Here is a 105,100-nt window from a genome sequence, read left to right on the forward strand (position 1 = left end):
TTGATATTCTGCAAAGAGGCTTTTTCAAAAATGTTTCTAATTGCATGGCCTCAGATCTTCTAGAAATTGTCATCATGTCTCTTCTCTCAGGTGGTCATCAAGCCACTCTTAAAAAAGAACAATCTAGACACATCACTAATGAACAATTATGGGCCTAAATCAAACCTCCCGTTTTTAAGTAAAAGCATTGAAAAAGCTGTTTTTCAACTGCTGAATAACTTCTTGGCTGTTTTGATGTCTTCCAGTCAGGTTTTCAAGCACACCACATTACTTAGACTGCTCTTGTTGAAATCTTTAATAACATCCACTAAAACACAGACACTGGTGGAAATTTTCACTCTTGGTATTATTGGATCTCAGTGCTGCATTCGACATGGTCGACCACAACATATTACTAGACCGACTGTAAAACTGGGTGAGACTTTCTGGCTCAGTATTACACTGGTTTGAATCCTACTTAAAGGGCAGGGACTATTTTGTGTCTATAGGTAATTTCACATCTGAGCAGACAAAAATTACATGTGGAGTTCCCCAAGGCTCCATTCTGGGTCCTCTTCTGTTTAACATCTACATGCTACCACTGGCTCAGATTATGGAAAACAAAACATTTTACCATAATAATGCAGATGACACACACATTTACATAACAATGTCACCAGGGCACAATGGTCCAATACAAGTGCTAAGTGTATTGAACAAATCAATGATTGAATATGCCAGAATTTTCTTCAATTAAACAAAGATAAAACTGAAGTAATTGTTTTACTGGCCAAGGAGGAACGATTAAAAGTCAGCGCTCAGCTTCAATCAGTAATGTTAAAAACCACAAACCAAGCCAGAAATCTTGGTGTAGTCATCGTCTCAGACCTGAATTTCAACAGCCACATTAAGATAAATACAAAGTCAGCCTACTACCACTTTAAGAATACATCCAGGATTAAAGGACTCATGTCTCAGCAGGATTTGGAAAAACTTGTCCATGTATTTATCTTCAGTCGACTCGACTACTGTCACAGTGTCTTTACAGGTCTCTCTAAAAAAATGATCAGAAGCTGCAGCTGATTCAGAACTCTGCTGCATACATACATACATACATACATATTATGTTTAGGGAAGATTTTACATAAAGTGGCTCCCTTCAGACCTCTCCCCTCGTTTTGCAAGTGCACATTCCTGACTTTATCTGACGTTATTGTTGAATGCAGACATTTTGTATATTATGTATTATAATAATATAATTATAATTATAAAATAATGTGTATTTTATTTGATCTCATCTTGTTTGATTTTGTGAATGTGCATTCTACAGGTCGCAGATCATGCTCTCATCCAGGGATCCACTGAGGAGACCACAGTGGGAATACGTTATCAAAGACCAGGATACCTGCGTGTAAACCAGCGGACATCGGGACTGTCCTCAAGGGCAAGATGGTGTTGGTAGATTGCAGAGAAATGTATTTGCGGCTGCCATTTTGTTTGAACTCAAGTCCACCTTTAAAGCACTCCAGGTTGTCATGGAGCTGGAAAGCAACGCACTCTCCAGGATCAGCATCAAAGACTATCAGTGTGCTGTTACCAATGTGCAATGGCAAGACACAGTTTTACATGTTCACCATCTTGGATTGTGGACATTATTGCTCCCTCCGTTGCACTGATCGTGGACTTGTGTTATTCATTCTAAAAGCTTTAAGCATGTACTTTAGTTCATCTCACATGAACTAGGACTGTTTGTTTGTATGATACCTCCCTGCTGCTTTTTAAGTTTTAAGTCTTTGTTTGTTGTTGTTGTAGATATGTAATGTTCCTCTTAGCTTCTACTTTTGATGGATGTTAATTTTATCTCCTGATATTGTCCTGCTTTCCTTTGATTAATTTGCAATATCTTAAAATTATGGCTCTTACAAAGAGAGACATTTAACAGTCCAGTGACATGATTAAATGATGTGAAGTAAGTCAGAACTTGTATTGGCATTACTACAATACTATATATATGCACACTTGTAAAACCCTAAACTTGTTTGAACTGGGCTCTGGGTGGATTTTGAGTCCAATGTCTAAGTTGTACAATATTCTTTGACCAAATACAAGTCATTTTTGTGCAAGAAATGTGTTTGCTTATTGCCATATTTGCACTTAAACATGGAACCGATGTGTACAATACATTTGGATAGAGTTAACTTTAACAAATCAAGTTAGATTTACAGACATAGTTTTTTTTACCAGGGACATAATGAAATTGCTTTAGAGTTACATAATACCTTTGAATAATATCAGTATTAAGAAATCAAGTAGGAGTTACTGATGAAAATCAGGTACCCTGGACATGACGAAATTACTTGTGTTTATTACACATTATTATTGTGTAACATTACACAATAAATTGGTATTACGATAACTGACAAATAATATGTTGAATCAACACGATTCTTGTAAACAGTCTAATGTGAATGAAAAATGTTGGCTTGACAGGCAATAATTCATTGAGAAAAAGAGGAAATTGATGTCAGTTGGCCACATTCTGATCATGTGGGACCGATGCACACATTAAAATCAAGTAAATTCAAAGGGCTTTTTTTCAGTGCACTACTCGCCGCAATGCATAATTAAAGAGGTCCTTTCGCAATGTTTACAACTTAAAATGTTGCTGGCAATTGAAATTGAAGAGAAGATTAGGGGAGTAATGCAAATGAGCTCCCACTATAATCCTATTTTCACATGGATTTTTGTATTATCATTTTTAATCAGCTTTTTACAATTTTTTTAATGATGAAAACAACACTGATAATATAACAACTCTAAACAGAAATCTCATCATCTTCAGTGTTTTGTTGAACCTGTTAAAGTATATTAAGACTGGAGAGAATTTTAGAGGCGGGACGATGAACATTCATAGATTTGCTCAAATTTTGTCACTACTGAGTTTTTATAATGGTTTAACCCTATGTGTCTGGAGGAAAACACGAGAAAGAACTGTACTTTCTTTCAAATCAAGCAAACAAGGTTGGTGCATACATTGCTAGCTAGCTAACACAGCTACAGCTACCATGAATATGGCTCAAACTATTTTTTTTAATTTTTTTTTTTCACATGGTAGTTGAGGTAACTAGATAAGGTTCCCTCATAAGTCCTAACTTCTCTTGGGACAGCTACTTGGATGGCATCATGACCGTTGTCACATTCAGAACCTGTCTACCTCAGTCAACAAACTTGTGTTTTTGTTGAATTTTTTACAGGATTTTGCATAAAGAGTTTCACCTGGAAATTATTCAAAAAATGTAACAGTTGAAAAAGACAACAAAAAATATATCAGGCCAACACAGAACAACTGAATGTACAGCAGCCTCGCGCCGTCTCACCACCACCCGCACCCGTGGAGACATCAAAGGATTTCTCATCACAGCGGGGAAAGTTTCGAAGCTGGTTAAAGTTATACAGCTGAACACAGTTGTTGTATAATCATATCATCATCCTCATGAAACATACACAGAGAAATGCTGGCTGGCAAGCAGGCTTTGCACTGCTTTCATGGATCCTTCTGACAGATAATGTATGAATGGTGCAGCGCTCCAACTCAACATCCTGTAATATTAAACATTCTCATAATGGAGGCTTCATAGCTGTACACTTGCTGTGCATCTGCATGACAAATACAAATACTATTGTTAGATATAGTGAGTTATTCACAATATACAAACAATATATGCACATACATTACATATGTATTTACATATTCACCTTATTAGATACATGTACATTGATATACTGTACACTTATACATAAAACATGCATTTGTATATGCATGTGTGAATGCACGTCATATTTACTATTACTACTACTACTATGAGCACCCACACACAAATACAATGTTTACAATATGCTGTGCAAATTAAGCTATACATGGTTGCACAGATATAAATAGAAATTACTGTTGGTCATTGTCACTGTGGTGCTCAAGCTTGATGATAAACAGCATATATTCAAATTCATTTAACATACCAGCACACTAATATGAACACAAACTTGCTGTAAAATTACACCCACAAAACACACATGCATTAGCCCCATGCATAAGAACATACAGTACATGTACATGAGTGTGACTAGAAATACTCGCCCTTTTCTCTGGCGCGCACACCTGTATATGCAAAAAATCCCTCCTCCCTTGAGACTCTTACACATAAATACTTACACAGGTAGTGGAGTTGCCTGAGGTTTTCTGTGCACCTTTCGTCTTAACCTTGATGTTCTCTCCTATTCCCACACATCTGCTTAACACGTGTAGCCCTGAGCATTCACTTCCGCCTGACAAGAGAAAAAGGAGAGATGAGAAGAGAAGGAGGAAAGAAGAGGGATCAGGTGTCTCCTGAGACTCTGATTGGCATTCAGGAGCACAGCTTCCAGTCCTCGTGCCCGGCATCCCTTAGAGGTCCATGAGGCCTTCACAAGGTGGTGAGAAAGGGACCAGAAGTCCTTAGATGTTCCTGACAGATGTCCTCGGTTTCTCTCTGTAAGGAGTAGAATGGTTTTCAGTGAGTAGCACTATGAAATTCTTTGGTTTTGTGTTACATCAAGTTAAAGGTTAATGGTTAAAGGTAACCATAATATGTAACATTTCCGTATTAAAATGTCTAAAAACGACTAGACTTACGTTATATATTTTGTTGAGTTGTGTACTTACATTATCCCAAACGTTTCCAACAATGTTCAAACCCAGAGAAATCCGTAATTTTATTCAAGGTAATGGTACATTTCATTTGGTCGCCTGTCAATGGCGTCATGTCCCCTTTACCCCCTCTAGTTGCTATAACTTCCAGGGAAACACAGGATACGTCAGAGAGTGAGGAAGGAAGTCTGTTTAACGTAACGTGAATAAAACTTTAAATACATTACCTCGTCCGTGAACATGATGAGTCACGTCAGATAGATTTTCATCGGCAATGGTGGTTGTTTAACAATGAAAACAACAAATCCCATGATGCCACGCTAATTCACGACGTCATCAAACTACGTCTTTTGTTATTTTTTTGATGTAAGCGACCCCTAGCAGCAGAGTTGAGCTACACTACACTTTGTATAACTCTTAATCATCTCAGTTACTTGCACTTATCACCAGCTTATGATCCTCAATGTGTTCTAGGTCTTCAGTATTTGCTTACTTTATTTATTGTTTTGGTGTACACACTCACTCACTCCTTCTCCCTCACTTCCTCAACCTGATTCGACCTTTTGCAACAAAGTACAAAGTAAATACAATGTTTGTTTTTTTTTACTTTCCTATTTTTGCTTTGCTGAAAAGTTAGCAAACTCTAGGTTTCTTGTCTTTTTTCATTTTTACATTATATAGATGATTAGCCCCTGTTAGTGTAATCATTATATTCGAGTCACATAGCTAAGCATCAGATTATCCAAAAAATAAATGTCTGGCGATCTTTTAAAAACTCAGAAGGTCATTTAAGAAACACTTACTGTCGTTCTGAAGAATCCTCAAAGACTCATGCATATTGTGTCTGTTGCATGATAAAGGATTTTTAACTTTTCCAAGTTGCTACTGTCACATCTATGTACATGTGGCCAGAAATGATATATGTCCTTGCTCTTTTTGACAAGCACAATGTTGACATTATTTATAATTAATATAAAATATTGGAAAGAAACATCAATATATACCAATATAACTGATAGTAAAATCTCTAATTTTGGTTCATGTTGTACAAATTGAGCAAGGAGATTTCTGGCCACCATCTTTCTTTGGATTAGAGAAAAGACACAAAATATTTTTTAACCAGAAGGTTAAATGAGTTTTTCAGGATTCTTGAAATACCTTCAGAACAATGGCAGGTGTTGTTAAACGACTTTATAAGTTTTTCAAAAAATGCTGGATATTTATTTTCTGGCAAAGTGGATGCCTAGCTCTGTGATAGATGATTAGCTTTGACTTCAGTGCCCATGTCACATACTAAAACCTTATTCTCTTGAATATTAGCTGTTAAACGGTGCTTAGAGAGATATTTATTTCATCCCTGGAAGACATCACAGACCTTATGAAGCAAACAAGAAGGACAACATTTCTTTTTTTTCTGGTCACAGACAGAGCAGAACCAGAAGGAAATATCTTTGGTTACAGGAAGAACAAACCCTGAGTATTTCTGCCACTGTATATATGTGTGTTAGTGATGCGAATAGAGAACAGCTCTTTGAAGGGAGCCGGATCTTATGGCTCCGTTCCTTTCCGAGAGCCGGCTCATTGTTCTTTTTTCTTTCTTTTTTTTAGGGGGGGTTACTAGGTTTATCTGCGATATAATTACTAGGATAATGATAGGGGCAAGATTTGGATCAGATTCAAATTTAGACATCTCACCTATAAAATTTCATTTTGCATGTGTGGACTAGGTTTAGCAGCACTGACTAGTAAATGACTCATATTGCCAGCCCTAATGTCAATGATCTGCATTGTGAACATTACACAAGGTGACACCATATCCTTCTGCTTTGTCAGTGAATTTACTACTTTGAATTTACCCTCTGAAATAAATGTGTTATGTATATAAAGTTTCCTTGCCTTGAATGTAATTCATGCAACACTAGAACACTTGAAGATTTTCATTGAAATAAATGTCTGTTAAGTCACTATCTAGTCTAGACTTGTCTATGGCCCACTGATGAAATTATATTAAAGTCCTTACATTTGCAGCATTATGAAGTCTGTGGCGACATTCCCAGAGAAAAAAACTGTATTAAGTTACTGCTAATGCAAGCTGAACATTTCCTACTACTGCAGCTTCACATTTAAAGCATTTAACTGACTTTTATTATGAAGTAGTCACAGGAAATGCAATGTGTTTTTTTAGTGAGCTTGACACTGACCGCTATCGTTCTACATCGTCTACAAAACAAGGCAACGGTCATTTTCATCATTTTTTGACAGCGGATCAGTTTGAAATATTGCAGGGAGTAATGGAACATGAAGGAGCAGCCATGGGGAGCTGTTAGATGATGAGAGACAGGCTGCACACCTCCAGCTTCTCAGCGAGGTAACCAACTCCTTTCACTGTGCCCTGCTGTTCGCAGACTCATGCCATGTGCAGCATGAAATAAGTTCACAGGTGCTCACAGAATGATGCTGTTATTAAAACGACAATAGTTTGTTTTGCTGCGCCCAGAATTCTGTGACCTGTAGTATTAAACCGCACTTGCTGTTAGGCCTACCACCAGTAACTAGGTATCGCCAAATCAGCTAGGACTGAAATCTTAAGTATTGCCACTTTAACATTAGAAAACTTTTTAACTCCGCTAAGCTGATGCGACACCAGCGTACGCTGGGGTAATCAAGTGGGCCCACTATCGCAGACAGTTACTGTGGTAACGTTACTGGTACACTGTTCACATAAAGGGGAGTGGATTTCGGGCAGGCAGTGAAATGAATAACGGAAAAAAAGAACGGCTCACACCAAGTACGAGTCGGTTCCCTTTGTTCAGACCAAAGACCCGTTAAAAAGAATCAGATTGTGTGCGAAAATAACAACACTAGTGTGTGTGTGTGTGTGTGTGTGTGTGTGTTTGTGTGTGGAGGGGGTGTTATTGCTGAGGGCAGAAAATCAAAGGGAAGAGAAAACAATACAGGCTGTTCTCTCCCTTCTCTCCCTTGGTGGTTCTCAGAGACCGGCTTCTCTGCAGAGATGCAATGCCTTCTCTTAATATTTTCTCCCTCTTTTGTTTTTTTCCCCGTCTCTCCATATTTTCTTCTGTTTTTCTCTGTGTTGTATGTACCATGTTTCCACAGTTTTCACCTCTCTCACTGTCTCTGTATCCCTCTGGAAAAAAAACGACTGAAGCTGTCTCCTCTTACTCAGGGGTTTGCAGCATGTAAGAGAATGCTGCTTGTGCCTGTAACTTAAAACGATGCCTAAAGTGAAAGAAATTAATAGTGACATGCCCCCAATGCACACACAGACGGGCCTAACACACTTATACACACACACACACACACACACACACACACACACACATCTTTTACAACTTATTTAGAGCATGCACATTCAAGTCATGCCCCCCTTGTAACAACACATCCTGGGATAGATGTTCTTACTCTCAGACCACTTCACCCCAACTCCCAGCTTGGATAAACAGTGCTTGTCATCTTGTAAAATATCCTCAATTCCACTGTTTCCTGTCTGAGTTTGACTGAGTCCTCACTCCATCATTCTTCCACTCCATCAGCGTGATGTGACTTTTAAAAGAAGAAGCAGAAGAGGAGTTGTGGGGAGGGGGTTGGACAGACTGGTTCCTGTCCAACCATCTGTGGCTTCCATTAGCCCGGCCCATGCAGCCTCGCTGGTTTCACACTACATTTCCCTTCATTCACTTTAACACTCCATTGGTCCTCAAAAAGAAAGGGGTTGGGTGTAATTGCATTTTGAGTGATGTTTGTGTCATTACCTTGCTTCAAAGTCAGCGACAACAACAACAATTTAGCAACACACGCTCAGCCTGCCTTAAAAGTCGCAGCTGGCAATTTGGAGCAGAGATGGTCTCAACAAAAAAATAAAGACTGTCGGTTTCAGGAGTCACTTTCAACGCCGCTTAATACATCCTCTCGAGCAAATTAAAGTTGAATAGAAATTTGAATTCTCCTCATTTTTTGTGTAAAGAAATACAAACTATAAATATATTGAGCAGATTTTTCCATTGTTCAAAAGACTATAATACCATTTTTGGACATTTTAATGGAAACAGAATCGAAGATTCAAACCTCTGGGTGGGCATAGCTAGGACGCTGTCAACTTCCATTTTTCGCTAATGACTGGAGCGCGTAGCCTACAACCGTTGATAGATTTCCCCCCCTTTTTCAACAAGCCCACATACTACATATGAATCGTTAGTGATTTAAGTTGTCTGTTCAAACAATATTGAATTTGGGATAACCTATTGTGCTGTTAAGTTTGTATCCCACTCGGAAAGTAGAAGCTAGCAAGCTAGACTAACTAGCTTCCACTTTCCAAGTGTTAGCCTAGCTTGCTAACATTAGCACTGATTCCCACTAGACATTTTGTTCAAGTTATTTCAACACCTGCTAAGTTATCGACAGCTCCTGCACATTCAGTGCTGTGTCCGTCCCACATTAATGAAAGGCGGGGGCGTAGCTAGCATTAACTGTCTCTCATTCATCAATCAATCAATCAATCAATCAAACTTTGTTTGTATGGCACTTTTCATGCAAACAAGTTGTAGCACAAGGTGCTTCACACAATTAAACAATAGAACAATTATAGATAATGCACCAATCAAATTACAGTACAGACATTGTTCACCAAAAATTCAAATTCCGCTTGAGAGCACCAATGTGGGGGCGCTTTTACAGCAAAATGATGATTACAATTTAGATTCAGATTTCTTCTTTTCAGTTATTACAGTTTTGACCAAATAAGTACACAAATTAAAACAAACACCAAGGATACATATACTGATTTCTTTTCAATTTTAGTTTGGACTTTAAAGTGCTGACACGTTTACATGACAATGTTGTGGTGGGTGTTTCACAGCAAATGAGAAAAGATTAAATAATTACTCAGGGCCTAATTGCACAAAACCCACAGACATTTTACTATTTGAAGATGATATGGCAGCTGTCAAGTCAGCAACATTTTAAATGTATTTTTCTCGATTTGTGATCTTCAGAGTGATCTCCTATTGTAGATGTCTCTGATGTTAAAATGTGATTTCCTTTTGGCATGATGTGATGCACAACATTTAAATGGTTATGTCGAAACTAGACTAAAAAGCCAAGCAGACTCCAACACAGCTGTTGTTTGTTTATGTTTACAAAGGCTTGCAAGGGCAAATTGTTCCTCAGTTTCAGATTCAAAATATAATAAAATTATGTGCTCAATTTCTACTCCAAAACTGACCAGAAATAGGCCGCTGTCTGTCAGATTAATGAGGGAGAGAGATGCTCAGCTGCACTGACTCATCAAATAACCATATTTCAACCCAAAACACAGCTGTGGTTCAACCTGTCAAAAAGTCAACAATCATCTTATCCTTTTTATGTCCTCCCTTGCCAAGTTGCAGGGACTGGCATCCCGCAGCGCCATGGCGACCTGGCACTCATCCTCGTTGCAGTCCATGTACGTGTGCTCATACTATGTAGGCGTGCATGTGTGTCGGTCTGCAACATGCATATGCGAGTGTATGTATGCTTTTACTGTTTGAGCATGGTTTTGCAGTGCTGTGCTATACTAATCTGCTCAGACAACAGGACCAGCCGTGACCAGAGGCTACGGGCTAAGGACAGAAGGACCTTGACAGCGCGGAATCTGTGAGAGTGTAAGGATGCCTCCACCCACACTGACTGGTTGGCCTCTCTCACCGCGTGACTGTCAAGACAATTATGATTGCGCCTGTAGCGTAGAATTAAATAAAGAAGGTTTTGGGGGAGACAACTGCCTGAAATGTAGACAACCATCTAATGTGCAGGCTCAGAAACAAACATTTTAGCAGCAACAGGCAGTGAATTTTTTACATCAAAATAAAAAGACTGTGATAAAATGAATGACAGGCAAGCTTAATTGAGTGACAGGACGGAGAACAAGATAGCAACATGACAGTAGCACAGAGATAGTAGAGGGGGAGATAAAAAGGAGAGAGCGAGAGAGAACTAGAGAGATATGGGCAGCCAGCCAGTGGTGGCTCTGGAGGGAGGCTGGGATCGCTGGCAGTTGAACAGCACGTCAAGCAGCTGGTCAGTTCGCGCCATTTGCTATATTGGCCTTAAAGCACTGCTGAGATGAAAGCCTCCCACAACCCCAACCCTTTTACACACACACACACACACACACACACACACACACACACACACACACACACGTCCACATGCCATCCTCTGAGCACATGCACCTGCACTCCCATGGCTAAAAGGCAACTACAATTATCGCTTAATAGATCTTTGCCCTGTTGCTGGAACTGAGCCACCTGGATATCATTTGAACTGAACATCTTCTTCTTCAGGTGTATGTACCACAGAGAAGGAAAAGGGTGAGTGAGGGAGATAAAAACACATGCATTTGTGGGGTCAGTCCAATAAAAGCAGTAGCAGAAATCACATGCATCAAATATAATAGCTCTCATTCATCACAGTGCTCACTGAGGAAGACCAACCTTATGCACACAGCGCTCCCTGCCAAAGACGTATTGCTCGTTGTCAGCGTGAGGGGCACTTCATAGATTAGATTCATCACTGACCTCATCAAGTGCACAAAGAAAACAAATTGGCTGAAAATGTACAATGTTTGTCATTAGTTGACATGTGGCCTATTTTCCACCCCCTCTTGTCACTCCCTAATTTGAAGCATCGACGCCGCAGGCAGCCACACAGTCCATGAAACAGCGCTGCTCTGCCGAGAGCACACGCTGACTTGTATCTAGACAAACAAATCGATAAGCAGTCCACTCTGTTCCATTATCGTGCGGAAAAGTTAACCACCAGCACCAACAGCTGGAGCACAACAGCAGCAGAGAGTCATGAAGGGGAAGAGGAGGAACAAAACAATATGAATTCCAAATTAATTTGAGAGCAAACACTTACACTGGCATCTTATTGATTGAGGACAAGTTGGGTGGAAACTATTAGTGTTTTAATGCTGAATTCAGCAGAGCTTTCTCTGCAGTGCCACCACTACCACTGCCAAAAATATCAGATATGGCATTAAAGTTTGACCTTAGTTCCATCTGAGGTTTGCTCCAAACTTCAGATGAAACTTTGAAAATTGATGTGATATTTCTCTCCTGTGTTCAAAAGCTGTCTCCAAGGTTGTACTGAAAACATCAAGAGGCAAGATTTGTCTTCCAGGCCATCTGTTGTATATTTGATTTCATATAATCACCCATAAAAGCAACAGTTATCCTGGAATGACTCCATAACAACAGATTTTGATAGATCGTTTCCCTACAGAAAGATACAAGAAGTATTTAGTGTTGCATAAAGAAAAAAACGCCTCTAATATTCAAATTAGAAAACTTCACTTCATTTGAATAAAGCTGTGTTCTATGATCCAAGTGAGGTAAAAGCTGCCATTTGTGATGTCGCAGCCTCTGTAGCAGAGGTCATTGCTAATCAGCCAAACCAGCAGGGGCATATAATCTCTCTCACCTACGCAGCTGAAAGTTGGGCCGCTCTGTGGGCTTCTCTAGCTGACACACATATTTCCCAGGCTCTCTCTCCCTCATTACCCTCCTTCTTTCCCCCTCTCTCTCTGCCTTTTTTTTTTATATACACAGCCTCTTACTTCTCTCAAATCATCGCTGGTGTTACTATTTTTATCAATCTAACAAGGTTGCTTGGTCACAGAGGACTGTGGGGAGCGGCAAGGGAAAGAAATGTTCACTGAGATCGAAGATGCAGACATGCTACTTCTGTTACGCCTGCTCCCAGAGTAAAGGGCCCTGGGGTTGAAAGTGGAGCCCCCTGAGATGGAGAGAGATGGGAGAAAAAGAAGACAAGAGTGGGTGCAAGAGCTGCTGCTGCAGTCCAGGCGATGGTTAGACAAACTCTTAGCCTTGAAGACAGATGAAAAGAATCAGCCTGGAGCTGAGTGAATATGAAGAAAATCAGGGTTTAAATCAGGGTTGTGTGGTGTCGTTTGGGGAAGAAAAGTTGAGCCTTTGAAAAGTCAAAAAGGAAGAGAGACTTTGATCTACTGAATAAAGTGGAATTACTGAGTAACTATTTGAACTGGTCCTACCCTCTCACCATGTTAACTTTACCCGGAAGCATCGGTTGATCTAATGATTGTTTTGGATTCGTGTCATCCTTCTATGTATTTGTATTACCTTTTATCTTCGAATGGAGCCAGGCTAACTGTTTCCCTGTTTCCAGTCTTTATGCTAAGCTAACCAGCTCCTGGCATCCCAGTCTTAATGTTTAACAGACAGATATGAGAGCGGTATCGACCTTCTTATCTTACTCTCAGCAAGAAAGTGAATATGTGTATTTCCCAAAATGTCAAACTATTCTGTAATGCAGTATACATATATGTTTTTGTTATTTTGTCATTCAGTACAAAAGGCCTACAATAAAAAATTAAACTGTAAAGCTTGCAGTTTTTTGTTTTTATTTGAGACTGCCTCAGACATGGCCTTTTGGGGGTGGGAGGGAAACGTAGCTTTCGAGCCCCTACTGACCCCCCCATCTGACACCTTTTGTGCAATGTGTATGTGCCCTCTCACCTACAAATTCCCATTATGTCCAGTTCAATCTCTACTCCTATGCTGGAATAATACTTAATTTACATTAGGTTGTGGTAATTTGATTAAACACAACTTTATTTAGGAATATGCACCATGAGAACAGTATGTAAACTGAAGCAATAAAGATGTTAAAACTAGATTTTGACACAAAGGCCCTCTACAAGATACGGCCACAAATTTATGAATAATGCAGCACACACCTTAGTTGAGATTGTACTTTAGTGGTACGAATTCCTTAACAAAGTGGCAATTAATGAAATTACCAAAACCAATTGACATACAGTGAACTTAGGACTGTGGGGGCCCCTCAGGTCCAGGGCCCCAGGGCAATTGCCCCCTTTGTCCAGTTGGTAATCCAGCCTTGGTGTCAGGAAGGTTTAAATTCAGCTTTGAGGCAATATTTGAGGTCATAGTTTGTGTTTTTGTTGTATATTGAATCTCATTATGTTTTGAGGTTTTGCTAGTATTTGTCCACCCTACGCATTATATTATACATCTGCGGTAGCATCTTAAACATAGGAATAGTTTGACCAATTGAATTTTTAGTATGTTTATTTATATGGTACTTTGATGCACTGGCAATATACTGTATGTATATCATTATCATAGCGATATATTATCGGTGACAAGATGACTTTCACTGGCAAGAGACTGAAAAATACCAAAACCTTATTTGAGTTCAAAGTATCCACACCGTATGTGGTGATGATTTCCTTTTTTATAGAAATACTGAAGGAGCCGGGTGATATGAAATACAATAGCTTCCTATTTACATAGAGGTCACACAGTCTATTTGATATAATCCACTGGCTTCCATGTCATTTGGATAACTCATGCTCAGAGAAGAGGAGGAGACGTCAACACACAAAAAGTCATTTTCTGTCCGTCAGACATGGAGACCCATTCAAACCCATTTAACTGTGCTTTACATTATGTCTAGTCAGCAAAAAACAGGAAGGGCTGGATCTGGGAAGGATAAATTATTCAGTGCTTTAATGAAGGTGCACAGGGGTAAATTTGCTCAGTAAAATGGTCCGTCCCTGGGAGAGGTAGTGACTCGGGACAAACAGAATAGCTGTAAGGTCATAGAATATCAATATTAATAGATGTAAAGCTACAGAGAGCTGTACTATTCCCCAAAGGTTAATGCTACTGACAGGTTACATGACACGATATCCATACAGTCTGGCTCGGAGGGAGGAAGGTTGGATTTAAAGGTGCCCTCTTTCTGTGGCGTTATTCCATCATAGTGACAACCAGGGACCAAAGCCAATTACATACCAAATAGACAACATGAGTGCTGACAGAAAGAAGCTGCTAGATGTTCAAATGTGATTTAGATCATATACCATATATCTCAGATTTCCATTAGGTTAGATTAGATTCGCATTGCTTCGGGGATGGCAATGTCGGTCAGTACACCACTTTGGTCCAGACTGAAATATCTCAATAACTATTGAACGGATTACCATGAAATTTTGTACAGACATTCATGGTCCCCAGTGGATGAATCCCACTGACTTTGGTGATCCCCTGACTTTTCCTCTAGCGGCACCATGAGGTTTAAATATTTGTTTTTTAGTGAAATATCTCAACAACTATTGGAGGAATTGTTAGAAATTTGGTAAAGATATCCATGGCACCCAGAGGATATATCCTAATGAATTTGGTGATCCCCTGGCTTTTCCTGTAGTGAAATCAAAGTTTTCACTTATCCTGTGAAATATCTCAACATCTGCTTGATGGATTGGCACAAAATTTTGTACAGACATTCATGGTTCTCAGATGATGAATGACTTTGGTGATCCCCTGAATTTTCCTGTAGCGCCATCATGAGGTCGATATTTGTGGTTTAGAGGGAAATGTCTCAACAACTATTGGATGGATTGGAATTCAATTTTGTACAGATATTCATGTTCGCCACAAGATGAATGGTGATCACTTTCCTCTTGTGGAAAAATCCTCTGACTTTTCATCACCATAAGCATGTCAAAATGTATTATATTTTGTTTTATTATTTTTTTATTTATTTGTCCAGTACTTTGTTTATGACCAAATACCTGCAGAACATTGACATTCTCATCAGTCTCAGCTTTTAGTGCTAATAAGCAAATGTTTGTATGCTAACTTGCTAAACCAAGATGATGAACATGGTAAACATTATACCCAAGTTTCTACTCATTATACCAGTGTGTTAGCATTGTCATTGTGAGTATGTTAGCATGCTGATATGAGCATTTAGCTCAAAGCACCACTGTGCCTAAGTACAGCCTTAGAGAGCCGCAAGCATGACCACAGACTCTAATTTTCTCCCCAACTCTCTCAAACAGACCAGTACGACAGCACTATAATAGAAAATAATGTTTGATGGTTGGCATGTTGGAAGACCACCACTTGATTACAGTGAAACTGTCTAGTCCGAGTTGCTGCTGTCAACAATAAAAAACACTGTGAGCGGCTTTGTTATGTGCTTGCTGTTCCACTAAGGCAGAAAAAAAGTATTTTGCTGCTTTATGGACAAAAAGTGCTCACATCAAGGAGAAAGAACAAATCAATTCAGAACAAAAGACAACTGTGGACTGCTTCAATCATTCTGAAAATCGTAGTCATAATCATCCAGGTCTGTTCAGATCGTTAAGTTTTGATCCACATTTAGATAGAATAAATGACACTCTCTACTGACTGCTAGTATTAAGGACAAACGTAAGCTTTGATTTCACCAGCATTATTTACTAATGGGTACTATAATGGGTACAGATATATTGTTTTTGAACGAAACTGTTTATTTCCTATTGCGTGAGCATTTCCACAGGTTAATACCAGTGTAATTTTACTTGCTTCCTTTCACACTTAACGCACAACAAGACTAAACCCACTGAGGTGTATGTTGTTGAGCCTCATTCAATTTTTTTAAATGAGCACAGATTACATATGATTATGTTCCTCCACCACAAATTTAATTATGTGAGTAGGACACGAACTTGAGACACCCTTTTCTCTTGAAGGCCATGGTGCTAATTCTTCCTTTTTTCCTCTCTCAAAAGCTGCTACTGTATGTTCTGCACTCGAAAGTCAATTCAGTTTTTATTTATATAGCGCCAATTCATAACAGAAGTTATCTCATTGCACTTTTTCTGTAGAGTAGGTCTAGACCGTACTCTTTATAATAGGCTAATGCTGCCTTGAGTAATTTATCATCTTAAATAACACACGTAGTACTGAACTGTTTAATATAGCCATTAGAATTTCAGTGGAAGTCATTTTAAAATTAGCTTCTTTCTGCAGGGGCTGGATTTGGTAAGATTTCTTGTGTACTTGTCTCTCTCTCTCACTCGCTCTGCATGAAGTTTTGTTTTGCCTCTTCACTGCCACTGGAAGCTCCCTAACAGTGTGAAATAAAGTCAAAAGGTGAAACACTGAAAAAGATGAAAATGCACATTCCACAGCCTCACAGATGGACATAAACAAAGGAAAAAGAAATAGAGTCTGCATGCTGTCTATACTGCTCCTAATGTGTATTATTTCGGAACACCACATACAAGAGATACTCTTTAGAAGGCAATTAAAGATGTGTAATTATGCTTTAAAGTCACCTGTGACATCAGTGTGTCCCCACTTTCCAGAAATACCATATCCCTGAAAGGTGAAAAAGCCCTCAAAACAGCAATACACATATGATTTATTATTTTTGCTGGTACATGTTTTAAACACAGAAGTCTATTATTTCAAGGAGGTAAGATGAACCTGCAGTAGAGCTTCTGAATATAGCAAATACACTGTTGGATTGATAGCATCAATAGGAAGATACTCAAATCGGACTGTGCTGTTCTTTAACTATGAATAGCATGCCAAATAGAAATCATGTTATTCAAGAAAGTCAACAAGATATTTCAGTTTTACTTTAAAAAGAAAAAATGTCTGAATGTTAGCTGGCGGACACATAATTTTGTTGTTTAGCAACAAAAACATGTGATGCATCCAGAACAATGATGTGCTGACCTTCTACTAACTTGACAGTGGTCTTTGAAGAGGACATTGGGACCCGGAATGGTTGCTATGGTATTTAGATTAGTTCGGTAAAGGTGCGTAAAACTCCTTAATACTACAAATATGGAAATCAGCCCCATTCCAAACACAAACAACATCAAATCACCACTCTGATGTGCAAATATGTTTCTATATCTTTTGATGGTCTTCCACTCTACAAAACATATGGTGTTAATGCACTGTCTTGTAGAAATTTTCTTTCAGCTGACTTCATTTTTCCTTATCCGTTTGCCCTTTTGAAGCTGTGGCTTCACATTGTACTGGATGGTCTGTTTTCCCTGGTGGTGATTTTAGCTTTGTACCTGATAAAATGGGCTTTGTTCCTCTTGGATAAGCTGTCTGATGTGAGAAAAGCTTAGTATCCTGAAATACATCCATTTCCTCAGGAAACACGCTCACATTCATGCACATGTGCAAAAGGTGCCGGTGAAAATGACATACAGCCTCTTGCCATATGGGATAAGGTAACTGACTTCACATCACCAGGCTCAGCTACCAAATGAGCCAATCACAACAGCAAGCTGTCACCAGTGTGCTAATGGAACTGTCACGTCAAGGACGTGTCACATACTGGGGGAATATTTTGATTCAACACCCTGACCTTTTAACAACGTTGCAGTGACCTTTGTGACCCCTGACTGTGGTGGTAGGCACTCAGGGACACAGAACAGTGATACCTACTAATCAAGTTTTACTTGGTGTGTGCAAGTCCACTAACTGACCATTTGCTAAGCCCCGCCCACCTTAGTTACTGTTACTACGCCTGTCAAGCTTTCCGTTCCAGTATGGCATGAAGTTTACAATAGGTTGGTTTCCCTCCACCTGTTTTTTTGCTTATTTTCGGTTTTACATAAAAAAAAAAGTCAACAAATCTTTCTCCCTTCCTCTGCGTTAGGAGCATCAGCCATGTACGAACCACGTCTGCTGCTTTAGTCTCTTGTCGTATCACAGTGGGAGAAAAAAAGCTCCCTCTGGTTCCCTGGGGACATCGCTGTCAAGGACACCTGTCTGCTGCTGGGTTTCTCTGTGTTCTACAGCACGCTGCCTGATTACATAAAACACTGAATGCATGAGAATGTCCTACAGCAGATCGCCTAAGGCTTCAACAGTCATGTTGTGCAGCACCCACCCGGGTTCCTCTCCCTCCTGTCCCAGGCTCACTCCACCAGCTGCTCATCTGTCTCTCTCTCTACCCCTCGTTTTCTCTGTGTACCTCAGAAGGCTCGGGCAAGGTGTTTGTGAGGACGCGTTGCATGCTTGCTTGAATCTCCCAGCGACTTACTCTGGTCAGTCTATGTGCGTGCGTCTGTCTGTCCGAGTGACAAAGAGGTCAGCTCTAATTAAAATCAGCATTTGTTGCTGCAGGGAATGGTAACCATTGTGGTGGCGACAGTCGGCCCACTCAGTCCCCTAAGCAACAGAGCTATAGCTAATGAGAAGGGAAGACATGGCTCTGCTGCCAGAGGAGCATGAGCGGCTCTCCGTCTCATTTTATTTTCCTTTTCTCTGTCTTTAATGTCTTTACATTGAGCTCATAAATGGTTTTGTTTTTCCTCTCTCTGTCTTCCTCTGACGCCACCCTCATCTATCTCTCTTCGCTCTTTGCTAATTTAGAAGACCTATAGGCGTACTTGCCACGCTTTGATTATGTTTTCTATTCTCTCTCCCGTTTTCTGACTTCACCCCTACTTTCCAATTACGTCTAGTTTTGTCTTTTAACCGTTCTTCATCTCACTCTTCTTTCATTTTGCTCTCATTAATGGCAGTGCATGCATCTCCTCCCTCATTCCTCCCTTCCTCTTCCTCTTTCTCATCTCTGTCGTAATTAACAACTTTACATTTCTTTCCTTTGCAGGCTCTCTCTCCCTCCTCCTGTCCCTCACTCTCCTAGATGAAGTAAGAATTAACATTTATAAGATGCTCAAATATCTTTGGAGTGTCTGTGATTATATAAAGACATTTTTAAATTCAACCCAACATTTATCTGTCTGTGGTCTGCAGCCTTATCTCTGTAGCGTTGGCTCTGTTTGCCTGCAGAAATACCACCAAGTTAATCATTTGTGCTGCAATTCAAATGCTAAAATACTTTAAGAAAGCTATATGATGAGAATACAGATTAACCACTTGCACATGGACGACAAAATACTTCAGCAACTATCTACTCTTCTTTGTGACAAGTGCTTCAATCCAACAGCATTATATTCCTGCCTACCTAGCTGTATGATGGCCTGCAAAACGGGTGATATGAACAAATTGCTCCCCCTGAGTTTGGATAGACATGCTCGATTGCTTCTTGTTCCAACTCTTTGATGGGGCAGAATTGTACAGGGATAAGCTTAACAAACAGTTAAGCTGAAAACGAACAGCTATTGTAAAAAGCCCAGATGTAATTCTAAAAATGTCTGGAATGTCTAATTGCCATGTCGATTGAAGAACCACAAGGTCAGTGGCTCGCAGTCTGAGAGAAATACAGAGCTGTTGTTTTGGGCTTTGCGTTATATGCTTTGTCTCCTTGTCAGTCGAGGCATTCATGAAGATGAAAAACCACACTGTGGTGCTCAAAATGATCATTTCTTTTTCTGTGTTCTGTGTTTCTTTTTCTGTATGTAATTCACTTCCCAATCCAAGGCTTGATATATGCAAAGTCTGATGTTAAAATTCGCATCCAGCAATTTTCTTGTTTTCCTCCCCCAATTATCTTATTTTTGCCCGTCATTCAACATACAGTATAACCAGCTATCAATGTGTCAGAAAGCTATATCTACTGTCTGTGTCAGGTCTACAATCTCATTTATTCACCTCAATGGCTTGTTGCCCAGAAACAAAGAAAAAGAGAGCAAAATGGCTTTGACCATGAAAAGCTTTCATGAGAGTGTGCTTCTTCAGCAATATTAAATTACGTGTTGTTTGTATTCTCTTTCCTTAGTGTTAAATAATACTGTATCTTGTGTCCCAAAGCTTTCTGAGCCTTGGTTTGCAATTAGCAAGGAGCTGAGTTAGCCAAGGTCTACCTTTAAACATTAAATAAACGCAATAGAGAGTACATCAATTCAAAGTTTTTCTTCTGCAGTCAATTCAGACCTCTTAAATGTAGCTTTTTTTGTTGGCTAATAGTCATTTATCTCATCTGCAGATTTTAGCAGCCTAAAGCTCAATCACTTATTCAACACCACAGAGTAAACATGATAAATGCTTAGAGTAGGCAGTCTCTTCTTTCATTTACCAATACACAGAGTCTGATGTAACTATCCCTTGTGTGTCAGATCTTGGTAAAATGAAAAACACTCGGCTTTCATTAAAAGAAAATTTTGGTGGAGCTTTTATACTAGCAGGCTCCAAATCTTTAGATCGATGGGTCTTGTTTATCACAGTGTCACAGTTGTCACTATAGTTTCCTCATGGGGTGAGTCTGGTGTGGTGCCTGTTCCAACTAATTAATGGAGGGAGAATATTACATAGTTATAGTTATCATAACTACATGTTGCAAATGAATAGTCAGACATTTCTTTTAAACTTAAAGCCCCTGAAAACTTGGTTTCAAATCTTAAGTATTTCACTGTTACATAAAAAAATCATGACTAAGTGAGCAACAATTTGGAAAGGTTTGGATAGAAAACCATCAACCAAATGATGGTCTTTGGTGCATTAAAATGACATAATTTTAATCCTATGGAAATTAAGACAAATGCCATGCAAAAAATGTTAAGACTTGGTCTCAGCATATAAATTATTTAAACGAGCACAAAATATTTCATAATCCAGTTAAGAGTCACCCACAGACTTTCTGTCCCACACTTACCCACACTGGTGCATCTTTATGCACCACCAGGTAAGTTGGCAAGCCAACACAAAGTACACTTAGCCCATATTGAATGGACACTTGCTGTATAATAATACATCTTCAAAACTGTATTCAGACTTTTGGGGATTTTGAAAAAGCATTAAAGAAAAAGAAATATTTTATTCATGCACACTGCACTTTTGACAGGACCTCCACAGATGTTTATCATTTACATTTAAAATATATCTTTCTTTAACTGATTTAAGAGTTGTATTTATATGAATAGTAATACCAAGTCTAACATAGTCATTATAATGGGCAATATCTCATCACACAGTATAAACTTTCTTATCCTTCTATATATTGAAGAATGTGTAGCATGGGATATAATGAGTGATGAGTGGGCTTTCAGAGGTGTCCACTAAACCATGATGAATGGTGTGATGCAGGCCTGACACATAACCTTTGGAGGCCTGCGATTGGCTGATTCAGTGCTTGAGGGAAGAGCATTTTTGGTAGACATCACTTTAGTCCTTATTTTACAACACTCAGGAGTCATTGCCATAACTACTCGAGTCAGATTTAGATGTAGCTGTAAGTTTATTTTAGCACATAAACAGAGTGCCTAAGTCCTACTTTTGCGAAGAATTTCTTGACTCATAAGTCAAAGTTTAAGATTATTCTTAGGATTGTTTTTTATTCATTTTATAACTGGCCTAGGTCTTAAGCTTGGCAGCATCAACACCCTCCTGTTACTATACAAACCAAGCAAAACCAAAATTACCTTGTGTGTAGGTGAAGTGTTGTGCTGTGTATCTGCCAGAGACGCTTTCTATCTCTGTTACTCATTGCGTTTGCATGTCAGCAGAGGAAGCGTCTCTTAACAAGCATCTCTGAATCACTCCTAAGAATTGAGCTGAAAGTTTGATTGGACTAAAAATATTCCCACCTCAACGACTTGAGAGTTATTTATGAAGCTTCCTACACAAGCTCTTAGCAAGTGTCAGACAGTCTCATTTCAGTGTGAACGAAATCATCATTTAAAGATGTCTTGTAGTTTTTCTTAGTAATTACCATGTGCAGTCAAGACAAACAGACGGATGCAGAACTTTCACATTTTATGTAGGTATTAAATGTGCTTTGGCTTTTGGTTGGTTGGTCTGGTTTGGTTTTTGGATTCATTTACAGAAAGGCACCACAGAAATGATTTTATGTGAGCTATTTGGTGACAAATCCAAGGAGACCACCAGTTTGAGTAGTATCTTTTTAATCATGTTAAGTGGCAGTGAAATGATTGAACATGTGTTTCGTTGGAGCGCTAAGGTGCAATAAACCACAGTTGTGACAGAGCCAAATCATCGCTGTATTTTCTCGTCGCCAGTTAAACTTAAATTGTAAGACATTTTTGTCTGTGGAGTAGACACAGCATTGTGGGGCCATTACAATATGAATCAAATGTTTTTTAATCCAATCGATATCTTTGAAGAAGCATTTTCCACACCTTCCATGAGTTCAATTACCTCTGCTCTCTGATCATGTCCAAATAAGGTCAGCTCACAGGGCATATTAACTTAAGCTGTACCACATGTTCAAACTAAACTTGAAAAAAATTATCTAAATACAAATGAAATAAGATACGAACAACTTTGAAATTACAATCTCTCATTCCTTTTGGAGATTTCAGACATTATACTCAGGCATTATAAATGTCATTTACAAGTGTTTTCTTTAATGTGGAACTAATGTCTATTGTGTATTTAAATTGTGTGTTTGAATTTCACTTTGTCTGTTCTTTTGTACTGTAAATGTTTTTCCTGTTACACTCATGTCTCAAGTTAGAAACTTGTAATTACAATAACTCTGATATGACATGAACCCAGCATTAGTAACACCTGTGGTTTTCAGTGGGGGGATATTGAAACCAAACGCAAGAATTTCAAAGGGGACCGAAGTGGCAGCTTTTATAGTGGCTGGAAGCATTGGGTTCTGAGTGAACAGCCCAAAGAACAAATGACCAGGCACACCTAACCAGGGAGGGTGTAACTTACATCCTGGGAGGCGGAGAAGAAACCATTTTCCAATTGGATTCAAGCTGGGATCCAGCAAGTGGGGTGTAAAAATGGAGATAATCTTTCCAAAGGTAGAGAGGCCCTGCAAAAATTCCACTGGGACATCTGAATTAGTTAAAAGGTGCCAGAGGCAATATTATATCAGGGGACCCAGAATTCCTGGCTACGCCCCTGTTGGGATCAGTGTGTCTGTCAAAAACCCTTGGAGGCCCAGTAATCTGCCTGTAATAATGATATTGAGCATTGCAAATTTCAACATTTGCAGGTATTTGGTGATTATCAGAAATCAGTCTCTTCTTGGAAAGATGAACATTTAGGGTGTACTAACTCATACAGAGAGAACAGTGAGTCCTGCAGTAGCCTGGAGCATCATGTCTGTCTGTCGCTGAACATCCTTCACCACACGGTGGCCCTCTGCCTCTCCTCCTCGATGCTCCTCCTCGCCTCCGCCGCCGTAAAGCTCAGCCCCCCCTCCTCCTCCTCCTCACTCACCACCTCCTCGTCCTCCCTCTACTTCCACTCCTTCCTCCCGTCGCGCTGCGCAGAGCCACAGACGGTCCTCCAGCTCCGTGCAGCCCGGTGCGAAGATGGTTGGCGGCTTGTGTGCTCGCAGGTTGGCCCGCCGGTCGCGGTCCGCCCTGATAGCTGCCCTCACGGTGCTGCTGGTGCAGACGCTGATTGTGTGGAACTTCAGCAGCCTCGACTCCGGCGAAGACAGGGAGAACGGAGGCTCCAACGTGCGGGAGAAGAGGGACCGGGTCGCGGGCAACAAAGCCGCCGGCAGCGACTATTTCCAGCACGGGGTCCAGCAGCATCATCCTCCGCCCGGGAAGGGGACGTCTCGCCACATACAGCAGCCGGTAAGACAGAGGCGCTACCGATGTAGTCATATTATATCCCCGCTAAAAAGACACCGTCTCGCCGTGAATGAAGCCCGGAGGGGTTGGCAGGCAGGTCAAAACATCTCCAGTTTGCGCTTTTTTGGGAGACAAGCACACGGCCGGGCCTCAAAATGAATTCATGTTTGATTGTTGTCACTTGAACGGAGGCTGCCTCGCAGGGAGACGATAGGATGTCTGAAGCAAGACAGACGCAAGCGAGGCTTTTTTAACTCGAGCATCCTCAGCCGAATGCGTGCTGAGGACAGGAGCCACATTGCGCCGTTTGAATGAACGCATTCCGGTCCAGACTCCAGTTTAAAATGCCAAAGCTGGGTATGAAATCTGAACTCAGCGTGTAGTTCACTCCAGGGCAGAATGATAGCATGGCAGGACAAATCCTTTCAGAAGATAGTAGCTGAGGAGGTGCCTGAACAGCAGAGTCGCTGACTGAGGTCATAGCTGTCACGGTCTATTTGGTGTTTTAAGTCAAATACAGTAGCTGCGTGGCTCAGCAGCCCTGTCTGAGCAAGACCAAATTGAAACTTAACCTCATTTGCAGAGTTGTTTTTGATGAGTGTACAAAGATTAGAGTCATCTGTTGTTTGTGGAAACACAAACAGTTTTATTGGTAGTGGCAACATGAGACTCAAAGGTCAAGACAGATGTGATTGTGGAGTCAAAGCAAACATGCAGACCAATGAACATCGTGCACACAGAAGGAATAAATGATGTTAAAGATAGCCTGTGGAACTGTGTCCATTCAGGAAGTAGAGAAGCCAATGCCCTGCTTTGCTCACTGAGAATGTAAGAATTGGCTCCCAAAAAATCCAAATGTTTATTTGTAGACTCCAGTGACTGCTCCCTGTGCCCCGGAGGCTGCACACAGAGCAGGTTTTGTATTTGTACAGTGCTTCCACACTGCATGTGATTAATTTCTTACAACCTGATGTCTGGAATTAAATTCTCGAGCATCTTGCTCGCATGGTCTCTCAAGCAGTTATGCTGCCCTAAAGAAATTGGACACGGTTGTTCCTGGCAAACGTGCAGCACCTTCCCTTCACAAAGCTGCCAGCCGTTCAAGTACAGCCTTCTCTTCAGCCACCATGCGACCAGTAGATGACCGGCTTTGATGTAGCACGATACACTGTGGCCTCCGCGCTCAGTCAGTCACTCGGAGCTGTGCACTGTATCATCTGTCTCCTCTGCAGATTTTTCAGTGACTCACTCACTTCATCTGGTAGGACTGTTTGTCCCACCTGCCGGCATCTCCACAGTACAAAGTCATGCTAAGGACGGGTTCTATTTGAGTCTATTTTTGGGCAGTTGGAGAATCTGCTAATGAAATATCACTGTACTATCTCTGTAATAGTGCTGCAGGGACTCAGAGTGTGTCTGTAGTGCTCATGAGTGAGTTTACATTATACCACTTTAGGGTATTGTTGTTATTTGTTGTATGGCATTACTGCAATGTTCCTATAAGAATTGTACATAAATTTGTAATGGTGACATAACAGGAAGTGTGGCTCACTTGTGTCAGAACCTATTCACGCTGCGTCAACACCGATTTGTCCAAATGTGTTTCACTATTAAAACACACAGTGGATCTGCACCCATGACCTTTTAAAGAAGGGGTTTCATCCCTCATCGCCTCGAGGCACTTCACACAGCCTGTATGCCAGTCAGTCCACCAGCCAGGCAGCTCGCCTGCTGCCTGCCTGTCAGTTTGTCGACTCGATCGCAGTTCTGTGGCCCCCAGACTTTTAACATTAAACTGTTTTCCCTCGGCCACATGCATCCCCCCTCAATTGGTTAATCACTGCATTTTCATTCTTTCTCCCTTTATGGGTGGCGTTTGTGTGTGTGTGGCTTGAGTTGTCCAGCCTAAGGGTGACGCATAAGCGTCAACTGATGCTATATGAGGCACCACGCCTGAGAGAGGGGAGAGCAGCACTTTGATCCAGAATAGAATGAGCCAGAAGCTACAGCATGACAATAGCAGAATTTCTATGTGATAACTTGTGTTGGATGGAAGCATTATGCGGAGCTTTGGGTGTGTCATCCCAGCAGGCAGGAGCTACAGCTGTCATTAGTGGTTGTCTCCTGTTGTGTCTCTTGAGGGATATGCTGCTAGAGAGCGTAGATGTTTCTTCTTTAGTCCAACAGACACCACAGTTTGTTGTTCACATCTCCACTGCCTTATATATCTGGATATAATCGCACAATTGACATTATGTTAGCTGTGAGTGTTAAGTCTTTTCACACAGACAGTGGCTACCTGTTGCAGATTCCCCATCAAAAATGTCCACACTTATTAATTGGTCTGTCTTGTTTTGCCTGACATCAGTTTATTACAGGAGATAGCATCACAATTATTATTAATAGGTGCTTATTAAGGCGGTCTTGGTGATGGATGTGAAAAACAGTTAATGTGCCAGAATTAAACTAATCTACCTCTAGCAGGAGACTGAGTAAAGCTTTTAAAAGCTTCACATCTGGTCGTCAGAGTTTTCTTTCCATCTGCCGCGGTAGTCATATACCGTCATGATCCCCATGTGCCCAGCGGGTGTCCAACTCACACATGTTGTAAAGAGTTTCCCTATTAGTCATGGTATTACAAGTAACATTACCTCTGATGTAAACTTTTTCCATTGACACTGAGATTTCCTAATGGTTTCTAATGGCAAAGATGGCATTACAAACCATCTGAAAAAGCACATACACCTAATTTTTTTTCTACATGGTTCCACATTATGGTGATAATACACACGTGACAAGCTTACCCACAAAATATTATAGATTATATTTTATTATAACGATGTTCACCATAATTATTTTCCCACAATGGCTCACTTGGCTTTGCTGCAGACCAAATTCATACAAAGAAATGAGTGCAAGCAGATGTTTTTCTTGAATAGTTTGTGACTGACAGAAGCTGTTGTACACTCTGAGAATTTAGAGAAGCAAAAAGTGGAAGAAAGTCTCCAACTCCTGTCTCATCAGCTCTGTGCGGGTTCAAATATGTGACCGTAAATAGTAATGTTTTTATGTAACTTTAAATAACACTTCTTATTCTCATATAATGGTGGCTACTCAACTGCAATCAAAGTTTTTGAAGTTGTTTTTCAGGATTTAATGAGAATAAATGAACCCTTAGATGTTTGGCAAAGACAGAATTAACATTAAAGGGATTGAAAATGAAATAACTTACTAAACACCCCAATCATGCTGGATTATCGTTTAAATTGTAATCATGTGCATTACAAGAAACAATGCACTGTACATGTGTTTTGCATTTAGGAGCTTTGCTGAAATCTATTGTTGCTACCAGTCTATTCTCCAACCGCCACCACAACCACAATGTGATTCATCCCACTGTGTCCATGATCACAATGCTGACTCACACAGACACACACACGCATACTGTACACACCAGCACTCGCACAAACACCCAAAATTATGTATGTACGTACGCAGATGAAGCGGAAGCAGCTCCACACAAACACACCCACATACACATACATATTTATAGTTCCACACACACACACTCACACACACACACTCACATACCGTATACACACCGTATAAGAGCCCTTTTTTTCCAATTTCCTTTTTTTGAATTGGCACATAGTGTTAACGACATAGGTTGTGACGAGAACGTTGTACAGTCATAGCTAATGCAGTCCTATTAGCTTGAAATCAAAATTCGAACTACAGTTTGAACGCGGGAACAAATCAAGTATCAATTCCAAATTCACAGAATGTGTGAGAAAATGTACTAGTTTTTCGGAAATGCATCCACATTCACAGTCAAAAATGAGCTTCCATGTGCATGATTTACAGTATATAAGCACAACAGGCTGTGTCTTGTACTCCAGCGAGGGGATTTCCAGAAAATGCACATTCACTCTTATCTATTGTATCATGTACCCTGCTGCCCACAGAAAAATTAGCCTGTTGTTTTTCTCTTTGCTAATGTCAAATGGAGTAAACTAGCAAACTGCGCTGAACGGATAATAGCCAGTAATGTGAGGAAGCGTTTTGGATTTGATACCACTGATAAAAGAAATAAAAAATAAAATTGTGGAAAAGGGCAAAGGCTGTTAATTGACTGTAAAATGCAACTTCCTTACAGTAACGTTAGCTTAACGTCACTTAAGTGAAGCAACAGCAGAGGACCAATGTCAATCCTACAACATTAGTTTTAGGATTTAGGATTTAGTTTGCGTTCAAATTACAGTTTATGTGTTAGTTCTCATTCATTCAGACTTGATGTTTTGGACAGTGACCGAATACATACTGTATATTGCAGAGGACTATTACTAAAGTATGCTATTGTGTGGTGTTACATTTTCAATGGTGTTAAAGTTTTTTAGGGCCAGCCTTCTCGTTTTTCATTCCCTGAAAGTCTTTTCATTCACTTTGTGACAAAGCCGCCTTTCTCACCTTTCCCACGTGTTTCAGATTCAGTTCTTTCTCACATTGCGTTTCTGGCAGTGTAGTTTGTTCCAGTGCCATTTCATGTGCCAGTCACTGTCAGTGTTGGTTTTTGTATCATAGCAAAGCCATTTTAGCAGCGGTAATTGGCAGTTAAATTGGCACTCCCCGAAAGTAAATCATCTTGGAGTGTGAGCTATTCTGCTTTAAACAGACCTTTGAACATACATAATTACAGTCCAGAGACACTCAGAAGATGCACTGTGTGATTTAAAATTTCAAACGTCCCAATCATTACATCAACAAAGTGTTACTTTGTAAAACCTGTAATGAGGGAAAAGTAAAGTACAGCCTGCCCATCAGTCCATCCATCTGTCGTTGTGATTTCGCACACAGAGAGCTTCTTTATAAAGTGCCGTTAGTCTCAGAGAGAGGTGGAGACATATTGAGATCTGAGGGTAGAAGTATGCACCTCAGACTTGAAAGAGACACATCGAAAACTCAAGACACTTTGATGTTGAAGAGTAATTTGTATACATGACACTTTCCTTCTTCAAAACCTGCAATGGAAAAACATTTTATTATTATCATAATGCAGTATATCGTTAAAACCCTGTCATGTTATCTCACTAGGATGATCCTACTCATATGCAAAATACCAGTGTCAATATGGAATCCTAAAACTTTAGACTATGTATAGTTTGTAGACTGAACATTTGGGTATCCATAGCAGCTGAACCATCACAACACGGACACTTACCTGCGAAACACTCCTTCTAACACAGGTGCTGAATGTACTGCAGGCCTCTTCAGTGTGGTATCCATGTAATCTGTTTACAGATTTCATGGATACCACAGCAGCAGCCTTTCTCTCTCTGTCCCCCTCTGTCTCTTTGCTGACTCTTGTGTAAAGGAGGAATAGACATTTAGCTATTCAGCAAGTGTCAGGATGTTAGAAATACTATGCATGCACTCGGGAGCAGAAAACTCACTGGCATGACTCACACAGTCCTGCCAATTATGTTGTCTCTTGCTTAGGAGATGAGAGTAGAGCAAGTTCCATTATCGTATTGTAATTAATAGGGTAAATGGATAACTGCATCACCAAGTTAATAGCAAACAGTGTGTTGAGGGTTTAACATCAGCACCGTATGTAAAGTATTCTACTTAAAAATAGTAATGCAGTCATGAAGGATAGGGCTGGTGTTTTTAACATTTCAGTACGGGAACTTTTTCTGTCGAATTAAAGAATAAGAAGACTCTGACCAAGCATCAACAGTTTTTGATACTCATTGCTACAGACGCAATTTAAGAAGGATGGTTCAATATACAGGGCTGCAATGGGACGGGAATCATTCGAAAGCCAACATTTGTATATTTTATCACAAAGTTAAAATGTCTGAACGCTTCTTTTTTAGGGTTGGGAACCGAAAACCGGTTCCAAATTAATACCAAATCCAAAATGCAAAAAAACTGGGTACCAGTGAAAAAAATTTCAGTTCTGCTTATCAGTTCATGATATCTCTTTATTATTGCAAACAAAGGCTACATATCTGCCAGGACCTGTCTGCATCATGCATCAACGCAGCAGCATGTCGATTTGGCCAACGTCATGCATGGGTTTTACGCTGTTGGTTGGACAAAACAAGCAATTTGAAGATAGCATTTTTCCCAATTTTGTGATGTCTTATTGACTAAAAGATTAACCAATAATTGCACGAGCGTTGTAGCTCCATACGTAATCTTTGAAGAGAGTCAACATGGCTTTTCTGTCATGGAGACCTACAGATGGGTGACATGTGAAACGGAAAATCAGCATAAAGGGTTGTAATAAGGTGTCGGGCCACCACAAGTCTCCTGAACAGCTTCAGGGCCCCTTAAGATAGATTCTGGTACTCTACTGATTTTTAAACATACCAACAAAAACATTTGGTACCAACATTTGGTGTTTTGGTGGTGGTGGTGGTGGTGGTGGAGAGTGTCGTCTGACATGTTTGTCCAAAATCTCCAATAGGTGTTCAGTTGGGTTGAGATCTAGTGACTGCGAAGGGCCATAGCATATGTGACCCCTCGTGTCCTGTGTGGAAGCAGTGACATCTGCTTCTCCACAAATTTATTCAGGTTTTTCCTTTAATTTGTCACCTGTCTGTATTTTCTTGTATGTAAGCCCAGTACCCATTACTTTATCACAGACACATAACTTACTATCCCTTCTCCTCTCTTAGACTGTGTATATGCCTGCATGTCTGTGTGTGCTTTGTGCGCAGCTTGATGCCTTTGTATGCCTCATCTGTAAAACTGCAAAATCAAAGATCATAACTACTGTTCATCTCTCTCCTGTCAAGTCTATTCAAACAAACCTCACCATTACCACCAATTAGAGTTGCATCGCTCTGTGTCAACCCACCCTCCACACACACACACACACACATCACCACAACTCCAGCTTGGCCGTCTCTCCTGCCTTTGTGAGACAGCCTGCCCCCCACTTCCCCTCATCCTCCCATCATCCTCTGCTGCCGTTACAGATGGTTTCATTCCCCAACACATTAATAACGCATCATCCAGATGAATGAAGCTATATAATACCTAGCGTTGCCAATAATCCCATAGGTAAGAGGCTTAGCAGACATCCCTGAGAGAGAGACAGAGAGAGAGAGAGATAGGAAGACTAGGCTGGGGGGGGTATCCATGTTGATATATAGTGCAGAGCTAAAATGCTGCACGCACACAGGTTTGGACTAGATCATCACCATATGGAGGGGTTATTAGGCCAATCGCTCAACTCCCTTGCTGTTTAGTAGTTGCAGGGTTATCCCTTTAAATAGATCTGCTGTAATTTATAAAAAGAGATCAGTGCCAACTGTTTTAAGACACTATACTTGAATTACATCCTTTTGAATTTATCATCATCACATTGAACTGCTCAATGAAAAGAAATGTTTTGAAGAAATGTAACTCAAAGGACACTATTGTAAATTCATTGCAGTGTTTTGAATTTTAATTGGATTATTGTAGACTTAAACTTTGATGTCTCTCTGACTGTCTCTTGTTCTTCCTTAATACAGATTAAAAGATTCAGTGTCTGAACGTGGGAGAACATGCTGGTTCTAGTTTTCATAAGCTACTGGGGCCAGTTGCAGAAAGGATGTGATATTGGGTCCTTAGGTACAGTTTTTAATACAAAAATAACAAAAAAAATGAAATAGCTTGTGAAAACTAAGACTCCGCATGATTGGCCTTTTATTTTTAAGCCCATGCACAGCATATGTCTCAGAGCTTAATCTGAACTGAAAAGAACTGCATTGAACGAAAAAAACTGAATTTAAGCCCATGAAAACTTAATTTCTCAATCAGCTTCTTATTATGAGCAACAGTCCTACATAAACACAAAATAATCTGACAAAGTGAGAAGAGATTTCTGTGTCATTGCTTTTGTCTGTGCTCTTTTCACTGGTTTGAAGTGGGTGGCTCAGTTGGAAAAAGGTGATGTCATCTGCACCAATCAGAGTTGATCAACTTTTTTTTTTACAAGCATTATAAGTCAAACCCCATCCACACCGTCCTGATGAAGCAGATATTAGCTGAGTATTTGAGTCTTAAACTTTTAATTAAGTTAAATTTTTTTCCAAACTTAAACTTTGGCGCTCACGAATATTTAATGTTATCGAGAAATACTCAAAGGAGAACACAGATTTTCCATGGATTGGCTATAGTTACTCCCACTGTGAAAACATTTGTATAATGTCTCCTGTAGCGCTGGAGCAGCTTTGCCAAGTCTGAGAAAATAACCCTGATGATGTCATAGTGGTGTCATTAGGGTTATGCCAGTGTGGAGTTAGAAAGACGTGACTGCTTACCAACCAGGGAGGGTCTAACGTAAGACTCCAGTTGCATTATGGGAAATGTAGCAACCAGCCTTTTTGGGTCTTGACCTATACTAGGCACTAAAAATCAGTATATCCCGACCTCTGCTGCACAGAGTTGGACCATTCTGTCTCTGACGTCCTCCTACTTTAAGGAACTGCAATAATAAAATGCTGTAGTATATCTTTAAGATTTGAAACACAGTTTTCAGGGGTTTTAATGTCATGAGTAAAAGGTAAAGTTAAATTTGTAATTATGCCTCACAAACTCAAATTTTGAACTAATGTATTCAATGAATGCATTTTTTTTTAATTCACTGATTCCTTATGAGCACGAAACATGGAAATTACTGGAGCTAAAATACAACCTCTGCTGACACTAACCTTTATTTATAGCCAGTAGAGGGGCAATAAGTTGTAAAAAGTGTTGTGTTTTATTGATTGTGTTTCGATACACAAATTCTGTGGAGACATGTATTTTAGGGAGGATGATATTTTTTTCTATAATGGAACATAAGTTAATTTTCTCTTTATGGTGTAAGCTGCCAAGCTGGGAGGTATGACATGATGAGAAGCTGCACTAGCCTTTTCCCATCGGGTCAGATTGCCTGTAGTGGCAGTCATATATCCTCTTTGTTGCTGATTTTTCAGCCTTGATCACATTGAGTACTGTATCTATAGCATCTATATTGTAGCCCCTGCAGCACTCACCATGAATAGACTTCTGTAGGGGATCATTAGACAGCGAGTGTGTGTGTGTGTGTGTTTGTCTCTCAACCATAATGGTCACATCACACTGAAAAGCACTTGACAGCCTTGTCGTTGGGGAAGCATACGACAGATTGCCCACTTCTCTGAAATCGCTGCAGTGCCGCGACACATACATGCTGATCCACATGTAACACCCAAAGGCACATGAACATGTATTCACACCCACACAGAGTATGAGCCACTGCCTTGCTATCTCCTCCTCAACACACCATACACTAATCCCCATGAATTGTGTTATTCTAATAAGACGGGGGGGTTTGTGACAGAAAGAGAAAGGAGTACGTGGCAGTGGTGAGGACACGGGGTAATGACACGTCGGCTGGGTAGAGATAGGGGCGATTCGGCCTGTCAGGGAAAGCTTTTGTCCTTCCAGTCCCGTGGAGCAAGAGGAGAGGAACTGACAGCGGCGCTTTTCTTCTTCTTCCTCCTCCTCCTTTTTTCTTCTTCTCACTACTGGAGCTGAATGCCAGCAGCCCAGAAGACTTGTCTCTATCTGTGATTAAGAGAGAAAGTGAGGGGATAAAGAATGAAAGAGAGATAGAGACAGGCATAGAAAGAGAGACAGATATGAAAGACAGAAGAGAGCTGGAGGAAGAAATGTTGGGGGGGGGCGAGAAAAGATAAATGTCTCATCCCTTCTACAAATCTGACGTCGATGCAAATCCCGGCGTAATCCTCAGGGGAACCCGGTTTGGTTAGAAGGCTTGTTAGTGTAGTTTGGGCCAAAGACTGTGTGGTTGGAGACTGTTTCTGGAAACTAACCTGAGTCCAAATGGCCTCCATGCATGCAGGGATCAGATCTGTAATTTTCCCCTTTGTTGATGAAGTTTAGGATTTAGAGGTAAGCTGATGCCAAGACACTGATCAATCTGGTTTTATCAAGCATCTCTAAATAGGAGCTCTGATTTAGGATTACACTGAAGAGGATGGTTGAGGGAATCTGCCCAATAATCCCAGTTCACCACTGCCACTTCAATTCATTATTCACCCTGATGGATACTGGCTTCTGTTAGATATGTCTTTGTTTTATCCACATCTGAATAACATTACAGTGTGGCTCATGCTTTGAAATGAGGAGAACTTTTGTTACGCTTCATAATGCTATTCAACCCTACACACTCTTGAGGCCAGTTATATAATCGTCATCATAAACGCAGAGAAATTTGTAGAAAATTATGCAAAAGGTATTTACAATTTTCATTTCACCTCAATGATTTTTTTGGTAACAACCAAAATGTGTCAGTAGCCAGTAGTATTTAAAACTGTCATGTACCGTAACTTGGCATCAAATGTCTGGTCGGATTTTTAATCAACTTATTATTTGATCAGATAGTTCCTATTCCTGTATGTCTACTTGTGTTTGAACAACATTTAACATTTGAGAACTTTGGCTTCTTTTGTTTAATGAAAAAACAATTGTAGAAAAACATATTGATATTTCTCCAAGTAAAATATAAAACCATTATGGTATTGGTACCAACACTGGAACCGAAAAAAAAAGTTGCAGCCATAAAATATGTATTTTTGGATTGAAATGTTTCCCGCACAATGTGGAGTAAACAGATAAGGAATATATTTGTTTTATCTCCTTGGGGGCAGTGCAACACATTGTAAAGACAACACTGACCTATTATGACCATATAAAGTTGAAATAGCGAACAAGTTGTTAACACATTCAGCAGACACGCAGAAATGTTAACATTAATTTCGAGTTGTGTTTCTAGCCACCTGATGAATGTCCAGTATTCATTTTCTTCTTAGCTCTGTTTTTGGTCTCCACCAACTCCAGAGAATAATATCTGGCTCTTTAGCTGCTAAATGCTCTACTATGTTCACCAGCTAGTGGCTAATGTTATCTGTCTGCTATTTGGTGCTGGGCAGGTAGTGTTATCAAAGCATTTTTACTGAAAACATCTGCCGGCTGTAGAAGCAAGGTTGATGAGAGCAGTGAGAGTGAACCAAAGCAGTAAAGTTGCGGGGCATAAAATCAAAACAATAAGCTGAAAGACACTAAAATGATCCATAGAGCTGAGGGGACCTGCGAGCTGAGTAATAATAATCTGTGGCTTCACCACTACAAGCGATACCTTTCACATTACGCAGTCATTTGATCCATTGTTTATATAAAAATATTGATTAGTGCAGCTTTAAAGCTACATAAAAGCATGGTTAAAGGAACAATTGGTAACATTAGGATTCAAGTGGTAAATATCTCCTGTAAGAATACCTGTAATGTGGTAATATGGTGGTGTTTGACCTAGAAGGTCATACCTACAGAATTACCTCACCCGTTACATACTCATGACACAGTTACCGGTACATTGTATATGAGAGAATCAAGGTTTGTTGAATAATCCCATCGCTGGAAGGACAGTGAAGCAGTTCAGCTGAGGTTGCCTTTGCCTCAGGGCAGCCACTGTACGGGATGTTGGAAGGTACGCTGGAGACAGCTAGGACGTACTAGTTAGATATACACACCTGCAGACATCCACACAAATGCATACACACTCCCACGCACTCTTCAGCGTCCCCTCTGTGCTAAAGGCGCACACCAATAGAATGCATAAAATCACAAAATATTCTTCCTTCCTGCATTGCAAAAAACACTCACCCACAAAAGCTCTCTCACAAACACACACACATGCTTGCATGTACAGAAAGGCCTCTATCTCTCTGCTCCTTGGCTCATGCACAACACACACACACTTTGAGAGTAAATAAAATTATAAAACACTCTGTGCGCCACATGAATATCTAGCTAGCTCTTCAGTATTCATGTTAAACCACCATGACCAGCCGGAGAGCTCGTACTCATTACTGAACAGGTGTTTTCTCCATCAGCAGTGCATTTAGATCCTGTCTGTCCTTCCTGCCTGTCTCCACTCCGCCGAACGCCTCAAGTGCGGAGCTCGTGAGGTCTTAATGCAGACGCATCCTTGACTACTTCCTCACCCTCTTCATCCCTGGATGCTCCCACTCCTCTCCCCGGTCGTCCTCTCTTGCCTTCACTTCTTCTCCCGTCTCGAGTGGGGATGTCTTACCGCACTGCTGAGTCGCTCAGTGGTCCTCCAGACGCCGCAGGCCTCCCAAATCACCTTCAATGAGGAGCCCTGCAGAGGCTGTCGCTGCTGGGGAGAAATTGCGCTGTAATTGAGCTGCTTGATAATAATACGTTCTTCTCTCTGATTTCCTACCAGCGGTGAATCATCAACACCATCATCATCGTGCCATCACATCAGCAACGCTCCGCAGACGCTTCCACGCTGCCGCCGCCGGAGTTGACCTGCTCTTTCACTCGACTCTCACTCTCTCTCTCTCTCGTCAATTGCTCTCGTTCCACTTATTTTATTCCCATTTCCTCTCTCTTTCTCGCTTCATCCTCGTCACTACTCGGTCCTCTCATCTGTCTCCAACCATCCTTCCCATTTCTGTTCCATTTCATTGGACGACATGCCTCAGAGGTATACAGAAATTACAATGTACAAAAAAAAAATGTGTGTGTGTGTGCGGGAGGGGGGGACAGAGGAAGAGAAGATAATTAGGATGGGTGATTGTATGAGCACAATGTCAAATGCCTTTTTGCTAGGTACTTAAGGCAGTCATGCTTCTATGGCAGGAAACGGGGAGGCTTGATCATTTTGGTGAGTTTCCTTTTTCGAAAATGATCTGAATTTCGAACACTTTGAACATTTAACCCATGAGTGCTCTCTTTTTCTTTCCATCCCCATTCAGTTGTAAAATATTCTGATGTTCTTGCATAAACATAAAACTTTCATAGGGCATAAAGGTCTCTGTGTTTTCCTCCATGGCATTTGCAGTTTGTTAAAGGTGAGGGAATGTGTGTGTGTGTGTGTGTGTTCGCATGTAAATGTGAGAAAGGATGAGAAAGAGTGAAATTGTAGCTGAGCAATATTGGAAAGTTGGTTAAATTATGAGGAAAGTAAAAAAGAAGTCTTTGTGGTGTAAAAGGGAAAAAACTGAGACAGAGGGTTAATCGACTCCCAGACAAACGGACTCAGATGTAAAGAGAAAAAGAGGTTAAAGGAAAGCGAGCGCTTGCCAAGATGGGTTTTAGACTTGTGTGTGTTTTTTGTGTATCCGCTGTGTGTGTGTGTGTGTGTGCGTGCGCGTATGTGAGAGCTACTAGTAGGGGTGGAGTTTACACATGGCTTTCAGAGCTTTAACCATCCTCATGAGAGTTGCCTTTCCATAGGAGAGAACCATTAGGAAAATCATTGACTGCTTATTGGTGTCAGCACTCTGTTTGTGTTTGTGTGTGTATGTGTGTGTGTGTGTGTGTGTGTGTGCGAGCTCAAACTAAGAACAATACTGCTCTTTTTTTCTCACTCTCTCTCTCCTCCGAATGACCAGTCTAGCTTTTGAAGGGGGGAGGTTGGGGCTTTTTTTGGACTTCTTTCTTTGTCCTCAAGTTTCCCTCTTAACTGCTGTGAGTGAAATCCGTTTTACTCCGGGAAATAGGCCTACAACAATCTTTTTATGTAACTCACTTTATCCACAGGATAGATGAATACGTCTTTTTTCACGGAGGGCCGAGCAGGTCTCACAGCATTCAGTAACTGTCATACATGCTTCTTTATTTTATTTTTTTTGTTATCTTTGTTGTTATCTTTGGACAAGGCTTGGCTGCTTCTATGGAGCTGAATTATGAGTACACCAACCACATACCATACTACATGCAAAATAGTCGCAAGTAGCTGGTGTATAGTATATACTGTATGGATGTACTTCAGTGTGTGACTAGAGTTTGTGTGTTTATTAATATTAGCCTCCTGCACATATGCATGTGTTCCAGAGGTATATGGAGTATGTGGACATAATTGTCTTAACTGCTGAGAAAGAGATTTGGTCAAGGCAATTATAATGCAGCCAGGGCACATCTGCTTGCTTAGCACTCAGTCTATTTGCCTAAAAGACACAAATGACTGCAATTTAACAGCAATAGAGGGGGACTGTAATGAGTTGGTAACTATTTGCCTGATGTGAGTGTGTTGCTCTAAGGTGAGAAGAATAATCAAAGGAATAAGACTGCATTTTTGCTGGCATTATGTCCAATGGCAGCAATGGAGATTAATGAGCATGAGGTTTATTAGCTTCTCAAAACTATTCTGCTACCTTTTTCTTACCTAATTCTTATTTTTCTTTTATCCTTAATAGACTCAGAATATAGCTTATATATTACTTCTGCTGAAGTTATTCTATTTAAGACCTGATGGGGATTTTGTTGGTTATAATGATGCCTGGTAGAAGAAGCTCCACATATAGATACAGTTAGCCACAGTTACATGTTCACATGCACACTAGTGTCCCCGTTAAAGGAATAGTTCAACATTAGTTCATTAGTGACCTTTAGAAGAGCTGGTTGGCAGATTTTAGTAACATTTGGACAGAACCAGGCTAGCTATTTCTCCCTGTCTCCAGTCTTTATGCTAAGCTAAGCTAACCGACTGCTGGCTCCAGCAAGCATGAGTCATTTGTGCACCATTTGAATGACCTCAGTTGTTGAGGACACTGCAACTTTTACCACTCTACTGGATTTAGCCTCTTTCTTTGTTCAGGAGCAACAAGTGATCAATTTTCAATCAATTTATTATCATAGTTTTTGTTGTTCCAACTAACTACTATGTGTTTTGTCAATTTAATGTCAATGATTTACAGTCAATGATCAGAAACATGTAAAAGGTGTTGGCATCCCTCAGTGTCTCAGTTTCAATCCGAGCCACTTATTGGGGGTCCAGATTTCTAAAACCAGTATATGATGTAGATTTGAGGTTTGAAATGATCTCAGCTCAAGGTCCACTTACTTCTTATTCTGCTTATTCTCGAGCTTACAACAACCGTATCACATGGTCTTCATCAGCAGATGGAGTTCGCACCATCTGCTAATGAGGATCGTGTGTTACGGCCGAGAGCTCCATAATAAGCGAGTAAGTGGACCTTGAGCTGAGGAAAGACTCAAATCCCGATAATAACTTAGACTGTCTGCAGGTAAACATACTTGGTGAGTATTACACCTGGTATGCTTTTGAAGCCACAAATCACAACCTGAGGAGGACCACAGCCATCACCATGGAGTCACAGAGTTAAGTTGCCATAACCCTTGTTTTTGCCACCCCAACGCATATTTATATTATTTAAGTGAAGCCAAAGAGTGAAGCTTTCTAGTGGTTTCATATTATAACAACTTATTTGATTAAATAAAATGCTTTTTTCATTTTCCTCCTATATAGTAAAGCTAGTGTAGGTACAGTGTGTAGCTCCACTGCTCCTCACAGTCACATGTCTGGAACTCTTATTGCATGTCGTGCTCTCTGTGCGCACACTGTCACATCGATCCTGTTTTTTCTGTGCTATGTGTGTTAGCATCCACCACTGACACCAAGGCAAATTCCTTTACATTTATTTGACTTGAAAAATTAAGTAAGAACATAATCCCTGTGAGAACCACAGTACTATACAGTGTTTGCTGAATTATAAATGCAGTGTGTGTGTGTGTTGAGTGTCAGATGCCTGAGATCAAACTGTTTGTTTCAAGCCAGGCTCGTGCTGTCAGACATGTGCACTGCATACTGTATATATCATGTACAGGGATCCAGTACAGAGTTATGTTACTTATGTTTAATGGATGAAGGGTTGTGAGTTTATGATGGCACTTGGCTGTACACACTCTGTATGTGTGTGTGTGTGTGTTTGTGTGTTTGTGTGTGTGTGTGTGTGTGTGTGTATAGAAGTGGGGTGGGGGTGAGGAGATATGTGCATGCTGCATTGAACATCAAAGGTCAGGGAAGGTGATAGTTCTCTCTCATTGTGTGTGTGTGTGTGTGTGTGTGTGTGTGTGTGTGTTGTGCTCCACATGGCGCCCCAGCCTGCAGGGGGCCCGATGATTCAGAGGACACAGGCTGCATGGCGTGCACTGTCTTTGACCCTTCTCTACAGCAGCTGTTAATATAACGCTGCAGCTGTGTGTTTGTTAATGTTGTTGTGCTGGGGTGATACGGGTTACGTTTGTCATACACTTGTCACTATTAGTATGCATTCATTGTGAATGATATGTACATCTTTGTGTGTTTTTCATATCAGTGTACAGCTGTTTGTATTTAGCTCCCGCTGGGTCACCCCAGGCCCTTTGTGCTCTTGCCAGTGTCCTGCTTTGGCTCCCAGGGGCCCCGGAGACTTTTTGCTCAGATATGCTGACAAATTGATGGTGCTGGACTGGCTAACTGCTCCTTCTGTGGCTGGCACCGGCCGCAACGTACTCTGAATACCAAACGACGGCCGTGAGCACTTTTCTCTCTCTTTGTTTCCCACAATCACACACACACAAAAACAATATGACATCATCGCGCAAACCCAGAATTTCATATGGGCCCAACTTGAGGAAAAAGCACAAAATCCAGCCTAAAAGCTGGATCAAAAATCTAATCCTCAACTCTGGGGGATCCGATCTGAGTTGCTGCGGGGTCTGGCTATTGGCCATTGCTTCATTTCTCATTGCCCTCTCTCTCTCTCTAGCTCGCTCTCTCAAATTTTGGACAGCTGTTTCACACTGTGAAAAGGGGGGAAAGTAGCTTTAATTTTGCCAATAATGCCTCAGTCTGTGCATCTGCTGTGTCGGAGTGATTAGTGCAGCAGAAGCTGTCTTTACTATGGTGACAAGCCCATATGCTTTCCGTATGTACTAGTAAGCGTTAGGCTTGATCTGTCACTTTGTATTAGAAGGTGTTTTACATGGAAATATAAACATTAAATCTTTCCCACAATACAGTGGGAACAGGGGGAGTTAGTGTGTTTGATTGAAATACATGTACTTGTACAGTCCGTGTGGTTTTGGACATCAAAAATGGTTTAGAAAATACAACAGACATCAATATAGAGGGCTTTGAGTTAATCCAAATGTCCAAATGAGTGTATGTGTGTGTTTGGGGGGACATTGGCTAGTGATTTGATAAATGTGTGATAGATTCTTGAGTCTACTCTCACACACTCCCCCACACGTGTACACAAAATTGTCTTTACATTCACAGTGTGAGTGAACCCAGTGAACCTGAGCTATCCCTACACTCCTCAGTAAAGATACTCCTTCTCGCTGCATCACACACTCACACTCACACACACACACACACACACACAGAGGGGGCTCTGTATGGCTCTTTAACAGTTTCCTCTCAGACAGAGGGCGTTTAGCTCCAGTCCGGTTTCGGTTTGCCACACAGTGCACCACTGTAGCCGGCTAGCCATGCCTTCAGTTTCCGGGCCTTTAGCTGCACCAATCAGCTAACCTCCACCACTTGCCAAGGCTAACCACATAATTACTGCACTCATCTGGCCGAGTGCAGTGCAGAAGCATGATCCTGCAGTTGCAGAGAGCCGCTTTAGCCAAACCCTCGAGCACATGAGACTACAAGGCTAGAGCTCAGCCCTCATAACCCTCACTGCAGTGTGGTGAAGATAGAGCCGACTTTCTCAGTTTATCTTTCTCAGAAGGTCATGGATTAGCAATCCTTGGGCCTTGTAGCTCTGACTCATTCTTATGGATCAGCATCGAGCACAGTCAACAAACCAGTATCGCAGTACAGTATGAACTGCTCTGAGTCGTGGTAGGAAAGTCTGATTGGTGGTGGTCGGACTGTGTTGGAAGAGGATCGTACTGGCATTCCTCTGGAGGGCTGGAGAGTCACTCTGCTACACCAGCGCTTGAGAGGGGGCCAGACAGACTGAAGAAGCTGATGAATGAGTTTTTAGGGTGCGTGGGAATGGCAGGTATATATGCATTTGCCCTAGTTCCTTTTCATACCTAATTTGTGTATAGCATACATATGAGTGAGTGGACATGAATGCCATGATTTTCCCCTAGCTACATCCTGTCCCCATAACAGGAAAAGAGTAGACAAGTAGTAGACAAAACCCAGCCAGGAAATACTTTAATTGAACGTCTCTCGTTGCAGTCATTCATGAATCATGGGGACTTTCTCAGCCTTATGTTTTTTCCTGTATTGTACGTCAGAGAGTAACAGCGGAACTGTCAAGATTGTAAGATCTAAAAGAACTGGATTAGTGTGTCAACTAAATAAATAATTTGATGTTCCTGTACAATCGCCTTTTTTCATCTCCATCTCTCTGCTTCTCTCAGTGTCTCACAGAAAGACAAACCCCACACATCTCACAATGTTAAACAATGCTGTAGGGAAATCTTTTTCAAATCAATGTAGTGGAAATTGCATTTGCCATCAGTCTGAAAGGTTCTATAGAATTACTATATGGTTATAGAATTATTATAGGATTATTATAACCCTATAGTTGATGCTGCCTGTGACATTTAGTCCTTACAACAATACGTTTGGTTGCTCTCTATTTAATTTTTTTCATTTAAATTAATTTTTTCTGCATCATTAACTTTTCATAGATAGGGAAAATTAGGATAAGAAATCCTGAAAAGCTACACCACTCATCAAGGGCTGCAACTAACTTTTAATTTCATCATGGTTTGGTCTATAAAATGTCAGACATTTTTAAATAGCTTGTTATGTCCAGCAGTCCAAAACCCAAAGATTTCAGTTTACTGTCATAGAAAATTAAGAAAACAAGCAAATATTCACACTTGCGAAGCTAAAACCAGCACATTTTTGGCATTTTTGCTTAAGAGATGACTTAAACAGTTAATTGATTATCAAATTTGTTATATATGTTTTTGATTGATTGACTAATCGATTAATTGACTAAATGTTTTAGCTCTACGCCCATCCCCTAACATCATATTGTACGCCAATGTGAACATTGTAGCAATTATTTTTAATGAAATGGACAGCTCTGGTCTGGCGTAATTCTGCGTTTAAACAAAGCAAACAAGCTGAACAAGCTGACCTTAAAGAACTGGCACTTTCAAAGTGATCAAATGCTCTCGCTTATGTTAAAGTTGCACTTGAACACAAAACGAAGACCACAACTAATACGTAAGTAACAGCAGACTGTCTTCTAAATCCAGAATAACATCATCATCGTGGATATTAAGGTCCGACTAGAGCCACACCACCAAAACTACAGGCGATGGTCGACCAAAGATTTTTAACCACGACCCAACAGCGCCCGAGAGCCGACAGTCAGCTTGGTGTGTCGGGGAGCTTACGCCTACTAGCTGATCGTAAAAGAGAATTGCAACCAGAAAGATAGTACCACAGTTGTGTGTTGGACCCCTTCAGCAAAGCACTTAAGTCATAGTAAATGTCCTGCTGTGCCAATGGAAAACTTGTAAAAGATTTTGCCTTGTCAGACGCTTTGTAGAAAAGTAATTTCCTCTTGTTTCTATTGAGGCTGGAGATAAGCCAAGACTCCTGGTACACTAAGGAACAATTTACAGATTATACACATTTTCTCTTAGTAGTGGTAGAGAACAACATAGTAGAGAACAAACACACTCACATACACACAAGTGTGCATGCTATAAGCTTTAGGAACTTGGTATAAGGTGTTATGAACAGTCTTATGCAAAACATGAACTTACACCCACACATACTGTACACACTGACCTACTTAAACATACATGTGCACATATACAGACACTTTTTCAGCTGGCGTCAGGCCCAACATATACACATCTAAAAGCTGACAGAGCGCTTCACAGTTTTTTCTTTTTTTTGTTTTATTTTTTACAAATCCTGTAATTTCCTTCCAGCACAGAGACACTGAAAAGAGATTTCTTTATTTAAACCTGCCCATGTATTTAATTCCACGATTCAATTATGTATTTACCTCTGCAGTGTTTACTTTTGGCAAAAAACACCATACATCATTAGTAAGATAACCCGCTGAGCAAAACTGACAAGTACGAAAAAGAAAGGAAGAAAGAGGATGAGAGACGAAGAAGGCAAATGACAAACATGATGAAATAAAAAAGTTTTTCGAAATAACGCTGCGTGGGAGGAGATTTGGAGTGACCTAATTAAAATGTTGGAATCCTGAGAGGAATAAATTAAGAAAATGTCAGTTAGGCTGAGCCGGAGGAGGGGAGATTAAGAGGCGCAAGCTCGAATACTGTCTTATTTCTGCTCTTCTTCTTCTCTTTTATCGCTGCTGCATGGAACATTGGTCTTTAACAACAACATAGAGAGTTGGTGTAATATTAACCATTTGAGTCCATGTAGAGAGTTTGCAAAGACATATGTGAAAAGAAAAGGAATGGTGTTGCAAGTCGAGAAAGGTTTGAGCTTTCGGTGTCATGTAAAAAAAAAAGTTGAATAGGTGTGTAACTAGTCGGACACAGCTGATGTTCTATTCTTCAGACTTCCTGTGGAAACTTTGAAATGAAAATGGAATTCTGAGAATAAAAGAAGAAAGAGAGAGACAGGAAGCTACAGAGCTTCATCAGAAGAAAAAGAGTTTCCCCTCGGGGATCAATAAAGCATTTCTGATTCTGATCAAAATAGTCCCACCTTGCAGTTTAAGCAGCTTAAGGTTTCCACATCATTACTGTACTGTAGCACTATAAATGCCACTGGTCTATTAGCATCAGCTAGCCAGCATCCTCGCTGACTTCCACCAGCCGTCCCAGATACATTCCCCCTGTGGAGATGCTCCATATGGGGCCAACATGTTTCTGCTGTGTTGGGCAGGACGGGACCATACGGATGCTGTCGGACTGCATGTAGCGTGTATTAGAGCAGATGACAGCAATGGCAATGTGTCGATTGTCAACACAGTGAAGGAAAGGGATGGCATGAACAATGAGAGGGGGCCGAGCAGGGGATGCAGGGAGGAGAAGGAAGAAAGAACAGCTGGTACCAAGATTGGTGTTATTTAAGGATGACTAAGTGACATGTTGACAAGAGACAGATAAGAGGACCCCATGGACCAAAGATGAAAAAGGAAAGTATCCGTGAGCCTCTGATGCCAGTGTGCTTTAGTAAAGTACAAGATCTTTGATTCCACTTCCCTTTGAAGTGATCTATGGAAATAACACCATGTGGCATGCATGAATTTGAGCATTGCGCAGCATCCCTAATGCTGAGCCTTCACAGTCTGCATTGACTTGGACAGCCACAGCCTTTTCCACATGATTTGAAAACATTACACCGGTATGCACCCACACACTGTTTGTGCAATAAGAGCTTACTTTGCTTTCAATTGCGATCAATTCAGAAAGTTGGATTTCATCAAAGTTTTATCAATGAAAAACTTCTGCACCAAAAAAGATGATATATTTAATCTATGGGACAATAATCGCTTGCAAATGAATGAACAGCAATTTCAGTTTACATTTCCTAGCGAGCTGAAATGAGAGTGAATTGCCCCCTAACGCTTGCGTGTCACACTCCAGCACCCAGACCCACACTATAATCCAGGCGTATAGTGTTTGTTCAGAAGGCATCCAATTCCCTGCTGCACTCCACAACAACAACAGCAGGTCATTTGTTTCAATCTAACAAGAGATGGTTGCAACATCTATTTTTCTCTCGATATCTCCCAAAGCCTCCCCCGGCTGACGGGGGAGGCTTTACATAATTTCTGTCATCATTCCTTATCCCAAACTTAAATCTCCTGTGGACTCTTAGGTGTGTGGTGCTCTACTCTCCTGTGCAGTACCATGCAGCCGTGGGTCTGTGTTGGTGGTTAGTAGTGTAACAATGGCTGTGGGGCTACACTCCACTTAAGCTGTCACGCCTGTAAGTAACAGCAGATTTCAGTGTGAAGCAGCTCATCTGTTGGTGTGTGTGTGTGTGTGTGTGTGTGTGTGTGTGTGTCTGAAAAAGAGAAGAAGAGAGGGCAATCTGAAATATAACATGGCACACACTGTAGCTTATGGGAGAAAGCCTGACTGTTGCGGTTTCACTTGGTCTGTTTCCATCCACCTGTTGTTATGGACTTTTCAAATTTGCCCGATTAAAAAATAGGCTCTGATTTTATGATTTGATCTCTGTTTTGGTAGCGACTGTGGTGTAGGGATGGCAATATCGACCTGTCAGTACGTCAGTCCACCTCTTATATCTCAACTGCTTTTGGATGGATTGCTACAAAATCTTGAGCAGACATGGTTTCTAGATGATAAATCCTAAAGACTTTGGTGATCCCTTGACCTTTCCTCTAACGCCACCCTGAGGTTCACATTTGTGGTTTTGAGTGAAATATCTTTACAATATATTGGATTCATGATTCATTTGTGGCCATCATCAGGTCTACATTCCATTTTGTCTAATACTTTGGTTTATGACCAAATTCTTGCAATGACATTCCCATCAGTCTCTGCTGTACTTTGGTGTGGTTAGTGCTAATTAGCAAATGTTAGCATGCTAACATGATAAACTAAGATGGTGAACATGGTAGACATTATACCTGCTAAACATCAGCATGTTAGCGTTGACATTGTGAGTATATTAGCATGCTGATGTTAGCATTTATGTTAGCATTTGGTGGAAAAGTTGACATATTGAAAAAGAGAAAATGTGAAAAAGACATACAGGAACAGATTTTTGTAAAAGACCACCTAAAAAAGCCCCAAAAAAGAATAAAAAGTATATTGTATAGTGTATTGTACGTACTGTGACTCCCCTGCTTCGAGTCCAGATGAGGGGCCCTGGCATGTCAACCCCCCCATCACCATAGCAGCTGATAAAAACATATGTATATATACATATTCATAAAAACCACCCCCCAAAAATGACCTCCTAGATGTGAAACAGCGATGAAATGTCATCATTTATCAAATTTACTGGTGCTCAATTAATTATGTAATCTTGTGATGTCCTCTTGAATATATTCAATTCAACGGTAGTTGAAGGAAACACTGATACACATTTTATTTTGCAGAAATTTCATTGTAATGAACACATAACAAGAGAGGGTCAACAGGTATCCTGTCGTCTGGCAGAGCTCAGTAAGCTTTTCTGTCTCTCTCTCTCTCTCTCATTTCCCTTCCTTTTCTCACTAGTGTTTTTTAAGCATTTTTCTTCATTTGAGAAATTCCCTGCATCTTTTTCTCTTCTGCTGTACGTCTGTGTCTCATTTGTCTATTTTTCCTCTTCCTGTTTCCCTCTTCTTTTTTTTTCTTTTTTTTTGCTTCCACTTACTTTCACACGGTAGCTCTGTCGCCTCAGCACTTCTCCCACTGTGTGTGTCTGCTGCGCCCAGTGTGTGCGTGTGTGTGTTTCTTTTCCTAGTGACATTTCCGTGCCAGGTGTGACAAATGGCAGGCAGAGAGGAAACATTTATTCCCTGTGGTGAGCTTAATTAGCCTATCAGCTAAGCCTTGGCACCAGCTTGTTTTGAAAACCACACACACTTGCACACACATTTATCCTCAAGTAAGAATCCACCAACAAGTGCACACTCAGGCATACACACATACACACAACAGACAAATCACTTCAGTACATGAACCGCATAGATAATTGGACAGTACAATTAAATGATGTCTAAATCACAGCTCCAATCCTTATTTTTCGTCTCTGGCTTCACATCCACAGAGACTCAGCTGTAACCAACCTCATCTTTTCTCTATTAAAAGGTTAAATCATTTACAAATTACAGCTCTCTTCCAGCAGTTAGCATATGGTGGGTGTGTAGAGGCCATACAAGGCCAGCAGGCAAGACTGGAGGAGAAACAGTGAAGAAATCGTATGTGTGTCTCTTCTGTGTGTGATTTTGTGAGCAGGGTATCACGTTCAGTGCAGTTTTACACCACATACCCATCTGCGTGTGTCTGTGGGTGCATGTGTGTGTGTGTGTGTGTGTATGGAAACATCTGTCCACTTCTGTGCTGGTCCATTGTCATGCCAAACCCAACATATGCAGCTGAGGGATGGAAGTTGGGGGGTGAAGGAGGAGGAGGAGGAGGAGGAGAAGTAGTCCTGGTGTCCAGTAAACCTGCAGCCAAGCAAGGGAGCTGTAACACAGCGCTGCTAATTACACACACACATGAATACAAACACACACACACACTCAAGCGCATAAATGTGCTTTCAACTGAATGAGTGGTGTCTGAGGGCCTTTCTTTGTCTCTTCTTTCCTCAATCTGTGGACACATTACAGACATTATTGGCTGCAGAAGAGACTCCCTGTCTACCTCCGTCTTCGGGGGGCCTGGCATGTCCCTGTGCACTCCCGCTGCGGAGAAGGAAATGAAAGCCAAAAATGTTGCTGATGTGTCTCCCTGCTAAGCTCTGGGTTTCTGGGCTTTGATGCCAGCCAGGTGGTGGAGGGGATATTAAGGTGCCCTTTAAGGGTAGAAATGGGGGAGGTGAACATTGTAATTTGACCAGATTGTGTGGCGACTTGTTTTGGGTGTGGCCTGGTCCGGCAGCCCCACTGGCAACAAATGGCTTTTGATGTCGGAGTTAAAAGGTTTGGTGGGATTTTTTTGGAGAGACTCCATGCTGCATGTGGGATTAGTGTTGGAAAGTTAACAATGACTGCTTGTGCTTGTTGTTCTCCAGCACCTCAGCAGTTCAGCTGATTAGCTATAATTGCTGGAGAATTGGATTCTATGTTTGCCGGTAAATGATTATTTAAATGCATATTAATGTGTTCATAAAGTCAGGGTGAAGTAGGACCATATAAAAACAGATTATTTTTTGGTGATGACAAGCTATATCACATGGTGAAAGGGGGCTTGCCTACATTTTGTACATTTTTGCTGTCCTGTTCGTCTTTATCTACACAATAGCACGTTTCCATTGTCAACATCTCTGTCTGTCATGATCTCTACCCCTGCAAATTCTCCCCCAAGCTGGTACTGTAGACACAGCAAGAGTGGGCTTCCTGGTTAAACAGGTGTTAAAAAGTAACACGTTACCCACTGGTTAATGAAGACAATCCACTTTGTCCCATCAGGGTCTGGCATTTGTAAAAAGCCACTTGTTGGCTGCCAGGAGATTAAGAGTCATGATAGAGTGAGAGAGGAGAAGGAAAAAGCAGCTCTGATGCAACTTTGTTTCTGAAGAGTGAGTTAACAGTAGGGTGGAGGCAGCAAGGATGAAGGACCTGGCCAGTCATTCGCTGCTGAATGCACCCATGTATAACAAAAAGTGCCAACAAACTTGTAATTTTTTGCCACAGGGCTTCAGGGATGGCAATGTCCGTCGGCCGGTCGGTCCCCCACTTGTGTCCAGACTGAAATGTCTCAACAGCGATAGGATGGATTGGCATGAAAGTTTGTACATGCTGCCCAGATGATGAATCCTAATGACTTTGTTGATCACCTTTTCATCTAGCACCAAATGTCTCAATAACTATTGGATGGCTTGACATGAAATTTGATCCAGACATTCATGTCCCCATCCCGATGAATTTTAATAACTTCTAATCACTTAATTAAGCACCATCATCAGGTTAAACTTTCAGTTTGTCCGATTCTTTGGTTTATGACCAAGTACCTGCAAGACTAATGACATTCCCATCAGCCTCAGCTGTACTTTGGGTTCAGTGCTAATTAGCAAATGTTAGCATGCTAAACTAAGATGGTGAACATGGTAAACAATATACCCGCTAAACATCAGCATGTTAGCAATGTCATTGTGAGCATGTTAGCATGCTGATGTTAGCATTTAATCACCACTGTACCTATAGCCTCACAGCAGTGTATCTGATGTCATTAATAATCTCATATTGACTTCAATATCAATTTGGCATAGCTAGCTGCTGTTTTAGATAAACATCTGTGTTTGAATAAGAGCTTGACAGATTTTGAACAGTTGCGCCCTTCCCCCTCTTTATCCCTGTCTCTCTCTGTCATTGATATCCAGTTGGTTTTGAGTTATCACTCACCTGCATTATTTCCATTGAATTTGAAGAAAGGCTTTACAATTAAGAGCCAGTCAAATCAATAAAATCCTTATTGGCCTGTGTTCTCTTTCAGACAAAAAGAGTGGTTGGGAATCTAGCAGTACCTTTTTAATGAGGGACTAGTGTCCAAATCATCCACAGATAACCACAGAGGTCTATTTCTTTGGTAGGACAACAGTGATAAGCGCAGTGTTGTAAAAAAAACTGTAGGTAACTGGTGCCAAAATTAATACTTGGGTCAAGCATTATCGTTCCAAACGGGATTAGAATTAATCAGTAGCTCCTTTGATAAATACAGTTACTATGGTTATTGCAATAGAGGAACTCTTTCTGTCAGATAGAGACTAAATACTTGTTTTGTTTTGTTGCAAAATGACCATATAACATTTTCACCCTGTAAATGTTATCATTAGACATTAGCATTAGTTGATTTTTCTTTGGATCCATTAAGGTCCTTAAAACTATGAAAACAACTTAAAGTCTGAAATCTCCTTTCTGCTGCAGGGACCGCTGTGCTGGACAGTGGGGCCTTCAATCATTTAGAAGTTTTAATGATCCGAGTGTCAGACTAAAAGATCGTATCAGCCGTCTCTCCACTCGTTATTGCTAGCTTAGGTGCTTAACTCCTCACCTTCACTTTCCCCTCCTCCCCCTGCTTTCCCTGTTTTCCTCTGATCTTTATCGCTCTGTCATTCCATCAGACAGATAACTCTGTAGAGTTTTGTAACTTTAGAAAGTTATCAACTACATTCCTCTGAAACCATAGATTTTTATAGGAGTTCCTTTTTGTTTCATTTTGTGGTAGCCAAGCATGACTGGCAGTGTGTCGCACTGTACAACCCCACAAGAGTATCACAGCTGTTTGGAGAAAAGCCATTAGTTGCTTGCATTTGTTATTTAAATGCAAATCTGACCACATGATGTGACTTTCAAATGAATTGATTATAATAATTTAGAAAATTATATTCCAGACAAATGTTTAACTTCTCAGCATGCAAAATGCATTAAGCAAATGTAAATGCAACAACTGGGCCATTCACACGTTTGAAAAAGTGTATTTATTCTTCAGTAAACATTTTTGCTGCGCCCTGACAGATTTTCACCCCCAATTCTCTCAGCGGATACCCAACCGACAACTGTCTCCACAGGCTACCTCTGATTCCTGCAACACAGCCTGAACCGTTTTTGTCTGACAGCCAAGAAGTGATTATAAGACTGTGACCAGATTTAAAATATCCCCTCTGCAAATAATTGGAGCCATAGAGGGGTCCTCAGTTACACTGTAATGCATCATGCGTTTATACATACATGACACCTCTGTATATGACTTGTCCTGGCCCTGGTGCTAGTACGATTCCTGGGTTAGCCTAAGAATGCTACCACCGTATCAACCTTATTTTAATGAGGGCTAAACACTATACAGTCTTATTTAGCTAAACGCCTGGTTTACTGTGGTCCTTCCTCTGCCTGTTGGACCTACTACAGACAGTTACTTTTTCAGGATTACAATTTTAAATTCAGAAATTACATTATAGTTACTATCCCAGTAACGCTCCGTTACTTTGACATTTGGACTTCAGTTTGTTCGCTGACAGAAAGGTCCAGGATATTCTAAGGCTTGAGGTGTGGCGAGGTGGTTAGCTGCTACCAAAAGAGGAGAAATGCAAAGTTGCCTTATTTATATTTGTGGTGTTCTTGGCTGGCTTGCTAACGTTTGCCATGGGTACACGTACATTCAGGAGTCACCTAGTTTTGTTTCGAGTTGGAGGGTGTGTGAACCGCACTGCTGAGGTCGGGACTTCTGGAGAGCTGTGTGCAGTCATTGAAGCTAAGCTAGCCGCTAGGTGGTCAGTAAATGCCTCCAAATTGTAGGGGCGTTTGTTAAACCACAATGTCTAGTTTTCTATTTCTACATTTGTTAAATACAAAAGACGTGTGCAGGGAGAGGATTTGGAGATGTTTAAAGGCTTTGACAGAGCAAAAGTAACGAGTAATGTAACACATTAATTTTACTGCTGAGTAAATAGTAAAGTAATGTAATACATTTTTCAATGAGTAATGTGTAATGAATAAATGATTACAGTTTTCAATTAACTTGCCCATCATTCATCACCCAACACCATTCCAACATCAGAATTCAGGGAGCTGCGGACAACAATTTTTGTATCTTTCCGAGACAATCTGACAAGCACATCCACTTTGGTTTGATAATTGTCTATTGGCCAGGTGTACATACTGTAGGTTAAAAAGTATGCAGGGTTTGAACTCCTCTCTCAAGCTCTTTTTTCATTCTTACATAACCACTTCATCACTGTTTGTGTGTACAACTGCTTGCAACACCATGAATGCCTTCAAGGTGTATGATTATCACGTCTTGCCTCTCTTTCTGACAAACTTTTTCTAGACTCTCTAAGTAACCTGCAGCTGTCTGTGCAGTTGGGCTCGTAGGAGAAACTCAAGTCTACACACATAAAGCCTCATGTGATTAACTTTGTGGCTCGTCCCCATCTTTCACCTTGTTTTTCACCCCACCATCAGTGCGCAGAAATTCATTTCCTCTGCAGGTGTAAACACAGCAGATAGGGTCTTAACCTCGGTGCACAGTACGCGTGTTCTTTGTATTGTTAGAGTGACACAGGTCACTGACAATTTATGTCATTTGCAAAACTGTGTTCCCAGAAAAATGCCTCTTATTATTGCCTGGGCCTGATGCCCTCAGGTGCTCTTTTCCGGAGCTGAATTCTTCTTGACATACAGATGAGGGTGAGAGAGCTGATGTGTGACAAGGTATGAGCCTCATTTGAACCCATGTTGAGATGCATGTTGTGCATCTGAGTCACCAGACCTACCAGGAAACCCAAACATCATTAATAAATGTAATTAACAGGTGCCTTACATTCCCATGAAGGCAGAGATGTAATAGGAAACACATCAAAACTAATTAAAACAATCCCCCGGACAGTTTTTTAGCTTGGATAAGGAGGAAATGTTTCTCTCCTGTTTGTCTGTCAGTTAGCAGAATATCTCAGAAACTTTGTGCTTGACAGTTCATACTTTGGAAACAGCAGTTGACGTGACAATCACAACTCAAGCTCCAGTTACTTGCTTGTTTCTGAGCTTTTGACTATATTGCACATTCCTCATCAGCAGATTGAATTTGCTCAGTTGTCATTAAACTGTAGCTTTTTAAACTTTCCATGATTCTGAGCACTTTTAGGTCTTCTCATCTGTATTGGCAGTATAGTATGATAGGGTATGTGTGCCATGCCACTAGTATTGCTAAATGTGTTTAAATATTTTCTATGATGAAAATAAACAACAAATCTAGAGTTTTTTGCGGCCTTGGCAGACATATGGACTTTCTATGGTTGCTCTCTACTCCTAATTAGTTTTGTCATGAAACTACTTCGAAATGAGGAAAAATAGTTATGTAAAATTGTTTGTGTTTTCAGTCGAGTTGGTCATAAGGGAATATTTTTTTCCACTTCTCTACATTATTTATGTTACACAATAATGTGCTTCTGGAGACTTTTCCTGCCAGCAGAATTTGCGGTTGCATTGTGGAAGTGAAACCGAAGCTGATATATTTGCATCATTAGCATGCTGTACTCAAACACAGGGACATGAGTGAAACACACACACACACACACACACACACATCCACCCCTTTTTTTCACTCACCCTATATACAAGAATGAAACAGTGAATGAATGGATCTTGCATCAATCCAGAGCTTGTCATTTTCTGTTTTGCCATGACATAAAGGAGCTGATCCGCTCTGACCTCTGCATCGGGGGTCACACTGGGGTCATGGCTTGTCACAGCTATGTCACACAGATGCCTGGAATCTCAGCTATGTTCCCTGACACACTCACTACAGACCTTACATCACACATTCACTTGTCGTTCCCACCAGCCAATTCATGCAGAAGACAGAAAGGGGGTTGGGGGCCTTTCCCATCAGGGGTCTCTTACCCCATCTCTCTCTCTTTCTCTTGTTCTCCTCCTCTTATCCACTTTTCTACTTTTTCTCTCAGGCTTTATCTTACTCTGTCTCCCCCACTTGTAATCTCTCCTTCATAGCCACCTTTTCTCCTGTTTCTCTTTTTAGGGCCTCTGTAAAATGTCTCTGTGAAGGGCTGTTCGTCTGTGGCACATGCACACACAAACACATGCACGCACGCACACACACTTCCCTTGCACCCCTATAGATCAGCTGTAGGATCCCACTGTGCTGTCTAACCACGTGGCCTCAATGCATAGAAGGGACACTCTGTTTCGGTGCCATTTAAGTAGGGGCCAATGATGTCACAGGGAAATCACCATCTCTCAAACACACACACACACACACACACACAGCACAGTGCGCAGCCCCTCCCCCGCTCTCTTTTCTTCATCGCCGTGGTGAATGGAATTGCATGGCTGTGCAGTTCAATCACTGTCAAGTGCAAAGAAAAGGGGTCTCTTGTGCAAAATTTCATGATTCACAATTGATTAAATAGGGGTGTCATTTCATGGCTGAACAGGGAGGTGCACGGAGAGGAGAAGGAGGTAAGGCTTTTTCATGCCCTTGTGAGATATGGCTCAGAAATCGCCTGATGGGCCCCCATTCAAAGCTAGAGATGTAAAGGTCTGGGGTTTATTCACAGAGGAAAATAAGAGGCCGGTATAAGAGAGAGGAGGGGGTAAAGGGACACAGTCGGAGAATTGCCAGTATCTTCTCATGGCTTGTTGAAGGTCTTTCATGCCCTTGAGAGATATAGACCTAATATACTGTATGTAATCCGTATGATTTAGATTCCTGTTGTCATGTGGAAACTCCCAGGGTTGACCCAGCAGGGAGGCAGAGGACGGGAGGTGATTTTGAGAATAAAAGACAAGAATAAGAGGATGGTTTTGAAGGAGTTAGTGGGCATATATCATTTCACTGTACTCTACAAAGGACATTGACTACAGTAGTAATGAGGTTAGAGAGAAATATTTCAGCACTATATTGTGGGAACTGTATTGAGTTGCAAACCTCAGACTGTAACCAATGAGGTTTCTTAATTGAAATGCCTTTAGTCTAAAGTCAGAACTGTATCTCACCCTGGTCAGAAGCAGTGTTGCCTATTACCTATTTAGACCACAGCCAGGTTAACCCACTTTATCCCACTGGGGTTCTAACATTGATAAAGACAATCTACTCTTTTTATATTTAGGGTTTTATATTATATTTTTTTAAATTGGATTTTATAATTGTCAATTTACCTAAATCTACCATGTTGTGATGTAAACTTTATCAAATATGCACTTCCTACAGGTCAAACTAAACATTAAAACATTTTTTTTCTAACAGTGTATGAGAGAAATGATGTTGTCCATGTAATATCATTACATGGCATCTACGAAACAAATCTATATTATATATTTCATTGTAAAAAAAAAAAGTACTAAAATAGAGTGTACTGGAGGAGGAGTTGGAGTTTAATTAGCAAATGTTAGCATGACTAGTCAGTTTAGTGAGATGTATGCTGTGTAACATTTTAGAGTCACAAGTCAGAAATTCCCAGCCGGTAGGTCAGAAACTTTGTTCCATTGGTGCAGCTTAGGTTGTAGGTAAAGCTTATTTCCAACCAGATTTTTTTTTTTTAAACACTACACCAGCTTGTAGTTATCTTAACAAGTTATCACAGGTCTCTAGCGCTCATTTCCTTGCCTAGCTCATGTAGCATTATGTCAGGTTTGGCTAGCTGGGTAATGCTAGCTGTTGATAGTTCAGGAAGCATTGCTAGCTCACTGTTACACCACTGAAGTGGATTGTAAACTACTCATGGATTGGATTTTATGATTTATTTTGTTATTTATGGCTCCCAAAGTGAGAGGATTTTAAAATGAAATAATCTCCATAAGGACAATTTTCGCCATTTATTGCTGAAGTAGGAATGATACCACCATAAGGCAACTCTATAGCTGTGTCCACAATCACTCCCTCATTCATTCACTCGTTCATTCACTCATTCATTCACTACTCCCTACAGAAGTTTACTCAATTGAGATTTTGAACACTCATTTTACGTCATCAGCGACAATCTTTACTAACTAGCTATTCCAGCTTTTTAACACAAAATAGACACATTTCTAGAGAAAATGTAGGTGGGCATCGATATGCAAATTTAAAAAACACTTTTACACTTCAGTCCAGTCTCTACTGTAAACATAACATAAACACTGAGGCACTCACACCCTCAGATTCAATACCCTCCCTGGTTTCTGGCTTCTGCTGTCTCCACGGCAGAGAAATCATATATTACTCCACACAAACACACAAACACACACACATACACACGGACACAAACACACACAGGCCCCAGGATAAATGTGACTTGCAATAAACCAGTCTCACAAGTGACTAGTGTGTGTGTGTGTGTGTGTGCGTGTGTGTACAGTATGGTGTGTGTATTAAAGGCAGAGGACAAGTGAGCAAGTGAGTCTGGAGATGCAGGTGTGTGTGTGTGTGTGTGTGTGTGTGTGTGTGTGTGTGTGTGTGTGCGTGCGAGCGCGTGCGTGTTTAGTAATCCATCTATGTAAGCTGCTGGGATGCCGAGTAAAGATTTTTAAGGGGAGAAGGCGAACCAAACCTTGTGAGACTCTGGCAGCCCGGCTTCACTTTTGCTACATACTTTGGGGATTTTAGCTCTAACATTGTTCCCACTGTGAGTTTCCTTGTTGTTGGTACACACTCAGAATAAATCTTTGAGGTTATTTGAGGTCGCCTCTCAACTCTATTTCTTCTTAATCCAATTTAGGGGTAAAGTTCCAGAAGAGAATAATTTTGACATCAACACATTTACGGTATTTTCTTATTTTTCCACTTCAGTTCATTTCCACGACAGTGATCAGATTCTAGATTAAATTATGCCCATTAAGTGACTCATTTACATTTCAAGCATTTATCTGATGCTCTTATGCAGAGTGACTTATAGTAAGTGCAATAAAGGAATTTGGCTTAATTTACTGATACTTTTGCATGCCCTAACAATAGTTGGTGTATGGTGGTTTTACAGGGAGATATGTACTGGAACAATTTTTTTGAAGACTTTCTGGAGTCTCCACTGGTTAATCAATGGATCAATTACTGAGCTTCAGAGGTGCTGGTAGGTAGATTTCTTTTTTACCTGTGGACAGAGCTAGGCTAGCTGTTTCCCAGTGCTTCCAGTTAAGTTAAGCTGATCTCCTGCTGGCTGTAGCTTCATATTTAGCATAGAGCCATGAGAGTCGTATCAATCTTCTCATTTACTGTAACTTTCAGCAAGAAAGTGTATAATCATATTTCTCAAAATGTCAAACAGTTGCTTTAACCTGCTATCATCTACCTTTAAACTAAGTAAGATCTGAGAGGAAATTCTATTCATAAATACAGTCAAGGCATTTACATACTGTACCTCACGGTCTAATTTGCCATAACTGTCAACAGAATAAACAATATTGCAGACACTGATATTAGCTTTAGCCAAAAACGAGTTCAGAATTTGTCTTCAATGGAAAATATACAAACCTTACACTACAGAATGGCAAGCTTTATTTTTCAGTCCAATTAAGATAGACATTGAGAAGTAGGACAATTAGCTGCTGCACATTAATTGTAATAGTTCTTGTTTGCTCTCACAGCAAACATTTTGACTTGTCACAGAAGGAAAAGCACAGGTGTTACTAACAACATTAACAATGGCTCTGTTCTATTTAGTGACAGTGAGCCAGCATCCACAATACCAGGACCCTGAAACTGAAGCAGCTAAATGGAATTCAGCCATCATTCATTTTATTATTTACACCTGTGCTTTACTTATTATGACATGTCACAGTGTGAAATAGACACAGTATGTGCTTTGATATTAACCTGTAAATATGGTGTTTAATATTTAGGAAATAAGACTTTCATCCATTAGCTTATCTTGATGTGGGTTTACTTAGGTTTTAACAAGTTATTCATAAATAAAGATGATTATTATTACTTGTCCCGCCCAAACAGGTGCAACAAAGCTAACAGAAGAATGAGGGAGATGTCAATCAAGTACAGTCTGCACACACCCACACAGCTGAATAGACAGACTAATCAGCTATATAATAATTCAAATCACCTGTATGGGTTTGCCATGAGTGTGCAGGGCCATAAATATCATATCTGTAGTATTCTAGGATGAGTTGAACTGCACCGATGTGGGCTTCGTATATCAACAGGCCATCAGAGAACATGCTTTGCTTTGAGTGGGCTGAGCATTTTGTATACACAAGCGGAGCACTGGGGGAAAAAACTATTGTGAGAGATCACAAAAGTATTGTAATGGCATGCAAACATATTGTGAGGGAAGCACTGGCCTTGAAGGAACCCCCCAAGAATCCCCCACCCCCACAGTTAATACATTTCTTCATATGTATCTTTGTGTGGAGCTTGTCATCTAGAGCTTTGCTGTATTTAAAAAGGTTACTTTTTTGAGGAACAAAAACTCCATGAATCTTCCTTGTGTCTGTGGTTATGAGTGCAGAGGTCTGGGGTTTTTTTTGTCTCCTCGTCCAGTTGAAACCATGCATGCAGATATAGTCAGTGAAGCCACATAATTGCAATACAAGAATATCCATCAGAAAGAAGTGGAAATTCAACAGTAGTTTGTGAATTCACCTCTGCCCTCTGGTCTTAGTGAACACCCACAAGTCTCAACCCCAGGATCATTGTCTCTGGAAGACTTTGATCTGAAGTAGCCGATTACAATCATTTGTCTGTTGAAGAAGATTCCCAGAGGGGAGGCATTTTTTTTTGATTTTTGCTTCCTTTTCAGATAATGCATCCTTTCTCCAAATTTAATTTGCCAAACCTAAAGCTGTTAAGTAGTTTTCAAGGGGGTTCTCACTGTCTGTCTCCTCTAGGTATTTGTAACACATTTGCACACACACACACACACACACAAAGACACACTCCCTTTTCACCACTTTCGCTCCGGGGCTTGTCACAGGGCACACAACAAGAGGCTTCTGTGCATACCAAACCCAGACTGTTCATTCAGAGCTGCCACTAATCATGCATTTGCGCGCACACACTCGTACACACTTACATTACATGTGACCAGCATTCCTCTCAGTTTTAGCCGTTGGGAGAGAAGGGGATTGAAGGGATTGAGCGAAGAGAGAAAAAGAAAGAGAAAGGTAGCAGCAACTCAGGAAATATTCATAACTAGAATACAGAATACAATGAAAACCCTAGGAAGTTAACCCAAGCAGAACACCTTTTGAAATCCATTTAACTAAGGCATCAAAAATGTCTCTCCATGACTCAGATTTGTATTTCTTTACCCTATTTCCAACTTGATTGTTCTTATTGTCAGGTAACTACAGTTTAGACCTTTTGAAACTCTTTCCCGTAGGCTATTTGTTATTGAACTGAATTAAAGCTCATTCTACTTTGCCACACTTTGTATGAGCGTTTGATACCTAAACTGTGAATCTAACAAAGCACAAAAGAGCAGCTGCTCTCGCCCCTAAACTCTACAGCTGATAAGCTACGATAAGTAAGACTTCCAAGAAGTCACTAAGCATTTAGGTCGTCCCGGCTCTACCCTGGCTCATTTCTCTGCGAGGTGTCCTGAGGTGCTAGAGCAGCTGTGAACTAAGTCTCTCAGTGTATCAGTCTCCCATGTCATGCCAGACGCCACATCTTGCTCAGAGTATCGCAGGGATTTAGTCCAGGTAATTAATCTGAGCTTGTTAGCCACATGGCAGGCAGGTTGTAGCAGAAGCTGGCCTGCACACTGCCGAGGTGACTCAACACCCACTTACTCACACATAGGCAGTACTGTATTTCGTAATACATTTTATTATATGTTTATGTACATGGTGGTATGGTTGTCTGCATGGCTGTCCATACACCAGCTTGTGTTGACAGAGTACGCGCTGCTGGCACGCGTAGTAGCTTATCTCAGCTCAGACCCACAGGAATGATGTCTTTTAAAGGAAGCGGGCTGGGAGGGTGGGATGAAACTGATATGTGCTGCCACCTTGCTCTCCCTCACATCTACCGGGGGACTGCAACAGTAAATGATGGCATTAGGGAGGAGGAGAAGGGGCGGAGCAGATGAACTGCTTTCTTTCCTAGAGTGAGGGATGATACGTGGGCCAGAGCAGGAGGAGGAGGAGGAGAGTGGTGAAGCTGGGCAGGTGCTGAGAGAGAGATATGTGCTCTTTTTTTCTGCTGCACAGGAGATTGGGGGGAATGGAGATAAAGGGAGAGAGAAAAAGGACAGGTGAAAAATTTCCCCCTGTGGCTGAGGAAATGGGGGAAAGTGGAAAGGGCCAGCTCTGTATTGAGAAATGGACTAAACCATTCCCAGAGGGGATGCTGAAACTCCCAGCCCCACAGGCCTCTTACTAAATGTACCTACTGATGGATGATATTAACGATTACCCCCTCTGCTTTTTCCTCGCTCCTCAGCAGAGCTCGGGGAGGGATGTTTGTGTGTGTCTGAGTGTGCACAGCCAGCACACCGCATGCCAGGCAATCCTGGCTTGGCCTCCTCGACACTCCCAGGGAGTAGAAAACATATCCCCTGTAACAATCGATAGCTACCCCCAGCTCCCAGCCCCTTCTGCAGTCCAACGCAGCTTCAATCTCCAACTACTATTAATTCTGTGCCCCACCGCTTCCTGCTTAGAGCCCGGTCCCTGAGATTAAAGAGCAACACAGCTACTGGAGTCCTTTGTTCACAGGAGGAGGGGGAGAAAGAGGGAGAGAGGGGGCACAGTGTGAAGATTGTTTATCCAGAGGAATCTCCTCAGTGCCAGCTTACAAATACTACTCATTTCCACTTCAGGGCCACATGGTGCTAACCTGACTCTGACTCTTTTCTGTGTCACTTAATTTGCAACAAATCAACATCTTTGTGATGCTTTTTGCTCCCTCCCCCCCAAAAGAAAACAATTATAGCCAGCTGGGGTGCATTCAAAGAAGTAGCTTTAAATACAGCAATCTCATGCTAAAATGATTAGTCGATTAGAGTCAAAATTAGTCATTTATCAAGCAAAAATGCCAAACATTTGCTGGCTCCAGCTTCTCAAATGCGAGGATGTGCTGCTTTTGTCTGTCTTACATGATTGGGAATGAAATATCTTTGGTTTTGGAGGGTTGGTTGGACGAAAGACACATGCACCTGATTGTGACTGATTGGGCTGTTTGTCTTTACTTCTCCCAACTTGCAGAAACTTTTTTATTCAACATTGCAATGTGCTTCTCTGATTAATTACTGCAAGTGAACATATGATGTTATCAATCAATCAGTGTCACCTGATGGGCTGAATAAGACCTTTGATGTGTGATGCAGTGCTACTGCTTGCTTGTTTTCCCTGAAGGTTAAAGGAATAGTTTGACATTTTTGGAAAATACGCTTATTCGCTTTCTTGCCAAGAGTTGGATTAGAAGATTTCATGTCTGTACGGTAAATATAAAGCTACAGCCAGCAGCTGGTTAGCTTAGCTTAGCATAGCTTGACTGGTAGCAGTAACTTCCTGAAGTCTCTCAGCCAAGAAATAGTAATTAGTGAGTTTCAGAGGTGCTGATAGGCGGATTTAGTTACCTTTGGACAGAGCCAGGCTAGCTGTTTCCCCCTGTCTCTAGTCTTTATGTTAAGCTAAAGCCTTTTTCAAACATAGTTCCCAGTAAATTACTGGGATAACCTTTCAGGCACCGCTAGTGATTTTCACTATTCACACATGCAGCTTCATTCAGGAACATTTCAGTCTTGCATGTGGTAAAAGAAAATCATATTTGGATTATTTTAACAGATATAACGATTGCGATGATTCCCTATTAGTGGGATTGATCGCTTTTGCATCACAATTTTCATTTTCACTGAAAAAACTAATAAAATCACGATGATGTGACATTTGTTGTGGTCTGTACCAAACAAACATGTTTTCTTCCATCTGGAGAACAAGATTTCTAGGCATCTCTGCAGCACTTCATTATAACACTGTTTTGTCACACATTTTACCTTTATTTACCTTTACCTTTAAAATTGCAGTTTCTGCGATTTGGATATTGCCATATTGCGATTTCGATAATATTTTGGTTAATATCGTTTGCTCCTTTTTCCAATTTAACAGTGTCCCTGATCTTCTCCAGGGCAAACACATGCTGCCTGTACTTTACTTGCTCCCTCCCTGCCTTAAACACACACACACAAGTGAACACTTGAAAAAATCCACAAGAAGCATGCACTGTACACACATAATCATGGTTGCACATAGGCTCATTTTACCTCTGCAAACATCCAGTGACTTGCACTGCATGGATTAGCCCCCTAAAGCATTCCCTTTCAAACTCTGCAAGTAGGGATTTCTTTTTAGGTGATCACTGGCCTAAGCAGCTGTTACACACAGGATTAGCAGGTTCTGCCATTCAGACAACATGGTCTGTTTAAACTGCCAGGGTGAAGAAAGTAGAGAATGACAAGGAGGGGAGGGGAAGGGAGAGGTTATGACAGGCAGGAGCAGAGATGAAGTTGAGAATACAGAGAGGAAGGAGAAAAGGAGGTGCGAAAGACGTGAAATACGGAACAGATGACAAGAGAAGGGGAGTGAGATGTGGAGCAGAAGGGATGAGAGGTGAAAGGGGCAGAGCAGAGCGGTAGAATCGCGATGTGTGAAGAGAAGTGTGAAGGGAAGGAGATGCATGGAGAGAAATTAGTGTAGAAGGAAAGGAGAGGAGAGGAGAAGCAGAAGCTTAAATGTATCCATGTGTTGTGAGAAGCAGACCTCTGCCAAGGATGCAGCTTAAAAGGAGCTTACAATGAGAATATTGTTCCTCCTCTGTTTTTCATCTGTTTGTTGTTTCTTGTTTCACTTCTATAATATCATCCCCCTCCTGTCTCTCCGAGTGTGAAAGAGTGTCATCCAGCCACCTTTGTAATTGTGCTGGTACAAGGTGTTTGCAGAGAGGGAAGGTTGATGGGCTGATAACAGGCCTATAGGGGTGGAAAGACATTTCCATGCTGAGCGGTTGGCTCACAATAGCATCTCACTTGCTTCCCTTGTGTCTCTCAACTCTCCTGCTTCCATTCTGTCTCACATACCTGATATTACACTTAGATTTCCCTCCCCTTTTCTCTCCTCTTTTCTGTGTCTTGTAAATGGAGAAACACATGAGGCATCCCTGTTGTTATGAGCTCTATCTTTCCTTGGCTGCTGTTTGTCGTTCCGTTCCCCCTCACTTGTCCCCTCCACCTCTTCTCTTGTGTGTCTAGTAAGGTGTGCAACAGTGGTGTGGCAGCCAGGCAGATTTCTTAGTTTTCCGTTTGATGCATCGCGGCACATTTCACTGGAACAAGCCAGCACTTCCTGGCAGCAAAACTCGTGCCTCGTGTCAGCGCTCCTTCGCCTTGCACTCCCCACTTTCACTCATTACCCTTTTTCCTCTTTCTGCTCTCCCCTGTGCCCCTCCTTCGCTTTCAGCCTATTCTGCTGGAAAGATAGGGAAATTGTACAGTCAGATGTTCACACACACACACACACTATCTCACATCGCACAGCGCTGACAAGTGCAGCCTTTCCAGTCACACGCCACACCACTACAATTTCTTCACATTCTCATGTGGCTCCACTGCAAAAGGAATTGTACACATGCATACACACACACACACAATCTCACAGTCATATTCTGGCCCTTTATCCCTTCTTGGTAATCTGTTTACGGAGCACTGGGCCCATTTTAGGGAGAATTTAATTGAAACCGGGGCTAATCTGATGATGGCACGGAGCGGCAGAGCCCTCAGCCCTGCATCACCTCCAGTTAGGTTGCACCTTGTAGTCCTCACACTCAATACCTTGCTACTTCATTTCATGCCTCACGGTTCAATGCAGCGCTGCCCACTCATACATGCCACATTGATTGTTAATCCGACATTTGATATGCGCCGCGCTCACTCAATTCTGATCTTGTTTTTCTTGTTTGTGTCTTCCCTCCTCCTCTTTCCTCACTCCCCACCATTTCCCCAACGCTTCCCTTGTCTTTCTCCTCCTGTTCCCACTCTCTTCATCCAGGATGGATATTACTCCCACAGGCCGAAGGAGAAAAGTAGAGTGGACAGCAACAACGAGAACTCTGTGCCCAAAGACTTTGAGAACATAGACAATAGTAACTTTGGCGCGCGCTCACAGCCACACCGGCAGTCTGTAGGGGCCACCAGCAGCAAGCAGCAGCGGGAGCATCTGCAGGAGAAGGCCCATGCCCAGCAGCAGTCCTGGCGGGACAGCTCCCCGAGTCTGGGTCGCAGCTCAAACGAAGTGCTGCCTGTAGGCCACCAGCCGCTGGCGGTCGGCAACAATGCCTCCTACCCAGGTGGTGAGGGCGTCGCAGGAGTGTCGCGGCAACACTACCGTGCCTCGCAGGCCCAGCAGGCCCAGTCGCAGCACAGACATCAGCACCCCCACAGGAGGCAGGCGACTGCAGCCCCGCTGGAGGTGACCTACGACCAGCCACCCAAGTGCGAGATCAGTGGGAAGGAAGCCATTTCAGCTCTATCCAGAGCCAAGAGTAAGGAGTGCCGGCAACAGATCGCTGAGGTGTACTGCAGACACAAGGAAGGGCAGTTAATGCCTGAGAAGGTCACTCGCTACTGCCCTCTTGAGGGTGAGTAATTAATAATTGTAATTAATTTGATTGATTATTTGATTTTTGTTAATACAAATTGTTATGTCTGTGAAGTTAGTGCAGTCACTTTGTATTCTCCACAAAAATTGTCTCACTGAATGGGTCGATATCTGTCAAGCTTCCCAGCGTGGGGACATTAAATGTTGAATTCCAAATGGCAAGACAAAGACAAAAGCAGAAATACAGAAATCTCTGATGTGAAATAACAATTCAAGAAAAGTTTAGGCTCATGTAGGACCTCTGTTGCTCATAGCAAGAATCTGGTTGAGAAAATTTAGGGCCTTTAAGACCTCACAGTTTGATAATTTTAGTTGTGCTATACCTAAATGTCAAAAAAGACAAAGTGGACGAAGGACACTAACACTGGTTTATGGGTTGTGTTCATGCTAAAGCCTTTCTCGCCAAACAGCATTTATGTGAAAGCAGTAAAAATAGATGCCACTCTTAAGAGCTTATTAGTGCAGAACTCTTTACAAAATTGTTCAACTCAAAAATCGATTCTAAATCAGGAGATCAAAAATCTAATAGAGATTTTTGCTCGGGTTGATTATTAATTTCAGACTCACTAAAGTACAAAACACAAAGAAAAACCTTGAGGAAATAATGCTGACAGGTTGTCAATGTCCTTTCCTCATATAGTTTGACATTTAATTTTTTCACATTATTTCTTCCTACTCTCTGCTGTACACGCTTTTTTTCATAGCAGAAAAGAAAAATAATATCCGCAAAGCTAAGTACAAACATTGTAGTCTGACCAGTCAGGCTTTAGTACATGGTAAAATATTCTGTTCTTGCAATTGCAATTCTCGTCAAAGGCAAGAAATGTCTTTTTTGCCGATGTGTAATTGGTGAAGTAAATTATTGGAGAAAATGGGGATGCTGTTTGTATTCTGTCCAAATTGGTTTCCAATTTTCATTTGTTTTTTCAAGCTGGCCACAGAACACAGGTTCTCCTTTCTTTTTCTCAAACAGACACAAACACGCACAGGCTTTTTTCTCTAAGAATATATGGACATCTGCATAAACATAATCTGTCGATGCTGTCGCCATCGGTGAGCAGCATGTATCAGCAACCATGCTTTAAGTGAACAGCACATACACACACATGCATTTATACACATGGGAATGGACTGAATGCAGTATGGACATCAGGGGAGGAGGAGAAAGCTATTATACATCCTGCCTGTTCTAATCAGATACCTTTCTGGCCCTCGCTCATGTTATTAGAACTCGACGAGGCACAGTGACTTAGCAACTTTTGTACATTCCCCTTCCCAAGAGCAGGAGTATCGTTTCTCTTTGCCTAAGCTCCTGTCATCTCACACAGCAACTCACCATCCCACTCAAACTGACAGTTTGATCAAAGGAGACAAAGAAATTGAAAAGGGCTTTCCCCTGGTGGCTGGGCTGTAACAACACGACAGCTAAATTAAATCACTTTTCTTTCTTACTCTCCGTCTGCCTGCCTGCTGCCTACCAATGTGTTATCTCTCTCTCTCTCTCTCTCTCTCTCTCTCTCTCTCTCTCTCTCTCTCTTCCCTCCTCTCTTCCCCAACCCAATTCAAGTCCTAACCTTGTTAGCAGAAAATTGTCCAATTTGATTTGATCGGTATTCTGTCCTTGAGGCCTTGGCTAGATTAGCAGTTGTGTTAGCTCTGGTATTAGCATCATTGAATACAGGAGGAACATGTGTAATCTCTTTGCCTCCCATATGCTAACTTGGCTAATAATTATATGACTGGGCTGCATTGCATTGCTCCAGCAGGGGTACAAGCTGGCAGACAGTGACCTTGTACCCATTTAGTTTTAACCTAATGGCCTTGTACTGAAAAGGATGTGTGTATAATCATACTTGAAGCTGCTATAAACAATATATTTATATTAACAATGTATCAAATAAATATGTGTAATGTGAGCGGAGTCGCTCATAGTGACAAACCCATAGAGAATTAGCACCCAACTCGGTTCCCCTTAGCTCTATGAGCTTTATAGCTTCTTTTAGCTCATTGTCTTGGTTTTATGGCCTGCAACTTAACTGTTTTGATTCACTCTCACTCGCTCTTATTGCTTAATTTTCAGCTGCAGCTCCAATATGCTATCTGCCCAGCACCAAACAGCAGACAGAGCTGGTGATATTAGACAGGAATGTATTATTTGTTGCTTGCTAAGGTGAGGTAGCTGAGGATGATTGTTTAGTTGTTACTTGGTGGGTTGATAGCAACATGCTAGTTTGCTTAACATGTTTGCGCAACATATCAATTTAAAAGGTGATAATATGTAGGCCAAAGTGTTGTGCTCAGTGTTGTGTTTACTCTGCCCCCAAGTGGCCAAAAAATGAGCTATCACAGGTTTAAAGAAAAGGAAAAGAAATTTGTATTCATATAAATCAATCCTGGCTTTGTGGATGGTTTCAAGGAGCAGACACCATCCCCAAGACATTTTCAAATGCAATTTGATACAAGCCCTTTGGGGTATAGCTCAGCTCTTCTAACCTTTCATATGAGCAGTTAAGATGGAGGGTGGGTAAGAGCCCGAAGTTACACAAGATGATGGAGGAAGAGAGTGGGGTGATAGCAGATGAGGGAGACGCAGTTTAAAAGATTGATGGGGATGGGAAGGATGATGAAGAGTGATGAGCTGAAGAGGAGGGCTTCTGTTTTCTCTTTCGGAATAGGCCTGCAGTCTCTTCAGGTGCAGAGCCTGTTCAAAAAATACTACACATAAAGCTCTTCTGCAGATAAACACACATGCTCGACAAAACTGACAGTAAAATTTAAGTTCTCACACACACACAGCAGTGCTCATTAGTTCAGCTAGCTAGCATAGCACACACTCTCCAAGTGCTCTGTGAAGCGACTGGCCAATTATCCGTGTGCAAAGCAAACCAGTGAACCTTCTTAGCTGGCCACCAATTACCGTTCAATCTGATACGGCCCGCAGCAGATTTCCCCCCTGAGCTGTCTCTCACACACACACACACACACACACACACACACACACACACACACACACACACACACACATGCAAAGAGCGAGAAGTGAGAAATAAGTATGAGCGACTGACAGGAGCCACAGCCAACTGGGGCCAACTGGGGCCAATTGGAGCCAAGGGAGCGTGTCATTAACCCCAACCTTGTGGTCAACCTTTAAACAAAGCCATGTTGGACACCTGCCCTTAAATTTGAATGAATGAGATTAGTTGAACGGGAGGGACCAGGCCTTCTTAGCCTGCCCCTGTCAACTCATAAAGAGAAGACATGTCGTACACTTGCCCTTAAATTTTGAGTAATTACAGGACCCTAGGGCCAGATGGGGAGATGAGCCTGGAGAGGCATTTTTGAAGAAATGTAACCACAGGGGAATAAACAGCCCCCATCTCAGTATTCCCCAAGCTTCCTCTACTTCTTCACCACAGACAGACTCTTGGGAACTGAAGTCCCAAATTATAGTCATTAATCTCCTTAAGGCACGTTCTGTGAACAAACATGTCTCATAAGCTGCTCGCATTGGCTGTAATAATTGAAGATTTAAAAACAAACAATGTCTGGGATAATGTTGGGGGAATTGATGGTGCAGAACAGCTTCGAGGAAGTTTTTTTTCAGGTTTGAAGTGCAAGTGTTTGTTTTTGAGCGGTTAAGGGTGGTACAAAACCACACAATGGAGCTATGTGAGGCTACCAATGGCTCTCCAGAGATTGTTGGAATTGTTTCATTTGATAGTGGCTTGGCAGGCCGCAACCGGGGCAGTATTTGCCTGCATGCTTATTGTTGTCATTTACAGTATGTGAAATCCAAGGCATCTTCTGGGAGTTTTGCCTGAGAGGAATGATGGCAAATTGTCATAATTCCAATGCAATCACATAAGAAACTGGATGGGTGAGTCATGGTTTTGTGCTTATGTTTTGTTTAGTTTTTTTGTTCCACAAATATGACTTTTTTGTTCTTATTTATTCATTTATGCATTAACATCTCAGTTGTAGCATGGCTCCCTTTCCCTGACCAATTTGGCCTCCTGATGTATGATGTTGCAGTGGAGAGCAAAGGGAAGTTACCCATGTTATACAAATTCCTCTGCTTGTTACAGTCAGCGTTTTTCAAAGCACAATGGTTGTATTATAGTGTTACTGTATATCTTTGAGAAAGCATCTTGATTGGTAGTTATAAAACAGGTACTTCCTCAGTTCAGACATGTGTCACATTTAGACACAATGTAAAATACCCACTGAATGTTCACGTTTGTTATAGCAGTTAAGTAATAACAGACTGTTGAATGCCGTAATTGACCAATCAGAATTGAGTATTCAACAAAGCAATACAATAATAATTATTATGAATATGCTAATCATACCACTCATATTGCTACTCACTGTGTTGCCTAGCAACCATGTTGTTTAGCTATTTCTGTTGATTGTTTAATAAAAGAATAACATTTGATTATCATTAATAACTATAATCATTATGCTTCAAGGAAGATATTTATAGGTGCTCCCCATCATATAGTGACTAATAGCGCTGTTTGTGCTGTGTCTCATAGATGATCAAATAAATAACAGATTTGATTTGGTAATCAAACAAGCAAACAACCCCTGATTATATTACTGATAAAGAATCCATGTAATATTGTGTGAATTAAATGGAGTTAATACAAGATTTATATTCACTGGTATGATTACATAAATATAGACATTGTTGTCTTTATTCCTCACAGGTAAAGCCAATGCTAATGTCCAGTGGGATGAGGACTCTGCTGAGAGCTTTCCATCAAAACCAGTCAGAATAGCGTTTGTCCTGGTGGTCCATGGACGGGCCTCTCGCCAGTTTCAACGCCTCTTCAAAGCCATCTACCACACCTCGCACTACTACTATATACACGTTGATCAGGTGAGCCACAGAGAGCCTACAAACACGATGTACGTTTAATGTGAAACCAGTCAACCCCTTTTAAATTCACCATTTTATTGTAATGGAAGCTTTGTTAGAATATTAAAAATGTTCTTTGTTTTTCAATTACATTAACTTGTAAAATTTATTTCTTTATATCTGACACAAAATGAATCAGCGTGTGATCATTTCCGTTGTTCCAGCGCTCTAACTACCTGCACAGGCAGGTGTATGCCTTGGCTGCCCAGTATCCGAATGTGAGGGTGACACCCTGGCGCATGGCCACCATCTGGGGTGGTGCCAGTCTGCTGACCATGTATCTTCGCAGCATGGCTGACCTGCTGGCCATGAGGGACTGGAGCTGGGATTTCTTCATCAACCTCAGCGCTGCCGACTACCCCATCAGGTAACAAAGATGGATCTCTCAGCAAAGGGAGTTCAGTAAAGAATAGTGGCGGAGGCCTGAGGGGAAGGCAGTCTGGTAATGAATTGTCCTGTAAGGAAATGAAGTGAGGTGTAGGGGCAAGCATCTAATATAGGTGACAAAGGCAGTCACCAGGGCACAAGAATAGCAGACCGCTCTCAGCCAATATGGAAGAAATTCAATACACACTGGTCTGGGCTGCTGTGGTTAACTGTGAGCTTTAAATAAAGAGTCACTGCAAACCAAACAGATCAATGAAGTAGAACCTCTGCTTTTCTCAAACACTATTCGTTAACACCTTCTCTTCCAAGTCCCTGCTTCCTTGCTTGCCCTTCATTGAATGGGTTACATGGTGAACTGATTACAATTTAATTGCCCTGGGTCAATACCTATTGACTTTCCAGGCCTGTTGTGTACTGTACAGTCTGAAAGTCATCTTTCCACTCGTAAACATCCCTTTTAAAAAGCTGTAAAAGGTAATTAAAGCAACAAAGTCTACATGAACTGGACATGAAGTCATGGAAATAGCCTATTGGAGGAGACATTTTGTGACTTGTACTTTTTTTAATCCAAGTTTATAGTCCTTCTGGGGGTTCAGGGTCTGCTGGGTTTTTGATGTAGCTCTGCAGCAGCCAATTAAAGTCCTCCTATTAAGGAGAGAGTTATCTCTTCTGCGCACCCAGATGTCCACCCGTTGAATTTAGACATGCTGTAATGGCCACTGGGTAAAAGGAAGCTGGATCTGATGTTTCCACAGCTGGAGCCAAGATGCAGGGGAAAACGTGGATTTTGTTCATAGACGGGTTCATTCTTGTTGTGTTTAGTTTTTTTTCATGTCAATGAACGCTGTTGACATGCTGTCTGTTTGTCTGTGTATGTGTGTCTGTGTCCCTGCACCAGTGTGCGCGGATCTGAGTTTATGTCTTGCCGTCTGCATAGTTCAGCGTGTCTCAGTACACTCTGTGTACATGTGTGCATATTTATCCTGTCTGTACGCCTGTCTGTCTGTCTGTCTGTCAGTGCATGATTAAAGGTATTTGCGAGTATGTGCACTGAGACACTGTTTTCTTCCTGTCTTTTGCCTCCTCATTTGCATGAGGGTGATGTTGTTGAGAATAGGGCTGACAGTGGAGGTTTTAAGCCCCATGTGTTGGGAAATGAAACGACTGATGGAGTGAAAGAGGGAGCCGAGAGGCAGAAATGACAGGGAGAGAGGCAAGAGAGTAAGAATAAGCAGTTAGGATAGGGGGACAAGAGGGGACTGCATGTTTTGGATCCATGCAATATGGAAATATGGAAATTGCACTTACGCACTTGCGTATCTTTGCTTAGCAAGTGCATTTGTAACCACAGCTTGGATTTGACCAAGTCTGCGCACTGCATATTTACTGAGTTGAACTTGCAAATATGATTCTTTTAAGTGGCAGGCCTGGGTTCAAGCCTGTGAGAGGGAGCATCCGTGCTACTCGAGTGTCCTCAAGCAAGAAACTGAAACCCATTCGGCTGTTTTGTTGCTGACAATCCTTTCTGATTTCTTTGGAAATGGGATCAGGCGGAAAGAGACACTCTCCCTCAGAAATAAACACCTCAGCATTACATTATCATTATGGGCTCGCTATAGCACACCACAGCACAGAAAAACATGTTGGAATAAGCAGATGCCTCACTTTTGCCAGACTGCAAAAACAACTAAAAGTATGTATTGTGAACCTGCACCAGTCTTTCCTTAATTTAGCTTTAAGTTACAGTATTTTTGGTCACAAACTTGTTTTTGCTCCTCTGCCCTACGCTGCCCAGACTACTGCTGTTGTTATCAGTGGGACTGGAGACAAGCATTATTTCCCCTCTAATTCCCTGATAATGTCTGTCCTGCCGCATGGATGACTCTCAAAGGCAAACCCAGAGCCCCTCACACCAACAGAGGGGCTGTGTGTCCAGGGGGAGATATACTGTGAGTGTGAGTGTGTGTGTGTGTCCAGAGAGGCCGGAGGATGAGTTACATGCTTGCTTTGTCAGAGTACAACCCTCTTTCCCAGCTTTTATCTACACAGTCTCCTTGCTTTTACCTCTTTTTTTCTTTAAAGCCCCTTTCATGGACTTTACAGCAGCTTTTAAGAAGTCTGAGCTCTGTGAGACAATGACTGGCTGCAGGCATCAAATCTCTTTTTTTACTTTGTCATCTCTGTCTCTGGAAAGAGTTGTATCTCATATTTTAGCTTTGTTCCATAAGTGATAGGTGTCATTTCCTCTTGTGAAAAAAGCCTTTATAACCCATTAGAAATAAACTTAATTGAATGTAATCCTAAAAACTTGTTGAAAAACTAGCCGGATTTTTTTAATTAAGTCACAGAACTTTTTGTAGGTTTTTCCAGGACAAAGATGATGAATGTATGACCCACCTCTCATCTGTTTGAATGTTGTTAGAGTGTGGGTTCACAACCTGTCAGCCATTGGAATTAAACCATTCCCCTCTGGAATTGTATATTTAATGTCCTTGTTATAAAAAGGCACATTATTAATTGAACAGTAAGACTGTGGAAGTGAAACAGTAGCATAATGATGAAGTTTAATTGGCTATGATGTTGAAAAGGTACACATTTTTTAAGGCGTCAGGTGGGGTTGAAACTCCCAGCAGTGAGTGCATGTGTGTGTGTTACTGTAGTGTGTGCGTGTGAATACCACTGTGAGACGGAGCAGCCACAGGGCTGACAGTAAGCAAACTAGACCCAGTGGACGGGGTGACCACTCAGGTGGCAAATCTGGAGCTTGACATGAATTCCCCTCGCTCTGTGTGTGTGCGTGCCTGCGTGCCTGCGTGCCTGCGAGCGTTTGTGTTTCTCTGTGCACGTATATTGTATTGTCAGTGTGCATATTAGCAGATACGCAGTGTGTATGCGAGTGTGTATGGGAAGCAGAGACAGAGAAGACTGCATGTGTCTGTACAGCACATCATCAGTTAGGCTTTATGGCTCAGGACCTCCTAAGATAAGCCCCCCAGGCTGTGAAATTGCTCCTTCAAGAGAAAATGACATTAATATGCGCTTGTCCCTCCCCCCACTGATCCTTGAGCTTTTTACCAGGGCCTTGCTGCTCTTTTAGAAAGGCAAGCCAAGCCATCATGAAAGGCTCCACCACAGATGAAATGTTAGAGCCATTGACTGGGGCATAGCCTGCAGAGTGACGCTTTTAGCCTGTCTGGCCTGTATATGAGGGAGTAGACTACTCTACAATGTAAGAGCAGCATGAAGTCATTCATCAAAATCATGGATAGCACAATCTTTTATATAATCCTAAATAGCTGTAATGGCTTGAAGGAACTGAGGGAATGACACTGAGTTCAGTCGAGGTCTTTAATTGATCACTACGTGAATTAAAGCCCCTGAAAACGTATTTCTCCATAACATTAAAGTCCCCCTCCACTCAAAAATGTGTTTTGCTTATTGTTACTTCACTTGGATGTTTAACCTTCACTGTGCAGAATGATGCGAGTGCAGTTTGTTTTCACATTCATCTGCTGAAGGGGGAAAGTTTCTCTGTGCTCACCTTAAATCTGATTTTAACGTGTATTTACCAGCATGATTTGTGACACAACTAGTATGGAGCCAGTCCCGGTCCAGTATGCAGCTTCCATCAAGTGTGATGTGGAAACTAAAGCGCACATACACCGAGACTGGACTTTTCAGTGAAGCAGGAGACGTGCTGTGTCTGGTAGTTAATTTTTGAAACAATAAATATTTGCATATTCATAGATTTTGTATTTTTCAATGAGAGAGATGATGGAGTAGAGATTTTTAGTTAATTGAACTTTGTTGTGGAAAAAATATATCAGACACAAATTATTATTCCAAAATATGTCTGGAAAGGGCCTTTATATTCATATCTAAATAAGTAACAATGAAATTTAGGAAAATGGAAAGAAAATTGTGTGTTCTTGTAGGACCCCATTGCTCATAGTAAGAAGCTAATTGATAAAATATATTTTCAGGGCCTTTAAAGTCACAGCAAAACAGAAGTTAGAGTGTATTTTGCTTCTGTGACATGGCATATTTTCAAAGGAAACCGAATATGTGGGCAGGGTTTAGTTAGGGGTATTTAAATCAAATCATTCATACTTGGTTGGAATGCTCAATAGTGGGCGTGGCTTAGCGAATACAGCATGATACGGAGCAGTAGATAAATGTTGGTTTCCACTCACACCTCCCACACCTGCTTTGTTACAGCAGGAAGAGGAGGACAAGGGAGAAATTAATAAATTACACAAAGTTTTTGCAGACTGAGATCCAAACACACCTCAGACCCAATATATTGCTCTGCTTACTACATGAGCTGGTCAAGTGTGGGTTTATACGATGGGCAAGATTAGCTAGTCGCCCCAGATCACATTTGATCGGCTACATTTATGTGCACGCCCGCGAGTTCAAGTAGAGTCATCAAAATTATTTTACCGTTTTACTGAAAGAGAAAAGAGAGGGATTTTGATATAATCATAAATACATAAAAAAATTTACATAAATTTAGCATATAACAAGACATAACTGAACAACTAACACAGGGACACAGTATTATCAGGACTATTTCACTGTGTCTTTAAGAAACTTTAACAGGTGGATGGATTTGCATAATTTTCCTCCAAAACTGACATTGCACCTACAGCATGCACTGTACTGCAAAATCAATGTTCCACCTCCAGCTAGATATCACCATATGTTTCCCAGTCAAAAGTAAGTAATTTTCTTCCATTTCAGGACCAATAACCAGTTGGTGGCCTTCCTGTCCAAATACAGAGACATGAACTTCATCAAGTCCCATGGCAGGGACAATGCCAGGTGAGATGCAAATGTTTCGAACTTCATTTTAATCTCACTCCACCCTTTCTCTTACTCTCTGGCTAGCTCTCTGTGTTTGTCTCACTTACTCACACACACAGCAGCACCTATGCGCACACGCAGTGCAGTCCTGCCAGCACAGCGTGGTCACTGAATCATAATACAATTAGCTCCCATCTGTGGCTTCATTAATTAACCTTCTTGGTGGGGTGAGCTAGCGAGGTCGCTGCCAGAACACCCTTCTCTGCTGCCGCCACCACGCCGCCCTCTACTTTCTGCTTCATCACACCCCGGTGACAAACCAGTCATCACCAAACACTGTGGGCAAAAATACCCCCGAAACACATGAAAAAATAAAAAAATCAGCCAGCATGGATGCATGAGTCAGCGTGACTCAGCAGTACCTTTTTGTATTTGCAGTCACAGTATTTTATTCAGTGCTGTTTGATGAGAGTGAAGCTGTTTTGTTCCTGATTTAATTCCGTATTACCAACAATAATGATCTTGGTAATCCACCCCTATATGCATATATTTGTGGATGGCTGCATGAGTGCATTTCTAAAATGTCATCTGCGTATATGTATACACGTGCGTGCCTGTGAGCCACAAGGTCAATACTTCAACAGTCTTTGTCACTGTTCAGAGAACAGAAGGAACAATCTGACCTGGTTGACCTGAATTTGACCCCCTCCATCTGACACTCGATACATTCAGACGAGTAACACCATCCATTTTGTATGCAGGGTGTCACTCTTCTTGTTGCTGATAAAAGTGTGTAGTGACACGTGCAAACGACACATCTGTCAAGTCATTTAAGGCCAAGGACAGGAGACAAATTCTGCTATATAGCAAAGGAAAGTAATGTTTGGATATACAACTACTGTAATACTAAAGTAATAACAATAATTGTTTAAAATGATTGATCCATAATCTCTTTAGCTGTTGTAGCAGTTGAGTTGTGTGTACACTTACCTGAGCATATTTTCAGTGTGCACTCTGCTCTTTTTTAGCTCATCTCTTACCAAACCCCCCCAAAACACACAGATTGCTTTTAGAAGAAGCATTTTCACCTTAATTTTATTATATGCACTCAAATGTTGTGTTTCTTTCTGAAAGAGAACAATGTTCACTGAAGTTTACAGACAACAAGGGCCTCTTGTGACAAGCACCACTCAAACATCTTCTGTTTATAGAAAGTAAAGAGAAAAATTGGGAGAAAATACAAATGAGCTGCTGATTATGCATACGTGCATAATATAAAACAAGCACTACAGAGTGATTGTTTTTATAAAAAATAGTGTTTTCTGATTTTCACTTGGATTTTTGTATAATAGGTTGTTTTTTTTCTTCACAAAAATAATTATCCCTCACTGTTTTGTATATTTAGTTATATTCAGTAGTCAGTGGTATAACCGCATCTTTGTGTGTGTTCACTAGGTTTATCCGTAAGCAGGGTCTGGATCGTCTGTTCTATGAGTGCGACACCCACATGTGGAGGCTGGGTGACCGTAAAATCCCAGAAGGCATCTCAGTGGACGGCGGGTCCGACTGGTTCCTTCTCAACCGCATGTTCATCGAATATGTCATCAACTCCAAGGACGACCTGGTCACCAACATGAAGCGCTTCTACGCCTACACTCTGCTGCCTGCCGAGGTAACACACACACACACACACACACACACACAACGAGCAGCTTTCACGCATTCAAGTGTGTCTTTACCTTTGACTGACAGGTAAGCACTGCTTTGTACTTACACTGCATCCCTTATAGAAACAGTATACACCGTTCTCTTTTCATTGCTGTGTTAGATGTGCAAGGGAAAAAAGAACTCGGAGGCGGACATAAAATCATAAAGTGAAGGCAAGATGTAAAGGCTGACTTTCCAGCCGTATATAAGGATTGGATGAGAACTAAATGATCTCTGTGGGGAATTTTTTGTCATGAACTTTCTCTGCTGCTACTCTATTTCCACACTGTGAATTGAATTGTGTAAAAAATAAAAAGGGGTATAACATTTTCTAATTTTGTCTCTGCCCCCCTTTCTGTTTCTCAATACCCAGTCGTTCTTCCACACGGTGCTGGAGAACAGTGCCCACTGTGAGAGCATGGTGGATAACAACCTGCGCATCACCAACTGGAACCGTAAACTGGGCTGTAAGTGCCAGTACAAGCACATAGTCGATTGGTGTGGATGCTCCCCTAATGACTTCAAGCCTGCAGACTTCCACCGCTTCCAGGTAATAATAATAACACACAACATGAATGTAGAGAAAATCTCTTTTTGCTTGCAACCTTTTATAATCAGTCAACTGGCCAAAAGCAGAGCTAGTGGCACTAGTAAGTCAGGGCCCATATTTATCTAACTTCTAAGAATCACACATAGGAATGATCTAAAGAACTAAGAATTTAAACTTTTACAAAGGGACCAACGAATGCAGAAGGTAGTGTGGTTAAAAAAAAAAAAAGGCTGACCATTTTAATATTTTTTTGTGGTTGGCCTTGAATATTTTCATGTTTTTTTTAAGAGATAATGAAATATTTGGAATACAAGTTAGTTTTTTTGAGATTGCTTACACACTTGTTGCGGAATTTGGCTCATTGTGTCAAAACTCTACACACAAGCCAAAGAAGACACAACACTTGGAGATAAACATCTCACTTCTCTGTCAAAATGAAACTGCAATCAAAACCTAACAATCCTTCAAAATGGCATTTTTGCAACTAACAAAATTATACACACATGTACCATTTGAATTACTCTTTCAAAGCAGCAACAACACACTTGTGTACTTCATACAAAACACTGCTGTCTTTAGTACTTTGTATGCCTTTTTAATTTTCTCATACAGGCTTCTTTGAAAGATTGTTCCAGTGCAGTACATCTACTCACATAGAAAGACAAAGACACAAAAATAGAAAGGCTTCAGAAAAAAAAAATATACAGCTTATTTTTTGCCATTGTAGGTTTTTACAACAAATAAACACAAGAAAATTAGAATTATAGTACAGTAATCAATACAATATGTTACTGTAAACTCACGGAAACAAAAATAGTAAAATTACAGTGCAATGGTAAACATATTCAGTCAAAGCTAGAGGCAAGGCAGGTGCCGCCCACAGAGGTTCTTTTTTACATACTGTACTGCCATACTGTACACAGTAACATCAAAACTAATACATGTACTTTACAGCACTATACCACTTCTTTTTTGTTCACTGAGGAGCATAGACCTAATATTGTAGAACTACATTGTATTGTACTGTGATGCAGAATGATGCTCAACAATTACAGTCTAGTGTAGAAAGACATACTTGTTCTCCAGTCTAAATGTCCGTATTTTGGATGCTACTGTGTAGCGACTCAGGTTGGGCTGGACTCTCTGCTCAGCCTCCCTCATCGTCAGGCCATGATTTATGACATGGTCCACTCAAGTGGTCCTAATGTCGCTGGAAATATGTCTCCATATATTGTCTGGTCCCCTTCTTTGTTCTTGTCCTCGCCCTCCTCCTCCTCTCTCTTTATCTTCCTCTCGCTCTTACTGCCTCCATGTTTGCAGAGTTCTCACAAAAGAGGTGAGCTTACTTTTTTTTTTTTTTTAGAATTGCGTAAAGCAGAGAATGTGCTTATGGTTTAGCTCAGGTCAATAGATAGGCTACATGAGTTAGTGGTTTCAGTAATTGTGCCACAAATACCAGTTTTTGTATCTTAGCAATCGTAAAAAACTGTAATAGTGCAATACTGTTATATGGTACCATCTACTATAACTGTGTACACCAGAATAATATATAATATGATGAAGTAATGATACTTAGTGTTTGTCTGTATTACTACAGAAATATGATATGGTAGACAATCCAATAAAACAGTATATCATATTAACATAATATAGTATGGGATATAGAATATAAGGTGAAATGTAGTAGTATAGTATAACATAATATATAGTATAGTACAGCAATATAGCATAGAATATAAAATATAATAAAGTATAGTATAATATATAATAAATAACAATAAATAATAAAATTGCTCTTTCGTTGCATAATACCAGGGCAAAATCCCAATAAACTTAAGCCGCAGGTTGAATATTTCTTTTATACTTGCTAGCAAGAAAGCCATCACAGAGAAATAGCAGCAGGCAAACCCTCCAACGATGACTTGACTGCAATTACCAATGAAACTGAATGGAGAAATTGGCCTTCATCTCAAGATTACGATATAAATATTATGTAGAAAAAATGGGGAAATGTTACTATTTATATGTGCCTACAAGATGTAACCCATTACATTGAAAGATGCTGTTCCTGTACAAGTATTGTGTTGCTCATGTCAACCCACTCTTTTAGCCTGAAAATATCAATAAAAAATAAAGTTGCAAAAGAAGAATGCTCCAAAGAGCCAGCTTAGAAGTACAAAAATGTTCTTCACTAAAAGTGAAAAAAGGGGGGAAACGTGACTTACTCCTACTGACATTGAAGTGCAGGATGAACCTTTAAGCTTTCAAGTCATCACATGATTAATCACATTTATGTTCAAATCTGGAATAACCAATCAGACACATGTATTTCCCCTACATCTGCTATGTTGTTCATTCTAATATCTCAAGCAGCTATTAACACATGATGTTAACAACAAGAAGCCTCCAATCATATAGGTTTTTGCCAAGATGGAATCAAAAATAGAGCTTCACTAGAGATTTGAGGAAAGTAAGCAGGAGGTTGACGAGGTACAGCAGGTAAAAATAAAAAATATGCACAGAAAAGGATGCAAACAAAATCAATACCTGCTTTAATCATGTCATTCGCACCCCTTAGAAATGCAAAGAAGTAGTGTAATATCCAAGGATTCAAAGGTTTATTTATCACATACAGTACACAAACAATATGTGTAGGGAAATGCAATGTGGCATGCTCTTAAGGCTGTGCTAAAAGGCTAGTGTCAAAAAGTATGAGTGAGAAAAAAAATATTATGGATCAAAAAGATACATCATCAAGATACATTTAAGAGCATTTTTAAGTCAATCAATATGTTTTATTCTTACATCTGTGAGTAGGAGTAAAAGTGACGAATTTCTATTTTTTTGGGCTTAACTCAAGTGCTCCAGATAAAAGGCCATATCTTCCAGCCGATGTCCATGAGAGACATCAGACAAACCTAAAAACTTAGAAAAATTAAAGTGAACATCATTGGACATTTGCAGCACACACACCTCAGTAAATTGTAGGAAATCAGCAGCAGTCAATCTCAAAATTCTCTGCCCTCAAGGTCTGTCCTCTCAACCTCAGCATCCTGCCTTTTCCCACAGCTTTCACAATCAATATGTGCAAAATTATGTCTCGATTAGTATGACCCTGAAAGGGGAAATAAATTAATAGTAATTAGATCCTCTTTGCCTTGAGTATGAGGGAGAGAAGAGGGTTGGTTAGCTTTTCAAAATGAAAGCGAATGAGTGGCAGTGACTCCAGGACCCCAGAGAAAGTCAGTACAGCAGTTTGACTTTTAATGTCCTCCTAAAAAGTAAAAGCTACGGTACAAGTGAAAACGTTCTGCCATAGTTGAATATCACTTCAAGTCATATCCTTTAGGTACTGTGACTCACTTCGTCTCTCCTGTCCTTCACATACCAGTCAAAGTTGTCATGCTGACCTCAGTTCTCCCTTTGCCAGACCTGTCTGCCGTCTGTCTCGCCTCAGTCTCTGGCAGTTAAGTGCCAACACATTACCTTGGCACTGCCGCTGGGTCTGGTTGGCAGCATGGTATCAGTGAAGTCCAACCCTGGGAACAAAGCAGCCTTTCCTGAAGCCAGCCAGGCCCCAGTATTAATAGGACTTAATATCCCATTGAGTGCACGATCCGAGTTTCCCTTTGAACCTTAGCATTGGGGAAGATACAGACAAGCAACATAGGCTTCAATTTGGTTTGCAGATGAGAAGAATAATTCAAGGTACAACTGACGAGTTTCCCACATAGTGATTTTGAAGTGCACTCACCAGGGGAGGGGGTTGTTCTGGAGAGGGAGAGCAGTGATTTGCCTTTTGTCTTAGTGCATCATTATTTAGTAATGTGTTTCAGAATGAGGTGCATTTGGGAAGTCTGTTGGAAAGACAAGCTGTGACAGGTTGGTGCTTTCAGTCGACTGCACCGAGGGCATGTCAGAACGCACAAAAGCTGAGAATGTGCAAACACCAAAACCTCCCTCCTTCGTCTTTCATTTGTTTCATCTGTAGCCGATCACACAAGGTTAATGCATCATCTGGTGCCGTGTGAAGCCACACCAACATCCCACAGTCGCCGCTCCGGCATGAGAAAAAGCTGAAGTGTGCCGCAGCATGATTAGGTCTCCTTTTTTTCTTTTTTTTAGCAGGTAACACTGAGGTGTTCGGTGCTGAGTAACTATCGGTAAATAGTTGTGTGTCTGGGACTGAAAAGATGTCTTTGTGCGTAAGCCAAGCTGTGGAGGCGGCAGATTTCGTGAAGCACCATCAACCACACAAGCAACAGTGTGGCAGGGACAGAGAGGGTGAGAAAGACATGGGTGGAGTGGAGGAGGCCAGACAGCGCGACAAATACAAAGAAGTGTTGAGAAAAGAGATGATGAATGGATGAATAAATACAGAAAAGGGAAAAGGACAGTACCAAAAAAAACATGCAGCTGCTGTATCGAGTTACATGCAGATGCTTATGAGGCGTCAATTTGTGCCTCCAAAGACATGTATGGCATCTTCAGCCAAACATTGACTATCATTCCTGTAATGGAGCTGTCTGACACAGATGCCCTGAGTGACTTGCAGCTCCAGCAATGCACCCAAAATCTTTTCATTGTTTGTTGCATTGTGATGTGATTAACTTTTTTTAGACCTCTCTCATTGGGTAATTTATTTTCTCCTCAATTTCTCCTTAACCTTTAAATAGCCTGCCTATGTTTCCCCCCATCCTGTCTGCAGGGGTAAGACAGGGTATTTACGATGGGTAGTTTCCTTGTTAACTCAAATATTATAGTGAGTGCATTGTTTTGACAAACGGGAGTAATGGGAAATTGACTCATGGGAACCACAAAGAGTGGTTCCCAACCTTTTTGGCTTGTGACCCCTTAAAACAAAGTAATGTTTACTTGCGAGCTTTCGTCACCGGTTGCATATGTGTACTACTTGGACTGGGTTTTTTTTTTTTTTTTTGTTTTTTTTTTCAGTTTTGGAATCTTGAAGAAGCACATTTATCCAGTAAATTTACAAAAACAGCAAATATTAGAGGACAGTCTGAAAAGGAAAGCCTGACTTTGTGTACCAGAAATGTACTGCTTTCCTCTTTTCTTAAAGGGGAACTGTACCAATTTTACACATCAAAGTCTGTTTACAGGTCTTGGAGGGTACTAACTTACTTATTATGTGGAAAAAGTTGTATAAAGCCTTTTGTGGCTCCAGAGGGAGCTGCGTGAAGTTTGATAAATTGCCTCAAGTGATGTCACTGTGGAGTTAGAAAGAAGTGAACTTACCAAACATCTGTACCTCTGACCAAACTGTGGGCGGTGGAGTTGTTTTTTTCTTTTTTTTTAAAAAAATGCTACATTGGTGGAGAACTCTTTCAATCCCCTCACGACCCCTCAAATGTATCTTGCAACCCCTTATAGGGGTCCTAACCCCCAGGGTTGGAACTACTGTAGAGAACACAAGATCTAATACATATAGACCATTTGTTCTACAAATAAATGAAAGAGAGAGATTGAGGAGAGTTTAATATATATATATATATACATTCACATATTCATACAGAAAGGATTTGCCTCCTTTTTATCTGCTACCTTCTATCACCTCTACTCTACCTTCTCTTTCTTCTCTCTGCCCACACATCACTACCACACACACATAACACATCAAATTTGTTCCCTTTTCCACCATTTCCTAATCTTCTTCTTTTTTCTTCTCTTTACCTCATCCCTCCCTGCTTTGCTGTTATGTTCCCCTCCCTCCCTCCTTCCCTTTCTCTCTGCAGCAAACGGTGCGGCCCACCTTCTTTGCCAGGAAGTTTGAAGCCAGCGTGAACCAGGAGATAGTGAACCAGCTGGACGCCTACCTGTTTGGACCGTTTCCCCAGGGAACGCCGAGCCTGAACTCGTACTGGGAGAGTGTGTATGACGAGCCAGATGGCGTGGCCAGTCTGTCGGACACGCAGCTCACATACTACCACTCCTTCTCACGACTGGGCCTGGCCAGAGCTGCCGCCTCGCTGCAGGGGAACCCAAAGGATCACAGCTGCAGGTTAATTAGTTTTGTAAACACATGCACGTTCACCTATGCAAATACTTCTATTCCCCATCTACACACACCATCATCATCAGTATCACAGCATCATGACACACCTGCACCTACATCCACAGGTGCACTTCAGTTTGTGTTTACTCTCAAAAGCCAGCCACACCCATGTTAGCATAAGAAACCACAACATATATTAAAACCTTTTGTATCTGTGTTGATGCATCGTCTCTGTCTGGGATCACATGTCATGGAAATAGGATAACAATGAGTGGTTCCAATCAGCAGCTGAGAACTCTGGGTAATGCTATTCATTTTGTAACATAATATGACACTCAGGCTGTATGGGTCACAGCACTGAAAGCTGTCCCTTCAGGCCAGAGTATTATTAGCAGAAATATATGCATTCCAGTGCTGTTAACATACGTAATGTGGTTAAAATGAAAAGGGAAAACCACACTATGCTTTCATGTTTAATGTACTTCAGTGAGGGGTTTTTAACAACATATGTTTTCTGTAGCATCTGGTGTAGGAGTATTTTAGGTTAACTTTCCTTTAATTTATTTAAACAGCGATGAAGCCCAGACACACAGTGATTAAAAAAACAGCGACAAATTAAATATGTTGATTCAAAACAGAAAGCAGAAGTGTAAATTGCTAATTTGTGTATGTGTGACAGAAAGCCCCATGCATCTCATAAAAAGCATCTTACCGCCGCACAAAAGATAAAGCAAACACACACGACACCTACAGTAGCAGCAAACATTAAGATGACATCTTTATGTTGATCTTAATGACATCAACAAACAGTAAGATGACTTTCCCACATACGAGACAGGAGAACAGAAAAAGATGGGGCATAGCATGAAGGAAAGCAGTTGTTTTAACAATATGGATGTTGTAGTTTTGTTGGTAGCAATCCAAACTGCCAATTCATATTGTTCTACTCAGAACGTTTCAGAAATCATCAGGTAAACTGATAGCATCTTTGAGTGCAGCGTCACTTGCTGTTGTAGCATAAATCGAAGCAACACAAAACCGATTCTCCCCCCCGCATTGTGGGTATTCTGTAAAGTCCTGCGGGTAAAGCCGAGCACAGAAAGGAAGCATGTTTCCATCTGTCAAACCTCAAAACCAGCTGTTTCTATTCATACGCTGCATCTGTTAAAAGAGAAAGCAAGAGCAGACCAAGGGAAAGATGTGTGTGTCTTTGCATGTCTAACAGAGAGGGGGGTCTCCAAATCACTGTCATTTCTAGGAGATAAGCCTGTGAGAAAAAGCATTTCCTTACGGCAAACAAGCCAACCTCAGTCTTTAACAATTACATTTAAAAGCAATTTTAGATGGCAGAGAGGTCAAAGGTCAAAAGACAGGAAATAGAGAGAACTACTGTAAATGTCTGCATGTGTGTATCTGTGTACAAGCAACTCAAGAGTGATCCTGTTGATGTGTATGTGTATGCATGTGTATGTATTGCATACACACACAAATTGAAGTCTCACCTCATGCGTGTGTCCTCACATGCAACCAGCAGGATGAAGTCTGTGAGGTGCAAAGCTGTTGTAATGGTGTTGTTACATAGCTGAGTCCAAATTCTTTCATTGCATTTTACTTGGGATGGAGCTAACTGAACACAGATGAGAAGGCGGGTTAATAATAAAAAGAATGATTTAGGTGGTGCGTGCCCACCTTTCTGAAATGACCAATAGCACAGCAGAATATGTGAAAAGCAGATATTGCTTACAGGTACACAGTGCCAGGACTATATAAATACTTCTTTTTTTACAGTAGCCTGCAACATATATTTACACAGCGAATGACAGAGTTAACAAAAAATAAACCTGTAAGCTTACCTATCATTAGCCCCAGTTTGTGCCTCTCATGTATTAACAAGCCATTCGAGTCCCACAGAAAAGCACCTGATATTCTGAAAAATAAAATCCCCGGTGATCTTTAAAAAAACCCAGTATGTCGTTTAAGATCACTCAGCGTTGTTCTGAAAAGACTCTTCTGACCATCTGGATTAAAAAAATATTCCATCTGCTGTACAATAACAAAGATTTTTAACCCGTTTCTGAAGTTGCGCCTCTTTTTTGTAATCCACACAAAGGTGGTTGCTGGAAATGGCATATCTCTGCTCAATTTGTACAACGTGAATCAACATTTAAAATGTTATTATCAGTTATATTGGTAAATATTAAGGTTTCTATCCAGTATTTTATATTTCTATACAAAATAATGCTCTTTTTTTGATTGTTTGTGTTTTAAAAAAGAGCAGGGACATAGGATTAGGAGATACAGTCATAACTTGAGAAACAGGTTAAAAATCTTTTTTGAGTGCAAACAGACAGAATATTTTTAGATTCAGATGGTTAGAAGAGTCTTTAAGGATTCTGGAAATACTGTCAGAGTAGCAATAAGTGTTGTTAAACAACCTTGTGGGTTTTTCAAACATTGCCAACATGCTCTGTGACTTGTATGTATAATGTAATGGTAATATATGAGAGGCACAAACTGGGGCTAACATATCCATGTTAAGTTGTGTTACATATGCTGTCATATGATATTGTAGTCTGGAGGATGTCATAATTTAACACAAAGTGTCAGACAGCCATACTGTCTGTCCTGTCTGGTCTATGATGTGTTATAATAAAATTATAAATTGATCACTGCAGCATGACTGGGTGGAGGCCATGAATGATTTCTCATAATTCTTACAGAGAAAAAGGGATGACTAATAATCTTCAATATGCTGCAAGATAAGTAAATGATACAAGTTTATGAAGTATATGAGCAAATATCAGGACCTCATACATAAATAATGTGAGCTACAATGAGTCACAGCTGCAATGAAGCATCATTCAGATCAAGCTGAACAAAAAGGACAAATAAAAAGTAAAATGAGCCTTGTGATTCTCTTTTAATTCAGCCACACTCTGGTTTATAGGCCTAATAATTAAATACACAGTGTGTGTGTGGCATATCCACACATAGCCTGCCTGGCATGGATTATTTATGTTTCATTGATCTGGAATCTTACTGATCAAGCCAGGTAATTAACCGATCAAGGTTTTGCTTTGAAGTCTAAACTAAGTCCCAGCAGATGAGTCCTCGCTCTGGCAACTTGTGTCTTTTTTGAGTCCTGGTCTGAAGTCTCAAGTACAGCCACATATGGTGTGTGTGTGGCCACATATTTTGCATGCATGTAGAATTCAGATGTGCTACCAACAGATGGATGGGTCAGCCTCAGCGTGAGACTGCAGCAAGAGAGAGAGGAAAAGGCCACAGAGAGGGATTTGGCTCTTTTAGCAGCCCACTGTGACTCGATAGGAGAGACTGTGGAGTAAAAGCCTGAATGGAGCGTCTGTGCAGGCTACGCTCTGACCCCTGCTCACTGCCTCTCACACTGGCAGCCACGGCTCTTTTGGGAAAGGCAGAGCAGGGGGGAGCGAGAGCCGAGGGACGAGGACAGAAGGCTGGATGAAATAAGGAGAAGAGGGGAGAGGAGAGGAGCCAAGAGGGGAAAGCAGATGGGACAATCGAGAAGGAGGAGAAAGGAAAAAAGACACAGGGAAAGGGAGCAGGAGAGGAGGGAGTGTGCACTGCTATCCTTGTGGGTGTAAATATTTGCAGTTCCGCTTGTCAGGGTAGCATTTACCGGGACGGGTTGACTCCTGGTCCTTTAGTGGAATACTGATGAGGCCATGGGCACTGGGGAGCAGGGAGGGACAGTGTGTGTGTTAATCTGTGTGTGCGTGTGTGTGTTCAAAAGAGGAGGAATAAAGACGAATTCAAGGAAGCAGAAGAGACGAAAGATGAGAAATCTGGGCGAGAAGGAGTCAGGACGTGTGCAGATAGCAGCTGTCGAGCGTTCCCCAGCAGTGCCCACCCTGGCTCCTTTTTTGTTTTTCCAGAAGTCACCCAGGCTGGCTGCCCCGAGGGCCGGCCCTCCGCCACGTATGAAGCGACACACAAACAAAAAACAGACTAATCAGAGGGGCAAGACCTTCATTCGGCTTCAGCTGACTGGATGACCCAGTTCAACTTTGTTCAGCAGACTTGTAATGTGTTTAGTTGGATTGTCTGTGTGTGTTCAGAACTCTGACTAATCTCAATCTGCTGCCAATACAACCCATGACTATTCTGTAATTTTCTGTAGCCTGCAGAACGCTGTGGTCTCGACTGTCACGTCTTCTTTAACCATCCCTTCCACTTCAGAACCAGAGCACATGCCGAAGCAAACAGCACATTATAAAGCAATAATTAGCATAGTGGAAGTTTGTTATTTACTTACTTAGAAGTTCTCAAAGGTACTTGGGCTTTAATAAACTGTTCACTAATCCATTACTTATCTGATGTCTATCTTGATATACTCTAATGTACAAGAATTAAAATAGTTTAAAACCCCGGTTACCCAATGCTTAATGGGAATTATCAGCATGGTCAACACGTCTTTGACCAATTGGTTTTCTGTTAAAGGTCACTGAATTAATGTCCACCATGTCACACAATTACAGAGCACATTGACTCTCCTCTAATCTTCACTACGAGCATACATTAGCATGTCCAATGCTGGTTCCTTGCAGACGTTATCCAGATGAATCTAGATATTCTTCTCCTCTTACGCTGTTGGCCCTGAAAAGCGCCTCAGCAGCTAGGTCAGCAGGTATTCGATTTGCTGATGGATTCTCACTCTCTCGTTGCTCTGCCAGGTACTTCCCCATGGGCCACCCGGTGTCAGTGCACCTCTACTTCCAGTCAGACCAGTTCCAGGGCTACCTGGTCAAGCACCATGCCACCAATCTGGCCACTAGCAAGCTGGAGACCATGGAGACCTGGGTGGCACCCAAGAAGAACTTCAAGCTAACCACCCCTCCCAGCAACACATTCAGCAGGTTGCAGTTCGCAGAGGTGAGTCAGCATGTAGGCTTGCGTGGCGTAGCATTTATTTTAAATTTACATTTAAGTCACTTGTCTGGTATGAGTCACAAAACAATCACTCAGCCATTGCCAGTGTCAGGAAATCAGTTCCAGTAAAACCCTAAGCACCACATCGTGGTGCATATAATTCGAGGTGAGATATACAGCACATTGCCATGGTGACCTTATATTCATTGCTATGGCGACCTTGCCAAGACTCATAGCAGTGCATCTACACACAATTAAACTGGTGCCTGTAATGGCCTTGTAAAATGTAAATTGATTGAATTCATCCAAGTTTATAGGGATGAGCGCTTCATGTGCAGCTTATTTGTTGTTTCCTAATAGAACGTCTTCTCACCTTCACACTGGAATGCTTCCCTTGATTGTCTTGTTATGTTAATCTGTGTTTCTGTTTACCACAACGCCTGTTTAGGACACAGCAGCTCGGCTGTGATGTGACAACCACAGAGTGTTTTCTTAAACGGGACAAAATTAACTGAGTGAATGTAAATTGACCTTTTTCCTCTGGTTTATCATGCACAGCTTTGTAGGAAGCAGAAATGTCAACAAAATTGTGAATTAATTTGTTTGCTTTGTTTGTGCCTATGGACCACACTCATACACCTGGACACACCCTGACCCTGTTTGACCTCTTCCAGTGGTCTCAAAGTGAACTCAAAGGGGTCCAGACGGCCAGTCGCCACACCGGTCCCTCTCACTAAGCCCTGTTTGTGTGTCTAGCCTATGAAACCGTGAGTGACAGAAAAGTGATGTGAGCTGTGGCTTTTATCTGGATGCTCAGCCTGAGAAAGCATTCACTGTCTGGCACTGTGCTGTGGCTGTCAGTCAGTCAGTTTGTCCATCTGTCATTCAAAGAGCAGAAAGAGCTTAAATAAGACAGCACGGCGTAGCAGCAGTAGCTCTGTGCTTTTTGTCAACTTAGCAGATATGACCCATTATACTAAAGCTATACGCTAGAGTTTGCTAGATAAACCATATGGTTGGCTTAACAATGTGCTCCCTGTCCTCCTTTAGATATAAAGGGAGACAGATATGTCTTTCTTTTCACTCCTCTACTGCCGCCTTCCAGCTGCCTTTATAGGCCTTTTTACAGCATGATTTAGTGTGGGACCACTTACAGCCCACACAGTTAAAATTAGTATTTCACCTCAAGTCAGACTTGACATTGAGAGGTATACTACCCTTTGTTGGAATCTTATACAGTAGAATGACTGACTTTGACTGATGGTTTAGTCCTTGTTTTACCACAATGTATATGCACATGTATAGTACTAGAGGATATACAGGGAGTGGCAAATAATAGCAACACATTATGATGTAAAGTAATCCAATACAAAATCTTTGCAACCTACGACCTCGAAAATTATGAAAGAGTTGAATCAACATTTGTCTGTCTCACAAAAAGTCATATACTATATATCATCAATTCAATTTCATAAGGCCCCAACATGTTTAGGATTTATTTTTATTGTTTTCTACCCAATTATGATTTCCCCCAGTCTGCAGAGTAATCATTTCATTTACTAACAAATCTGCAAAATCTCAGCCTAAAAGTTGGATTTTTATTTCACGTAGAATATTAGTTAGATAGATATTTATCAAACTGAGCCTCGATGTACAATTTTATCAGCATAATGTAAACATGATGTACCTGACACCCATATGTCTTCTTCTAAACCTAAAAGAGAGGTTGATCTAGAGCACAAACAGTTTCAGGAGAGGTGGACAAGTGATTTTTATTTTTTGTTCAAGTTTTGTTCAATTAAATGTGACTTCTTCCTGTCTCATCTGCAAAGAGAAAGTTGTTGTTTGGAGTACAATTTCAAAGCAAGGAAAGAATATTTGCTCAGAGTGTACATAGTTGAAATGTATTGTTGAGAAAAAAGTGGCCTTCTTAGGAGAAAACAAAGTGGCCAGTGTATGTTTCATCTCATTTTTATTTTGAAAATAGACCTCTACTTTTCCCTTCATTAGGCATACGTCAAGTGCATAGCAGACCACAGACAAACATGCTAACTAGTTATCGTGTTTGTATCAACAGCTTAAACAAATAGACAAATACACGTATTCCCTTTCTTGCCTAGAGTTAGATGAAAAGACAAATACCACTCAAGTCTGTACAGTAAATATGAAGCTACCACCAGCATCCGGTTAGCTTAGCTTAGAACAAAAACTGGAAACAGAAGGAAGCTAGCTAGCTTGGCTCTCTCAACGTTTCATTTTCACACTTCTTTTTTCATTTTTTACTGGCTAAATAAACAAGACATAATGTGTTATCTAGTGAGCTGGAGCAGTGTTAGGAGGCAGATCTTTTCTTACCTTTGGACAGAGCCAGACTAGCTGTTTCCCCCTGTTTCCATTCTTTATGCCAAGCTAAGCTAACCAGCTGTAGCTGGCTGTAGCTTCATATGTTTCATACAAACATGAAAGTGGTATCAATCTTCTCATCAAAGTCTCTGTAAAAAAGCGAATAAGCACATTTCCCAAAATGTCAAACTCTTCATTTAAGTCTGTTTTGATGCATCTCACAACTCTCAGCTTGCATCTTTACAACAGAAAATGTCCTGTCACTCTCTGTTCTCCACCCTTTCTTCCTCATACATCTCTCCACAGTGCATCTTTATTAACAAGCATCCAGCCATCTTACCCATAATCCCTCAGTAGTGTAAACGATGCCCCAGGGGAGTCTTCCGGTGCTGCTGGTGAACACCTGTATTTGATTACCCCCACAAAAAGTGCCACTTATAACCCTGAATGGAGCCTCTAGGGGCATTCATACCCTATGGTTTTAAGCAGGGCCAGATGTAGACTGGGACTGTCCATGCCGCTGCCTGATTAAATTGACCTGTCTTATTTAATGGAGGTGTTAGAGAGTGGGCGCCGGGAAGCCGGTGACGTGGAGAAAAGGGTTGAATAGAAGAAGAAGAATTGGAATAGAGCTGGATTATGAGATGGGAGCATTTTATATTTCCTATTAAGTCAGGTAGAGGATTGAGCAGAGGATGAAACAAGTGAGATGGGTAATCAACATGAATGATGAGGCAAATGTGGAAAAAAAGTAAAATGTATAATGTATGAGTCATTATCAGATGTGAGTTTCTCCTTCTGTTTGTCAGGTCAACAGCAATGGGTTAAATCTACTGAAATTAACAATGTTTTTGTTTTTTGGTTGCTAGTTGTTATTGGTTATGAATAGAAAATCTGAATAATTGGTTCAAGTGAGTGGAAAGTGTGAGTAAACAGACGATAGTGAGATGGGAGTAATTGAAAAGGGTCACAGTGAGGTTGCCAGATCAGCATTAGTTCCACAAAAGCATGTTCTTCTAAGTATAGCTATAAGTGAAAGAAGATCATAAGCCTCTGACTTGGTGAGCGGTCACAAGGCTTGATTGAGTATCGGTCTCAAGCAAAAGCTTATTGGGTAGAAGCAGCAAGGGGCAGGTTGAGTGTGGAGGTCATCATAAGCTATAGGCTGAGGCTGAAATGGGCCAGAAGTTAATCCCTGTTTGGCCCACTTTCATACTGGAAGAAAGAACTTCTTGCTACCGGTGGTTTTGTCTATTACCTGCAAATATACCTTGGATTGAACCACCAAGACATCGATACCTTAGTCACAGAAAGGAATAATAGCAGCATTTAAAGCGATACATTTTGTGAATGTAGTTTTAAACATTTCGGCAAACTTTCAGCTGATGTGGACACAATGCCGTGTATTTGTGTGGGCATAAAGACCTCAAGCTCTCTGCATAAGAACACAATAGGTCAATGTGTAATACTGTGCATTTTGCACGTTTTTAGTAGGAATTGCCTTCTTCTGCCCAGTATTTCTGTAGTAGCCAGGGTATGGATTGGGCCATGAGGCAGACATCCAGTCAACAAGTTGCATGTGCCCCTTATTAACCTGTGTGTACAGTATGCACCATATGTGTGTGTGTTGGTACAGAGAGTGAAAAGCCTTTGGAGTGAAGCAGGGAAGCTGCCCACACGTCTGACCTGAAACTGCTCCAAAAAAGTGAAACTTGGAGTGCTGCACCAATTGTGCATAATTTATGTTGCACTTAGTTGATGTTTATTGCCGAATAAACGATGGGCAAAAAACTAGAAGCAAGTCTCGGGGGGGTCCCCTCCTACCCACGGCATGTGAACATTGTCAGAATCTCCCTCTCACAACTCTAACTTTAGTCTGCCTTCTGCAGGCTGTCTCCCAGTGGATTACAGTGAGATTCCTCTGTCAATACTTCCTTCATTTCTTTCTGGGGCTTAGAACGAGAGTGCTGCCAATCAATCAGGGATGTAGTGTGTGCCAGCGAGCCAGCCTTGAATGAAGTAATGAGCTACAGAGGTCCCAGATAAGAGAGTTGATTAGTAATTTAAAGAGAAAAGAACCAAGGTCCGAGGGGCAGAAATGGCAGAGGTCAGTCCAATAATTGAGATGAAAGTGAGGTGTCTTTTACAGATGGTCGAGAGACACACACACACACACTGTCTCATTTATGCAAGTAATGTCTATTTATACTGTATATCGCAATCTCAATTCTCAAAGGATATAATACAGAGTCAGTTCCAGTCAGCCATTGATCGTCCAGCAGGGTGAGGCCGTGTTAATCAGCTACCATTGTAAGGATGAGCGCTTCCTAAAGCCGCCATCCCTCTCACATTTCTGCCAACAGCCCAGACATCTTTCACTGTCAGTGTGTGTGTGTGTGTGTGTTGCCTCCCTCTCTATCGCCCCGTCTATCCCATCAATCTTGATTGTTCCATGTCTCTCATTTTGCATACCGCTCGGTTTTACAATCTCTGCGATCCACACAGATCACACCTCTTCAGTTACAGTTTTGACCGCAATGAAGACATTAAAGGCAATTAGCTGTACATATGTATTCTTCCTGTTCCTGTAATTTGTTCTTTCTTCCTTTGTTCGTTCTCTTTTTTTTTCTTGTTATTGTTATTTTTCTTTATTTCATTTCAATTCAAGAATCTTTGTATGTTGACAAAATCAGTCAATGTCAGAGAGTCAACCAAACAAACAAACCTGCAAACATATGCATACTAAATGTTAATTATATAAGCTTACAGGACGTAATAATCTTAAAGTGGCTCATTGTTCCACTGGCAGTCCTCCAGTGTGCGGCAGGCTGGCAGCTAGTCCCATGTTCTGCAGCCAGAGGCGCTGTATGTCTCATAATTCACCAAAGATATATTTGACTTTGGTATTATCTGTTACATATTTTATATTCTTTGTCTCAAAATTGTCACAGAGAATGCAGCCTTCTTCTCGGTCTTTTCTTAAGCACTAAAACCTTATTTTTATGGAAATGTGCTCCCTAGATTCCCTTTTTTGCTGTCAAAAGGATGTGGTCGCCCTGCATATAATGTCAGTATGTACAGTGTCTTCCTCTGTCTGGGTTTTTTTTCACTGATGTCAGATTGTAATCTTCTCCACTGTAGTTTCTGTTTAGGTTAAATACAGCTCACACTGGATGCTGCTGCTCATTGATTTCCTTTTCTCTTTCTATCTCTCTGAAATGTGTTCAGACAGCAAACAGGGATGCATTTGATCTTCACCCCAAGGGGATATGGTTGGGGTCTAGTCATACGCCTTCCTCAGCCTGCCTCTCATAGTCAATTCAATTCAGTTCAATTGGGCTTTATTGACATGGGAAACAGATGTTAACATTGCCAAAGCATGTGTGAAATAAAAACATAAACAGAAAAAATGTGCTGTTAGACTATATACAGATAAGTAAGATAATATAGTAATAATAATAATAATAAATACATATTCCTTGTCAAAAAAATACTCAGGCATACAGCACCAGCAACTGTGGACAAGTACACTCAAACGCAGGACGAAACAATCAGGCTTGTCAGCTTCTGCATGTTATAACATTATATAACGCCTGTGCGGGGGGCTGGGCTAGAGTGTGGTGCTGTTTGATGAAAAATGCACGCTGATGATTATTCCCCATGATAATTCAGTGCAGATATTGGTTATCTTAACAGTATGTTGAAATGGTGATGCATGCACAGAGTATGTTGGGATCTCTGTGCACTATGTGCAGTAGCAGGAGTGAATTTATATACCCTCATCTCTTGTGCTTTTTGCTGTTGCTTCTCTCCTTGTCGTTCTTTTTACCTCATTCTGTCACCCACTCTTGTCTTTCTGTTTTATCTCTCTTTCATTTCCTTATTCTCTTTTTTCCGTCGTCAGATCGGTACAGAGTGGGATGCCAAAGAACGTATGTTCCGAAACTTCGGCGGCCTGATGGGCCCCATGGACGAGACGGTGGGAATGCAGAAGTGGAGTAAGGGTCCTAATGTCACTGTCACAGTCGTGTGGATCGATCCCACCAATGTCATCGCAGCCACCTATGACATTCTGATCGACGCCAGCGCCGAGTACACCCACTACCGCCCACCGCTCAACCAGCCTCTGCGGCCTGGTGTGTGGAGCGTCCGCATCCTGCACCACTGGAGCCCTGTGGCTGAGATGCACTTCCTTATTGCCCCGCTGGCCTATAATAAGCACCAACCCATACGACAAGGTGAGAGAGAGACAAATAGCCTCTGTAATTGTCATGAGGCTTATTTGTAACTAGCACTTGCCATTTGTTTCAGCTTTATTAAAATACAAAATTACTATTGATTGTGTTATTTGTACAAATAGCCTTGCTAGACTTATTGCACTGTTGTGCTGTTCCTCAACAACAGCTAATCATTCATCAAAAAAGTACTTAAGGTGTTACTCTAACTGCCAAACATTTCACTATATATCTAGATTGGGTGGAAGCCCTGCACTGCATGGGTAAAATAAGACCTACACAGTGGAATGCAATACAACAGCCCTGCAATAAATCCTATATCTGTGAAGCATTGACTATTTGCTGTGTTGTTCACAGAGGAGTTGGTTGCTAATTTTTAAGGCTGTATTTTGTGGTTTTTGTATCATTATACGGTCAAGTGTATCCACTGGTGGAAAGTAACAAAGTGCATTTACTTCAGAACTTTAGTTAAGTAAATTATTGAGGTACTTGTCCCTTTAATGAGCATTTCTATTTTATACTACTTTATACATAACATACTGTACAGTCATCTTATAAAATATGATCCAGACTAAGCATCACTGTAAAAAGTAGATATAATTAGCTCCACCTCAACCAGATACAACAGTAAAACGCTACACATTAATGCATCAGTGATAATAATCCAGTAACATATAATAATATAACCTTCTGAAACAAGACATTCTGCATTCTTTTACTTGAGTATTTCCATTTTATGCTGCTTATTACATCTGCTTCTCCGCATGTCAGAGGGTAATATTACTTATATATACTTTTTACTCCACTACATTTATCTGACAGTTATAGTTACTAGTTACTTTGTAGATTAAGATTTTAGATAATTCACGCACTGCAAAAATCTCCATCATCTCAAGTAATTTTTGTCGTATTGAGATCTAAAAGTTATATTTTCTTACGTGAAAGAAAGAAAAACAGCCACTGCAGTGGGATAATTTCAGCCTGTTTTAATAGAACTGGTTTCATGAATTTTCTAAAAGAACTTTTTTTTTTAAAGGTCAGAGTATTTTCAGTAGTTCATATACAGGATGTAAATGAAAATACAGTGCTTGAATACACAGTGGTTATGTTTGACAGACAAATTCTACATTCAGTTTACATTTTCAGTATTTTCTTTTCAGTTGACACCAATACAGTGTCACAGAGTATTGCTTTCACTGTGAAGTCATGATTGCTAGTTTAGGTGCTCTAAAATATCTGCAGACATACACACACACACACACACAGAGCCTTGTATTTGCAGTGATGCCCTTTCTAATCAAGCCTCTGGGCCTCTGCAGACCCTGGTTGTTTGTCATCAAGTCACCCTTAATAACCCAGCGAGCTGCTCATACACACTAAACAAAGTGTTAAACAAGAGCACACTTAGCCCTCCAAAAACAATGGCACAATTAAATCAATCAGACAGCATGAATCAGGGGCAAGACTGCATTGTTCTAGTCCGTAAGCAGCCAGTTTGCTCTGAAAGTCACATGAGAGTTGAGACGCTAGCTTCGGCATTATCGTGCCTTTCTCCATTTAATAATCTCACTGAGCCGTTTTAATGATGAAGAGAAACAACAGATAAAGTTACAGCTTTTGTGATTGACCTGAGTCTCAGTGGCGCTGTGGGGGGTCTGTTGTGTTGCAGTGTGAGTTGAATATTCATCTCTGGTTTATGGCTGTTTAGGTTCGTTTTATTCGTAAATAGCAGTTTTAGCTAGGAATACCTAATAAACTGGAAACTGAGTGTAAATGAGCTCCTTGTGTGTATTAACATTTTACATAACATAACCTTTTTTTACTATATAAATATGAGGTATATTCATGATATACATACATGATTAAAGAGTTTGAGTTATAGTATTTTGTGTTTCTTAACTGGTCCTAATTGAAAATACAGGCCTGTTTTACTCCTGTGATTACATACTTAAAGCAAGAATGTGTAATTTTTGAATTTAAAAAGAATACAATCTTCCTCTTAAAAATGAAAACTTGCATTCATAAGCAATAAAATGAACCCTTATTCAATTCAGTACACTCAGGAATATTCCTGCTACTTACTTGGTCTGGTCTAACCGGGTGTAACCAGTAGCTTATGGTGGCTAATGGTAGCAAACTTTAGATAGATATTGCTGTATAGTTCACTCTCTTCTAACAGATAAACATTTCAATTGTTTTATGACAAAAGTAAAACATAGCAATCCTCACCAGAAATAAGTGGAAAATTCAATGTTCTGATATACTGTAATTGCCACTTATGGCCACAGTGGCCGCTGTTCAGCAAACGTTACATAGTTCCACTTTAAGTGCATCAGAAAACATTAATAACTTTGATTTAGGTCGTTGCCTTGTGTTAGACTGTATATTAAAATACCAATTGATGTCAATTGATTAGGGAGTGGTAGCAGGATCCAGTCAGATATATGGGTGTTTGGGCTACCCTTGGTTTACATTTGGATTAAGGACTGTGCCTTTAATTCTGTACCATAAGAAATGCAACATGAAGTAGGGTTAAATCATAAACGTATATTTTACATCTTTTGCAATGTAAGGATACATTATGTATTATGTCAGTTTGTACTAATTCTGTGTATGCTTGGCTTACTGTGCATGTGTGTGTTGTAATGTGTCCTTTCGTCTTAGCTGTTCCATCCACCGCCTTTAATTTACTGCAATGTCTGGCACCAGGTTTCCCTCCTACATGCAGTGCCAGTAAAACTTTATGACGTGGCCTTCCACCCACATTGGCAGCAGCAGGCACATGCATACACACACACACATGCACAAATATACATTTTTATACAAAAACGCAAAACTCTACACAGATGCATGACTTCATAACACAATCTGCTACCACAAAGCTAGCTGGCATGGGTTGGACATCTCCTTGCCTGATGGAGCACCTCATGTCTGACTGCATCTTTCTGTCACCAGTGCATGAAAGCGCTGCTGTCTGCTCAGCCATGCTTTGAAAGGATGGCTAGCTCCCCATTTAGAGGACCAGTGAGGAATTTACAGCTTCACTAGAGCTCAGGGTGGAGAAAGTGTTTTAAGTTGTGTTTACGTTTGCTGTCTTCCTGCCCAGCTGGACCGTCATGGAAAGAAAGAATGAGGGCGCGTCTGAGCATTTCTGACCATTTCCAAAAAATCAGCATTGCAGTGGCTTGACATACCACATCAAAGAATGGGATTTAGAGAGTCCAGTCGTAAAAATCAATCCAAGCAAATTAGCAACCAGTTTAAGCTTTTCAGATAATAATAAAGCGAATCACGTTCTCTGCTTTGATATTTTACCATTCATGTCTCCCTTTTTCCTTTTCTCCCTTTCCCCTCAACTCTTTTCCCCTTCTACAATCACGCACCATCTATCTCCTTCTCTGTTCTCTCTGTCTTCCTTCCCACGTTTCTCCAGAGGATACTCTGAAGCTCCACAACGGGCCAGCGAAGAACAGCTACATGGAGCAGAGTTTCCACGGCCTCAACCCGGTGCTCAACATCCCTGTCAGCCTGGGCTATGTGGAGCAGGCCAAGAGGAACGCGGCCCTGACCGGCCCGGAGCTCGAGCGTTGGTTAGACAGCCTGGTGGGCGAGTTGTGGGAGGCAGCCGACGTCTGCGCCGTGGGCCCTACCGCCTGCCCTGTCATGCAGGCCTGCCCCAAGAACCCTTGGAGCTCCCTGAGCCCAGACCCCAAATCCCATCTGGGAGCACCGCACGCCAACGGGCGCATCAGGTAGCAGCGAGGCCTCCAGCTGGACAGGAGGCCACGGCACAGGAGATTCACTGTTGATTTTTATTTATTTAAGGGGTTTGTTGCAGGTGGGGGAAGGAAAAGTGTTCTTCCTCTGTCTCAGGAGAAGAAGGAAACAAAAGAAAAGGGGGATTTTTTGGGGAGGCTGGTGAGGGTGTCTGGAAAGAAAGCGATGAGAATGATTTTCAGATCCTCCCACGGGGTTCCTCCTGTTAGGGGATTATGCTGGCTTTGCTATTTCAGTTTCTCAGTGTATTTATTTTTCTTCTCATGGCTGAGTTTTACTGTGATCAAACGTTGCAATTTTCGAGCATATATTTTGCTGCTGAATGAATTATGAAGTCAGCTTTTAAGCCCTGCACGGGGCACAGCGGTCATGTGAGTGTGGATTGTCGACACTGGTTGCAGACGAAGTTCTGCCGAAAAAGGCCTAAGCTGTAAGACATACGAGGAGGTAGCCTGGTACTGAATTAAACGTGCCTCCTTAAGTGTATGTCAATATAAACAAAATTAGATGATATCCGAGCGTTCAGATACACCCAAACAGTCAAAAAAGATTATTTTGATACGACTCAAATGCAGCACCATTAAAAGCAAATTTCCCGTTTATGAAGGAACTTTATTTTAATAATGCTAAAATATTTTTTAATATTTTAGCATTTTCAAAGCCAATTACTTCAAAACTCTTGAGTGTCTGATAGTTCAGTGACTCCGTTTGTAAATCAGTAGAATAAATCAGTAACAGCAGCATAACTTTTTTCAGTACAGTGTCTGATTAGAATGTGGAACTGTTGTGGCTGGGCGAACCGAACCATCTGCTGCAGTCAGATTTCATAAATATAGAAAAAGAAAAATGCAAATACAGAGGCCTTCTCAAAGTAATTAAACCTATTTGGATTATACTAGAAATTTACTGTAGAAATTTTAGCGTTCTAAATTCATGAATGCTTCATTTGTGGTTGTTGTACAATAGTATTTTAAGACTTAACATTCACATAGTGTAGGTTTTTTTTTTTTTAAATAAACCCAGATGTTGTGACAGGCAGAGGACAAAGAGAGAATAGTTTTGTCCGTCTTGGTTTTCTCACCAACCTGCCTCAAACTTGAAACACAATTATCTCAAGCTGACCTTAAAATTCTCATCCGTGTTTTCACTGTCATCTGTTTTTTTTACTTTCTTCCAGTCATTTCAATGAAACATTATGTTGTACATGATTATACATGAAGTCTCAAAAATTGTGTGAATGAGGGGGGGGTGAGTCCATGAGTCGCTATTTATTTATAAGTTTATATTAATACTGATATTTTTAGTCAGTGACTAAATAACTGCGACGCTGCCTTGGCAGCATGATAAATATTTTTTTGTAAAGAAAGCCGCCTTTATTTACAAAGGCCAACACCCCATTACTTATACTGTACCTTTTTATGGCCCCGCACCTGTGTGTTAGTCAGTGTTGTCCTGTCTGAATAGATCTTCTTGTCTTGGTTTCTTACATGGCTGTTTGCCAAGTGCATCGCAAGAGAAAGCCACCCTGACCTGTGAGGTCAGAGGTCAGCAACCTGACAACCTCACCAAACAGAGAAGGTGAACAAAAACTCTCTTCACAATCGAACACATTGGACAACGTCTGGATCGAAGGCGAAACTGTGCTTTTTGGTGTTTTATGGTTCCTGTCAGTTTCAGAATGATAGTGAGTGGTATTGATCTTCATGCTGTGACGATAATGTACAATTTCAAGTGAATATTATATTGTGTCTTGATTGCAAAACGCATCATTTATGAGATCGGGTCCGTGGAACCTTTTCAACTCTATATACATTTGAAGCACCTTTTCTGCCATCAAGACAATCTCTGGACATTTGAGACAAGTTGATTATACTGAGGGTGGCACTGTACCACAACACATCCTGAACAAGAGGTACGGTCCGATATTTGTTTTACTTTGAAATAAGTTTCATCTGAAGCCAATTAGGAGCTCAATCTGTGATTGTCAACATTGTTTAGCCACCACACAAGCTAAGTGAGTGTTTTTACACAGGCAAATTAAGAGACATTACTGTTCATTAATGTCAAGTTCACCTTGCCTCTCTGTCGGATGTGTCGATTATAATTGCTATCACTCCCTCCCTCTCGAATCAACACAGTTTCTGGGGTTGGGCTGTAAAGGACTATTTTCTTTTTCACTGGCTGGCTTCTGCTGCCACCTTTTAACTTATAGTGCCACCGTGCTCAGAACAATTACTTCACACAATACATATTATTATGTAAGCTCAATGACAGTTTTGGAAAAAGGTGAATTAAATAAATGTAACTCATTGTGGAAGTCCTATTTTGTAACAAAATGATTAACAAATGAAGAAGATGTACATAGGTATTTTGTATTGAACTATTGTTTAAAAGGTATTGTACATGTAAATACAGATGTGGTAAAATGACATTGAATTAGTAAGAGTTTTTGAAGTGTCAATAACTGGGCACAAAGAGTGAATTGATGGTGTTTATTGATCAAAATACATAACTTGTTTCAGTGTTTTTGGACAGCTGTGACAACAACCTTGTCCTATTTGCCTCAGAGAAAATCACATGCCAGATTGTTGTTGTTCTTGCTGGAATGTAATGTTGAGCAACTGTTGCACAAATTTCTCTGAACTGACGTTTCCCCCGTTAATTATTTTCCGGGGAGGCTCTGTGTGCCTTAGCTGACTTTTAGAACCTTCTCTGTCCATTAAAAGATAAACCTTATTTTGCTATTTGTTTTGATCTGATGTGAAGAATACCATGAGTTTTGTCAAGTGATTCACTGGTACTGCAACACCAAAAAGATGTCTGCTGTTGTATATATATCATCAGGCCTTCTGTCTTATCAGCTTTTTTTTTTTTCCCCTTTGGGGGATTTGTTTTGTTGTACTTGACTGGCTTGTTTTACTTTTCTCTGATTGCTTTTTGGAAATAAAATTCTATGGAAAAACAGCTCATGTGCTACAGCAGTAATATACTCGTGAGCATGTTGTGGTTGATAACAAAACATAAAGCCTGCTGAAGCATCTCTCCACCATTAATATGTTGTTGCTTATTAAATACACGTTGCTTTGCAAATGTAGCCTAAATCCATTTAACTGGGTAATACAGTATATTTTTATTCACGCACATGAATCATTAAACTTTAATCTTATTTTATCATTTTAATCTCAGGGATACTCATATAAAAAATTTGTGGAAGGACATTAAGTTTGTTTCACCTCCTCAAAATACCAGTGCTTACAAACTGGGATTTAAAGTGTGTATTCAGTTACATTACATTTGACAGGTGGTCAGAAACATCACTCCGAATGAATGCTAATGTTCTCTGTCTGCTGGGTGAGTAAAAAAGCAACTGTTTGCTAACACATTAGCATAACAACTACAGTGTGACAGATAATGTCCATGTTTTCAGTTTCAAAAGAAAGGATAAGAATAAAAAGACATTTAATAATAATAACAACAATAAGACAAAGACGGTAAATATGAATGAAATACTTTCAAAAGACATTCCTTTTAAACTCAACACTTGAGAGATGTTCCCTGAAGTCCAATCTCTATACGCCTCACAGTTGGAAATCATTTCAGGCTTTAACCATCACTTCATGCCTTAAGTATTTTCCTCAAACTGAGGTAGTTGAATTGTTAACTGTGGGTACAGCTAGTTGCTCCCATATGTTTTCCACCAAATTACCATCAACAATCGTCCTCTCGCAGAGACCCTCACCCAACACCCACACCATAACACAGCTCTTAAATATGCGGCTACGGGGAAAGTTAAAGCATTTCAAATGAATTATGACTTCCTATAAACGAGGCAATCCAAGTCATACTACGTCCACCCATAAACACAGCTATGAAGTGCAGTTACGCTTGTTATGCTTATCCTACAGCAGCTGAGAACAAAAGAGACCTGTCAATAGGTAGAGAAACAAATCTTAATTTTTAGCTCACTGTGTGTGTGTGTGTGTGTGTGTGTGTGTGTGTGTGTGTGTGTGTGTGTGTGTGTGTGTGTGTGTGTGTGTGTGTGTGTGTTCCCCAGAGGCTCTCTACCACAACGCAGCGCTGTGGAGTGTTTGACAGGCCTTGATCAAAAGAACACTACAGTGCCAACAGATCCCATTTACTGTCCCATAAGACTTGGGACAGGCGGCCTAATTAGTCCTCGCTTACTCTGCTGTGCGCGTGTAAGTGTGTGTGCATGTGTAAGCAAGTATGTGAGTCGCTAAGTGAGAAAGCAGGAAACATTGCGTGCAGGTTTACATCCATGTGTGGGTGCGGCGGTTGAGGCGGATGTGAAGAGAAATGTGCGGCCTTGTGCTTCTGACTTCACCCGCAGCAGGATGAGCGGTATTATGTTTGTTCGACTGCGATGTGAAACACTAAAAGCTATTCTGCTGATGTTGGGAGGAAATGACTCGGATTAATGGCGTATAAACACTCTGATGATCATTTTCAGCTTTTAACTCTAGCTCACTGACACACATGCTGCTTGATTAATTAGCACCCCTGAAACGGAGAGAGGTTGTAATAACAGTGATTGTAGGCATCTCTCTCACTACTGTAACATGGCTATCTGCACATGGAGAGCAGGGGAAGGCATGTTTGTCACCACTGAATACGTTTGAGTCCCAATACAAGGAAAAAACGACTCTCTGATAAATAACTTGTATTACACCAGATACATTCAATTTCTTGTGCATATACAAATGTTAATTTATTTATATATAACAAAGAAAAAATATGATTCTTTCCAAATTGGTTGAATGATAGGTCTGACACTGTATGTAAAAAGACCAAAACCAACAATTGATCCGACTAACAAGTATTTTCTATGTAGTTAAAGCCTACTGTACCTTATTCCTCTGCCGCCGTTCTTGTCCAAAAACGATTAAAAACACATCAGTGAGCCACCCTGTTGCACTGGCTAACATGTTCCTTTATTTTGATGAACCTGGGCACTGTTGTTTATTTTGAGTGTATCCCACATACACAAAGTCTGCTGCCGTAAATATTCATTAAATGTGTATTAATCCGCAACTGAAACTAGTCCACAACAAATGCACTCTTTACTCGTGTTTGAGTAAGGTTTGTTGGGAGATGATTGAGCAGGCCAGCTCTGTTTCTTCGTTCAAATCTCTGTTTAAAAAACAACATTGACTGCCGTTTTGAAACGGGAAACGAACAGCTGTCTAAAATCCAATGTTTTGCTGACCCATCCTTCCACCCCGACCTCCTCCTCATGAGGACTTTCTCACTCTGTAATACCTTCACCTCACTGCCTGCTTTGCTCCCATCATGATTACTGTGGACTCATGAGGACTTTGTCAACTGTCATTTTGGGGCGCTGGCTGAAATGACTGACGCTGTCATTCTTCTGAGGAGGAAAGTCTCGTCTTATCTCTTCACTCCTCTTTCTTATAAATTCTTCTGTTGCCTCTGATTTTCTCTCCTGCCCTCATCTCTCTGCTATGTTCTTTAAGTCACACAGTATAACTGCATCACATGAAGATTTATAAATGCAGTAATATTCATATCCAGTAATATTTTAAATCCAGTGTAATAAGCAATAGATTATATTTAAAGTCACTAGCTCACCATCTAATATTGAGATATTTGATGATTGATTTCACCCCTCATCCCTCATCCTCTATCTATGTAGCCTGCAGCATCAAGATTTTCACATCCCAGCTGGCAAAACTGTTCTGCAGTCAAAGGTATCTTTAAACCAAGCCAGCAACCTCACAGTACACTGAATGCAAACTATCAACAACTTTTTCAAGGCCCAAACAAAGAAAAAACAATGTTTATTGTAATATTCAATGGGGAATTTGATGAATGTCATTCAAAAAAGACAATGTCTTTTGAAAATGATTGTGTTTTATGGGGAGGGCATTTTTAAAAAACATTGTTCAGCATATCAACAATAAAATAAATCGAGAATGTTACAGTGAAACTTGAAAGAGTGTACTTCAGAAAACAGAGAGGTTTGCAGTGTTCCAATATTATTTTAACTCTAGCACAGACATTTTGCTCTGCTTGATGTCCAGACTTCGAAAAGCCACCTTGCGTTTGGAAACAATGAAGACTTTATCAGTAAAGCTTGCGGCCATCTAACCTTGAAGCTCGCAGCCAAGTCAAGTGTCAATCCAAGAAAGTATCAAGTGTCCATCTGCCCACTTGTTCGCCTGCCAACACACAGATGGACGATTTTTGATGCTTTTCCATGTTTGAAGAGTCAATAAACTGTTAATCCAAACCCAGCACATACATAGCCGACATTGTTTTGAAAAGCATGTTAGAGCCACGCTGTATACCAAAACTTGACTTTTTTGGTGCTTCTTCCTTTCTTGCTTCGTCCAAATCTTAGAGCCGACTTAATAAAATCGCACATTATGTCGTCTTCTGTCCAATTACATGCCAACAATTGGCAGAGCTTCCCTACTAAGTACACACACATGCATGCCAATCACAGACTGAGCTTGGGTTGTGTCCTGCTATGTACCTCAGTGCACCCGAAAGCTGTATATTAATGCTGCCTCATAAAATAACCAACCCACTCTCAAAACTAGATGAAAATTACTCCGCAGTCATCTGCAGTGCAAATCTAAGTAGACAACACTCATTTACAGAGAGTAGATGGAACACATGTGAAGGTGGAAAACTTCACTAACAATGCTGTGTATTTGCCAGCCATATACTGTACATGTATAACTTATAAGAAGTTTCAATTTAAAAATTTTAGGAAGTGAAAATTTGTTTAAAAAAAGTTGATTAAATTTATTACAGGTTTGTACTAAATCAAAAACAGTATTCTAGTCTACAACATGTAGAACATCTGACATTATTTAAAGGATAAGTCTGGTTAAATCACATCCCCAACCTTTTA

At 40.9% G+C, this 105,100-nt stretch overlaps 1 protein-coding gene and 1 long non-coding RNA gene across 3 annotated transcripts in view; both read left to right on the forward strand.

Moving 5' to 3' along the window:
* The window catches only part of LOC122873882, a 7,521-nt gene extending 5,409 nt beyond the window's left edge, over positions 1 to 2,112 (forward strand). The window contains exon 6 of one of the 2 annotated variants that reach the window (XR_006377530.1): positions 1,310 to 2,112. This is a non-coding gene — a long non-coding RNA (uncharacterized LOC122873882). The remainder of the gene's footprint in view (positions 1 to 1,309) is intronic. The other variant, XR_006377529.1, reaches the window with a different exon arrangement.
* Positions 2,113 to 23,617: 21,505 nt separating this feature from the next.
* xylt1 (xylosyltransferase I) lies at positions 23,618 to 101,163 on the forward strand. The gene is made up of 11 exons (XM_044188879.1): positions 23,618 to 23,999; positions 63,944 to 64,532; positions 69,262 to 69,434; positions 69,638 to 69,840; positions 74,604 to 74,684; positions 76,122 to 76,338; positions 76,747 to 76,923; positions 82,677 to 82,942; positions 87,649 to 87,847; positions 94,092 to 94,425; positions 97,856 to 101,163. Exons 1-11 carry the CDS (start codon positions 23,727 to 23,729, stop codon positions 98,176 to 98,178), a joined length of 2,835 nt encoding a protein of 944 aa, XP_044044814.1. The 5' UTR covers positions 23,618 to 23,726; the 3' UTR covers positions 98,179 to 101,163.
* The last annotated feature ends 3,937 nt before the right edge of the window (positions 101,164 to 105,100 follow it).

Source organism: Siniperca chuatsi, linkage group LG3 (genome assembly GCF_020085105.1).
Source record: "Siniperca chuatsi isolate FFG_IHB_CAS linkage group LG3, ASM2008510v1, whole genome shotgun sequence".
In the NCBI taxonomy this organism is placed as follows: domain Eukaryota; kingdom Metazoa; phylum Chordata; class Actinopteri; order Centrarchiformes; family Sinipercidae; genus Siniperca; species Siniperca chuatsi.

Coding starts and splice junctions, on each gene's coding strand:
- xylt1 (XM_044188879.1), top strand. CDS start 23,727: ATGGTTGGCGGCTTGTGTGCTCGCAGGTTGGCCCGCCGGTCGCGGTCC. Junction 24,000..63,943: donor CTCGCCACATACAGCAGCCG/GTAAGACAGAGG, acceptor CTCTTCATCCAG/GATGGATATTACTCCCACAG. Junction 87,848..94,091: donor GCAGGTTGCAGTTCGCAGAG/GTGAGTCAGCAT, acceptor TTCCGTCGTCAG/ATCGGTACAGAGTGGGATGC.